The 143,477-nt window shown below is 40.1% G+C and overlaps 5 protein-coding genes and 1 long non-coding RNA gene across 7 annotated transcripts in view; 2 read left to right on the forward strand and 4 right to left on the reverse strand.

Moving 5' to 3' along the window:
• Positions 1 to 7,437: 7,437 nt before the first annotated feature.
• Positions 7,438 to 15,837, reverse strand: LOC115599166. The gene is made up of 2 exons (XM_030459927.1): positions 15,724 to 15,837; positions 7,438 to 8,634 (listed from the first exon to the last, which is right to left on the reverse strand). Exon 2 carries the CDS (start codon positions 8,624 to 8,626, stop codon positions 7,610 to 7,612), a length of 1,017 nt encoding a protein of 338 aa, XP_030315787.1. The 5' UTR covers positions 8,627 to 8,634; positions 15,724 to 15,837; the 3' UTR covers positions 7,438 to 7,609.
• Positions 15,838 to 23,223: 7,386 nt separating this feature from the next.
• On the reverse strand, positions 23,224 to 73,290 carry GPR146 (G protein-coupled receptor 146). Of its 2 annotated transcripts, XM_030459501.1 has the most exons (3): positions 72,676 to 73,290; positions 50,385 to 50,423; positions 23,224 to 27,699 (listed from the first exon to the last, which is right to left on the reverse strand). In XM_030459501.1, the coding sequence occupies exon 3, from the start codon at positions 27,653 to 27,655 to the stop codon at positions 26,651 to 26,653; it is 1,005 nt and encodes a 334-aa protein (XP_030315361.1). In that variant the 5' UTR covers positions 27,656 to 27,699; positions 50,385 to 50,423; positions 72,676 to 73,290; the 3' UTR covers positions 23,224 to 26,650. The 2 variants fall into 2 exon arrangements, with proteins under 2 accessions (XP_030315361.1, XP_030315362.1); XM_030459502.1 differs by lacking the exons at positions 50,385 to 50,423; positions 72,676 to 73,290 and adding an exon at positions 30,427 to 30,567.
• C14H7orf50 (chromosome 14 C7orf50 homolog) lies at positions 55,775 to 102,936 on the forward strand. The gene is made up of 4 exons (XM_030459503.1): positions 55,775 to 56,026; positions 79,276 to 79,451; positions 98,108 to 98,189; positions 102,564 to 102,936. The coding sequence occupies exons 1-4, from the start codon at positions 55,913 to 55,915 to the stop codon at positions 102,744 to 102,746; spliced, it is 555 nt and encodes a 184-aa protein (XP_030315363.1). The 5' UTR covers positions 55,775 to 55,912; the 3' UTR covers positions 102,747 to 102,936.
• Positions 102,937 to 121,486: 18,550 nt separating this feature from the next.
• LOC115599148 lies at positions 121,487 to 131,497 on the forward strand. The gene is made up of 4 exons (XR_003988171.1): positions 121,487 to 121,588; positions 121,791 to 121,932; positions 130,405 to 130,577; positions 131,385 to 131,497. It is a non-coding gene; the product is annotated as an uncharacterized LOC115599148 (long non-coding RNA).
• Positions 124,665 to 134,072, reverse strand: LOC103532771 (cytochrome P450 2W1). The gene is made up of 9 exons (XM_008498562.2): positions 133,875 to 134,072; positions 131,388 to 131,550; positions 129,348 to 129,497; positions 129,105 to 129,262; positions 128,138 to 128,311; positions 127,146 to 127,287; positions 126,568 to 126,752; positions 125,924 to 126,065; positions 124,665 to 124,855 (listed from the first exon to the last, which is right to left on the reverse strand). The coding sequence occupies exons 1-9, from the start codon at positions 134,070 to 134,072 to the stop codon at positions 124,665 to 124,667; spliced, it is 1,503 nt and encodes a 500-aa protein (XP_008496784.1).
• Positions 134,073 to 138,096: 4,024 nt separating this feature from the next.
• The window catches only part of LOC103532794 (cytochrome P450 2K4), a 7,879-nt gene continuing 2,498 nt past the window's right edge, over positions 138,097 to 143,477 (reverse strand). The window contains exons 2-9 of the mRNA XM_008498586.2: positions 142,976 to 143,138; positions 142,593 to 142,742; positions 142,145 to 142,305; positions 140,770 to 140,943; positions 140,136 to 140,277; positions 139,392 to 139,579; positions 138,752 to 138,893; positions 138,097 to 138,376 (exon numbers count right to left, since the gene is read on the reverse strand). Of these exons, the coding sequence (XP_008496808.2) occupies positions 138,189 to 138,376; positions 138,752 to 138,893; positions 139,392 to 139,579; positions 140,136 to 140,277; positions 140,770 to 140,943; positions 142,145 to 142,305; positions 142,593 to 142,742; positions 142,976 to 143,138 (1,308 nt within the window). The 3' untranslated portion in view covers positions 138,097 to 138,188. The remainder of the gene's footprint in view (positions 138,377 to 138,751; positions 138,894 to 139,391; positions 139,580 to 140,135; positions 140,278 to 140,769; positions 140,944 to 142,144; positions 142,306 to 142,592; positions 142,743 to 142,975; positions 143,139 to 143,477) is intronic.

Here is a 143,477-nt window from a genome sequence, read left to right on the forward strand (position 1 = left end):
TTCCGGATAGGAATGAAAAATATCACTTATCTGATTTGTTTACTTATAAATGTGGGATGCTTTGGATTGGAAGCATTGTTGGAAGTTTATTTAAAACAAAAAAAGCCCAAACAAACAAAAGATACTTGAAACAAATAAAACAGCAAGAAAATTATAAGCCAGGGTATTTTGTGTTAAACTTTCAATATTTTTAATTGCTTTAATCTTAATCTTACTATCAAACCCCTGGGTTTAATTGCCCTAAAACGTATTAAAAAAGAGATAAATTACTTCCAAGTAAAATTAATTCATATTTCTGTATTTTAATGACTTAAATTGTGCTCATGTAGGGTCTGGGGGAGAAAAAGGAACTGACCACTTCTGGAACAGGAGTGTTTTCAGTCAGAAATATAGCTGTCAGTTTGCTTAAATATATCAAATTAATCAGAAGTAGATAGCTGATACTTAAATAAAGATGCCTGTTCCAAAGCTGGTATTTCTTAATGAAATAGACATAAGTACCAAGTAGTTGTTGCTGTGTTTTCAATAATTTCCAGAATATCAATCTTTATGCTAAAATATCCGTATGAAATTACACTTATTTAAATTAAGAAGGTTTGGTGTTTGTTTCAAGCAGCTATGGAAGTCAGACGTGAGCTGTTGTATTTTATATAGCATCCTTTTTATTTTTATCAAGACAGTAAAACTGTTTTGAATACAATAAAAGATAAACCAACAGTCTAAGCAATTGATTTTAAAAGGTCAGTCTGTGGTCAGATTTTAATTACATCTGAAAGGCCATTGAAAGCCAAGCAATTACAAACATTACAGGTAACCATGGACTGCAAAGCACTTTATTTTACCTTAATTCTATTCCTTCAGAGCTGATTTTTCATCCAGACAACAGAAGGCTGCTTCTTGCTCGGATACACACGGAATGGATGTGTCAACTTCGACTGTCCTGGCAGGAAAAACTTGCACTGAGGTGTGCAAAGCTGCCCTGAATGCCACTTGTTGACAATTCAGCAGTAAAAAAAAAATAAAAAAAATCATATAAAAGTCCATTCAGGTCTAAAACGTCTTAAATAAAGGATACTTTACAACAGCAAAATGCAGATCCTGCTGCATGTCCTTGGCAATAAAACAAGTTTTATAGATTCCCAGGGTTGTTCTAATTTGTGTGCAGTTGAAGTGCTGCTGAACAGCCTTATAAGAGTAGAATTAACCCTGTTTCTGCTGGTCTCTAGTTTACTAGCATTAATCAAGCATCTTTTCTTGTAGTTTTCCATTTTCTTTTGCTGATGTTCATTTCACCCTCCATTCTGCCTCTAGCAGAAGTTTCACTTTATATATTCTGTGCCAACCTAGGGCTCAGCTGATCAGTAATTAAGAGATTTATTTGCCAGTTGGAGCAAAACATTTTTTACAGAGATATAAAGCAACTTCTCTTTTATATGAGAGTTTTTAAAGCCCTCTGGAGAATCTACAGCAAAATGTTCAATTGAGAGGAATGTCTCAGCTGAGAAAGGTCATTTGCTAAACTGCCAATAGAAATTTCAGTTTTCCTACCTTCAAGTCGATCCCGTGGTGGATGTTTGGATTTAGATGTTCAAGTGTACATCATCATCACCATCCTCACACTTCTTCAAATTGTTCAGCTCAAAATCACATGGATAAAATATGCTTGTTTTTCCAGAGAACGTGGAGCCCTTGGTCTTGCAGAAAAACACCAGTAGTGCAGGTGGAGTTCTGCATTTCAGCTGCAGGGGGGAAAAACTACTTGACATTTCCGGAAACACCACCTACTGGTGGCCAGAATTTTTAGAATGGGAAGAAAGTTAAACCTTTTCCTTTCTCATGAAAGAGAAATATTTTACTTCTGTAAGTTGCATTTTTTTGATTGTATTGATCTGATATCTGAATGTTAGGTGCCAATAATGGAGGATATTCTCTACACTGATGCAGCATTTTGCTGCTGCTGGAATAAGATGAACTGAAGCTCAGCATTCAGGATTTCAAGAAGACAATGTTATATTTTCAGAAGTGTAAGCAATTAAAAGAGTAAGCAATTAACATCTCACTATAATGGATGCATTTCATCCATTACAGTGGTCAAATATCTCTAGATTACAAAAAACCTCATCTGTAGAAAAATCAAGGAAAAGTTCTTCACACAAGTGGCTTTGGGAGTAGAAGGCAATTTGAATTTTATATGATTTGGGTTTTTTTGTGACAAGCTGTGCATAGGAACACAGGATTTTGGCAGTGTTCTTAATTTTAAGATGTTCCAACAGGATTGGTCTTCATCGATAGTTTTGGATTAAATAATTATTTGTTTTTACAAATTAGTGTGAGTCAGGTTTTTCTGAACAGAAGATTTCTACTGGATGTGGACTGACTTTCTGGAGTGGTTTTCTGCAGGGTTATGGGGACAGAAAGTTTGAAGTGTTGTGCTTTGAAGAGTGTACAAATATGATAGCACTATAGAACTGGAATAGTTGTGATGTTAGAAAAATCTTGTGATACCAGCTTTGAAGGTCTTAATCTTATTTTTTTTTTCTGTCATAAAGAACAGAGTTATAAAGAGTCTGTATTGTTTGCTGATCATGTGGCTTTGCTGTACTTAATTCTGTCCTTCAGAGCTTTCACTGATCTTGCAAGGGCAAGAAGGATCTTTTTACTTCCCTTTATGCACCCCGTTAGCTTCTGGGTGTTAGCTGTTTGTAATTATGGGAGCCTGGATTTGCTAATCAGCTGGTCTGTCTGTCCTTGTTTTTCTAGCTGGGAATATCAGCTGATTTATTATTAATATGTATAATTCTGAGTGCTAATTTTCTTATTTAAATTTGTGTTAAGGAATATGTCACTTTGCCATCCTTCCAGAATCATTAGGAAATTCTCTTTTGAATGATACACAAAGAAGCTGTTATTCCTGCTAGCAGAAGTATGAAGCATAAGAGGGCAAATTTAGTACTTTTATATTGTATTATTGTATCATTGTCTTGCAATTAGTGAGTTCTGAGTTCACTGAATATTTCATGAGATGATCACATGAATTCTCTGAATCCTGTTTCCTAAAACAGATGACATCTTCAGCCTCTTGTCTATGCAAATTATTGTTACTCATTAATCTATCCTAATCTCACTGTTTATCACTTCCACATTCTATAAAATGCTTAAGATTAATTTTAGCAGCTGCCAAACACTGTACCCTTTCTCTTTCCCTGCCACATGATGATATTCTGGGGGACTTTACAGGGAGTGCCCTAATGCTCCATACTTATTCACAGCTGTAGCAGTACTAAGTGTTAGAGTTCCACTTGCTGAACCTTTTCTTGGTTGTTTCTGGGAACATGGGTGAAAGCAACTGGTGTGATTACAATCAGGTAATGTCAGACTTCAGTAATTTTCCTAGCACTTTATTTCATAATATTTAAGCCTCAGTAGCTTTGCCTTTCTTGGAAATAGACTTAGTTTGAGTTGGAATTGTGTGCTGTGCCTGCAGAAAACCCTGGATAGAGAGGATATTTGGTGTGTTTAGGCTTTTAAGTTGCCAGTAATTCTGAGAATCCATTTTTCTTACTAAAAGTAATTTTTTTAAAGTTCAGCCTTTTCTTTTGCAGGGACAACACCTGTACTCCTTCAAACTATTCTGGTAAAAACTTCTTAGTTTGCTCAAAGTATGAATTATAAAACTCTTGGAGGACACTATTAAAATTTGTTAAAAATTGGATCACAGAACTTCTGTAGTGAAAAATGATTCATCGTTGGACTTCAGGCTCTATCCAAATGCTATTGAAAAATGAAATTTTCAATGCATCAATTGTTTTTATTTTAGTATTTGAGTCTGGCAATCCCTTGCTGGACCCTTGTACTATGGAAGTGAGATGTGTATTTATCTTGGCTGAATTGCTGGAGCTTTCGACCTACCCCAAATCTTCTGCAACTACCTCAAAAGCAAGGTAAATAATGCTGTAGCCCTTTCAGTGTCTATAAATTTGAAATCAGAATGTAACTAAGGTTTGGCTTAGTGGTACATGTAAGGGTGTAGCAGCTCGAGTAGTAGCTTATGATTCAGATGTGCAAATCCAGTCTCTTTTTAGCTCAGATGTTGTTTTGCAATGGAATCCATTCAAATTTGAGCCAGCTGGTTCAGCAAAGATGAGTCCTTAGTTCTCTTTTCCAGAACATGTTACCAAGTTAGAAATTCATGCTTAAACTTCAGCAGCCTGTACATTTATTTCTTCTACTGAACGGAAAGGGTTTTTTCAAAAGCATGTCCAAGTCTTAGAAAGATTCAAGTATACCAGCAGAGAAGTAAAATATTCTTATTTGAATTTTCCAGCATATCCCTTTAGTTAATTTTGACAGCATGCCTATAAAAATATATGCTCTATTTCTTCTGGAACATACTGTTCAAAACTAGGTGAAGTCTGGAACTGTGCAACAGAGCTGTTGCTGGCATAGGGAAAAAAAAATCTCTGAGCAGGGAGATTTTATCCTTAAAATACACTTACATTTATTAATTATTAAAAAAATATTACTTTAAATCTTAGCCAAAGCTGCTCTTTTCTTCTTCATGTCAGACTATTTTAGAACTGTTTCTGGGGACTGTTTCTGTCCTTGCCCTATTGTACATGTGAGTGTTTGCCCTCATGTCCTAGCTGCTTGGAAGTAGATTTTCTCTAGGACTACAAGTTCATTGTCCTGAATTTTAATGTAAACTCTGAGGAACTTTATCAAGAATGATTTAACAAACATTTCTGTATTGCTATAAGTTATATTTATAACTATGTGATTCATTGTTCGACATTTTTAAACCTCTTCTCCCCTGTTTAACTTGGTTTCATCCTATTCAATTCTCAAGTCTTTCTATTGTACATAGAGATTTCTTAATGACAATACCATCCAGAAAAGAGTCTGTTTTTTTCCCATGTCAGTAGCCATGGATAGGGAAGAGACCAGAGTACATTCACTCCCATCTCACAGATAACATCCAGCAGCTATGCCCAGGAGTACTCACAGACCTGGACACAGGCTCATTGCTGACAAGACACACTTGTTCCCAAATCCTACATCTGACAGTGGGCCTCTCCAGGTTTTGTTTCTCTGAGATGCTTGGTTGTGGTTCTGCTTTATCTGTGTACCTTGCTGAGTGTATTGTGAACCATCCTTCCAGCCATGGGAACCTTCAGGCTCCTCATAGGTGCATTATTGTGATTCCCTCACCAGTTCCCAGATCCCAGCCAGCATTAGCCAAGATTTACTGACCAGTTTTTCTTTTAGGCACCTTTAACAGCAACTCAGGACTCGGAAGCAATGCAATGTTTATTCTCTCATCCTGAAATGTAAACTATATGGAAGCAGGCAAGTAGAATCCTTCATGCACAATTGCCACACTAGAAAATAACCTACTTATCCATGGCACAGCTGCAACTCTGAGATTTTGTCTGAATTGGTACAAACAGCTTTCTGACATACTCTCTCACTCTGGCAGCTTTTTCACTGACATACAGGCCTTACAACTCAGTTCTTCAAACTTCTTTCTGCAGAGCTGATCCTTCAGTTCACGTTGTTTAATATCCCTCTTTTCAGGTGCAAAACAAACCCTCTGATGCCAGCTGAGAAATCCTTTCACAAATATGAAATTGGCTCTTGTATTCAAAGAGATGATCCTTATCTATGTACTTCCTTTCTGACCAGGTTCTATAATGGTCTGTTTATATGTAGTGTTCTTTAATCATCCATCTGTTCATGCTGCCAGCAGAACAAAATTGAACAGGAAACCAGGCTGACATAACACAATGCTGACATCTTACCAGTTGATTTTTACATCTTGCAGAAATGTTGGTCCTTGTGGTCATAGGCAGGGAGACTACATCTTGCCCTCTATTTGCATGTGCCATGGTCCATGGGCCATAAATTTCAGTACTTGGATGTCTAAGACCTTGTCCTTATAGCTTGATACTAAGTCTATATATAATGTATTATTTTTTAATAAATATCCTTTATTCTTCCATTCAGTCACTTGGCTGTTTTTTGCAGGAGATGTTGCTCTTGCTCAATCAGTGCTTTTTCTCAATCTTAGGCAGCCCATGCTGGTTTGCACCAGCTCTCCATGCAGATCCTTCAGGAAGACCTTCCAAAGCATACAGCTGCAGTTCTGTACCTATCAGTTCTGTTACCATCTGAGTGCCATGCAGACACACGTTTAAGCATTAAAGTGGATTCTTCCAGATCCCTTCTGGTTGCTTGAGTCTTCTCACCAATTCACTGTATTTTTGTTACTGTGCAATCCAAGTCCCCCTCTTCATCTAACACCTCGTACCATTTTACACCTTCCATGTTCCTCGTTTCTCCACCTCTAGGAAAAGCAAAGCTGAAACAGAAGCCAAATCTGTGAGATGGCTCCTGGCCAGTTTTGGTTACAATGTGCTTGAAGCAAGTGTTTCAAACCTTGCACCTACAGCTCAGCCAGGACTATGTCTAAATTTCTATACTTTAGATGTTTTATTCTCTGTTTCAGATTTTTTCCCCATTTTGCACCATTTACCATCTAATGAATTGCCATTTAAGTGTATACAATGTTCCTATCTTGTCTCCAGCAGAGCTCTGAATTCAATTTGGAACTGGGGCTCTGCTTTTGCCTTCTTAAAAACATTCCTCATTTATACTGTTCTGAGCTGGCTTTTCTCTTTTTTTCTTTTTTCTTTTCTTTTTTCATTTTTTCTTTGGTTAATATATTGTTGGATGTGACTCACCCAAGGCTTGCAGCTTCGTACTTCTGAATGTACTCATCAAGAATGGCTTAAATCAATGATTGCTGTAAGTCTTCAAGCAAAGTTGAAGCTGAGAATACATTAACAAAAAGCCTTCATTCTTGCACAAAGTTTTAATTAGCCATCCTGTTGATCGTTTCAGTTCAGTGCCTCACAAAGGACCAGAAGCTTTCCCTTTATGGACCAGCGTTTCCATTAATTTGAATATTACTTTTTGGGGCACCAGAATTCTGACAAAAACTTTAAGGATTCCAACAAAGGTATAAGAAGAAAATGAAGAAAGGGAAGAAACGCAGTTGGTTTGTTACAAGTGTTACAGTAGACTAATAATATCACTATTTTCAGGATTATAATGAATTCTTAAGCCATACTTCAGTGCTGCTGCTACTGGAATTTACAAATGTTATAAAAATAAGTAGTTTGTAGGGTAAGAAGTAAAAAAAGGAAGCACGCCTGAGAAAATGCTTTGGCTGCAGATTTTTACCTTTGTTCCAAGCTGCTTTTTGCTGTATCTATGAATCTTTGCTAGGGCAGTGATATTATTACAAAAGCAGCACTTCTATGGCAGCAGCACCTGTCTTCTTGGCTTTGAAGAAACACTGGTAGAAAACAGGCAATTTAAATATATATATGAATGAAATAAACTCCAAACAAACCCCGCATGGTTTCTCATAGATCACTGCAAATACTAGAACTAAATATTTTTTTTCTTCCAATACTGCTTAGCTGTATGATAGTCCAAGTTTGGGTTGTAAAGAAGGAATATTTATCCTTTCTTGAAGAAGTAAAATCCAAACCCACAAAGAAACTAAAAATTGAAGTGGATGAATAGATCTTCAGAACAGCAAGTGTTACTGAGACCCAGTTTCGTGGGTCAGAGTTGTTACTGGTATTTCAAGGTGATTGCTGGCAGTGTCTTCCCTTCGGCACTTGTGGAGGACTTTAAGGATTTCATCTCTGCATGGTTTGTGAAAGCAAAGTATAAATACCAAGCTAGCACAGCTCTCACAGAACAACACTATTTCTGCAATATTCATCACGAGTTCATTCTTCGGAGTTCCACTGCTCTTCTGCAGTTTGAAGGTTGTCCTGAAGAGAATCATCACGTTGTAAAAGAGGCGGCAGATAAATATTGTTATGTTTATAAGGTAGGCAGCAGGGTAAGCACGGATGTGCTGGGGTAAGGCTGGAGCTTCAGGTGCTTCTTTAGCAAAGAGCACAGTGAAACAGAGGATCTGAAGAAAGGATGAGATTCCAAATCCAAAGGTGAACTTAATGATCTCGTATTCAGGCCACGCAAACAATGGATCTAACTGGCAGTCTGTTTCCAAGCTGTAGTTATCTGTGCCAACCAGTACTGCTTCAGCCAGTGACAAACAGAAGGAATAGAGAAGGACCAATCCAACACACAAAATGGGTCTTTGGGTTGCTTTGCTGAGAGCAGTTCTTGGTGGAAATCTCTTGAGTAACAGTATGAGAAGCATCAAAACCAAAACGTACTGAGAATTGAAATAGCTGAAGTTGAAAAAAAATGACAGTACATTACATGCAAGGTGGGTTGCTTTTAAATAGTCAGGTCTTGGAATGACAGTAAATGATAAAAGGATTATTATAATATTGCTGATGGTGAAGTGTAAAAGATGTAGGTCTAAGTTTTCTATGACTTTGTACTGCAAATAACTCTTTATGAAAATGACCAAAATACATATGCCAGCTATTAATCCTGTTGGTACAAAAAAGGCAATGTAAAAGTGCATAAGTCTTGATATGATGTTTTGAGAAGCTATGAAGGCTTCAATTTCTTCTGGGGAGTTGAAATCCAAGTTCTTGCTTGGGTAACTGATCCACGTCATGTTGTGAGAAGTCATCTCTCAAACTGAAATGGAAAAGCAAGGTGAAACAGATTTTCAAGTACAGTTTGTAATGTCTCTGAGTTTTGTGTTAACTACTATGTGTGGTCAGGAGTGGAAACCATTTGTTCAGAATAAATGTGGTAATATTACATTCTTATGTTAATTTCAACCCAGCTGACAGTCTCAGAGCTCACATTGCATACTGAGGAAAATGCAAAGATAATCATAATATGAGGCAAGAGGCACATTCCTTCCTTTTAGTTTTTTCTTCTTTTCTGTTCTGAAGAAAAGCCTTTTAGAACTGCAGTCTGTACTGACAAGCCCATATAAAGTTAATGTGGATGTTTAAGAACTGTTATGAACAAACTGCTTTCATGCTACAACATCTTTATACATTAATAATGCTGTCATATTTAGATGTTGCTGTTGCATAATAGTGCAAAAAATGCTGCTTTTTCATCGTGCTTGGATATGAGAATGATTCCTGGTGCATTGTAAGGCTACTGATGAAGTTTCTGCAAGGAATATTTTGTAGAGCTGCATTAGAATAATGTGGATAAGGCTGACATGACTAATACAATGATGTTATTTTTCTACTACCATCTAAACATTTGGAGGATCCTTTTTCTTTTAAGCCAGAAAACACTGTGGGAGAACATAATATGTACTCAGTAAAAACTGAGTGTAATAGAATATAGATACATACATTTTATAGACTGCCTAAAAGCATAATTAATTCCCTTTCTCAAAGAAAATTTCAGTGTACCTTTTACTGGTTGATTCAGAAAATAACATTTCTTTTTAGTTACATATGATATATATTTTTAAATGTAAGATAATGAACTCCCTATTCCTAATGAGTTTTGAATGCCTGATTAAGCATGGTCCTTACAACTGCAAAAAAAACCTCATTACACATACAGGCATTTTACAGTGCAGAATGTTGTTTTCTGAAGAAAAAAATAATCCTTCCTGTATTCACAAGGATTTAAATTATGTGTTAGAATACCATTTAGTCTTTCTACTTTATTCCATTTGATGCAAAGCTGCAATACATAGCAGCAATGTGTACAGGCAGTACATGAGGCAGAGAGAGGGCAGTGGAATTGCAGAAGTTTCTGTACAGCCAGAGCAGAAACAGAAGTGATACAGAGTTGTACATAATGCATTTTCCATAAAGGGATTCTAGGGATGTTAACTCTTAAAGTGAAAGTAAATTTAAATTGGTAAAGTTCATAAAGATACATTAATGTTTTTAAGCAGTGTTCATTATAGATAAGTCAGTGTCTTAATACTGTTTGACAGTTCATTTACGGTTGTTACCTCTGACACTACTTCATATTTCTGATATTTCTAATCTCTCCTCAAAATTGGAATTCTAATACTGGTTTTAATTAGAAAAGTTGACTTATCAAAGTGGCTTTGATTAAGTGTGTGTATAATCTTACACAATTATAATTTCATTTATATAAAACCGTGTAGTAATGTTTTGATTCAGCAGTGTTCTTTGTCGCCTTTTAAAGACTGAATTTCTTCCTTGACAGAAAAGGTTATTTTTAGGAAGGTTCCACTATGGAAAGGAGTGACACACCCAGGAAAGTTTTTGTGTGACAGGTACACTGACAGGAGGGGAAAAGGGGGCTGGTCAGGCTCTGGTTGTGTTCTAAGCTCTGAGCTGGAGTACACCAGGTAGGAGAGCACTGAAGGACAAAACTGGTGGAAGTCTCTGGGACAAGTTAAGAACCAAAATAATTTTGAAGATGAAAAACTGTTAAACGTGAACAATCTTTTAGAAACTGGAATGGAAATTTTTCCAAAGGAGATGGATATTGGGAGGAAATATTGTTGCCTTTTTAACTGAGGGAATGCATCTTAAATGGTTGAAGTAGAGCTTTTGTTTCTGTTCAGTTGATTTTTAATATGAACACTAAGAAGGGTCTAAAGTGCTTGAAATGAAGAACGAGAATAATTAAAAAGAAAACCCCCAAGCAACAGACATAAAACATCCCAGCTGCAGTCAATGTTGACCTTTTGAATTTCTTCACGCTGGTGATTTCTAGATTTTAATTCCAAAGTATTTTTGGAAATATAGCTGATCAGTCTGATTTCTAAATTATATTCCCTGCTTAACACTGAAGCATTGAGAAGGGAAAAAAATGTAGGGAAGGTCTCATTAATCAAGAAGCAGCAATGCTCTCTACTTCCCTTTGGCTCTGTGGCTGAAAGTGATCTATTCAGTCTATGCTATTCAGTCAGCTGTAGCCATGGAGCTGCTTCTGATTTCCTTCTGCTGCTTTCATTTCTCTTCATTATTTCCTGGAAATCTAAGGAGCATGAAATTCTAACTTCTGCAATTCATCTCTTCTTAAATACTCAGGAGAAATCTCAGGAATTAAGGCAATGGTGTAAGTCAAATTTCAACCTTCTCTTTGAAGAGAGATTTGAATCTTAATCTGGAGAAGGTTGGGCACTTTGTGGTGTATAAAGAGAAGGTGGAACCACTTGAGCATCTGCAGAAAGCTGCTTGGTATCATTCCACACAGTAGCTTCAGGAGGTGAAGTAATATTTACATTTTGAGTTCTTCTCTCAGAGTCTCCCATGTTACCTCCCGGTCCCATTGGGTTTTTTCAGGACTGAACATTCAAATTAATTTCTGTCATTTTTTATTACCTTACCAATAGCTTTTACACTATGGACCAAATAACCATGCTGACTGTCCTTGCAGAGAATCTCAGAATAACTCAGCACCATTTGACTTTCATGGTAGAATAATTGCAAAGGAAACAGAGGACATAGTTTTGGCTTTCACAGGCAACCATATGGCCCTGCATAAAGTTACAGGACAAGCCCAAACTTGGATGATTTTGCTCAGGATCTGGCCTTGATACTGACAAAAGGTTCACCTTTGACCATAGTGTGGTATTTTTTATTTTATGTAGCTACTCTTGGGGCATTTAAGCCAAAGTAAGGAACATAAGGCTTAGTTCAGCCTATTCCAGTAGTTGCAATTTATTGTGTAAGAAAGTCCATCATCTGGGTGTCTCCTTCTGTACACACCAGTCATAGAATCATAGAATCATAGAATTAGCCGGGTTGGAAGGGACCTCAGAGATCATCTAGTCCAACCCTTGACCCAGCGCAGCAGTTGCTAGACCATGGCACTGAGTGCCACATCCAGTCTTTTTTTAAATGTCTCCAGGGACGGAGAATCTCCCACCTCACCGGGCAGTCCATTCCATAGCCTGATCACCCTCTCCGTGAAGAAATTCTTTCTAATATCTAACCTAAACCTCCCCTGGCACAACTTAAGACTGTGTCCTCTTGTCTTGTTGAAGGTCGTCTGTGAAAAGAGTCCAGTTCCCACCTCGCTACAGCCTCCTTTCAGGTAGTTGTAGACAGCAATGAGGTCTCCCCTGAGCCTCCTCTTCTTCAGGCTGAACAGCCCCAGCTCTCTCAGCCTCTCCTCATAGGGCCTGTGCTCGAGTCCCTTCACCAGCCTGGTTGCCCTCCTTTGGACCTGTTCCAGGACCTCTACATCCTTCTTAAACTGAGGGGCCCAGAACTGGACACAGTACTCGAGGTGTGGCCTCACCAGCGCTGAGTACAGGGGAAGAATCACCTCCCTGGACCTGCTGGTGATGCTGTTTCTGATACAGGCCAGGATGCCATTGGCCTTCTTGGCTACCTGGGCACACTGCTGGCTCATGTTCAGTTTCTTGTCAATGCAGACTCCCAGGTCCCTTTCTGCCTGGCTGCTCTCCAGCCACTCTGTCCCCAGCCTGTAGCGCTGCATGGGGTTGTTGTGGCCAAAGTGCAGGACCCGGCACTTGGCCTTGTTGAACCTCATCCCGTTGGAATCGGCCCAGCTCTCTAGTCTGTCCAGGTCCCTCTGCAGAGCCCTCCTGCCTTCGAGTTGGTCCACACTTCCTCCCAGCTTGGTGTCATCTGCGAATTTGCTGAATGATGGACCAACACAGTGCACAGAGAAGCCTTTGATGTGTTTAAGCCTCATTTGTCATAGGTGTCAAGATGAATGCCTGAAATAGGTTCAGATGGGTTGCAGCTCTTGCTTACAACCGCAGACCATTATTTGGCATTATTGTTAAAAAATAATGATGTTAATATTACTTTTATTCTCCACCTAGACATTGTTATTCTAACCTAAGTATGTGTCTTTTTACTTACCTCCTCTGGGGAGGGATTTAAATAAAAATGATCTACTCAACCTAGAATTAAAATATTCACTTGAGGGGAAATAACAGTGCAGCTGTATAACTATAATCAGTGTGACAATTAACATTCTGACTTAGGGGAAAATTTCTAGGTGTGCTGTTTTAAAGGGAAGCAGAAAATCAATTTAGGATTACCTATGTAAACAAAATTTTTCCAAAACAAGCAGTTTGCAGCTTTGCTATGGTTAGTGGGGATGAGCATAATTCTTGCATGAATTCAATAAAGGGTTCAGCACAGAAGAAAAAAGCACCTGCTAGCAGTTTGTAGCTTATTCTGAAATATTTTTTAGTATGGCAAATAAAGTTAACATTGTAGGCATTAATTTTTTCCCTTTTAAGTTACTCCAAGACATTTTTATTCTGCTTTAAAAAAAATCAGTGATAATGTCAGATTGTTTTCTTATTTGGTCCTGTTGTCTCACAAAGTATTTGAAAGAGAGCAAATAGTAGTTTTGAGTTCAGATTGTGTCAAGAAATGTTGTGTGCAGGTGGATGCAAGCAAATATACCTAATACACAGATCAGCTCATATGAAGTATGTTCTCCTCTAACATGGCCACACCTAGGTATGTATTTCAGACATCCTACAAATGTATTTTCTTGCAGTTTTTTGTCTCTTCATAACTATTTCAGTGAAATTGGAGGATATATAGCACTTCATTGCACATCACCTCATGAAGTTGCTGCATTATGGTTTTCTAGCTGAGATTATAAATTGGGCACCATCAAAAAAGTCTGACTCCTCTGCAGCTGATTGATTAAATATAGGCACAGATGGCATAACCTCTCTCTCTCTCTATTTGTTTACCTCAAATGGAAACCTTTAGAGAGTCTGTAAGGTGCTCATCTGTCATACAAAGCAACTCTTACAAACTGTAAACCTGTGCAGTTTTAAAAGTTTCCTAAAGCATTAAGTTGATTCCTTGCATTAAAGTAAACACATGCCTAGAATAATAAGGTGTTGAGGGAGGTCACAACTTTTGCTGTACTAAGATGAACTTATTTGCAAATTTTTATAGACTTTTGTAACACTAATTTAAAGTAAAAAGGTACCTTACATGGGAGAAACAGAGCACTGGAGGGTGGTTTATTTCTCACATCTTTTATTTAAGAATGTCCATGCAGCTGACTACATTTTTAGCCAAAAAACTTTCGAGTTTCCATCATTAAAAAAAAGGGGGGGGAAGCTGTATTACATAATATTCCTCTGCTTTGAGGAAAATCTGGTATTTCCTCAATTCTTTTCTGGTTCTTGGATTTATTGCAGGGACATCCATTTTCTTGCAAAATGAAAGTAAAACATGTTCTGCTTTATGGGAGACCTGAATCCTTTACTCTTTTAGTGCAATCTGTCAGCACAGAGTGCAAACATCTCAAGACCTTCATGAAGTTTTGTCTTGAAGCATACTACTACATAAACTGACTTTGTTATTTCTGTTTACTTGCTGGTAACAGAGAGTAATACCATGTCAGAGCTCACCTATGTTGAAGCTATGGCAGAAGCTGGATCTATTCTTGTTTCTCCTAAGGAGAATTTATGAGGAAAATTTGCAATATTCTACTAGCATTTGCATTGTCACACCAGAATTTCATCTCTACTCCTTCTCATTTTGTTTCAATTCACTCATTCATACTGTAAATCCTTAGCTTCATGTAGATTCACTGTTTATCTGGGGTAGCTTCCCCCCCCCTTTTTTTTTTTTCTTTCTGGCCCTGTTTCCCCACTATCATCCCCTCTGCCTTTGGTGTCAGCACTTAAAGCAAATGTTTGATTTTTCCTTTCTGAAGCACAGCAAATACGTTATCCTTCACTTCCAACAGATGGAGCTGGGCAAATGAGCACACTGTTCAGAAAGCAGTTTAAAAATAGCAAGTTGTGAATAGACTACTTTCAGTACCCAGAGTACTAATCTCTAACCCCACTGTGATGGTTAACTCTTGCAAATGGAGAGCCTGGTTTCAAGGAAACTTCTGTTTATTTAAAGTTTAGAAATAAGAGCTCCTAAAATGGGGAGTTTCTGCCTGGCGGCCAGAACTCTTTCTCTATAAAAGGCTTGGCAGGGCAGTCTTTCTGCACTCTATCACCAGCCTATAGAAGGGAAATATTCTTTCATCCAGTCACAAAGCAAAATGCTTAATATTCCTTCTGAAACTTGGCTCTTGGTGGGTATGTCTGGCATTGACCTGTGAAAACACGGTGCATAATTTGGGGGCCAAGGGATAATATCTACATGAATTTGTCCCTTCTGTCCTTACAGCGTCTGCCAGGTTAAAAGATGGGGAAAGGTTTCAGTATATGCAAGTCTGAAATGTAAATTTTTCTTGTAATTTCAAAATTCCTACACTTTTCCTACACAAATATACAAGTATTTGAGGTTGTATAGACTTAAGAGATCCTTGCCTTGATTTCTGGAAAACTACCAGTTCTGAAAAACCCAAAGCTTTACATTTTACTTTTCCAGAATGTAAATGAATCAGCGAAAATAATCTCCAAGCAGCATTGCTGACGTGTTTCCTGTCCTATACAATTCTTGCAGGGTGGTTAGGATTATGGAACAATGTCTATCTTTTAAAAGACTTCTCTGAAGCAATGGTTGGACTGTGTTATCCAGACCACTGAACAATATTTCACCAGCGAGCTGCCGCCGGCTCAATGGGAGTTAAGGACTTACCGGAAAACACTCTTCACATTTACTGTATTTAATGCTTTGCTTTCTTATAAATTTCAGCTTTCTGAGTATGTTTTCCATTTCTACTTTGTGTAGACCAAATGTTGTTAAAGAAGGGAAAACTGAAAAAGGTTCAATTATATCCTTAGCTTTACAATTTGAGCCTCTTGTGATGAATAAAACATTGCACAAAATAATATAAAGCACTTACCTTTTCAAGAAAATGCTCCACAGATAAAACAGGCTGAGACTTTCACTGTGAACAGTCAGATGAACTGTAATTATTGTTTGGAGCATATAGCCCTTGTTATTTATGTAGAAAGCAGGGTGTATAAATTAAAATAACTTCTTTAGCTGCCGTGCATTGCGATGAAAAATCCAGAGGCTTTCTGGCTACAAAAACATACAGTTCTTTAAAGGAAACAGGAACTTGGTTTAAGTCATTCAAACCATACACGTTGCATGTTTAGCAAACCTATGGTTTCATCATGTGACTTTAAAGTTCAAATTATCCTCTGCAGTGAGATATTTTAGAACAGAAAAGCAGTGTTTGTCCCAGCCATTTCTAAGTATGTGAGGCCATCCAGTGGAATTTTTGTTTTTCCTGTTCATGAAGTAATCCCACCCTTACTGGCCAGCCTTTGTGATTACATTTTTTTCTGCTGTGCTGTTTCAAGTGTTAGAGGTCTAGAAAAGGAAAAGCCTGTTGAATAAATACCAAGTAAGGCCCCTTGCTTAACAAGACAAAAACTAGACGCAAATGTAGTGCATGTCAAAAATATTAAGATCCCTGCTTAAAAATAGGGTGTATTTATATTCTTCCATGGGTCTTGGCTCTTGGAACACTCCCAGTATTGTACACATGCAATAAATTATTTTTCCAGATGCTCTGCAATGACCATGAGGTGTTAAAAGAAACGACTTTGAGGCTGTAGTATGCTTTGAGTCTGACTCATCATCAGTCTTCTTAGTGACCATGTTAAACACTGTTTTTAAAGCTTCAGATATAAATAAGCAAGAAAGGGTTGGCTCATAAGGTTTTTTTGGTGCATGAAGCCTTCCTGTCTGGAATGCATTGGTAGCATCATGTTTTCTCATACCAGCACACGGTGAAGAACATTTTTATTGCAGTCTTCTAATTCTAACTGCACCCTTTGTGATTATGAGTAAAATAAAGGCATATTAAGGGCTGCACTTAAGGTTAAGGAGGATTCAAACTGTCCTTTATAAAAAGGTTTAAGCTATTCTGAGTTAGTTAGCAATCAATCAGCAAGGAGTAACTCAAGTGAAGATAAACCCCAATACAGCAGTGTTAAGACTACATCTCCTGTTATTTAGTAAGCACTGGTCTGGCAATGCAAAGTGTAGAAAAGCAGAGCTCTAAAGGAAAGAGAAATCAAGGAGAAAGCTCCTATCCTCAAATTCACATTAATATTTTAAAGCAGTGTTTTATACTTTGACTGAAACCTGTATTAAGCCTTATTATTTGGTGGTGTTTAGAGGGTAAGAACATTTATCATATCCTCAATCAGGAGAAGTTGCCCACTGCAATTTCAGAAAGTGGACATAGGTTCAGAGAATCACATCAGAAAGGATCCCACTTGTTACAGGGGAAGAAACTTGGCTGCTGCAGAACTTATTCTTCAAAGTTGACAGAATAAATTGAAAGCCAGAAGAGAAAGAGAGGTTAGAAAAACAAAGTTTCCCAGCTCTGTATTCTTTATTCTGTTTAGACCATGCTGATTCTGCTCTTTAAAGCCACAATTCTTGCATCATCTTTGGAAACAGAAAGATTTTTACCTGATGTATCTTAACAGCTACCTGGTGTAGTTTTGGTAGCATCTTGCTGTGCATTGTTAATGTGTTACTAAAAGAAAAACAAGATATTGCTGTTGTGTGACCAGCTGTGTCTTTACTTGAACAATAAAACTGTTTATTTAATTTACTTAAATGATCACAGGGTGCAAGTCATGAGAACAGTGGCAAACAGACCAGTTCTTTTTTTTTTTTAGTTGTATAAGTGTTTCATGAAGCTGCAAAAAATGGTGAAGTGTGTTTGGGATGCCGCAGAAATTTACTAGGGATTCACAGTTTCTTAGTGATTAAAATATATTTGTTTACATCCTTTCAGTGGAAAATGTTACTGTGTGACAATGATGTCCCAGATAGAGGCAGGAAAGGTAGAGGTTGCAGAACTAAAGCAGTTGTGAGATGGTGTGACAATATTTAGGTATTGGTTGATAACACACCCACCACCACCAGCCACTCACAGTCTGTAAGGGGCAGTGTATAGCACCTTGTTTATTTTTTAACACGTTGTTCCTATGGCAAAATAAATACATCCAGTACCAAGTGACAAACGTTGTTGTAAAGGAAGCAGATGTGAGCCACATCTCTCTCAACCAAATCCAATAATTTTTTAGTTGACCCATAATACTGATGTGTTTAGCAGAGTACAGATCCCTGACAGCAGGTTTTGTTTTAAGTCAGGTTTCTTTCTCTCATATACAAGAATGCCAGATCAGAGAAACTTCCCTCTCTTCTCTACCAAACACTACTTAATGCTTCTGGCTTGTGAGATGCTGAAACCATGGAGATTTCAGTCTTTTTATTCTCTGGATTAATGCAGATCCATCCAGTATTCAGGAGATGGTGGATCCATCCTCCTCACCTTCTTTGGGAACCATCCCGATGAGTTGTTCAGCAGGACTCTATCCTTGCCTTGGTGCAGCCTCAAACAGCCACAGTCAGCAAGGGCAGAGAGCAAAGGCTGCAGAAAGCTTGCAGTTCATCTCAGGATTGGATTGGATTGGATTGGATTGGATTGCTCCAGGGTAATGATGATTGTTAGGGAGCTAATCCTGCAAAAGAAGCCTGAAGTCTGTTTTTAGCCTATGCTGTTCTCTTTGCTCTCGATGAACACGTCATATCTTGCTTTCTCAATGTCTCTTTATTAAGAAAACCATCCCTGTGTGCACCATTGCCTTGGTGCAGCCTCAAACAGCCACAGTCAGCAAGGGCAGAGAGCAAAGGCTGCAGAAAGCTTGCAGTTCATCTCAGGATTGGATTGGATTGGATTGGATTGGATTGCTCCAGGGTAATGATGATTGTTAGGGAGCTAATCCTGCAAAAGAAGCCTGAAGTCTGTTTTTAGCCTATGCTGTTCTCTTTGCTCTCGATGAACACGTCATATCTTGCTTTCTCAATGTCTCTTTATTAAGAAAACCATCCCTGTGTAGTATTGATAGGATTTTCATGGAATATTAAATGGATGCTACTGCCCATTCCCTAGTGGTGAAAAGAAATTGTTGCTTTACTGGAATTTTGAATTGTGAAATAATATACAATTATTTTCAAAGATTTTTTTGTCAACTGCCATGTATTTCCATCTTCATTTTTCCTCTAGTGTTGTTAGGCAACCAAGACAATAGCTTGAGTGTGGGCTGTTAGCCCCAGAGTTACTCAAGGATTGCTTTGACTGAAGGGCTGAGTTTACATATAGGAAGCTTTCTTGGTGGTATTTTCATACCTGAAGGCTATTTGTATTAATGCAGATTCTTGAAAAAGAAATCTTTAAAATAAGAGCATCTCTTTTAAGGTATTTGTTGTATTGATGCATAGTTGCCAGTCACTCTAAAATTATTCTTCTGGAAAGCCTTGCTTTTAATTTTATGTATGTTAATCTTTTTTTAGTTGACAATAAGTAAAAAAAAATCTAAAAAACCATAAACAAACAAAAAACCAAACCAGGGAAGCTGTACACAAAACCAAGAATTGAGAGCTTGAAGAAAGTTAAAGGAATTTTACTTATAAATAGATTTTAGAATTTAAAAAGCTTTTAATATCTTTATTGTATTATATTCCATGGGTGTTTGTTTTTGGGATTTAGTTTGAATGTGTTTTTTTTTTAAATTGTATTCAGATGCTTATGTTGATTTGTAAGGTACATGGAGCAGTGTGAATCTATAAAACTTTATAATCTTATTGCCTCTGCTTTGGACTCTATTTGGATAGGGTTAAAAAAGTTGGAGATGTACACATAACCACTGGTATTAATAATTACCTAGGCCTGAGAGACTGGTTGTAAATAAACATTTCTTCCTTTTATTCTAGAACAGCTCTGCTGTGTGATTGCTGCCTTCACATCTCAGGGTTGTTTACCCATGATTCAGTATTAGTGATTTTATGTTGGGTTATTTGGGCATTGTTTGTAATGTAAGTTGTTTTATAAACAGTATTTTATTATTATTACTCTACAGTAATGTTTCTATCCATCACAAAATAAATTCCTCAGTGTGAATACATCATTTAAGTAAATCAGCTCTGAGAGCTCAAAAATTGCCTGTATTTCCAGGTAATATTCTACTTCTATTAAAGAGGAGAAAAAAGCTTTTCTACTGGCATGTTTTATGAGAGTTGGTCTCTGCATAGCACTGCAGGTGCTAGAACAGTTATTTAATTGCACATGGTCTGCCCTGAAAAATTTTAGAAACCTCTCTATTAATTAACTGTGAAATCTATTTCATTGTGAACTAGTGAAACCATAACTTAATTAGAAAGAACTGCAATGCTCTGGAGCTGACTGGGAATGACACTTCCTTTGATCATCTTTGTCAATCACAATGAACAGTACCAGATGTTTCATAAAATAATAGCAGAAACATAAGCTTTTTTAATAATTTTTTTTTCTTGTGAATAATCAGACCTAATAGCCTGGTTAAATATCCTTCTGTTAGGTGCAAACCCAAAGTTAACTATTGCTGAAATTTGCTTCTTCCAACAGAATTCTCTTACCTGCCTCATCCTTGGTGCAGCAGTTTGGTGTAGAAGTTACCATTGATTTTGTTTCCTTTTACAATACTTGTAGCAGAACCCTTGGAGCTTGCAGACAGGACCCCCCAGTGCAAATCTGTCTTTAACCAGAAACTGGGACTTTTTTCTAATGATGAAGTTAAATCCTTTAATTAGTTTTACTGATCCTGGTGCTTCTGGGAACTGGAGAAGTATTTTGTTAGTGACCACCAGATGGAGTTTCTAAAACAACTTAGAACAACTTCTGGTACCAGTGAGATCTGTGATAAAAACACTTCAGGACATGAATTCAGTGGTTTTGAAGACCTTCTCCAGAGTTGAGTGCTTTCTTTTCATTTTTAAGCAGAATTATTCCTCTTTTTGGGCAGTGTGTTTGCAGGTTCAGTTCCTGAAAGATGTCTCTATAATCATAATTCTGTTTCTTGTAGTATTTTTCCTCTTCCCAGGTCTCTGAGTTGGGAGTATTTATGCTGCTGCTTATTTATCTTCCCATTTAATCAAGGGCTTTTAAAGTTGGTAAAATGGATTAGCTTTCTGGATTTTATGGTTTTTTTCTTTTAAAGAACCTTCGGTAGGAAGTGGGTTTTAAAAAATGTATGTTTCATAAATACTCTGATAAGAATCTGGTGTTTTAGAAATATTTTATTTTCATGGTTTGTCATAACACAAGAATTCTTCTTGCTGTAGACTGTGAACAATTTTGGTAATTCTTGTAATTAAAAGTGCCAGTTCTTTAGAGAGAAGGAATATAAGGAAATCCCATGGACTTCCAAGGTAAGGAAGGGATTTGATGGGAAGAAACTAGAATGACAAAGTAGGTAATAAATTCTCTTCTCTCCTGGTGGGTAAAGAAAGCATTCAGCATAAATCAAAGTGTTTTGATATATAATGGAAAACTAAAGGAAATACAACAGAGGAAACATTTCACACTTCAAATTTGTTGCCATGGTGATCTGCACAGCTGGTTTTCCACATTTTGATTGCTTTCACTTGGAAAAAATATTGCATGAGATTAGCTAAGAAATACAAAAGGTTTCACTTACTAAGAAATTGCGAAAATTAATCTTAGAGCATATGTTTCAGATTCATCTGTGTGTTGAGCACTTTGCAGCTGCAGAAACTTAGGGGAAAGTCAGAGTCCTCACCTGAGAGCAGCACTTGGCCATCTTCTGCTTCTGTTTCCTCTGACCAGTCCTGTGCCACTGCAGTAAAACTCCTGAGGTCTCCAGCCTGAGCCCTGTGCCACTTTCATTTTTAATAAGCAATGATCAAAAGGGCTTTAGCTATGTCCTTAAAGAAAAAAAAACCACAACAATTCAACTGGAAAAAAAAGAAAAAGAAGTGTTCCATCCCTTTGAGTTTTTACTGGTAGAGGCGTCAGAGTGTCTTGGCAACTTTGGGGCCTTTTTTCCTGTTGTATGATAGTTAAATGCATATTTTCTGAGGCTGCTTCTGAACACATTTGTCTTCACTGGTGTATCTATGTACTGACAGAGAAGGGGCAGATTCTGGTGCTGTGCTGGCCTGGTTTGTACCACTGGCATCATGATTTGGTGACACCCGAGCAATTCCTTTCACTTGCCCTTCTCTAGGAGTTCAGCCCTTGCACCCTCTAGGTTTGTTAACTTGCTTCTTATTAAATAGTTGTTCTTATTTAAGATCCTTCAAGTCAAGGTTGTAGAAAAGGAGTTTTAGTAACCCAGATGAGAAACAGCCTTTGTATGGATGGTGGTTGTGTCTTCATGCTCTGAAGAACGAAGCATCAGAAGTTGTTACTCTGCATTTGTTTAGAGATGCTGCCTCTCCCAACAGAGCACCAGAAAATACTCTTTAAACCATTGTAATGGCTTCTTGTCAGATACTAGGCTTTAATTAAATGACTAATATTGCAACATCCATTTTCACAGTTGCCCTTTTCATTTATTTCTGAGACTTAACACTCAGAAGTGCCTTGAATTAAGTTTTGCTCCTTTAAGAAATCCCCCAATAACCACTTGAAATAGTTTGCTTTTTCTTGTTGTCTGCCTACACTTTACAAAATATATAAAGGGGACAAGTTAATAATTTTGAAAGTATAACCAAGAAAATACTTTCATATACGTAGGGTAAAGTAACTGCTCCAGAGTGATTCATCTTTTGGTTACTGCAATGAATATATTATCAGAAATATTTTCTTAAAGCCAGATTTTCTTCGAAATGCCAAAGGTATGGCTTATGATGTTGTTCTGGAAACCAGGAGAATTTCTGCAAGGACCTGATTTCCAAGATCTCACAAAGGAGAGCAAGTGACAAGGACATGGCTGATGGCTGCATTCATCTCACCAGCTTGGTATTTCTGTGCTGCAATGTTACTCTGTCCCATTAGTTGCAGGATTCTTCATGCTGAGAAGAGCTGGGGCTGTGTTCCTTTTTGTTTTTATTCCCAGCACACTTCACACTGATGAATAATGAAATTTTAATTATGGCCTGGAAAATCGGATAATTTAACACATTTGATTTGACATCCCAGTTATGCAATTTGTTAGGTTTTGATTCAATGAAGCAACAGAAGTTTTAACTTTCCCTATGACAGGTTTTTACTAAGAAGGAAAAAAAAAAATCCCACATCTTACCAACAAGATAAACTTTATTGCTTTTTATTGAGAATTAGTTTTGAGTCAATTGTTTCCTTGGAGACTTTGCAGAAAGTAAATTTCTTTATGAAGGCCCCATCTATTTTAATAGACCAGAAATTTTCCAGGGCTTGATCAGTTTTTCATGAACTGAAATTGTATCTTCAGAGACCAACTCAAATTTGATTCTCAAATGAAGACTTTTGAAACTAGAACCTCTACCAGGCTAGTCAACAGGGACTTGGAGCTGGCTGTGTTAATAATTTAAGCAGAAGCAGAAAGCAACATTTTTTTGTTAGTTCATTGATTTGATTTAATTGGCGACTCAGCAAGAGGGCTATAAGCCACAGATCAACTCAAATATTAAATTTAATTTTTTGAGAAAATAACACTGTTAATAATGGCACTTAACTAGTGCTTACTTTCTAATATACAGTATATACATACAGAACCATACAGTGCACCTTACTGTTAGGAGGTTTACATTTAAATGACACACTTTAAGAAATAATTTAATAAAGTCTTTGCAAATTCTTTTTTACATCAGTAGGCTGCTTTTTATCTTGCATATATACAGTGTTTTATTCATATTTATTTAGATGTGAAATAGATAAGCCCCTGTTTACAGTCATCAGATACCTTCAGGTAAGTTCTTGAGAACTTTGTATATTAAAGATTTTTCCATAAAAGTTCTTCCATATTTAGGATATCATGTATTTTCCTAAGTATTTTAACACACTTGCTCATCTACTGTTTTTTTAATAAATATTGCAAAGTTCTCACTTTTTGGGGTACTGCTTTTTAAGAGATACCATGTGAGGCTGCAGGTTCAGAATTTCCCTAAGGAAATAGCAGTCAGGCAGCTCCATGGCAGTTTCTTTGAGGCAACCAATATATCAAATTAACTCTTAAAAGCTGAGTGGATATCAGTCTTGTTTATGAAATTATGAAAGTTGTTTGTAGGATTGCCATCACATTTAGTATAATATCAAAGATACATGTAAACATACTTAACTCTGCTGCAATAAAACTTTAGAAAAAAGAATAACTTGAGTTTTCAAGAGTAAGTTATATAAAAACTAGTTCTTTCTTCACCTCTTAAATAGCAGCTTCCAGTTTCTACAGAAATCCATTGTAATGTCAAATCACTGAGGAAGATTTGGGCCATTGTAAAGGAGACAGTGTCAAGGAAGAAAGTGTGAATGGTACCAAGAGTACAAGCCCAACCAGGGGTGGGAACAGAGGAGCAAACACCACAGAGAAGTGAAAAAGAGAAATTAAAAAAGAGACAAGATTTTAAAGCAGGAATTTAACATGGAGAGAAAGGAACAGGAAAAAAAAATGCAAAAGTCCAGTTAGCAACAGAAAACAAGAGGTCTTCAGAGAAGGGGGAAACAGAAGTAAGGAAGCAACGTGAAAGTTAAAATTGTACTTAATGCTGGCTGCTCTGTCACACAGCCCTGGCAGTGTCTCAGTTCTGGAAGCCTCTGTTCACACCAGATAAGCCAGTTCCTCCCTGCTGGAACTTTTCCTGCCAAATGGCACAGAATTTCTTTAACAGATTTTACATGAGAGATTTAATGTGGTGCGTTAGGAAACCTTATTTTCCTCGCATGGGAAGAAGAGGAGCCTATTTGCTTGACACTTGTAAAGAAAGATTTTTTTTTTTTTTTCTTAAGCACTGATGTGTGGAAGTGAACTTCAGTGTTCCAGATACATAGAAATTTGTAGGAAACTTCTCCAGTTAAGGGGGGGGAGAAGGAAGGAACCCAACCAACTGAATGGTTTACCAAAGCAGCCAGTATTGTGTCAGCATAGAGGCACTGTAAATTAGCCTGTGAATCAGACACAATAATAAAAAAAGACTTCTTCCTTATCATGGCTTTGATCAAGTAGCTAAAACTATAAAATAATTAATGTGGTTTTGCTGGATAGTTTTTGTGTGGAGAAAATCCCATAGAAAGAGAAGATTTACTGCATATAAAGGGGTATAAAGGTTAGAAATATGTCAATAAAATACAAACCTCTATTTTAGAAAGTAAAGATTAATGGAGGGTTTTCCAGCAGGTAGCTGGTAACTTAAGAGATTCTTATATCTGAAGACAGGCAAAAATGGCTATAACAAGAAAGTACTTGAATAATGATGGAGAAGACAGGAAAAGGCTGTCCCTCACCTACTTCCCATTTAGAACTTAAGCACTGTCACATTAGGCCCAAGAATCAGCTAAGATTATATTTTAAGCAATGAAAAAGGTTAAATTCTGGGTTTGCTCCATTCTTTTTCTATACCAGGGGCATGAAAAGCTCTTTGAATAAATCTGTGTGGAATTTGAGTTGTGACATTGAGCAACAAAACCATTCTGCAGTGTTGCAGGGTGAGTAACAAAGATCTCTGAAAATCAGGAGGAGTTTAGGAGTTTAACTCCCACCCCTCCTCTGTCATTAATGCAACAGCAGCACAGGAGCATTGGGTCAATGTTTTGTAGTTTGCTGCTGTGGATAACTTCATTTGCTTCCGGCAGCATGTTTGTCAAATATTACTCAGTATATGAAATAAACAGGGAACACAATCTGGACTGGATTTCTTCATCCCCACTGTGAAATACAGAAACTCTCCTTTTATTGTGTATTCAAGAATCACACCGAGAAGCACTCTGTTTGAGAGGTCAGCAAAGAGCTGATGCTAACTGGGATTCCTGTAGTTTACTCCTATTTTAAAATCTTGTATATATTGAAGGATTCTGTATGGTTTCCAAACCTCCACTGAGGTGCTAAAGATTTAATTTATTTGTTGCAAACATATCCCTTAAAAATACAGAATGTTAATCATGAACATATTTATTTTTAAGATAATTACTCTTGTTACATGAACATATGTGGACCATAACACTTAGCCAGACATTCTTTACTAGTTTAATTTTGATTTAACTTTGTAAACCACTGTATCCTTCATTTTAATATGTGGAACAAACATCTCTTGGTTCCCTTAGAATTAGTTAATAAATATTTCTTAATTCTTGAAATGTTTTAGGATGCAAACATAGCACTGGAGAGATAAAACACACTTTTGTTAATTGTTATCTCTAGAAAAAAAATCAGTTTACCATAAATGTTAGAACTTTAGTTTGTGTGAGAAAATAATTTCTGAAAACGGTAAATGAAGCTTCTTTTAGAGGAGATTCAGTGATGGAAAAAAACATTAAATAATTTAATTTATAATTAACATTTACTACTTGGACATGTATAATTGGATGTGATCTTTAGTAAAGATCATCTCTATCATCTTCATTGAAAAAAGGTGATTTACTTCATCAAGGAGAGCGCTGTTACTTCTCTGTACAGAAAATCAGGTTAATTCCTTTTTCTGTACAAGATACAAGGTGCTGTGTCTTCAGTCAAGACTTCAGTAAACTGCTTAGTGATTTCTTCAAACAGGAATATAAGAATGATGATGACAGAGTTCAGGCTTTGTAACCAATTCAGTGCACTGAGAGTATCAGATGTCCCAGGCATTACAGCACACAGCCCAGAGCTCAAACCATTCACTATCTGAAAATTAAGACTGCTTCATTTTACTCTAACAGAAAGCTCCCTCCAACCTCATGGCTGGGACTTTCACATTAGAGACTCTGAGTGCCAACACAGCAGTATCCCAGTCCCAGTACTGGTATGTCCAGTACCGCAGTCACAGAGCACCAGAGGGTTTTATCATCCCTACGTCATGACTTGCTGTACTACTGTGCGTTCATGAGAACAACCTTGATTCCCACAGTGTATCTTCTTAAGCAAACGTCGTAATTTGTTGGGGAAGTTTTTGTTAATGTATCTGTAGAGCAGAGGCATTACAAAGCTGCTTGAGAAAGCCAAGAATTTTGACAAAATCTTGGTAAAATGTAGTATTCGTCTGGAATTTTCATCTGCAATCCTTCCCTGTGCACTAGTGAAAGTGCTTACCAAGAGAATAACATAATAGGGTGTCCACAAGGTGAACTGTGTACAGACTGTGGCAATCAGGAGCCTGTGTACCGAGGGATCCAGTCTCCCAGTGTCCTGATCCAGTGGCGTGGCCTCTTTGCGTATTCGCAAGATGAGGATCAGTGCATAGAGCACAGCAACAGCTGGGACAATGTACCCAATGAAAACCATGATGGCATCTGCTGCTTCTTTGTTCTGCATCTTGGAACATTCAATTATTTTAGTCGATACGTGATTGCAGACATAAAACAGGAGAGATGAAAAACTTGTAAGCATGGCACCACCCCATATGAATCCACAAACGTGTTTGGTGTTGTACACACTGGACATGTAAGTTCTAGGCAGAGCACGCTCGATGTAGTAGTCCAGGCTGAGTAATGTAGTAGAGTACATGGTTACTAAAGAGGAGACGTTGAATAAAATAAGCAAGGTAATATAAACTTCATTGTTAGAACTCCAAATGGCCCATTTTGTGTTGGCAAGACCTAGAAGATACATTGGTGCCAAAGCATTGATGATGAGACCAGCAATGGCAATGTTGACAAAGTAAACATCTGGCATAGTCATAGTAGCTTTGTTATAGAGGTTAACTAGGACCAGCAAGCCATTGTAACAGAGGCCAATTGGGAAACACACGATGAGGTAGAGTAGGGAAAAGATGGAAAGCACAAGGTGGAAGTCATGGCAGAGATGCTGGTCCTCACTGTTCTCGGTACTGTTGTTTAAGGTTTCACAGCTCCACATAGTGATTTTAGCTCTTGTTCCTTCTCTGCTGGTCACCAGCTTTTCTGTGGAGAGAAACAGGGAAAGTATTGTTGAAATATTATATTGTAAATGAAATGCAGTGTAGTATGGCAAAACATTTTGGAGATTATATGCTTCACATAAGTGATCGATTTAAGGGCAGAGACTGAGATGTCTTTTGATCTTAGTCTAGCAGAAAGTCACCTGTGATTCAAAATCTTATGATTAGCAAATGTTCTGAAGTTTTAATTTAAAGGAATGGCAGATGAATGGATACAGGACACAACAAAAGTAAATAGTAAACTGTGCATTTTAAAAATAAATACTGGTGTACTATATATGAAGATTAATATAAAGGTTTTAAAAATTCTTAAACAACAACTTTTTATATAGCTAGCTATAGGGGGAGTTGCTGAAGAACCTAAGGATGTAAGTTGAAACATAAATCTTAGCAATAAGATGGATAATAGAGTTCTCTTAGGTGTTAAATAAGGTTTCTCTCGAGAAGACAGTTTCTTAGAAGGCTCATCCAAGGCAGTATAGTGGATGTATAGTGGATCACTGATAAAACTGACAAACACCAGAGGAAACTGGGAAATGAGGTGAAGTTGGGTTTGTTTTTTTTGTGGTGGTGTTTTGTTTGGTTTTTTCTGTTGTTGGTTTGTTTTTGTGTTTTTTTTTAATAGGTCAGTTTGTATTCAGACTTCCAACCTATAACCATTTAGTTCTGAAAATAACAATGGGCCTCTGTAGTCTAGGGAACCTAATATCAGGGCAGCCTGACTTTCCAAAAAGGAAAGAATTAGCTATAATTTCCTCTCGAAATAGCTTGAATTCTTTAAAAAGTATGTTGGTATCAGCAGCCATTGTCCAGCTATCTTTGCTTTATCATCAATAGGGAGATATCATTTTAACTGAAGTAAGTGATCTTAAAAGCAATAATGAAAAAATCTCTTTCCAAAATGCAGAAATATGGAAGAAAAAGCCTGTAGTACAACTCAAAACATCCAGTCTTAAAATCGTGGTTATTAATCCTGCCAGACCATTTCTGGGACAAGGCAGAATTTGTGCAGCAGGTCACTTCCCAAGGCAGCCTGATACCATCAGGTACTCAGCATGATTTTGTGTGCTCCCCTTTGAGGACATACATGAAAGTCTAAGTACACACACCTGCATTCCTTCCAGAGAGAGAACAAGATTTCATCAGGTCCACAATAAACATTGTGCAATTAAAATGAATGTTACCAGACAACATGCTACTCCATGAACCATATGGCTAAACTATACAGCATGGGGTTTGCTAACATCCAAAGACATGTGGCTGCATCTCTCTAGTGCAAATCCTTTGACACTTCAGCCATAGTACAGAACTTGTTCCAGAATAATGTCAGATTCAATTTTTTTTTAAATTTCCACACTGCAGTTGTTTTGTGTTTTCTAACTACCACAGCCTGTGCCAGATATAAAAATACAGTCATTCTAGCTGGGCAAACAAATTTTTATTCCACTGTCGTATGTTGGATTTCCTCAGATAAGGCACTGCTCTGACTGTAACACAACTGCAGTTCTATTGTTTTCAAAGCTGTCTTTCACCTTTGTGTAGAACCATACTTTCTGTTTGTTTTCTTAGATCAGTTCTTTAGCTTAGTACTGCAAATGAGTAGGGAGTGTATCTTTGTTGTCTTTGAATCCTTACACTGATTTTCAACGCTGAAACCAACTCAGTTTAGTTTCAGGAGGCATCTGTTTTTAAGAAGGCTGTTTTGTTTGGCTTTGCATTTTTTTCTGAAAGAAAAGTTGTTTTGCTCTTCTGAAGGCAACCAGAATTAAATCTCATTGAACTGTTATGACTTGATTCAACCAAAGCAGCAGACTGGAACTAGATATTGCAAATAGATGCATTACAGTGAGTGCAAGGGTGACTAAGCACAGGCATGGTACAATCATGTAATTCCATTATGTAGGTTTATCCTTAAGCATGTAGCTTTGATTACTCCAGACCGAATTACATCAGCCACAGAATACTTGCCTGGATATTGTTTCAGAAAATCAAGTCTTTGCTACCATGCTTTGTGTTTTGTAGTGCAGGGGGATGTCTGATTTCACAAGGACTTTTAGTTATTACCCCCGTTTTCTTTACAGTTAAACGAGACAATTCTGGTTCAATGACAGGAATAGGAGGCAATATTCAGTGTGTTAAATAGTAATCCTAGGAAATTACAAAACTTCCAAAAGCAGCAAAAATAAAATCCAATATAAAGATATTTTCTTAAGTAAATCTTTTGGTCGCTTCTAAAGTCCCAGATGACAGTTTTGGGGTTTTGTTTGTTTTTTTTTTTTTTGCCACTAACATAGAAATCACCCACTTGTAATTGTCCCTTACCTGTGAAGGCACTGAACCTGTTAGCTGTGCTGTGGAGGCCCAGCTCAGCATTTCTTACCCAGCCGTCTCTTTTGTCATTTTCAAGGCAGTTTTGTCGGCTGCAGCAGTTTGACTTCCATCGATCTAACCCCCTTTCCATCGATCTAAACCCCTCTCCATCGATCCAAACCCCCTCCGCCCGTCCCCGGGAGCCCCGCAGCCCCAGGTGGACTCGGTTGCGTAAGTGCCAGCTGCAGTCCCCTTGTTTACAGCGGGCTGACTCAGCTCCCCTCCTGTCCCTTTCCAACGCCACATTTCCCATTAGGATCAGAACCCAGGGAAGGTTGGATCCTCCTTCCTGCTTGCCTGCCTGCCTGCCTCCCTCCCTCCCAAGCCCGCAGCCCCTTACCTTCCCGCCGCCTCCTACACCCCCCGGTGCCGCCGGACGCGCTCGCCCGGGGTGGGCAGCGGAGCGGCGGCGGGAGGGCGGCTGCGGAGCCCCGGCTGCTTGCCCTTCGCCAACATGGTGCTCGCCCGCCGGCAGCCGGTTCCTTCTGCCTCCGCTGCACTTGTTTTTCCTCTCTTTAAGTTACTCACAAGTTTCTGCTCGGCTTGGCAGGCGGCAGGCCCCTCCCTTTCCCTGTTTACAGCCAGTTTCAAGAAGTGGGAGGCTGCGCTCCGAGGGGGGGGAGTGAGCGAGCTGGGAGAGTGGAGATCGCTTCAAGTCTCTGCTTTTCAGATTTATGACTTAAAATAGACGGGGCTGCCCGATAGGCAGGTTTGGGGTGGTATTGTCATCTGCTCTGGGGTTCTTTGGGGACACTGGAGGGGTTGTTCCATCCCCTCCCAAGCGCGATCACCATCTCACCTTCCAGAGCGTGGGGTTTATTTTTAATCTGGGATGAGAATATATAGCTCTGAGGTTTCAGTTCTCTATAGGCCGTCCATCCTGAACAATCAGGGTTTAAAAATGACCCTGTGACGAAGCTCACAGGTGCTTGTGCTGCTGGGGGGGGGGGGAAGTTAGCTTGTAATACAAGCAAGGAATAAGTTTCTGAGCGTTTACTTCTAATTTGGAGGTTGTTTTGGTGTTGTGACACGGCACCATGATGTGAGCCTCATTTTGTGATAGTGCTATGGATTCCACTCTTATTTTTAAATTCGAGGAGGCAACTGCTCTCAGGGTATTTGCACGTCACTGGCAATGGCTGTGTGTGCATTCTCTACACCTTTTAAAACAATAATTTCCTGGAAGAGTTTTTGAACTGTAGGTTGATAATTTATCCCATACTGAATTTTCTGCTGTGGTTGTTCTATTGGTTATATGGAAAGTAATGAGCTAAAGTTACTACCTATATAGGATGTTTTTGACTGATATTATCAACCAAAACCAGGAGCTCCCTTACTTTTAAGGAACAATTTGCCTTACACTTAGAGATTCTGGGGGCTTATTCTATAACAAATAAACACAATGAAAAATCCTTTAATTGAAAATTGAGCAGGTGTTCATGGAACAAATACCAGAGAAATGGTAAAAAGGGTTACTCAGTTTAGGTTGAGTTGCTCTACCTGACTGCAGTTTGGTTTTTATTAGGCAAAGTATGTGCTTCTTGGTTTGTATTTAAAAGTTCATTAGGAATATTGTAAAACCACTGTAACTGGCAGAAAATTCCTATGTTCATATTTGATATACTCCATGCCCAGAATTGCTGATGTGCTCTGGTTAACTCTGTTACAAACTGTCACATCAAGGCTTTGTTATCTCAAAACTTTCAAAGGACTTTGATCATTGTAGGTTCACCAGGGAAACAGCAGAGTAGGAAAGGTACTAGTGTAGAAGGGCTTCTAGAGTTCTAAGACTTGACCAGAAGCCACTTCCCTTACATCTCATAAAACAATGTGGTTTTATTTTAATAAAAATTTGCTTGAAGTACTTAAAAACTTCACACGTACTTAATAAATATTTTACAAAAAGTTAAGAGCACTTAGTGGCAAAGATTATTTTAGCAAAGATGCATAAACTAAACTTTAATTAAAGAGAAAACTTGAAGTGGTCCTTAGTTGTATTACAGAGTTCATAGCTGCAGTCTGTTTTTTTCAGTTATTTTCACTCATAATGCATCACTCAGTTGCAGAGCAGGTTGGTTAACAGTTTCAAGCATGACCATTCTACTCTCTGATTATTTTTATTTGACTTTAAAAACACCCAAACCTTTATTCAGCTGTAGCACTGTCTCTCACACTGCAGATTTTTTTTGTTTAGATAATAAAAGATTTGTCTGCTTGCTCTGTTATCATCTATACATGAAATAGCTATCGAGATTATCTAATCTCAATAGGTGTTTTCACAAGCTGTAATATCATTACAAACTGTATAGAGCTAATAAAGCTGTTGTCAAGACGGTAAATCTCTAAACAGGTCTAAGACTCCTAGAATTCCAACAGGAATTCCTGCAGAGGCTGAAACCCAAGGGTGCTGCATGGGGAAGGCTGAGTGCTGTGCAGAGCTTTGCTGAACAGCACAGCTTGGCCTCAGACCAAGACTGAGAAGAAAAAGCAAAAAAAGACCAAGCAGAAAAGGTTGGCCAGAAGTGTTGCATATATGCATAAACCATAAGTTTGTTGGTCAGCTACTCCTCAGTTTGCAAGGTGTTTTTTGAAAGTGAATTCCTGATCATTATTTATGGATTAATTCCTGAAAATTTGAGTAATGGATGACTGGTATTTCTGGAAGATAACATACCTGTGATTAGTTGTACCTCAAGGGGAACACACTCTGAACTCTCAAGTGTGAGAGAATGAAGTGTTAGGCTGCTGCTACCTCTCAGTCTGGGTAATGTGACATTTTTTTAGGCTTACTAGCTTATATACATACCATAGGGATTAACAGAAGGATTGTTGGCTGGCTACACAGAAAAGTAAAACTAGATTGTTCAGGTTAGATGTGAGGAGAAAAAAATGCAGCAGTACAGGCAAGTAGGTTTCAGATTGTACTTCCCTTATGCAGTTGCTGAGTTGCTGCTGTTTATAATATAATGATACAGCTCAGATAAAATTCTTTTAACATTAGTGGAGAAGAAAATCCTGCTTGATATCCTGGGTGCTGGGCTGAAGAACAGGCCCCTTCCAACCCTGTCATTTATGTCTTTGTGGTGCAATCACTGACCAGTTTGGCTGGTGGTATGTTTATAATTGGTATTGGTTCCTTTTCTAATATAGTCAATTCCATGCAGTATCATGTGAAAGAAGCCATGGCTAAATGACGAATATAAGTGATATAAAGTAGCACTCAATATAATCCTCTCTTGGATGTGTACAAAGGCACAAATAAAAAAGCAAGAGCAGGTCAATTGGAAGAAAGGTGTTTTTTTCTTTATAAAGTAGCACTGTCTGTCCCTGCTCCTGCAAGAGGGAGCAAGGAGCTTGCAAGGTATGTTGGCAAGTGAATTTAGAGGAAGAGCAAGCACCCAGCCTCTTGGTCACACTGATTTTACCCTCATTATTAGGCTCATTTTTTTGTTTTCCAAACCTATTCCTTTTGCAGTATCAACTTATATGTGCTTAAAGCATATGAGAACAAATAATATACTCTAATAAGGACAAAAAAGGTCAACTACTCTGGAAAACATAATACAAACTGCAAAGGGGTGTTTATAAGAGACTGTTTTATCTCATGGAGTGGCAGTGTGCTAGTGATCTGGAAGGCTGCAATAACAAAGTGCTACAGGGTAGAAGAGACAAAATTCCTGCAAAACGGGGAGACTGAGTTCTGTGGAGAGGAGATAGGCCCTAAAGATTTGTGTGGAAGGAGTCCCATGCTCAGACACAGATGCTATCTGCCAGGCACATCTGCTGCTCCAGATAAATCCTTCTTTTCTGTGCTGTTTATTTCTTTGTGGGAGTGAGGTTGCTGAGGGCTGTGCCCTCTCTGCAGCTGCTCAGGAACAGCTGCACTGGGAGCTCTGCATGGGTTAACTCTATAAATTCAATCATATTTTGTTAACTTCTCTCAGTGTCAAGTGAGTGTGACTGGTCTCTTGCTCCACCTCTTCCTGGCTTTATCACTGAGTTCCAACAGAGCCCCTGTATGGAAAACCTGACATGTCTTTTCTTTTTTGTTCACCATAGAGTACATCTTTGATACGTTGTGACTTAAGATTTCATTACTGCAAGAAGTGAAATAATGGTATTTTTCTGCTAGAGATAGGGTATTCCATGAGGCAGAATTAATTTATGCAGCAGTTACCTGCATTGCTCTACAAGCCTCAGCTGCCTGGGTTTCTGAAATGAGATAAAATTCCAAATTGCCCAAATATCCACTAGGTAATACTTTCCTTAAAAAAACCTGAGTTATATGCAAAACAAACCCCCTGTAATTATTTAAGTAGTCATATTCACTTCCAAGTAACTTACAGTGTTATTAAACAGTAATCATTAGGATGAGTTTAATATTAGAATTTAGGCTCCGTAAGATGCTTTCAACTCTGAACTTTATGAAGTTGACTTACTGGAATAAAAGTGACAGCTTTTAAGCACCATCTGACTAGAAAGTGCCATTCAGAGTGGTAAATGTGACCAACCAGTTAGCTGTCCCTGCTCCCTTTTTCCAGAGCACCGGGAAGCTGATCTGGATGGAGCTCCCTTACTTTGAAACTAAATGGCAACAAACAGAATTCAGTATGAAGATGATTGAAAGTCACTATATATATTTTTTTTTTTTTTTCAATGCAGTGAAAATGTCTTTTAAAAAATTTAACCTGTGGCAGAATTTCCACTGTGCTTATAACTGGTGAGCCACAGAAACCAAAAGACTTAATTAAAACATAAAGTTTCCCTTGCTGGGAGAACAGACAAGACCATTAACTGCAGTAAATATTTTTGTTCAATTTAAAAGTGGATACAAGTTGCAGTTTCTTTGCATGTGAAATACTTCAACTCAATGGATCTTGCAAGGATTCCATCCACCTTCAGAAAGCATTCTTACTATCACAATGTTGATGCTCAGAGTAGCTGGGATGTAGTAGTTTACACAGTAGATAAACTTTGTCCCACAGTTTTTAGTGAAAGCATTTTAGTTCATTTTATTCTCACTTAAGGAATGGAATACACTCGTTGGGTGATTTCATTAAAGGATCTTTCTTATATGATAATCATAAACATAGATGTTTAACTGTAGGGTTTTTCCACCAGTATCTACAGACAAACAGTAAAACAGAAAGTTAGTTAAGACTGGTTTTGGGGAAAAGAGGTTATGAAACACTTATGTTCCTTTTTCTTTGTAACAATCACCAGATCAAGGAGAAAAATTAAAATTTTTCTGCCAAGGCCCTTTTTAATATTGGAGAAAATACATTATTAAAAGACAATTTATGGTACATTTCTTTATCTGATTTCTAGGTTTAGATTATAGGTACAAACAGATCATTTGCACCTCTTAAAAGGTAGTAACTGGTTAAATTTCTGCATTTTGGAGTTGCTCAGGTTCTAGGTAGAGAATGTATATCAACAGAACCTTGCCTTTCTTGTCCACACAAATCAGCATCACTCCAGTAGAGATGCCTGAATTTTGCCAGTCAGAATTCAGAAACATTATCTCCATTCTAGATACTCCAGACTGAAGTGATCCCAGGGACAGAGCATTGCAGGCACAGGGGCTCTGCTGGAATTACTCTGTAAATGAGTTGGCCCAGGGAGCTGGCAGGCTGGAAACAGCAGCTCTTATCTAACCCCTCTGTTTGTTTGCTTCACCCATGCTTAGGACTTATGACAGGGAACACTGCTGAAATTTGGCAGGGTGCAAACATTCCCCACTGATATTTTGCTGCCAGTTGCAAAGACTGACAAGAGGCACAGATGGTGGCTTTCCTGGAAACTATAACATAATGCCATTTCCTAATAGAAACATCAGTGAAAGCTGACCCGGTGACTTATCCACAAGACATCGCGTTGGCCCTGTAGGAAACTCTTGGGAAACAGACTCAGACTGCAGGGAACAGGTTTCCAGTAAATGCAAAAATATTGACATAGTTCTTTCTCAAATAATATTTATGAGTATAAAACTGGCTTGGCTTTGGAGTTTGAAGGGGAAAATCAGCCCTCAGCAGAGTTGCACTGAGACTGAAATGACTTCAAAATTTGTCACATCCGTTGGAGATAAACAGGTATCTTTCTCATAATTGTCAGCAGAGATCTGAGACATCTTGTTCTTGACACTCCTGTGGCCTTTACCTTCTGTTTCTAGGCGAAGGAAAAGACCATTTTCTAGCAGCCTTTTGGATGAACCTGCATATTTACTGATTGCATCTTACTATTCCATTTATAACATCTGAATAAAATATGTTACTTGAACATCTTAGGAGGGCTGGTATCTCACTAATGCTGGTCTAAGGATGGTTATTATTAGACTAAGATTTCTAGTAGCTATTTTAATTTACCAGGAGCTTGAAACTAATTAAATGGCATTGTACTGACATGAATAGGTTCTGATTTGTCCATCTACTGCTTCTCATGTTTCACTCCCCACTCTACTTGGTCAGTGACAGGGGTTTTTTTACCCCTCAAAAATCAAATTTTTCTACCAATAATCTTGATTTCTCACAAGGCTCTCCATTGCACCTGTATATATTGAATTACCCTTCCATCAAACTTGAACAATCCAGTAGTCACCTTTAGCACTTTCTGTTCTGCCATACTTGCAAAGGGTTTAACAGGTTTAAGTGTTAGATCCTTAAGTAGTTTGAGTTCTTGCTTCACAGATGTGTGGCTGGGGATTCTTCCTTAGTTATTCTTAACAGGTGTCACTTTTATTCCAGCCCAGCATAAGGCTGGGGAAATGTTCCCAATGACAAAAATCTAAAGTAATTTTTGGGGAAGAAAGTACAAAGGAGCCTAGGACTTCTGTAAAAGTGGACCCTCTAACCCTAAAGCCTCCCATTATGTAAACAACTGTGCAGTTACACCTTGAGCATACTGTGTAGCCACCAGTTACCCACATTCTGTCCAATCCCCAGTGTTTTGGGAAGCCATGGTTAGGATTTATACAAATTCCTGGGACTGCAGCCAAATAAATGACACTGAAAAAAATACTAGTGCTTACTAATTGTATTGATTCACGTGTCATTTAGCAATTATTGTGGTGTTTTTCTAATATGAACTGATTTTTCTTCAAGATTTCTTGGTGTCCTTACACACATATTTAAAAATTGAGCAGACCACAGGAAGAAAGCACAACTTCTGTAGAAGATTTTCTTATTGCAGGAGCTGTATTGAGCCTTGATATATAAAATAAATTTATAATCTACTTCCTCCTGTGCTAATGGGTGGAAGCCTGAGTAGTAATTAGTTTGTCGCAGAGCCAGTTTCTTACTTATGATTGATAAATTGTTGTTCTGTGTGTAGCCCATGCAGACATAGTGACTCCCACAGTTTGTAGGGAGGTCAGTGGAGCCTTCTAGCCTTCCTTCACTTAAATAAGCCTTACATGTCTTAGCTGTTGTAGAAAATATGCAAAATATTCTGATAAACTCTTATCTGATTTTCAGACCCTGTGCGAAGGAGCTCGAATGGATCATTTTGATGTGCAGATTACAAACGTAGACATTCCCATGAATCACTTTGTCCAGACATTTGATTAACTTTTTTTCATTATTTCACAATCAGTCCAGCTTCTGTTGAAATCCATGAGAAGCTGCTTTGACCTAAATGATGGGCCCAGTCAAACCCATGAAGGATGTGATGCTGGCATAAGGAATAGGGTGCTGCCTATTTATGCTGCTTTAGCATTTGTATAGAAGAATAACATGAAGTTCAGCTGACAGAGCCCTAAAGGAAAGCAGCTCTTCTGCTAAGTGCAGTAGAAAAAAGATTTGCAAATATCATGGTGATTAGCATAGTTAAAAGTGCTTGTGGAGGCTAAAAAGACAGCAGTCATTCTGCTTAATCAAAGCTGCTGCTGAAAGCAGTTAGAAAATTTTTGGTGTTTTGAAGTTGCTCTTTGGCTTACCTTCTTTTATAATATAAATGAAAATGCAGCTCAATTGTAATTAATTAGTTAATTAGTTACTGCTGTCTTTTAGCTGCTTTGCAGTAATATTTCAGAGTATCGTTTGCTGTGTATTTTATTATTCTGCTATTTCTAGAAGACTCATCAGTATCTCACTTTCATTGAGAGTGCTTTTACTTCATTAAAATTATTAGATTAACTTTTGATTAATTCCTCTGCTATTCTGATATGTCTAGATTTCATATATAGCAAAATGGAGGTCTCATATATTCAGTGATTAATTAAAAAACTCAAGAGAACATACTTAGTACATAAAGAAACAGTAAATGAGAAATGCAGCAGAATGTGCAAGACCATGAAAATTGTTATGTAGAAGAAAATTCTCCTACAACTTTTTTTGATAACCAGGTAAGATCAGGAGCGTGGCAGATTTAAACAATGACATTTTCCCTAAAGAACTTTTATCTAGACACTGAACACCAGTTTCTAATGATGGCACAGTTCATTTTCACTGAGCCAGGGTTTATAGGCGTTAATGTAAATGCTTTCTGGGCTCTTAAAAACCCAAAGCAATTTAAAAGGTGAACTTAAAATCTCACCTGGTAGGCACTGCCTCGTTCCTTAAGGGCTGGCACAAACATTTTGCCCTTCAAGTCAGAACCTTTTCAAAGTGACCTCCAGTATCTCATTTCTCTGGTAGGAGGAAACAGTGAGGGAGCTGAGGAGAACTCAGCTGAAGCCTCTGCCCTGCCCTGGGCAATGCCACCAAGGTGTCCATGTGGCTGTGCATCCATACACATCATCCCTGAACTTCAGCTCCTGGCGCTTGCTGGTGCAGGGGGCTGCTGGAAAAACAGGGGGACTGCTGTGTGTAGCGGGGTCATAACTGGGAAAGGGTTTTTCGGGGTCATTTTCTTGGAAAGGACAAACTGAAAGGACAAACTGAAAGGAGGTCACTGCGGTCAGAGAGCTGCTTGACCTTTGGTGCCGTTGCGTAACGGGAAGCAAACAGTGGCTGCATCGAGCTGGGAGAGGTTTTTTTTTTTTACTATGAGAAAAGAGGTTTTACCATAGGGGTAGTTACTGTGCAAAGCTGTGCCTGTTAACTGAGTGAGAAATCCAGAGCAAAATTATCCGAGCTGGCAAAACCATTGTTAGGGTGCTCTGGGTTCCTTTGGAGCTACTCGTCACAGCTGTGTTTGTCGGGAGCCACATCCCTTCCCTCCTTTACAAAACAATCCTGTTTAGCAGAAGCCTGAAACATCTACTTGGCCTCTGGGGAGTTTAGACAGTAAGCAACATTAGACCTGAAAAAGAGCCAATGTGTGTTTAAAAAAAAAAAAACCCAAACAAAAACTTGACTGTAAACCTCACAATTATTTTAAGCATTCAGAAAGAACGTTTTAATTAAAAGAGAAAAAAAAACCCCAACAAAACATGTAAGGAAAATGCTGGTGCTGCATCACCTTTAATGAGATGGGAGGTAAATGTAAATTCTTGCCATTTGAATAAAAAGCATGTAATGTCAGGACTGCCTACTTAGCTTGAATACAAATAGTCCTTAAATAATCTGCCTTTTAACCTGTAATGAAGAATTAATTTATGTGTTTTCCTTCCTCCCAAAGCAATAAAGTATAAGATGTTATGTATCAACCAAAAAGGAGTTGACCCCTAAAATGAATGAAGAATTTGTGTCTCGTGTTAGGCACGTATCTATTTTCTTCTGTGTATGTGACATGCATGTGTTTCTTATTTTATACCACTAGTTGTTTATTCTTACAGGATCTTATAAGCTGAAACTTCACAAGAGAACTCGAAGGCATGCTCTAAGGTTAACACCTGAGAACTTTTTTTGAATCTCAGTATTTACAGTCTAAGTATTTGCCTAGTCCAGTTATATTTTTGTTCCTTTTGGCTAAGCTTTTATTGTTTATACTAAAGTAAAAAAACCCCAAGCCTCTACTTAAAATCTTTATAATATAAATCCCACATTAATATTTTCCATTAAATGCTCTGTTGTTGGAGATTGGTCAAATTGTTAAGTAAACAAGCACTTCTTTAATCTCAGAAGTAGTATTTCTATGAGGAGACAATGTGGGGCAGCCCAGGATTATGCTTTTTTTTTTTTTTTTAATGGTTTGTGATATTTCATGCTTATCACTTGCTCGGTTAAGCCATTATGTGTGGTTTTTGTTTTGAAACACAGAGAAAAAAACCCAAACTGTGTTGATTTACATTTGATAAAATACCAGTGACAGCTGAGCATAGAGTTTAAGTTGAAGTCTGCTTTCTTTTTGAAATTCAGACCTCATGAACTTTATCATGTAGGCTTTTTAAAGGAGAAAAACACCGAGATGGGGAGATGGAATAGTATTCCTTCAGTCTCTGGGGAGAGGAGGTAATAACGTGGCTCCTACGAGTCTGCTGCTCTCTTGGTTTTATAGAGGCCACTGCTTGCTGTCCCGGGCCCTGCCAGTCCATCACTTGTTTCAGTTTGGAGTGCTCACAACCTCGTAGTTTTTACATTCTCCTGGCCCAGTTTGGCTACCACCCTTTCCTTGATTTCCTTCAATGTAAAGATCCTTAATCCCCAACACACCCATGCTGTGTAACTCCCACTTGTCACTGATCATTTGGAGTAACTTGGTGTGGTTGTGGGGCAGAGGAGACTGTCCTGCTTGGATCAAAAAGGTCCAGATTTTACCAAAATCTGTACTTCTACAACTTGTCCAAATACTTCTTGTGGCAGATCCAGAGGCTTTGTGCTGAGACTTGGTTCTGGCCAGAAAACTGCAAGGGGACTGTGGACACGGTGAACAAGGTTTACTTTAGAGCCTTACTTTTAACTCAGCCTCATTGCAAAGCAAGAAAGTGCCAGTGAAGGTGGAGCCTCTTCTATGACCTGCCAGGAAAATTAGCCCATACACATTTAAACACCAGACAGATATTTGTCCTGTGTACATGGGATTCGGCTGGAGAGGAGCCTAATATGAGCATGAAACACATACATAACCTAATGCACTTTTTCTTTACAGCCACTAAGCAGCAGGGATCACAAAAACCTTGGTCTCTCCTCACATTCTTAATTTTCAGATGCAGTTGCTACTGGCCTGATTAATATGCTGAATTAAATTCCCTGTCCATCCTCCCCCAAATACAGTTCTCATTGCTGGTGGTTCTGTGAAGTTAACACAGTCCTGAAGTTCATAATTGCAAGGAACTTGGTTGCTGTGAAAGCTGGATTTGAGCAGTGCAGGTTTTTGGTAGCTGACTAATTTGTAGTGGTGCAGATGATGAAGTCACCATGTGTTTGAGATGTTTCTGATACTCTGCTACATCTGATATGAACTGATAGACAATTCTGGTAATATCTTTATACTTACAGGAGCTCAATAGGACAAAACCCAGCAAGTTCTGTTTGATTTTCTTCAGCAATATACTGACTTTCAAAATCTTTTAGGATCTTTCAGGAGTGCTCTGTGCAGTAACTTGGATTTAGCTATAGTCAGGAATTCAGATGGATTAAACAATTCACAAGGTTAAAGTGAAAGTGTTATTTAAGAGTGTGGTTGCCAGCATATTATTTTTATGACCTGAAGTGGTTTTGCTGAAGCATCACTATGACATTAGTGAATTAGTGTCCATGTGGGCCCTTCATACCCATGTGTAAATTGTCTGTAAAGAATAGTTGCTCATCTAAAAGGATTATCAGAAATATCCTCCAGTATACTTTTATCTTAAGCTGTAATGTTGTACCTTCAGAGGAGTGCAAACACTTGGTGGAAGAGGCTGTGGTGTAGGCAATGATCTCCTGCCAATCACCATGGGCATTTCTTATTCTCTAGTACTGTTGTTTCAAGCATAGAAGAAAGATGTAATGTTAATGGGATTCATTTGGGACTGTTTATTTGTGTTTTATCTTAGTGTGAATATTTAGCAAGTTCATATTTGGTCTTAACATGTCAGAAAGTGCTTTGGTAATTACTTACAAAAAAAATTGAAATTGAATATGGAAATCAGCTGAAGTAAACAAGGCCTATTTGCAAATTTTAGATTAGTTGCTTTAGAACTGCCTTTTTCATATGAGCTCAACTCTCAGTCCCTTTCATTTTTTAATCTGCTTCAATATTTTGGTTGTAAGAACAGTGATGGAAAACTTTGAAAAGGTGACCACAGCTGTACCAGTGCTGCAGCCCCATTAATCATACATTCATCCTCCAGAACCAGTGTCTCTTGTTTGAGAAATTCAACCAACTTCCCCTTAGGGCTGTTTGCAAACAAGCTCTGGTGAAACTTGCAGTGGTGGCTGGATGGGCTGCCCAGAGCTCCTGGGCTGGCAGCAGCCTCAGCACAGGGACAGGTTGCTTGCTCTCCCAGCTTGATTTCCAAACTGGACCACAAAGATTCAACCTTTTCAGAGGCATTGCAGTGAGCTCAGGCTGCTGACACAGGATGGGAATGTTTCCCTTGGGCTGGCTGCATCAGCACAGGGTGAGAACCTCCAGTGGTTCTGTGGCAAGCAGGCTGGGAGAGGAGCAGTAGCATCTGAGTCCATTGCAGTTCCTTCCTCTGTTGACATGACTCAGGATCCTCTTGTGGTTTTAGTTAAAATCCCTCAAACCTGCTAACCCAGCAAATTCAGAGAAGCTTTCCAAAAGTATTCAGAGTTTGTGATTCACTTCAGTAGCACACCTATTCTTTATTTACTTGGAAAAGCCCATGATTTTGTTTCAAAAACATTGTCCTATGCTGAAAACGCAGAAGAAAACCCAACAGTTGCATAAAAATGGGAGTGATAATAATGGACAAGGCAGGAGTTATTTGTGTCTCTTCTAGTCAATAGTGTTTTTTTTAACTTGAGTTCCTGTATATTTGACCTCTAATTTGAAAGGCCATACTTCTGAAATTCACCGTTCAGTCATTGCTTGTGTTGTTGTATTAGAGATGTACTGTGGTGCATCTGTGGGCACCCTTTGTCTCTGCATACTTTGGATAATTTTATTCGCTGTTGTTTGAAAATGTCATTAGAAATTAAATCAGTTTGTTTAGCTATTGTGAGCTAATCCAAACATACTGAATATAATACACTGCTCCTGACCTTTTCCTGCTTTCAGTAGCTCTTTCCTTTGCAGACCTCAGGTGGTGGGGATGGGCGAAAAGCTTTAACCCTCTGGGTGTATTTAGTGAAGGCTACAGGACAGGCTGAAGGCTCTGCACCTCACTTTGCAGCACAAGAGTAGCAGCAGAGCAGATGTATGAGAAGGGAGAAAATCCAGGACCTTACTGTCTTCCTTCATAAATGCTTGGGTGCACTCTCCCCACCCTCCAACCCTTTAAAAAAGACATAAAGCAGCAAGATGACATGCTCAGGACTGTGGCTAACTAGCAGGATTTCATAGCCAGCTGACCATGAAGTGTTCCTAGCTTCTAAAATCTGCATGATTAAATATTAGTGCTTGAAAGCTTCCAGATTTTGGTGAAAATTCTTTCACCAAAATCTATTGATGCTCAAGAACTATTTATTTTAAAAGATACGGAGCATGAAAATGGAGTTAAAATATTATCTTCTCAAGCTGTCCATTTTACTATTGCTACTTTTGATCTGTGTTAATTTGAAAAAGCAATTTATTAATAAATCTTTACCTCAACAGGTATTTTAGTAGTTTGTTGTTAATAACAAATTTTAAAGGGAAGGAAAAAACAGAGGAAGAATGTAACAAAAACGTTGACCTCAATGAATAAAAATTGGTCTGTTTGTACAATGAGAAAATAAGATAATTATGGCTATTAAATCCTATGCTCCAAGAATGAAAATAAAGAACATACAATGTGGAAATGGGAGAGAGTATTAGGACAGATTCACTGAAATCTTTTCTCCATAATCCTTCTTAATACTGTGGGGATATTTTTTTTAGTTAAGGACTCAGACTGTCCTGGAGAGTGTTCCTGGAGTTTGGCAGCAATGCAAGAGGATGGTTTACAAATATTCCACACCAGGAAAATATTTGGAAACCAGTAATGTGGTGTTTGGCCACTAATACTGTAAGCAGCACTGGATGCATTTTTTGTTACAGTGCAGCCATCTGGTAGGTGAGTGGTCCATTTGTCTGTAAACAAATGATTTTCTAGCCAATCTACTCTGTGATCATTCCATGTAAAATTGAATTTTAGGCTTACTTTTGGGGGAAAAAAAGAGGGAGATGGAAAAAAAAAGATATGTCAGATCAAAGGGTTAAACTCTCAGTTGGATACAGCATGGTAACACTGCAAAGTACTTAGAGCCATTGTGGAGTTTGACACTTAATTTCTAGATTTTTAGAATGAATTTTTCCTTCAAGTAGCAGCTAAATGGTTTCCTTAGCTTGTCCGGGAGTTACCCCAAGAATTTCAGATCAGGCTGTAAAGCTCAGCATTTTCTGCTGTGTCTGAAGTCCTACTACAAAGAATAATTGCATCTTAGAGACACCGCATAGAAATAAAAGGCTGAAGTAATAACACCACTAACTTGCATTAATTAATTGTATGCTTCTGTACCTAAGCCTGATGGGTGGAAAGTATTGCTTTAAAAACTACCTACAAAACTGGTGAATGAGCAGCCACTCAGGGTGCCACTTCAAAGAAAAACTCTTAAAAGAGCAACAGAAGGGAAGCTGCTTTTGAATTCTCTCAGTTCCTTCTGGCAGCCCAGAGCTTCCAAAGGAAAACAACCTAGAAATGGTTATTTTCTTTTGTGTTAGTTACATAAGCAGCTCTCAGCAAAGAAAACTGGAGGTGGAGCAGCCATGCATGCAAAGGTCCACTTAACAACCTGTGCCTTCTGTAGCTGCTAAAAGAATCTTACCTGACTTTGTTTTTTCCTCCTGGCTAATGGAAATTCCTCCCCCTGTCTCCTGACAAAAACCTGATAAAATTTAAGAGCCTGTTGTAGCTCTCAGTTGCACCTAGTGTATATTTTTTTGCAAAAAAAAAAATAGATTTATCCCTTATTATCCAGATTTATCCCTTATTGCTGAAGCAGTCAAACAGACCTTGGTTTCTACCATTTTTTTTCCAGATCCCTCTGTTTGCAATATTTCTCTAGTGAATATAAATGAAGAAGAAAAAAGTAGCTGAAAAGGGAAACATGATTTTTACACGAGTGCTCAAGTCTTTCCTTTAGGATCAGTTGAACCTTCAAGAATTCTGCTTTTATCCTAAACATCCTGTGCTAGTTTTAAACTTTGCCTTTGCAGTCATGCTGTAGCTTCCATTAAGCAACATCTGAGAGGTTGGTACTTTGTTCCTGGAGATGACAACTCCAGCAAGTCAGCACCCTTTGTTTTGCCAGGTGTGATCTTCACTTCCCTGGCCATCTCAGCCATCCTCCCAGCTCCCTGCTACTTGCCATGGATAGACTGGCAACACATTGCTGTCTCCATCTCCATGGTTATTTTCTTCCCATCACTCTACTAATAGCCTTGTCTTGGATTTGGGACTTGAGGTTGTCATTTACTAGTTATAAAATTCTGGAATAACCTGTGTGTTCTTTCATCATCTTCCAGTGTCTGCTCTAAGACCACTGCTGAGATGTTACTATATGGTGCCATCACTTAAAGAATGACAAGCAGACCAGTTTAAGGGTAGCTGTCACTGATGGTATAATAGGTAAAAAGCATCAAGAGAATTAATGCATTTGAGAGTTGTAATCATTTTTTACCCTTGCTTTGTTTTAAATTAGACCTGGAAAGGAGCAACTTCTAATAAGTATGAAATTTTAAAATGTCACCTGTGCCCAGCTTCTGCAAACTTTATTATCATTACCTCTGTAAGAATTAAAAATCAGTTCATGTAGTCCAGTGCAGCAAATATTGTCAGACAATGTGTAATGGAAATGTATAAAAGTCAGTCTTTAACATCTTGAAATGAGAAGCAGACAGGATATTTTTTGAAATCACTTCACTTGCATACAGTATATATTACAACAAATATGAAGGTAAATATTAAGGTGTTTTCATCAGATGGCTTTAAATTAATCTTTGGATTTTCTTTAAAAGAAGAAAATAAAGAAGCTCTCAATAATGGAGGAACAGGGCACTCTTCATTTGCCATCACACTTGAAGTATGACACAGAGAAAAATAACTTAGAAATAATTCCATTTCTGTGTTTAAAGCTCTGCTTTTTTGAGTACAGAGTGCTTTCAAATTACCTGCTTTAGGCCTTGATGCTGCAAATTAACTTTGGATAGTTAGATGCATAAAGACAGAAGAAAACCCCACTGAAATGAATAGGTCTGGTGTGGCCCAGGGTTCTGTCTCTCAGGGCTGTTTGCAGTGCTTTTATTTATTTTTGAAGTGTTTTAGAATGCTGTTTCCAACTAAATACATGATGTTCCATAAATGAGTAGTACCAAACTTCAAACCACCCGACAAAATAGCTTTCCTTTGCTTTGTTTTGGAAGGTCTCTTTGATTCTACTTGTATTTAAAGTGTGCTGTTGGGTAATCGTGGAACATGGATCTGGTTAAACCAAATTCAAAGAGTATCACAAACTGACACCTGCTTAAGTCTTTAATTAAAAGTGGCTTAATCTCTAACAATCTCTACATACATAAGCAAAAAGTATCTGTGTTTAATGTGTACTTTGAACTGCCATTCATTTAGAAATCAAAGATTTGTAAATGAAACACAGTGTGCTAGACATGATGATGTTTGACTGGAATCCCTTCTTGTTGGCATAGTCTCGTTTCCCTGTTGCTGTCAGCCCCTGGGAATAAATTCTTATTAAAAAATAAGTATAGAGCAAAAATATAAAAAGAAGACTATCTTTTAAAAAGCGTGTGTGTCAACTACATATAAAACACATTTAAAATATGAATATATAGTGGGACATGAAGTGGAGAATTGTTCCTCCTTGGAAGTGTCAGCAGAGGAAATACTGTTTGTATTTCCAGATACCCTATAGAAAGAGCTGTGTTTTCCCAACTGTCTGAATTTTGCTGGGATTATATTTTTTCAAGACTGATATTAATGTCCTTTAGTGCTAGTTTATATTCTCTTTCTCAAACCTCTCAGCTTTCTTTCTCCAGAAGACCTCCCCAGGGCTCTTAAAACCAGTGTATGGACTACTTACAGATAAGGAAAGGAGCCCCTGGCATGGCTGTGGGTGGGAAGGGGTCACAGGTACCCAGGCAGTGGGGATGGAGCAGGGAGATGCCAGGGAATCCCTGGTCCATGGAGTGAGTTTGGCTTGCAGGAGCTCAGGAGCTTGTAGCCCTTTGCCATGCTCATCTTCCCCATCCTGAACCATTGCAGTGGCTGTGGGATGGATGTGCTGAGCTCAGTTACTACCAAAGATGTGTGGAAATGCACCCAGAAAGGGGATGAACATTCCTTGAAAGCATTTCAGAGGTGATGTTTGAGAGTACAATGTTAAAGGCATTTGCTTTTGATTTGGGTGTTTTGTTTTTTTTTTTTTATAACCTCCTGCAGATCTCACCAAACTAGTTTTGGGTAAGACAAGCTGGCACAAAGAACTTTTGCTTGATCTAAATGTGGGTAGTTGTGCTTTTAGGATGGAGACTTAAATTCTGAAATGTTAGTTGTTTGGGGGTTGTTTGTTTTGTTTTTTGTTTCTTGGTTTTTTTTCTGGTTTTGGGGTTTTTGGGCTTTTTTTTTGCATGCTTGTTTGGGGTTGGTTTTTTTGCTTGTTTGTTTTCTTTTGTTTTAGGAACTTTCCATTTCCCCTTCAACAATGGTTTGTTTATATTTCTAGTTTTAAAATATTTGGGATATTGTTACCTGCTGTTTATAATTACCTTTGTACTTGCTGGGTTCAATTTATACAAAGTGATAAAAAGTGTGACAGTCAGAGGATCCAGGGTGCTTCACTCCAGTAAAAATGAGGCTTAGAGTCTACAAGCTGCTTTCAGGGAAAGACAACTGAGGAACTTTTAAAATTATTATTATTATTATTATTATTATTATTATTTAAAATCTTTTAACTGTGATGCAGGTATTTCACTCTGAAGTTTACTGATGGATGTTGTCCTTGTGTGTCATTAAGGTAAATCTTTATTTGCCTTCTTTTCTCCTGTCTGAGCTTTTATGCAAAAAGCTATAGCCACCAGTGGATGGTTTCAATTAAGATTTCAATTAAGAAATTGGGAGTCTGAGGTTAAATGCCATCCACAGCTGTTTTTCTTTGTTTATTATAAAAATAAATTGCACCACAGTAGCAGCAAACCAATCTGTCTATGATTATAGCAAGTAGTGGAGAGAAAAGAAATTCTGGATCCATTTTTTCTGTTATTTGAAAACTATTCCTTACTGGACTGAATCATAGAATTTTTGGAAGGTTTGGAAGGAACCTCAGGAGGTCATCTATTCATATTCCTCTTAACAGCCTGTTTCAAAGCTTGATTGCCCTAATAGTAAAAAAAATAATACATATTCCCTTATATGTTTGAATCCATCTGTTTTTCCACTTGGACCCTTTGCCTTTTTTTCATCCCACCATGCATTATAAAGAGGTTATAAAGAGCCTCAATCAGTCTTCTCAATAAGACTCTTGTAGGTGCAACCTGGTGGTTCTTAGGTTGACCCAAACCCTTCTTTTCTTCAGCCTGAATGAGCCTGGTGTCCTCAGCCTTGCATCCCAGGGCAAGTGTCCCTGCCCACTGGCTACCTTGGTGTCCCTTTCTTCAGCTTGCTCAGGCTTATGGAAAGCTTTCTTGTGTTGGTATACAGCTATACAGAAAAGTACCAGGTTTGGACTTTATGCAAAAAAAAAGTCTTTTTATAATTCTGTTACATGGAGGTTTTCATATGTTTTGTATCTGGCCAATAAGATCAGACTTTTTTATTGGAGTCTTGCAGGTGTGTACCTTAGAGGAGTCTTTTCTAGGCCAACTCTAGGTTTGGGGATAATGGACTTTTTATTTTTTTAACAATGGCCCCTAAGAGGATGCCTGCCCAAGGATCTGAATACATGAAATTGTGTTTATGATTGGCTTTCAGTGAAGAATTTTAACTGGGAGCTTGTCTTACTCTAGCTGACATCCTACTCATTTTACCCTTTCTGTCTTTATACATAGACTCTAAGATTAGTGTGTTGAGTATATTGAAAGTAATAGAAAACAGACACAGAAAAATTGTTGCATGTTTAAAAAAATCATAAAATGAGAGAGGAAGTGCATCATTTATTATAACACCATGTAGACTAATGAAAAACATACTGCAGGCTGGAAATTTGTTAAGAGCTGAACTCAAAAAGTTTCCATTCCCAAAAATGCCTTGGGGCCTCTGGCTGTAAGCTTGTAGCTAAAGAGGCCCTATGGTAAACTGACATAAAAAATAACTACTCCATAAACATTCAGCTCCTGTTTCACAATAGCTGGAAATAAGTTTTTTTGAAAGTGTTACCTATTGATACTGACTGTACTTTATCAGAGTAAGAAGGAGGCAGTGCATTTATGACTAGAATATTAAATTGGGGATTAAACACTGGGGACATGGGCACAAAGATGTTATGTTCATTGTACATAGGAGAACAGGAAAAATAGTAAAATGACTTGCCAAGAGCAATAGAACAGCTTTGGGTATTGGTATTAACATTAAGTGATTCTTGGCTTAGTCCTTTGCTCATTATCTGGGCCAGGATGAGCAACTGACCTGCTCCACACCACTCTGAGCAGGTGCCAAACCTTGCACTTGAACAAGGCAATGTTTTTGAGGTATTTGCACCATCAATGCTCAGATAAATGGCACTGGCCACTTGGAGAAGATTGAGTTGTTCATCTCTTTCCATTTCATCGGTTTGATTTTCTTAAAGGTGTGTTTTATCTGCAGGGTGACCCCAAGCTGACCAACTGGGTCTTGGCTTTGCCTTTCTCCTTGATCACCCTTGTCAGGATATGCAAAGCATTAATGTGGGTGGGGGTTTGGGACAGTGGCAGCTGTCACCAGGACATGGAGTGACAAGGGCTTTGCAGACCTCCTGAGTACTGACATCCCTCCAATCTCTTTCTGCAGTTCCTCTGGATGACAGAGGTTCCCCTGTCTAGCAAGGAGCCCTGGAGTGCCTCAAGATCATGGGCACTTTTATGTGGTCCAGATTGCACAAACCTATAAAGATGTAGTGAGTTGGATCTATCTGTGTGTGAATACTCAGTTGGCTGGTTTGGGGTCTTTGAGGAGTACAACCTGTGAGTAAATATTGCTTGTCTTAGTTAACTCTTCAAGAGCATGCAGTAAATTTTCCCAGTACCTTTTCACAGAAGGAAATACCAGGTCTAGAACTCCCAGTTTTGGTAAATATTTTCACTGTTGGACACTGGTGAAATAAACACATACAATAACAGTCACACTATTGCTGTATCTGTACTTACATGTGCAGCCCAGGAGAATGTCAGTCTGAGATTCAGCCACTGTGAGGAAAAAGGAAAAGAAAGAAAAGGTGAAACAGTTGTATGCAGGTGACTGGAAGAAAAAAATAGAAGAAAATGTAATCAGTCTGATAAATGCAGATAATTTTCATTTTTTTGTCTTAACATCTCTCTGTACCATGCTCTGTGTAGCATTTCCAATATATGATGTTTTCATCCAGTGATTACAAAATGTATAACATAATTGTTCACGATGTTTGATGACAAATTGCTGCATGTACTAACTTGACTGTAGCTGAAAAATTGTCAGAATTAATTTATCACAGAGGTGCTGATGTCTTTATTTGCATTTGTGAGGTGAATTGAGGATCTTGAACAAAAGCTGTATCTTGATCTAAAAACTGAAACGTAATTTCCCTCTCCTCATTGAAAATTTCATGCTTGGTAGATTAAAACTGACACGTAACAGTCCTGGTAGGAAATATTTCTCATGTAATGTGATACTGTGATGAATGTTGGTTTGGTTTCTTATTGTAAAAAAGACTGGTTTTGACGTACTGTGTTATGCTAATGCACTTTGGTTACTGAGTATGAATTTGCTCCTTTGCACACTGTGGGGAAAAATATGGAGAACAAGTATATTTGATCAAATTATAAGAAGAAAAACATAATATCTTTAAAAAGAAAAGTTTAATATATTTGAGCACTCCAAATCTGCAACCAGTATTTAAATATGCAGATGTAATTTATCTAAAGGAAAAGAAAAATGAACTCATTTCCCAATGTCTTGCTGCTAAAAAATATATGACTTACACGGAAGCATTGAAGAGGTGGAAGTGTTTGTAGCTTAATAAATGATAGAACAGTAATATTTGGAGAGTAAGATAACATTTAATAATAGATCAGTTTTTCCTTTAAAAGAAAGATAAACTAGTTCAAGGGTACTATATATTCAATTATGACTGTATTTTGAGGTAAGCAGGATACTTTATTTTCAAGATAGCATCCTGTGTCACTTCATTCCGTCCACAGTGGTCACCCAGCAGTGGCCAAAGAGAAGCTTTGCTACTGCTGACCTGCCCAAAGACCCAAGGGTAACTTGTACCTTGTTGCCTTCCTCCTTTAGTGACTCAGTAGCTCTTCTGGATTGATTTGATTCCTGTTGTTGAAGTACAATTTCTTTTATGTAGTAAACAGTGTTTCAGGAATGATTAAATCCCAACATGAATCATAACTGAAATGCTGAGCTATACACACTGGCTCTTCACATCTCTAAGCCTGTGGTGATGAATAACAAGTTCTGCAGTGACAACATTAAAGTGGGTTTGCAGTTTTGCTGGGAGCTGAACCCACTGGTTTTTTTCTTTTAATGTAAGCAACTTGAGTGGAATAAAAAGCTGGCTAATCAGTTGGAAATAAAGTTTTAGCCTGGATAGAATGAGCACAGTGTTTCTTGGTATCTTATAGAGTGGAGTGTGCTTTCAAATGCCATGTGTCATGTATAATTTTATTCATGAGGCCTGTGTTTTCTTTTCAAACAAATATAAATCATGTATCATATTAATCATATATAATTCTGAATCAAAACAACATTTTGCAGTGCTACAATTAAGAAAAATGAAAGAGATAAGGAGTAGCAGCTCTGTAGCTACTGAAGGAGTTAATTTCAAGTGTGTTTTAGATCATTAAGTGCTATGAAGCAAGAGGCTCTGTGTTGCCAGCACAAACCAAAGGAAGGCAGTTAACTACCACTCCCTTCCCCAGCCAGCATCACTGGGGATACCATAGAGCTCAGGCTTCACTAAAATTGATTCATTAGTTCAGGCTGTAGTGTGCACCAGCAATGCAGAAGAAGATATAAATCACTGCTGCAGATAGGCTGTTAGCAAGGAAAATCTCTCCTATTCTGCATGTGAATTTACATTTTTCTCTTTGAAAATGTTTTTACCCTTTCAGGTTGGAATACATTTTATAAACTTTTTTAATAATTTGAAAGGCAAGAGTTCAAGTCTTTTTTTTTTTTTTTTTCCTAGCTGTTAAGACTCTCCAGAGGCTGGGTTCTGCAGGCCATCCAATACATCATTGTTCACATTGTACTTCTTTTTTTTTAACAAGTCTGAAAAGTTTTCCTTGTGTGGTTTCGCAACCCCATTTTTTTTTTTCCAAACAGCACGAGTCCAATCACTAGATCAAATTTAGAATTCACTGCTTCCAACAATTGTCTAATGGATCCACATGTTTACACAGCATGACATTGGCATCCAGATAGTGTCATCAAAGACTCCAATCAGTACTACTGTTTCAGGCTTCCTCCCTACTTTAAAAAAAACCCAACAAAACAACAAAAAGCTTCAGGCACAGTTCTCCTGGTGTTCAGGGAAGCAGTGAATCTGCTTCAGCTACCAATACGGTCTCGAAATTTAGAAAACAAACTGTTTTCATGTATTATAAATGAAAATGACAGCTCTCAGGTATTCTATCAATGCTTATTTTATCAGTAAATAGATCTTAAATGCTACTGAATAGAACACTGGAAAATAACATTTCCAGACCCAATCCTTTCCTGTCCTCAGTTCCCCAGACTGAACTAAAACTTTTTTCTGCCTGTCCCCTTTCTCCCAACATGACTATTTCTGCCTTGCTGGAGCTCCCAGCTGCTTCTGCTGCCCCTGTATCAGTCTTGATGTTGAGAGGAGCATTTGTGTAGCCTTTTGGTGAATGAACTCTCTGAATTTACATGTCTGAAAACCCACCAAGCAGCAGGCTCAGTCACTTGGCATTTGCATAGCATGCGAAGCCCTTTTGTAATTTTCCTGCCCATGAAATTTTGCAAAGTGTTTAATTCCTGTTCTCTGCGACTGGATGCAAATAAATCAGTAGCACTGACTTGGCAGCAATCTTCCTCAGTCGTTTGCTCTGAAGAAACTTAGCCCCTGGTAGCATTAAGTGAAGGAAGGGGGGTTTGGCTAGGACACCAAAACCTTTCTTTTTTTTAATGCTCTCATGGGATCTTTCACTTCCACACAAGCAACTGCCTGAACTGGCCAAGTGGTCTTGATTTAACACTGCTTTATGAACACTGTGTGTCCCAGCTGCAGGATGTCATAACCTCTATTTCCTTAGCTTAGATTTGAAATCTGGAGCCATATGATTCAGATGAACCACAACTGCCCTTGCTTTAACTTGATGTATTTGTTTTGAAAATACCAATGTTCGCTCCAAGTTTTAGCTCCCAAGCAAATTAAGCTGATTTGCACTGGTGAATTGGGACTACTTACCAGCTTGATTTAAAAAGAAAAAACAAACAAACAAACCTGCTAAGGAAGCTGAAGCAATTTTTAACTGATGATTGCCAATGAAAATACTTCATTAACAGAAACTTAGAAATCACAGAAGTTTTTATTCAATAAAATATGATCGTTTTCCCCTAAGCTAAGCTTAGCTTTGATGCAAAAAATATTTTTTACAAAAATAATTGCATGTTATACAGTATTTCAGTGAAGGACACTGAGCTCCTAAAGAACTCTTGCTGCAGACAGGTTTCAGAACACAAGATGATGAGCAGAACTGGGTTGGCTTTGCATTAAAAATTTGATTTTACATGGGCTCCCGTCCTTGTGCAGCTTAGAAACAAGCTTTTGGATTTGAAGTAAAGCCAACTAGATTTGTAAAGATGCATATCTTATTCTCTGGCCTTGTTCAAAAATCACCAGAAATATTAGGGCTGACAAGCCTAACTCAATATGCCTCTCAATTCATATTTTTATGGTAGATTACAGTATGCATAGATCTGCACAAATGTGAGGTCTGTAGTCACCCGGGTGGTATTTGTAAGGGGCAGATGCTCCCAGCCTGTGTGGCTCTTGTGGCCGTGTCTATCTACTCTCCACAGATAAAGTCAATGCAAATATTAGTGTAGGAGTTTAGTGCCTTTGCATGTAACTTGTTGCATTATAGAAATCTTAATTTCTCTGACAATTTTAATATGTCACTGAATTTGCTGTTCTAGGTTCATATGTATAATGGGTGTCTGCTCCCCTCAACCACCTCATTGTTTTTTGGCTTTGTTTCCCAATGAAATGTATCTGTTTATCAGTTGAGCAGGGGACAATTTGCTGGTTTTTAAAATATTTCTTAAGATTAACTTAATATAGAGTAAGTAAGCAGAATAAATGCAGCCCCACATTCTTTCTGAAAATATTTGATGGCGTGCTTTAAAAATGTAAAATTAAAACCCAAACAAACTAGCATGAAAAAAAACATTCTTTGCCATGACTTTAGGTTTTTATTTTTAAAGCATACTGAAAAAACATTCCCTCCCCTGCCCTTTTATTAAAACAATTGTGATATATCAGAAAAATATTAAAAATCACCCTAAAGCATCTGCATGTTTCCCCAATCACTGCAGGTCAGTCTCAAATGGCCAGAATGTCCTGTGAGGTGTTTGTCATTACTTTTTTTAAATAAATGAAGATGAATTTACAGGCTCTAATTTGTAGAAATCTTTTGCAATTAATGTTATATATTTCATTATCCAACTAGGTTCTTTAATTTCACTTTCTATGAGAGCAAGTTTGCAGTGGGATTTTGTAAATTCTATTTGCTTTTTGGTAAATGTTTAGAGAGAGAAAACAAAGTTTGAGGGCTGGGATACTTTCCCAAGTATCTTTCAGAGCTATTGGTCAATCAGTGAACTGCTTCTGCAGCTTGAAATCTAAGTAGCCCCAGCAGCACCTGTTAGTACAGCATGTTCAGGAGGCAAAGTTTGGCAAATCAAGATTTTTATTCAGATAACACTCATGCAGATCAGTCCTGAGTTGCTTCTAATTGTTGGGTGGATCTTAGGGAGTGGAAAAATATTGAGGAAATTACATCAAAATACTAAAAACGGCCTTGCAATTAAGATGCAAATTTCCTTGCTGGAGTTAGGCAGTTTTAAATTGCTGCTAAACTGCACAGACTGAGTGAGGTTTCTCTTCCCCCTTTTATTTCCCCTCTTTCCCAGCCTAATGCTGTGTACTGGTTCTGAGGTTAATGAAAGCCAGTGCAGCTATTCCAGATTTAAACTCTAATTTTGATGTCTGAAGGCTCAGGGACAGGAGCAGAATTCCTTAGCAGAGGTTACATGACCAGCTGGAGGAGCAATTTCTTGCACTTCCCCATCCAGTTTTTTTTTGACCAGTGCTGCTGAAAATGATTCAGCCCACCATGAAAATTCTGCCCGTCCTGTTTTATATTTTGTGCAACGTCCTAATCTGGTCGGCTGATTTGATTTTATTTATATTCACACAAGTCAGAGCCACAGAGCTAACAGCTTGAGGAGACCTTTCCCTGACCTCCTGGCAGCTGAGAGGCTCAGAGGCTCCATTGCTGGCCAAGCAGCAGCAGCTCCCCAGAAGGGACCCTGGGTGCCTCCTGGCTCCCAGCTGATGTGAACATGGCCATTTTCTTGCCAAGCAGCTGGTCCATTTGAACCTGGCCACCTCCTGACAAGCTGCAGCTGGGATCTCTGAGCTGCTTCCCTTTCTGCTATGTGCATGGCAGCTTGTGATGAGTTCTCAGCTCGCCTGCTACCGGGCAGAAAGCAACAGGAGAGAGCTGTGTTTGTGCTTTGTGTCTTCCATTGGTGCTCAGAATTACCAGAGGTAAGGATTGTAGAATGGAGGCAGAAGAAAGGAGAGCGAGGGCTGTAGTGCTTGTGAACAGTGAAGCTGGAGATGGGTCAGAGGTGGTGTTATCATAGAAAAGAAGAATAGGGTTTTGCTATGAGGCAGAGATGAGGCTGATATTGCTATGGCACAGTTCTCAGGGGGCCACCCAGCTGCTTTGACATAAATACCTCCTCTCAAGCTGTGCTGAAGGCATGAGGACAAGATGCATACCTGCTGACTCGTGGTCTTCAAGAGTTTGTTGTTACTCTTTTAAGCTTGACCTTAGTGTTTTTATATTCCCTTTGGAGACCTAAGCATTTATATTTATAATTCTGCCTTTCTGTACATTTTTCTGATTTACCTTGCAGAGTAAGCATGCTTTTGTTCCATTTTCCAGACCTTTTCTGTACTGTTGGCTTAATTTTGAGATGTGGTAGTCAGGTCAGAGGTAAGCTTTTTTTGGGGAGAAGAAAACCAAAGACAGCTATAGATTTGAGAGAGTTAACTATTCTCCCTGTTTAGCAGGAACAGCTTATTTTTTGGTATTCTGCAAGTCCTGAAACACAGGTCCTGCCAAAGGCACCAACTCTTAACAGCAGCAGTGCTTAGCAGAACGTGCTCAGGTTTTCTGGCAGTGCTTATAAGCTACTTAGGAAAACCAGGCATACTGCTTGGAGTGAGTGCCCCACAGCTTGAAAAGCACTGGGTAAGAGGAATTTGTAAAGAATTTCTTTTTGTGGTTATAGTTCTCCATTTTCATTTCATCCGGAGTGAGCCCACTTCCCTCAGTGCTGGATATCTAGGATATCTTAACATCCAATCTGTAATTAATACAGCTGCATTGAGAGACCAAGACATTTGCAGTGTTTATAGCAATAAATCAGGGTTGCACAGTGTGGAACTCTGCATGTTTTAAACATTCTCCACTTGTGTTTGTACAGATTTTTGAAGCTGAATTAAGAATTTATAACATGGTGGGTCTCATATTCCAGGTCTGTTTGTTTCTAAAGATATACAAAGAACTTGGACTAGGTTATAAATTTCTGTAGATGGAATGAAGGCTGATTAGAATTTTAATTTTAAGGAAGGAAATGGCCTTGGGTAGTGCACTATGGAGCAGAACAGGCTGTCTGTTAATACACAAGAGTATTTCTGTTTTCTTGAACTTTGCCTTCCAATCCAATTACCACTTGTGCCTAGAAATCATAACTCTGATGCCTTCCATTTGACAGTGTTGAATGTTATCCTTGTCCAAGCTCATATCATTTCTAGTAGTTAAAATTATCTTGATTATAAAGTTGCTAGATAATAGTACTTTTAAAATTGAATTATGGGCTGTAGTACATGGGCTTTGTTGATAAACAAAGCATAGTTGTGATGGTATATCAAATTGGCCTGGTTCTGTTTCTTTTTCTATTTAATGGAATCAAGAGGTTTCTCTTGAGACATGCTTTCCTTGTGATAATATGTTGTATATTGCACTCTCCATGATATGAATGAACACAAAGCTTTCAGTGGAATTTTTTTTTTTTTGTCAAGTCAAGCAAAAGAACAGGAATCTATGTTGCTGGCTTTCATTTTAAGCACTTCTGTGATAGCATCATTCTCCCAGCATGAAACAAGCTCCTCTGAGGAGCAGCTCCAGCCAGCTCCTGGATCAGCTCAGCCATCAGAGCACATCATGTGTCCTCCTGTGTCCTTCTCCCCTGCCCTCCCTGGTAACTGGGTTGGACTGGGCAGTGCTTAATTCTCTGGGTCTGTATTTCTGAGCCTTCTCTGCACGTCTCTTTGTTGCAGTTTTAGGGCAGAATGTTATTACCCAAGTGTGGAGCCACGTTCTGGTTTTATCCCATGGAAGTTGGTTTGGATTCCTCGGGCTTTCAGAGTGTATTATTAGCATAGTACAACTAATCATTTTCTTACAAGGGGAATGACAATCGTGGCCTTGTTTAGATGCTGTGTGTGTATTTATAGGACTCTGAAGCCCAAATATGGTGGCTGAACTTGGCTGCTTCCCCTGCTGGTTTCTGTGGTTTTGCTTCATTGTCCAGAAAAAGTGACAACACTCTCTACTCTGTAGCATCCATCATCAGGATTTGTGTGATGTCCACTTTTGGCAGGAAAAGAAAGATAAATATTTATTTATTTGGTCCTTTAAATGTTATAGCAGCCTTCAGAGTTTATTATCCATCTTTAAGGATTTTTGTTTCCAGTTCTCACACCATTAAAATGTTGCATTAGTGGCACAGTCTGGAACATTTATCCCACTCAAAAGACTCAATGGCTTATGCACAGTCTGTTATGCAAGCAGCTTTACTTTAGATTTCTTCCCTTTTTTTCTTTAATTACTTGTGTAATGTGTTTGAAATGTATGCCTGATGTTGATCCCTCTTTGTGTTCCATTGGATGCATTTGATTTTGCAGCCAAAAGGAGTGAATGTTTTGGGCTTGGGGTTTTTTTGTTGTTTTTTGGTTTTAGGTGTCTAGCAACATTGTAATTTTTCTTCCTTCAGAGAGAGCAAGGGAATTCTTAGGATTTAAGGCCTGATAAAGTATTAAAAATACAGCGAAGCCAAAGAGACTAAAATGGAAATGTATTTCTGTCATTTCAGGGATTTTATACTGTAAATCAGAGCAGAAGGAACAAACCACAACACAGATAATACTGGAAATGAAAAAAATTCAAATTATTGCAGTGTGAGAACAGTATAGATAAACTCTGACTTCCTTAGTGCATTTTCTTTACCCTATATTAACCCACCAGTGTTTCAGTAATAAAGGTCATGGGTTTATATTGACCTGCTGTAATGAATGCAGTACTGAGAAAAGGGGTTGTATTCAAAGATTTGTGTTTTCCCTTTTTTTTCTTGGAGTAGAGAAAATGCTAATGTTTCCTTTCCTTTCTAAACTTCCAGACTGGAGCAGTATTTGCTAAGATGGCTCCCAGGTTAAAACTGCCCTTCAGAGATCCTCTTAGAGCACAGGAATTCTTCTGTTTCATTGTTTGCCCAGCAGAGAAAGCTGATTTTAGTTCTGGTTTCTGCATTAGCCATAGGATTTCAGTAACCTTCTTGTGGAAGGGTTCTGCAGTGATTCTGAGCGTGCACTGATTCTACAGCTCTGGAGGGATTAATTTCTTTCTGGTCCCATATGTTATCTTTAATTAGGAAGCAAGGAGGAAACTATTAGAACTGAGATGCCTTCAGATAGAAGATGAGCAAATATAGAAGTTCAGACCTGACTAGACAGTTTTATGAGCTGCAAGGGAGGATCCCATTGTGGTTTTGCCTACAAACACTTTTAATCTGTTGAGTTACAGTTTTTAATTGCTCACAGCTGTGAAAGATTTTATGTCAGCCCTGTGAGCTGTGTGAGCATTCAAAACTGAATTATCATTACAAGTTTGCTGTCTATCTTTACTCCTTCCCCCTCCTCAACTCATGTGGGCGAAAAGCTGAGAATAAAGCAGCAATGGTCTTGAGTGAATGGAGGGATCTTTCAGTAGACAAAGCCAGTGATCTGGCTGATGTCTCTTACGAAAAAAAAAGCTTCCCAAAATCATCCAAATGCCAGCATCTAACCAGCCAGGACTGGAGCTGCTCAGTGCTACCAAAACCAAGCAGTATTGCTCTTAGAGGCCCCAAGAGCCTGTGCTACATCATGTACCAGATGCAGTGTTCTTGGTCCTAATACTGGGGAAGTTCCCACCCTCAGTGGTACCTCCCTGGCTGGACATGGGCATTGAAACAACCAAGCAGGCACCTGTGTGCAGAGCTGGCAGCCCCCACAGACACTGAAAGAATATTTGCAGCTTTGTCAAAGATGGATCCATCTAAGAGATGTCAAAAGAACTGGTGGGAGAGCAGCTCTCACCTTCAACCATCATTTCTTCCTGAAGGATGATGCTATGTCCAATGGTTGTTCTGGCAAAGCAATTTTGGTCCTGTTCTAATAGTTTCTCATTTCTGCAAGAGCACTGCCTGAGAGTTACCACAAGCCAAATACTCTGTCAACAATTATCCCAAGAAGTTCTAATGACAGTGGAGCCTGTACAGCTTTTTAAAATATACTGCCTGTACCTATATAAATTCACTTTCCTCTCTTCTTGCTCTGGAGCCATTTGTCCTCTGGATTCTGTGTTAATGAAGGTACTGAAAACCTTCTGTGGCTTTTTCCTCATGCTGCTGCCTGGCATGTCCAGACAAGCACGTGAGATGGAGGCACATCTCCAAAAGATGCTGCTAACCAGGGCAGTTAGGTATTCTATGGTCTAATTTTTAAAATTCTGATTATCAATCTGGAAGAAGGCCCTCCAAAATGCTACAGAACTTTCTGTCTTTGTAGTGGATTTTGTGGCTTCCCATTTGCAGCATTTGTTGCGTGTAAATTTTTGCACTTTGGCCAAAACAAGGCTATTTATGACTTCACTGCCAAAAGTGTTGAAAGTGTGCATTGCCAGATTATTTATTGTACAGCACTTAAATAATTTTTTATGCTAAACATATGCGTAAACAGAATTAACAAATCCCATCTCCCTCCATGTAACTTTTGCAGTGCAGTTGATGTCCTTGTAGCTGCCTCCTTTTGTAAGGAAGACTGATTATTTCAAAGTTTTTGGACAGAATTATGAAAATCATTACTATTTGAAATTGTTACAGTACCAGCAATATTAAGCCTAATTTGATTGAAATCCAAACACAAACCTTGTTTTAAAAAGCTAAAAAGAAAGGAATCAAGGTTTTAAGGCTTCTATTATGGGTGAAGCATTTCAGAAACCTTTAGAGGTCTGTGTGCTCTTTTATATGGGTTATGTTTTTGACAGCTCTCAATGTGGATTTAAAGCAGATTTTAAGAAAAATTTATTTATCTCTTTACTTATTTCAAATGAAAGAGAAACAGTTTGGCAGTAGATCTACGTTTTGAGTAGATAAAAATGCTTACAAATACTTGACAGTTGCTTGTAAAAGGAACTGTATTAAAAAGTTATTGTTCTGCTTTTATTTCTGGTAAATGTAGAGGTTGAACAGTTTGAGGCATTCCAGGTCAGTTACTTATGTGCAGCTAACAACTCTTTTCCAGTCTTTTGATCATACTTCCAGTTTTAAACTGAAGACAAAACCTGAAGCGATGATGCTTTTCACTTCTTTAGACTTCCTCTATTTCACCCTAAGTTTTTTTCAGACTTTAATATGAAGTCTTTCTACTGTCAAATCTTACTTTCACTTAGATGGTACAGTGATACAATCCACTGCAGCAAGGACAGATGTTCTCTAGTTCTAGACTTGATCTGAGATGAAATTTAATTGGTTATTCTTCAGCTGCTGAACTTCTTTACCCTGACCTGAGGGGGAAGATATCAGCAGCACAGGTGGGGACAACCTGAAATGCATGTAAAAATATCATAGATGTCTTTGAAGGGAATTACAATGAAAATAGAGGTTGAGCATTTTCTTTAAAGAAAAGGACAGGTTTTGCTTGTGGATGTGACTGGAAGACATGATGGTTCCTCTACATTTTCCTTTTACAACAAAAATCATAACAAAGACCAGCTCACACTTAATACCTAGTTCATGGGTCAAAATACTACTTAAATTAAGGGTAAAACTTAGTATCTAAACTAGCTCTCCTTACTTAAGTAGTAAGTACTTAAGAGTGTTTTGGAGTTAAGAGTGTTATTACAGTATACCTGTTCTTTCCTCTTAAAGCTTTCCTATTTCTGAAGCACTTCCCATCAGTGCCCTTAAAGAGTGATCTGTTAAGAAGGGTCCAATTTGAGACCAGGAAAAAAAAAATTAAAATCTTGTGAGCTCAACCCAAATTTTATTTCGTGGTGAGTGAAGGGGGAAAGTCCTTTTAAATAACTTCGTTTTCTTTCTTAATAGATAACTAGTCAAATGCATTTCAAATATTTGTTCAACTGATCAAATATTGGTTTAGGTTTAGAAAACAAATTAACCTAATGTTTGAAAAATTTGGTATCTGGACACTTTTTTGTGGCATTACTTCTGTACCAATGACCCCAAGTACTTTGGTCAAAATAAAAGACCCTTCTGAAGAAAATTAGTCAGTCTCATGTGCTTATGTGTAACATCAAAATGAGAAAATACAGTTGCAAGATGGAGCAATTTTACAGCAAAGGTGAATAAAATTACTAAGCTGGTTTGTTTACTGATTTTCAATTCCTTTTTTTTGGTTCTGCATAAGTCAGCTGAACTGTGGAAGTTCTTATGCCTTTTGTTTTACCCTTGTCAGAAGGAGTGCCAGTGTGCCAAATTTATTACTTCTGCTCTAGGTCCACTGATTCAGCGGGTTACTTTTATATTAGCTGTATAGTTTTGGCAAAAGATAACTTGATAGCTGACCATCACTTAGATTTTGAGATAAACATAATTCTAAGAGGGTGTGTTCAGAAGTCAGAGCAGTCTTCTGTCCTGACACTACAGAAAAACAGTCCCAGATGGAAATGTCCCATTTTTTTAGAGGAATGTTCGAGTTAGATGTCTGATCACCTTCTGTCTCAGTGGCTGTGTCTCCATATCCTGGCTGTATTGAAATCTGCAGTGTCAGATGCCCTTGCTCTTGCTGTTCTTGAAGCAGAAGCTGTGAGCTCATTTTCTGTGCTGTTGGTGTAAGATTTGCTACAGAAGTGCCAGGTAACAGGAGTGGGCATGTTACAGACACCCAGTTCCTGGTGTGTGGAAGTGTGTATCTACTGTGAGGTTGGAAACCTCAGGGATTTCTCTGTGTTCTGTTTACATAATCAGGAGGCTTTAGAGTTTAACTTTGACCAGGGGACTGTCTCTTGGCTGTGCCTGATCCATGAACTGATCCATGGCCTCAGACATGATGCAGCTCCAAGGGGAGGGCAGACGATGCCACTGCATCTTCTCCTCTCTCTTTAACTGCCTTGGACATGTCAAATATTTGTGTTTGTATGCTATGTGGAGATTATTTTCTCTGTTAGGTCAGACATCATAATAAAGCTACAGGTATGGGTTATTATTGGTAGGATTTGTTTATCTGATTAGCTAAGTAATAAAAGTGAAGATTTACTGCAGGCTCAGTCATCATCTGTTAAATTTCTGGCTCAGATTAATAATTGACTGTCACCCATTCCAGAATTAGCAAGCAAAGCCATGTATATGTGCAAGAAAAGCAAAAAAGATTGATTTTGATGTGTTTGTTGACTACTGATCAGTAGGCAGGAAGGGAAGGGGCTTTTCTCACTTGATCTAAAATGCAAGAAGCTGCTTCTCACTGCAGTTATAAGTTGAAAAGGCCAGAAAACCTGGCAACTCCAGTGGCTATCTATCTGCTTCCCTGGCTGTTTGTTTCCTGGCTGTGCTTCCAAGTTTCTGATGGACAGGATGTCAGTGTATATGCTGCACAGTTTATACTGGGAGTAGCAGCTCTAGCAGCCAGAGAACATCATCTAAAGGAAGAAAATGATTGAACAAATAGCTTGCCTAAGAAGATGAACATCAGAGAGGAACTTCTTTTTTATACTAATGCTTTCAGTATCGTTAAAATTTATAAAGTGCTATACTGGTTATCTATTGAAGTTTTTAAGATTTCTTTGTGTCTGCAAGAAAAATATCTTTTTCAGTTATCAAATGCATAGGAAAAGTATTTTGCCCATGTTGGTTTGGTCCTACTGGAAATGCTCACCTTCTGTGTAGAAGGAAAATGGTTGCCCTGGGTTCCTGATAGACTGATTCTTGTGTGGCACTTTCTTAATACTACTAATATGAAGCATACATTATTGGTAATCTGGGGTTAAAAACTGGATGAAGCTGGATGATCCTTAAGGTCCCTTCTAACCCTACCCATTCTATCATTTAAAAATACCACCTTGTTTGCTTTCTGGTTTCCTTAGCTTTGAGAAATAGTAGCTGCCTTCTGGATGATGCTCTCAGGTTCTCTACTTAACAGTAAGCATCAGTATCTGAGGAATGAGCAGGGAGATTTGCCTCTGCTCTGTCTGGAGGTGTTTCTGATTATCTGCTGTGTCTTGTGGCTGTTTGGGGAGGTGCAATTCTTTCGACCATCTCTCTAAACAGAGAAAAAGCTTTTCCAGCCATATTACTAACGTACTCAAAGGTTTTACATCCTTCACTTTTTTCATGTGTTTACTCTTGCCTTTATTTCCCTTTCCTCCATTGCACTCTTGCCTTGTGCTAGTTCACATGGTTTAGCACATCTGATCACCTCTTCTTTCTCCTTGTGTTACCCCATCTGTTCCACAAAGCCCCCAGTTCCTGTTCCTCATTGTCCTGTGCACTCCCCAGATACTCCTCCTGCTCTTTGTACTTTCAGTTCTCCTGTTCCCTCCTGCATATAAACATTAATTTTTCTGGCTCCCCTCTGTTTCTTCTTCCTTTTTACTCAAACATTTCCTATTCCCTGCTGATTCCTTTCTCTGTTTTTTTGCAGCTTCTGACTGAGGTCATTGGAAATGTTGTTCCCAGTCATGATAACAGAACCAAGTTCTTGGTGACTGCCATACCCCTGTACTTCATGGGAACTGCCTGAGTTCAGGCCTTAAGAATAAGAATGATTTTTTTCTGTCTTTAATAGGCCTCTACTGTAATTTTGAAATTAGAGGGAAATAACTGAAAGCCCCAAACCATGCAATTCATGGCATTCCTTACAAGTAGCTAAAGCCAGAAGATCAATGATAATTTGAGAATTGGCAAGCTGAAACTCAGCATCTCTGTACTTAGAAGGTAGGATACATACAGCAGCATTACATATTTTACACTTATATTTATTACACTGCATATTTTACATTTATATTTATTTTAAGGAACAGTGTCTTCAGCTCGAAGCTGCAAAAAGTGAGATCTCACAAGCTACCCAGGCACCTGCTTCCACCTTTCTATCACCTCCTCTTTTTGCTGGCAGAAATATTCACGGTGAATCCAATTAAGGAAGTGATTTGGTTTTAAAGTAACCTTTGGAGGGGGTTGGAGAGGTGATTTTAATCCAGGCAAGTTTACAAGACTGCAAAATACTCGTGCCAACCCAAGGAAGAGGTGGGAGGAAAGAAAAAAAGGTGTCTTTTGGCAGCAGTACTAATTTATGCGGGTTTAAATTGTTCCTGAAACTATTACCTAAGATTCTTTTATTTATAAGTAAAGCTTTCTTTAAAGCCTAGAAGTAGTTGATTTTATAATCTTTCATTGTAAACAAATGAAATGCTTACATCTAATTTGTAAGCATATTGTTTGTATTGAGGCGGTCACTGTGTGACTTTATTTCTTCCAGTAAAATTAATAATTTAAATTGCATATAATGTGGATATTCTAGGGTAAGGTGGGAGAGGAAGAAATTGGAGCCCTGTGTAATGACATTAAGCTTTTAGGCATAGAGACAGCTTAAAGGGACTCACAGCTGCTTAACATATGCCCTCTGCCTGAACTCCTTTTATCACTTGGTATCTGACTTCTCTCAACGTATAAAAAGTTGATGTGATTGATAGTTGGTTATACAGTATTTGTCAGGGTGAACTGAATCATGATGTGTGTAGGTTCAAGAATATAGAAAAATAAAGCTAGAAGAACAACTAAAAATCCTGCCCTTTTTTTCCATTCATTAAGCTTACTTAAATCATCTCTTTTTGTTTGTTGGAGTTAGTGGTTGCTGGTTTTTCTATGCAGCAATTGCTGAGTGATTTAGAGAACATCTCTGCTCTTTTGTTTGGATTTCATTTGCGAAACCATTTAGAGTTATAAAACTGTCAGCTTAAGAACATTCTATATATTTTGCCAGTGAGGGCCTCACATATGCAGAGCTGATATTTTTCTCTCCATTTTGTGTGCTGTTTGAATTCTCCAGTATATATATCACTGATCTTCTTTGGGATGGTGATTGGAATAAGTCCTGTGGCCTCCTTTAGAGCATCAGGAATCTTGAAAGTGATTATGAAATTGCATCTCAAATTAATTAGCAGATAAATGAATGTATAAGATTTGCTGACCACAGTGTCTTTTGCCCTCGGCCCGACATAGCCTGGCTATGTAATAGTAGAAGGCTCTGCTGGTGCTTAAAAACACATGGAATTTAGAAGGTCTGACTGCAACTAGAATTGAATCATGCACCTAAACATTAGAAAGCACAGTCCAGAACTGTTATGTATCACAGCAGTTAAAACACAGTCTGGTGCTTTCCTGAACCCTCATATTCCCTAAAATAAATACCAGCTGGGAGCTGAAAAAAGTTACAAAAACTGCATGACCCACTCCTTGGAGTTTTGCTTGATAGGTTTTTGTTCTTCAGAGCTGTTCTGGTGGCTGATCTCAGCCTTGCATTGCATGGAAGTTGTGGGGCTCGGGTCTATCAGAATTCTGCACAAGGCTCATCTTTCATGGCTCTTCTGCTGGTTCTGTGGACAAACTCTGGAGTGCTGTCCAAGTGACTTCAGGTATTTATTTCAGATTGTTGATTCCAACTGTTCATAAGATATGTTGGATTTAAGATATCAAGTAGTCAATCAATTTATGTAAGTGTTGACATGACAAATCTAGAACAAGAGAGGAGCTATATCACCTTTGGGGGCTGAACAGCATCATGGAAAACTCTTTAAGGTTCTTTGATATATTTTTTTTTTGTTTGCTTTGCTTGATCTCTGATCAGCGTTTCCACCTTGAAGAATTCTGTCCTGGATGTTTTGCCAGGCACAACAGAGCTTTAGAGTTTAGAGAGCTCAAAAGAGCAGAGAGTTTAGAGTGCTTGATGAATCAGCTTCTCTTTCATTTCCAGTTGTATTCCATGTCTAGTCATGGCAAGATCTAAGTGTACAAGTAAGTAAAATAAAAATTTATGAACATTTTCAAAGCCAGCAAAAGTATCAATCATGCTCCAGTCTACAGCTTGAAAGTTGAAATTTATCATTTGCCCTTTTTGTTGTTACTGGAGACCTGGTTGGTCATGTACTGTGGGAGATAAGTCAGTGTTTCAAAACTGCTTTGGAATTTTTGGGGTCGATTGAAGTTTTTAAGGGTCATTGACAGACTTTATTAAAACATAAAATAAATGAAGAGCTCATTCAGAGAATCTGGAAGAATCCTGTGAAGGAAGTACAGTGCAATGTCGTTGCTATTTTGAAATAAAATGAGGCATTGACTTTCCTGGCTTCTCCAACCTTCTCAGAGTTCCTGTTCTCATCCACATTTCAGTAACCATGCTGCCTGTGTCACTTGGCAGGAGGGCATCTCTCCAGCTCTACCTTAATACCTTCCAGTATAATTTTAGCTCCCAGTATTCCATGCTACAGTCCTCTTGTCTAAAGAAAGTTTTCAACAGGAAAAGAGACAACTACACATTTTCTTGATTTTATTTGTTTTCTTTTGGAGATTTCAATTTTTTTTAAAGTGTTTTGGGAAACATCTTGACTTTCAATTAAATGTTCAACAAAGAAGTATGATGTCAACTTTCTCATTTCTCATTCATAATACTGGAATGCCTCATGTTACGGTAGAATCTTTAATTTTTATTTTAGTTTTAATTTTCTTTTTCTGTTATAAAGAATGCTGTAATTTTTTTGCAAGTAGAAAGAAATATGAAGCTTTTCTGTTGCCATTTGAAAAAGAATTCTGGCATCTTGTGTTTTATCCAGCCTAGTTAAATTTTAATAAAAATTTCTTGAGCATCAGAATTCCCTCAAGATGAACCTTCCATTTGCTATTAATCTCTCTTTTCCTTTGCTCTCCTTTTCTTCTGCCAAGCATAAACCACTTGCCTTCCAAAGCTTTGCAACCTCTTCCCACTCTAGCCATTATCCCATCTGCTCTATGGAAATGTTGATTCTTTCATTAACAATTCATTTACCTTTGACAGTCTGCATTTATAATACCCATCTCCAGTGCTTTTTGCTTTGCTGCCTTGGTGAAGCAGTCATTTGCTGTTCCTACATTAAAACTTTCCTTTCCTTTGAACCCTGCCAAAATGCATGATAACACAACAAGTATGTGATAAGCTTAATCCTCCTCTTAGTGGGTTGGTCTGTGTTTTCTTGTATTTCCCATGTTATTCCATCTGTAATTATCCACTCTGTTTTAGACTTAACTTTGAAATGATGTGGGCAGCTGCTGTTTTCTGTTGTGTTTATACTTGGTTCATCAAAGATGTAAAATGTGACTTCTGCCTGTAAAGCTTCACTTTGAAACTAACATGAGTTTTAAATTCCATTTGCATTATTTTATACATATGTATAAGATACTTACTATTGAAATGTAGATTAAAACAACTTTATTTTAAGATGCTTTGCTAGGTGCCCTTATTCCAAAACAGGCAAACACCACCAACACCTTGGTCTGTGATACTTTGACAGTGATATTCTTCAGTTGTGGTCTTTCAAAGTACAAACAGGTTTTATGGAGTATTTTTACTAAACAGTCAGCAGGTTTTAATTTGAGGTCTTAAATCATAATTGGTTTTTGATTTTCTGCTCTTCCTCACAAAAGTATAATGAGGGTACACAAAACTTGATGTCATTTCAGAGTGATAAATTTGGAGAGCTTAGCAGTATCTTATAGTTAGCAGGGAACTCAAAAGAAAGCAGATGTAGAGCTTTGCTAAACATATAGGATTTGGGGAATGGGTTGCACTTCAGCTTCAGAGCCTTTCAAAATGCTGAAAAGAGGAATAGAATTTCTTAAAGAACTTTCAGGAGACCATATCAACTGAGAAACAAAATATTCCAACTCTTTCCTCCTGCCTGCCATGTCCAATGAGGCAGCACTGCTTGCATTTCATTTCTGTGACTGGAAGAGCAGCAGCCAGGTCAGGAGGAAAGGGAGATGGTGGCATTCATGCCAGTTCCTAGAACCATTGTTCCTTTACCTTTCTCCTTCAGACAAAACTTCTGAAAACAAATTGTGTGCTGGGAACTGAACTGTACATGAGATAGACATGGAGCTTTGTAGTACTTGTTACTTTAAAGAGGTTCAGGTTTTGCATATGGGTGTTGAAATGGCATCTAATTGAAATTATATATTTACAAAAATAATCATCTGGCAGGAAGGAATTGTCACACTCTCAGTCACCCATCTCTGGGTATCCCTGGACACAAAGCCCAATGCAAAAATCTGCAGTGCCCATCACATCCATTCCTCATTTTGTGTTAATCTGTTTCTCTTTTCATAGCCAAACTTAGGGTCCAATTTGGTCTGCCAACCCATTTACCCAGCTGTAAAACAAATCAAGTGGCAAGACAGAGGTTATTGGCACCAGTGTGTGCAGTTGTCATGGTTTGAATTTGCAGGATAGTTGAGGGGCTGCTTGTGTTTTGGGTGTTGCCCTGAGAGTGTCTATTTTAGGGATGTCAGATCATGAAATGAATGCAATCTGCTGGAGAAATTAATCCTGCCCACTCTGTTTTCTTGAGTGTCTTCTTTTGGGTCTTATTCATCATAAATTAAGAATTGCATGTTCCTGCATATGTGTGCAGGTGCCATTGAATATTTAAATAGATACATGGATGAAATACATTCTGGAATATTTAGTTGTTTGTTTTGTTTTTTGTTTTTTTTTTTTTTTTTAAATGTCTTAGCAGAGGAAAGTATAGTGATACTAATTTTGCTAAATTAGAACCCAATAAGAACTTGTTGAGATACTATTTTTGCTTTTAACTCAATGGAAGAACACAGAGTTTGAAAGTGGAGAACATGTACCAGGACATTAATTCCCTCCAGCTACACACCCTGCTAAACTCCGAAGCTAAAGCTAAAGAGAACTTGCTGGGAAAGAGATATGAGGGGTTTTTAGGGGTTTTCATATCCTTTTTGTTTTTAACAAAGAATCTCTTAAGTAAAACATAGAGATTCCTATCTGAATTGTAAGAAAAAATGCCTTTCCTAGGGATGGAAAACCCTTTATTTTTTATTTAATTATTAGTCTTCTGCTTAACTAGTCTTTCTCATAGATAAGGGAAAATGCACCTTCTCCGACTGTATGTTCATTTTTGTGTCAGAATGGGTACATTGAAGAGAAGCTGTCAGTTTGAGACTGAGGAAACTGTATATTCTCTGAATGAATTTAGTACAGCGAACATGAATTGCTGGTATAAATAAAATAGGAGCTATCTTTAAGCTTTACAGTATTCAAGAAGTGTCAGATCATGTTCATTTGGAAGGAATGGCAACTCTTTTTTTCTGCCAATGCAAACAAAAGTGTTTTATTTCACTTCAGATAGACAATTCAGGTATTTAGCAAATCCTGATATTTTATTGTTGAATTCTAGCATTTTTGGAACAGCCATTCAACTCATGTTGTAGAACCCAGATCTTTACCTTCATAAAGATTTAGATAGATGACATTGAAAAAAAAATCGTTGTCCTTCCACTGTTAAGGGCATTTATTATACTTCTGACTTTAACAAAACCTTATGTACTGTTTTCCAGAAGCTCTTTTACCAACACATGTTGCTTTAAGGACAATTGGTATGAATTATTAGGAACCCTTGATGTGATCTGCTGTTGAGGACTGAATACTCCCGATGATTTAAGACTTAGCAAGACTACCAGAAATGGGAAGAATAGGTTCCCATCAGTTTTGTTTTGTTGTGTCCAACTCAGCAAATCATATGGGATTCTTCCAGATATCCATAGTTTAAAGGCAGAAGGAGAGGGTCACTGTTCAGGGAGTCTCCTTTAATAGCATTGGCATCAAGGAAAATCTTCACTAAGGCTTGCCTTGTGCTATGACTGCTACAATATCTGTTTTGGGCCAAAATGTCTTCTGAATAAGAAAACACATGATTCTTTTTTTTGTAGTTTGTGTGTTTGAAGAACACATTCCATTAACAGTAAATGCTGTGGAAAATCATACCACTTAGCTTCTGAAAAATGCATCTCTATGAGCAAAAATACCCTGCACTCTGCTTTGGAGATAATATTCCTATTTTCTACTGAGGGAATAATGAGGAGGAATATTATCTGAGTTTGAGAATGACTCAGTACCACTGATACACATTGTCTGGGCTTCACTTCAGCTTTCTTTGTTTGAAATTTGAAGTAAAGACCTCGGTGAGTTCCTTTGCATAAAGGTAAATTTAGCTCCAAGAGAAGTGCAAAACAACCTTGTTGATTGATGTGGGAGGGAGTGCAGTGATCCCTGAACTGTGAAGGTGCTGTCATTTCTGCAAATGATCTGTGCAGGGGGGAGGCAAAACATGGGACAGATTTTGTGGAAAGTGAGGTGAATCCTGGGTCTGTAGGTATGCCCAAAAACTCATTCAGGGCCATCTTCTATTATGAATTTCAACACTTCAAAACTGGACCAAAAAAAAAAAAAAACCTGGTGCAAAAACTTATTGCTATTTAAATATAGCCTCAGCTATTTTTGTAGCTTGATCAGAACATTTCATGCTTTAAAAATGCTTAAGCCTTTATGCAAAAATAGCATTTTTACTTTTGGTCATGGGGGTGTTCTCCAGGTCACTCTTTAGGTGATTGGGTAAGTTTTATTTTCATGTGATGAGAAAATAATAAAATCAGCCTTAAAAGGGCACGTTTTCCAAAGAAAGAAGAACATTTGCACCTGCAGAATTATGCACTTGCTGGACTGAATTCTTGCATTCTGTCTGGTGGTACTGAAATGGAGGAGACACTGGGAAGTCTCTTTTATCATCAGTCATCCAGACTGTTTGTATCCTACAGGTATGGGATAATGAGGTGCAGAAAGATCTTCTTGGGGGTCCTGAGTGGAACTGGAGTCCTTCAGTCTCCCCCACTCCCTCTGGCAGGGCCCATGTGTGTTGCTGTCAACATCTGATGATGGGCAGCACAGAGGGCTCAAGTGTGGTTGCTCTTGCTCCATAGGCACCTAATTATTGTCTGTCCCAGGGAATCCCTGCCATTACTGGGAAAGAGATCCAGCTGCCCTCATTTTTTGCTAGCTTTGCAAAAGGCAGGCTTTGATTTCACCCTCCGTGCCTCACTGAAGTCTAGATAAATCATCTGAAGCTGGCCAAAATCTTGGGAAGGATGTGATCTACATCTGTGATCCCGTGTGTCTGGGGGTCTCTGTATAAAAACTGCATGCCTGGGGGGAATGGCAGAATCTGTGTGTGCTGGGCAAACCTGTGCCAGTCACTCCTAAACACCGAGCCAGAAATCCCCCTTGGCAGTATTAACAAGTAATTGCAAAGTTCTTTTTTGACAAAACAATCAGCCTGGTCCCTGTGCAGGGAAGTTGCTGTAATTCCCGGTACAGATCAGCACATGGAACTCGCTCCAAGTATGTACTGTATGTGGCTGCTATGGTGATTAAAATACATAAATAAAATAGATAAATATGGACCATATTAGAAATTCATTACTGGCTCTCTCTCAGATCACACTGTGGTGTCAGTTGGGTTTCCTTACTCCGAGAGGGCCCTCCTGGACTGGGAGCTCCCCTGGAGGAGCTGGAGTTATGCAATGGCCCCGTCCTACCTTGTCAACCAGAAAATTCAGTGCAAAAAATGTTAAACAAAGGCCTTTTGTCTATGTTTTATAGTTCAGTGCGGGTTAGTGACCCTACACTCTTTCCAGGCAGGACCAGCTTAGTGTTAACCCGGGCAGGGATGGGGCAGTCAGGAGGCTGGGGCAGGGGGGTTTGGGACGCGGGGCAGGGAATTGTTAAAAGCAGGTTCTGCCTACCTGGGTCGGCACCTCGGTCACGTGTCCCCGAATATTTGGGTCGCTTTAGGATGTGGATCGTCCCAATCTCAGGCAGTTGCTTGCAGCCCTTCCTGCAGCTTCAGAGGTCCCCTCTGCCGTGCTGGACATCCTAGCCTGGACCTGGGCTCTGTCTGAATCCGATTCCTGCTTTTCTCTCCCCTCTCACCTTTTAGCATTCTCTAACCGTAAAATCCATCCCCTTTCCTGAAAGGCAGGACGATGCACTTGTCCGATGAAGTTTTTTCCAGGCAGGATTCAAATTCCAAACAAGCTTTTCATTTCCTTCGGGCTGGGGGCAGAGCTGGAGGGAGGGAGGCGAAGGGAAGCGCTCGCTTCCTTTAAATCCCCACCAGCGTCTTCCCTGCGCTGGAAGCGAAGCAGCTTCTCAGGGTGATCTTCAGAGTTTAACTTCAGCGGGGGAGGGAGAAAGTGGAAAGCAAACTGAATGCTGTAGTGGAGATTTCTCTCTTCCCCCACTGGGCCCCTTGCCGACTGTTTTTATTGATTTCAATCACTGGAGGCTAGCTGGCTCGCAGAAGAAACACTGTGTAATGTGTTCTTTCCTGGCTTTCATTAAAGAAACTCAATGCAGTGCGGTCACGCTGCCGAGCTCGCCTGGCAACCTGCCTACACCCTCTGGTACCTCTTTCATTGGAGGAGATGGAGCTCGTGGTTTGGGGTTGTGTTGGGATTTTTTTTTTTGGGGGGGGGGGGTTGTGTTGGTTTTGGTTTTGTTTTTTTTTTTTTTAAATTCTTCAATGAGGATTTCAAACCAGCCTACGCTCGGCTTCTACCTCTTCTCGCAGCCCCCAAACCTTTTGAAGCTTTGGAAGGAATTGTCAGCACCCTTAAAGAGCTCGACTTTGGTGGTGATGAAAACACCGAGTGCTGTGACAGCCTGGTGCTCCTTCTATTAAAATTCCTCTGTGTGTTTTTGGGGAGGGGTTAAAAGGGCTGTGTGTAAGCCACAGGGATGTGGATACAAATGATATCCGTGGGGTTTCCTTTTTTTTTTTTTTTTTTTTTTTTTAATTCCATCTCCTCCTGATTGGTTAACGTGGTTTAATTAGAGGAGTAAGCAAAACCCTTCAACAAATATGTGAAAATTCCTGGCAGTGCTGTAGTTGCAAATGAAGCAAAACTGCATTCCCCAAGCCAGCAGTTGTGGTGGTGGCTTAAATATTTCTGTTGTATTCAGAACTGTGATACTGGTGGAGAAAAAAGAGAAATAAAATATGGTACTAATTTATGCCGTAGAACTTAATCTGCTACAGTGTGTATTTCGTAGGAGCAAACAAACTAGAAACTGGAATTCACCAAGCTAGTTTCTGTACATTGTATTGTTCTGTGTGCCTATAAATGCTTTCATTTAATTTAGCAAATTGTTCCATTTGTTCTTGTTCAGCAGTTCCCAATGATAACACTTCATATGCTCTTTAGTACTGGATATAAATCTATGAAACCTTTATTTTTAAATGAAGCCTGGTTTCAAGCTAATGAAGGTGCAGCTATTCTAAATTACAGCTGCAGATTTAGGGTGCTACCTGATCACTTGTGCTTGTGAGATACCATAGCTGTGTACATAAGGACACTTTTTAAAAAGCAAAACAGAACAAAAACATGGCCACTCAAAGAATCCTTTCCTGGAACAGAAAGATAAAAAACCTTGTTCTTATTTAAATCTGGCATCCTGCAGAACTTGTTTGAGGCTTTTCTGCCTGGATTGCATCTATAGAAACCTTTCCAAGTCAATTTAAGTTATTTCCAGTGTTTTTGTTACAAGGAGCTGAGATTCTAAAGCCACCTAGCTTTTATGAAAACTTAATTTTTCTGTGAGCAGTAAGTGCTACAGACATGATATAAGGAGGTATACTTCTACAAATGCTACTTTTAATTAAAAATTTGCTTTCTGCATGGTAAAGAAATTTCATATGCCCTCCTTGGTCATACTTCTTTTCATAAGGTGTTAAATGATAGAAAATCGTTCTTTAAATTTAGTATGACCATGAAATATTTTATGCAAATTCTATAGCTGTAGAGGCATCACAGTTCTTTGGCAAGCCTCAGATAGTAAATCATTTGTCAATCTTTCTTTTATGAACCTCGCATCTAAGGATTTGCCAGTCTTTCTTCTTTGTAGGTTTTGAACTGTGTTTATAGATTCTGCTTTTTGTTTTTCAAGCTGGCAGATGGCCAGTTATTTATCTGGGTTCATATGTATTGTGTAAGACAGAAACAGGAGCGTTTTGCATGCTGAGATCATGCATGGAGCATTTCTGGCGCAAAAGGCTACTTGTAAGCAGAAGCCATGACGTGACAGGTCGGGAGCACCCCCTCAGTTCTTGGTCAGTGAACAAAGCCTCCTTTGACATTTCTCTATATTAAAAGTTATGAAATAACACGAGCTTAATGAACAAACAAGGCAATACAATGCTCCTACTATGAAAGAAGCCGTATCATCCATTTCCCCATCTTTCTCTTTGGGGGTTGAAAATCTGACACCTTTTTTATAGGTTTGTCACTGTTAGTCAAATTGTAATTTATCCCTCTGAGTTTCTGATGTTGCTTGCTCTGCTGTTGTACAAACTTGTGTTGCTGGGCTGGTAGAAAAGGGTAAAAGCCTACTCTGCTTTGGAGGAGCTGGATTCACTGGCACTAATAAGTAGTAAATGAGGAGTTGTGGCTTGGACTGTGGTTACTGCTATAGGTTTGGCAGCAAAGCTGAGCCCTGGAACAGGCAGAAAGTTCAGACCTACACAAGAGAATTTCAAAGAAAAAAAATCATAATAAATGCGTATTCTGTTCATTGTGGCAATTCTTCAGAGTTTGTGACTCTTTGTCAGCTTTATTCTGTGCTGGCAACTGAGAGTTAGGGATGCAGATGTAACAGCCTTTGAAAGAGTGACACATGAAAAGGAGGAACAAAACCTTTAGAAGATGTCTTCAATTCTACTCAAGGATGAGGCAGTTAAGGATCTTTGGGCAACTATGAATCTGGAAACAAACTTAAAAATGTACTTATTGCTCTGCTGAAACACCACAGAATTAGTATGCTGTTCATGATGCCTTGGTTCTGGCTCTTTGTAGTCCCCTGGCAGTATAATCACTTCTGCAGTCTCTGAAAAACTAGATCTGTTTGGTTTTGTGACTTGCTGCAGAAAAAAGGGTGAGGTGTCTTCAAGAAATGCTGCCTGGGGTACATCATTCTGCCCTTTCCAGTTTCTCTTGGAGTTATAGTTACTTTTCTCTGTTCTGAGCTGCTTGGCAGCACTGCTTTACACTATTGAATGCTTTACTTCAGTTGGAGATGGCTCCTTTCATGATTTCTGGGGACTCACAAAATGTTTAAATTTGTGCAGTGCTTCTAAGATTACAAAGAATAATGGAAAACTTTCACTGCTATCTAAAAGTTGCCACAGCTGAAGCCTCCAGAGAGTTTGAATCAGATGCCTTTGACTCCTTACAGTGCATTGCTTTGTTTGCACAGAACTCAGAAATATGGAGCCTGGTACTGGTGAAAGGCTCTGTAGGGGCAGTCACAGGGGTTTGCATGCAGGTTGACATAACGTGGTGTGAACTCTGGGAATTTGCTTGGAGGTGCCCAAGCTGACATCACATCTCCAGACCATTGCTAAGATGAGATGAATTTTTATGAGCCTAAGTGTTAAATATTTGGGGGTCTGTCTTTTATTCAGAATGTGGCATCTTTTAGCACCTTTTCAGGCCTTCTGGCAAGTTTCCAAGTGGAAGACTCCCACCTCCTTAATCACACAAACCCACTGGCTCCCTTCTGAATGTCATTCATTCAAGTGCACTGACCTACCCTGACTTTGTTTAGATTGAGATCTAATGAGCCCATGAGCCAAGGTGGTGTGGAAGCTCTCAGCAGGCTTTGCAAATAAGCAAGTGTTGTGTTTTTCTGTATGCATGTGGTTTAAATTTCTCACATCAATAAACAAGTGTCTGACACACTCAAATATGGACTTTACAATGCTGTAGTCAAGGCTAAATTTTAGCACTACAAATTGTGATGTCACTTCATAAACAGAGAGGGGACAACGTGGAAGGTTTATGACCTCAAAACAATGAGGTTCTGTTGGTTGGGTTTTTTAAGTTCAAGTAGTGGTGTAATACTAAAAGTCTCAAATTGAATGGCTCACAAACTTTGGACACATCTTTCAGAAAACCAGTCACACCAATGGTTCAGAGAAAATGAAATTAAAAAATAAAGTTGTTGGTTTAAAGAAAGGAGAGATCCATCACTAGAGTATCATAACAGATCATCCAAGGTAAAATAAATATAGCTCAGCTTTAAATTCCAGTGAAAGGTTTGGGTTTGTTTTGAGTCCTAGGTTTTGGGAAAAGTTGATTTTGATTGTTTTATTTTTTTTTCTCTTTTAAATTGGGTTAGAACTGCCCTCAGCTTCAGTGAAGAATACCCATCAAACATAGGTATTTTATGAAACACATAAAACTTCTGGCTTTCAAATCAAAAAGCAGCCAAGGCCATGTTGTGGAACCTCCTACTAGATGAATCATTTTGATGGGGATGATGAAAAGTAGAGTTGCAACCAGAAAAGCTGTTGGAGCTGTAAACTTGAGGGCTTTCACAGTACATGTCCTAGGGTCCCAAAGAGAAGCCTGATAAATCTGATTTTCTTTGAATAGTGCTGTGGGCAAGTAGAAGGTGCCTCCAGCTGTAAATCCTGACTCTTTAATGCCCAGGGCAGTTCCAGCCCTGCAGGGAGAACAAAGCTCTGGTTTCCAGTTGCCCACGGTGCATCCATTGCGATGCTGGAAACAAATGTTGTCAGGGCTTGGTATTTACATTGGGACCTACAAGGAGGGAGCAACTTGTTTTGTTTTTCATGGAACAGTCAGGGAGAGGGATAAAAAGCTTTTGGATAATGCAAGGAATGTGGGGGGGAAGGGAAGGTGCAGAGATATGCATTTACTGTAAGTATGAAGAAGCAGAGGCCTCTTTATCAGACCGACTCTAATGATGTGCCACAGTCACTTTATTTGAAAGCTTCATGGCTCACAGAAAAGTAAACAAATTCATTACATTATTTTTAAAAGAAGATTAACTGTAGTGTGTCGTCTGTTGGACAGCTGCTGTAGTAATCTTTTACAAACACTTTATAAATGACCACCCTCAGTGTTTTCCTGGGCTTTGTGTGCCTGGATTGTTATTTTAGTAAGTACCAGGGTGGCTTTTCAAATGAAAATGTTGTTTCCTGTATAACAATTATGTACCTACCTTCACCCCAAATATTATTTTATTCTCAGTGTGAGTTTTGAAACATCTTCTATACAAATGCAGCATATGTTGGGTTTTTTGCATGTGTTTGCACATAGGCACTGTCTTTTCCATAAAAACAGTTAAAATGTATTTTAAACAAAAAGAACACATCCTCTTTACTGTTTCATTCCCATTTATTCTAATTTCTGCTTTCTTACCCTTTTTTTTGTCTTTGAAAATAGAAAGTTGAAAAGACGAGTCAGGGTAAACTTAGATGACATATGGTTTGACACTCAGGAAATGTTTGGTCCTCATCAGGTGTCTTTGGCAATTAAGATTCTGTTCAGGTATTGTCTGGTTTAACCATTCTTTGCTTGAATGTCAGCAAGAGATATAAATTAGCACTGTGTGTGGATGATGTTGTACAGACACAGGGCTAGAAGCCCTGAGCTCATCACAAGAGTGAAAACTTCTAGTATTTTTGCTGTAATATTTCAGTTCTTAGCTTGGAAGGGAAGGTGATGTTTAGATGGGCCTTGTGCATACATTTAGGCTTCAGTTTATCCTAGTGCCTGACCCAGAGAAATGGCAAAGATGCAGTAGTTCCTTAAAATTTGATGAGTGTATCAGTTAGATATTTTATAAGCTAAGGATTACCACCAGCCCTTCAGTCTTGGACCTGGAAATACCTAAAATCCATCCAGTGTAGGAGTCTTGTCTGCAGGATTTTGTGCTGTTTTCGTTTCTCAGTTTTCAACTATGAGGTAGCACAAAAATGCTCAAAATCCTCCTCCTTCCCAAGGTACACAGGGGTTTGGATGCTCTCTGTGAGGTATATGTGTAAATGCTGATTGAAAATCATGTGTACATTCACACAAGGTTGCTAAAGGATCTCCAAGAGGTCTTGGATGAAAGTCTTCTGCTTTGGCATGATGGAGGTGAAGCTGCTGCGTGGCAGATAGAGGTTTTTTTCAGTCTAGGGCATTGTGAGGTTGCAGAACAGCCCCTAAAATTAAGGATATTAAGGAAAGAGCACAACAAATTGTAGATGTACTGTTTAATACACAGACAGAAAGTGCCCAGATTCCTGAGGTGCTGAGAATAACCATCTCTAAGAGTGTGATCATCTGTAGAGGGCAGTTCTACAGAGTTCTGCAGGTGCAGTGTTTGCAGTTCTGTGAACTGGGTGGGGTAGAGGGGTGATGGAAGTCTTGTTAACAGTAACATCATAATGCTTAAAGTTTCTGGTTTTAAATATTACCTGTGCACTTCAATTGCATGTATATAAATTTCGCTCACTTCCCTATAGACACTTTGTTGAATGCTGATTGTTTCAGGCACCGAAAGAAGAGGAAGAACTTACTGCAGAGGAAAAGAGGAAACTGGAAAGAAAATTAAAAAAAGAGCGCAAGAAGAAGGAAAAACAGCTGCTGAGGGAAGCTGGGATCTCTACTAAAAAGGTGGAGCCCAAAAAGCCATCGGGATGCGAGCTGGCTCTGGCTTATTTAACCAGGTGAGGATGGCAACACCACTGCAGGTGCTCTCTCCAGAAGTTAGCTGTAAACCCTGCCAGAAATCCAGAACAAGCTGAACCAAGTAATAACACATTAAAGGAAATTGCAGCAGTTAAGTAGTAAGTTAATGTTTCATCTCAGCTGACGCCCTTGCATACCTGCTCACCCCCTTGTATTCATATCACAGGAACAAGTGAGAGAGGTGCAAACATTTTATAGACTGGCAACTCCTGTCCTGAAGATCTTGTAGCTGATATACAAATACTTCTGGGTTAGCTGTACTTACAAAGGTGAAAGACACATTGCAGAGAAAATTGCACTGAGGAAATGAGTTTTCTTTCATGAGCACTCTTCCTAAGCAAAGGCATTCCAATTGCTCTCTTTTATATAAGCAAATTGCATGAAGTGGTGAAGCATTACAGGGTCTGAATTTAACTGCCTGCCTGATGTTTGGGTATTTGTAAATAAAGATGGGGTTATACCACAGTTTTAAATTTAATAGTATGCAGTGCTTGATTTTTGCATACCAAAGTATACAGCAAGTCTAGCTGCTGATTTCAGTTCTGAAGCAATTGCTTCATGTAGTTAGCACACTTATTTAGAAGACATAAAATGCCAACCTAAAGCAAAATCTATGGTTAAACTGAAGAGCTGCAGCAGAGCATTCATAGTACCCTACAGACAGTAGGAGGTCATGTATAAACAGGAGGATAGGACTTATTTTTTTTTTCAAACTGCAAAGTATATACCCTGTCTGTAAGACCTCCACAAGACTGGCATGTCACAAATAGTGGGTTACCACGTGGAGTAATTCCAGGGTTGCATCTCTGGCTGTGCTCAAAACTGAAGCATCCAGACAGTTGGAATTGTTAGTTACTGCTCTCAGTGGGGAGGGAGGAAATTAATTGCATTCCAGGCAGAGGGACACGTGCATTTTTGTTACATAACCCTCAGCACGCAGCGATAGCAAAATGACAATAATATTTTTGATCTGGAAAACAGCTGGAGTAGTTCACTGCTGTTTTGAACTGCAAACAGATTGACAGCTAGCTTTGAACCATCTGTTCAAGACTGTGCCCTGGTATGTGTGCTGGTAAGTGGTGGATCTCTAGATAATGGATTTCAGGTTTGGAAAGCCAAGGAACAAGCTGTGGGTTTTTGCCTGTTATTCTATTCTTATCTGTATGGATTTTTGCCTTCCTAGTAGAGGGAATATAAACTATATTTAAACTAAGATTTGAACCAGTTTGACTCTAGTGTTTCATTACTTAACTTGTATGAAATTACCTTGAAGTAATAAGCCTGTTGTGTCATTTGGTCTGCTAATACACAGAGTCCAAGGGCTATAGGTAGAGCAATTGGTTGTGAGGGATTATTTCAGCAACAGACAATGTGAATTTTGTAGACTTAGCAGGGATAGTCCTAAAATGCTGAACTGCCAAGTAAACATAATCATAGACTCCCTTCTAGACTTCTGGCACCACTGAAAATTACAGAAAAACATCTTCATCCTCTTACACCTCAGATGTTTTTTCAGTGCAGACAGACTGGAAAAAGAAACAACTGGATTTAAGGTAATCAGACAAATAGTGTATTTGCTGGGGAAAGGAAACTGAAATCCAACCTCTGGAAGTCCATTGCAAAACCTCCAGGAACTTCAGGGGCTCAAGGATTTTAGTCTGTGTGTTTTGTGGGACCACAGGTGTGAATGATGTGTGGGAGGATAAATTCATTTTACAGATGCAAGAGATTAATGTAATTGGGAATCAACAGAAGGGTGCTGTGGGTTTGTATTTTGCCCCACCTACAATAAAAAGCCTTCCATGACACAGGGGTTGCTAAGTGAACTCTCTGTTGACATGTCAGTCTCCTGTAGGACAGGTGGAACTTGAAGCACCACAGGATAACTAAAACTGTGATTTTTATTTCTTAACAGACCGTTTGCTGCACAAATGTATGTGGCTATAGCCATTGACAGGAGAATACTGGATTTGTTCTAGAGAAATTTTGTTTGATAACTTTAAAAGAAAAATGTTATGGTTCAGTGCTTATGGTTCACCTAGACTTTAGAAATGCAAGGGAAAAGTAGACTTTCTTAGGTCATGCAGACTACAAGAGGTAGTGGTTCCCACAGAAAGCAGAATCATCTTTTCTGTAAATTAAATTCTTCACCAGGATTAAATACTTCTGGATGCAGTGTGCCATTTCTTCTGATTTTCCAGATTTGTTATTTTAGTCTAAAAACCAAATAGTCTTTGATGCTGTGCCAGCATCCAGGGAGGTCAAATTACAATTTTATTCCAGTACCATTGAGAGAGGCTTATTTTCCCTATGCATATGGGATGGCCACATCCAACAGCAGGTGGTGGCCTGAAGTGCAGCCCCCAGTTAGAGCTCAGGGTGCCCAAGGGGTTCCCCTGAGATGGGTGAAGTTGGCAGCTCATTTGCTTGAGACTAGGGTGAGCATGCAGCAAGTTTTCACTCCTGATAGAAGAGAAAAAGCCAAATGGCTCCTGTTTGGTTTTTTCTGCTCTCGCTTTCTGTTAACCTGTGGGAAAAGGAAAGGGGGAAAACAGAAAAAGTCTTTGCTTCACCAGTTTTTATCTCACCTTTTCCCTCGATGAGATAAGCTCAGGCAGTTTCCCAGTGCAGTTCTGTCTAGCACAGCAACCACATCTTGCCTGTGGAAACAGAAGAAATTCTGCTGGAGTCAGGTTCTTCAGCTTGCTGGGGGAGCAGCAAGGAAGATACAGAGAAGATTAAAAATACATAGCTAAAGTAAGAAAGGAAGCAGGAAAAAAAGCATAGTTTATAAAACTGTGAGAAGGAAAACAAGAAATTGGGGAATGATTTAAAAAAAAAAAATTCAGAGGGGTACTGAACAGGAAAAAAAAAACATTGTAAAATTATTGCAAAGGAATAGGGAAAAACAGAAGTGAGGAAGCATTAGTGGTTGGTAAACTGCAGAAATCTCTACCTTCTAATGATGACGTGCCTTTTTTCTTTGGGATGGTAAGTGGGTTCTTGAAAAATATAAATAAAATTCATCTTTTTCTCTGATCATTAAGTGCCTTCAAATGAAAAGATGTTGCAATTCATGAGGATGGTAATTAGATTTAATTATAATCTAACTGACCTCTGTGGTATTAAGATGTTGGTAGAACTTGTTCATCTTGGCAAGCCACTCTTCTAGAAATATTTCTGTTCTTGTGTTTGGCTTAGAAAGTTCATTGCTATATGGATCTGCACATACAGTTTTCTCTATCACTCATCAAAGAAATAGATCAGAAGAGATGTCACTAAAAGCATCTGGAAATACAGAACTGATGTCATCTGAGGTATAAGTAATAGATAATATCATATGTTATTGCTGTGAATTACCTAAGCCCTGCAATATTATGTATCACATGTTAGTATTTTAAAAATCAGCTGCCAGGGTACATTTCTTTTCTTTCTGTAATGATTTCTGTCATCCAAGTAACACCTGTCACTGGAGTGTTTCCCAAGGCATTGTCTCTCCAGTTTTCTCTGGAGATCTTACTTTCCTCGTCCCTAATTTCAGCTCGGGTGACATTCAGAGAATGTCAGAGATTTCTTTAAAAAAAAAAAAAAGATGCTTATAAGAATAATACAAAGCAAGGGCACGTTACAGAAACGCAAACACGAGAGGCAGAATTTCACATGGGTTGGGGAAACATCCTGACTCTGCAGAACACGAAGTGGTTTTTGCTGAGTTCAGTGACAGTGCTGCTGAAAGCAGAGGACAACCCAGGGCGATTGTTTATCTGCTGTGTTTGCAGAATGGAAACAGATCCCAGGCCTGGGTCAAACTTTATTACAAACAGCACCAAGCACAGGAGATTTTAAAGCTGAAATATTGTTCTGTCTTTTGAAGAATACAAATATCAAGGAGTGTTGCTGCAAGCATATATTTTGCCGTTATAAAATACGTGATTCTGTATTCAATGTATCATATAGATTTGTGTAATATAAATAAAAATAGCACCTATAAATTATATAAAGTTTTTGCACCTACTGGAAGAGAGGCCAACTGGAGAAGGACATTAATAGGTAGCTTAGTGTTCACTCAGTGTTAGCATCTAGAAAGCTTCTGATTTCTGAAGGAACAAGTGAAAGGTTGTCCTGAGCCCTAAAGAAGGCAGCAGCACTTGAGATTGGTGGTTGAGAAGCTGAGATGAAGTTGTCCCTCCAGGAAATCACAAAACCATTCATTCTACCACATTTGGGACTATGCTGAGAGACCTTCTGCACAAATACAGCCACGCTCAATTATGTTGAAAATGAGTTTCTAAATTTAAAGCACATTAAGTGTGCTGGTGTCAGATTTAGTTTGCTCCATTGGTGCATAACATTTTTAAGCTGGTTTTCCTCTTACAGTCTGAATATTTTTTAGTTATGGTCAGTGATGACTTCTAATGTTTGATTCTGAACTTATTTAAGTCTTTCTCATTGCTAATTGGGCTTTAATAATTTCAAAGCTGGCTCTGGTGCTGATGTTTCACTATCAGTGGCTAAAGCTTTTAGATATTAAAATAACTGATGCACTAGATTTGTAAACATACACAGGTATTTTGTTCTCCCTCCAGAAAATGACTCCTTGGGTTTAATAGCAGCAAACATCAGCATTTAGTGTAATTTCTCCCTCATCCATCCTCCAGGATGGAGAATGAGTTTCATTCCTGCTGGGGAGGTGTAGCATATATAAAAGCTCATCAGTTATCTTGAATTTCATAAACTATCAGAGAACTCTTCTAGTGTTAAATCTCAATTAGCCAGTGGCAAAAATAGTATGTGAGCACAATGCAATAGTATGTGAATCACAGGGCTATTTTCTTAAAAGTTCTGTGGAAAGCATTAGCTATGGGTGTAGTTAATCTATTCATACATCCTTTTAGTAATTTTGTCACCTTCATTAGTTCCATAAGAAACCTCATGAATCCAGAGAGTTAGATGCAGGATAAGTTTACATCTGGCATTGTTTTTCAGCTATATTTTATGTGGACTTAGGCAGGCACTTGCTGCTATCTTATTTCAAAGGCTTGCACTTTTCCTAATACTTTAGAGATCAGTGAATTTGTTTTAGCACTTCTCCAACTCTCTATATTGCTTGTCTTTTAATTTCTGCCAGGGCCTTACTTGTGTCTAAATGGGATTCCTCTTTTTGACCTAAATCAGTGGGTCTGACTGCTTTCTAATGGATGGTGATGGTTGGACAGATATTCCTCATTCTAAAGGAAGCCACTGTCTCTCTTTGTGGCAGAGAAAAGTGTCTCATCTCATTAAGGGGGAGTTACTTTATCATTATTATTATCCTACACTCCCTTGTGTAACTCCAGCACCCCATAGCATGTGATGCAGCCACCTCAGTTTGTTTGCAGCTCCCTAGCAGCCTGGCATTACTCAGAAGCTCCACAAAGCTCTCTGTGGAGAGCTTTGCCCACACCTTTCCTATTTTTAGGGTGCTGGAACACCAGCACTTATTCCCATTGAGGGTAGGTGGAGAGAGAACCTATTTACTCTATAGATTTGGTGCTGCTTAGGGCTATTCTGTGAACTTAAGCATATTATCTCCTGTAGAAGGCAAAGTTTACTCTTGGGGTACATGAAGCAGAAAAATTGTTCTACTTTGTTAGAGCTGTTACTGAGCAAGGTTTTCTAAATCACTACATTACCCCCCATTTTGTAAATAACTTCTCTGTCCCGGTGTTTCCATCCTTCACCTGGCTGTGTGGGTTTCTCAGTCTCACCCAAGTGATACATCCCTAATCCTCCATCTTTTGTGAGTCCTTCCAGACACTGATGTGCTCTGTTGTTCTCCTTTGAACTTCTGCATCTGTGTTCATTCTGGAAACGCAGGACCTGGAAGCAAACACACTGTTTTACTGGAGTTACCAGTGTTACCTTCACACAGAAGGGATTGGGAGTCTGTGATTCCATCCTTCTCACTGGCACTCTGGCTTTGATTTATGGGCAACAACACTGGATTCATCTTTGAATACATTTTATAGCACATTGAGTTTTCACATTTAATTTGCTGCACACTAAAGACTTTAGTTTGTTTTTTTTTTCTCCCCCCAATTACTCAGTTCAGTGTTAATGACACTGTTGGCATGAACATGTCAACTATAGCCATAAAGTATTTTTCACTGACTGCAAAAGGGACATTGCTTCTCATCCTGCTGCAGCAAGTCAGATGCCCTGCAGTTTCAGAGTCAGCTTTACAATCTACATTTCCAGCTGTTAGTGTTCTTGTTATCATCTGATTATTCAAACTATGCATTTAGGATTCTGTGAATGTCACGTTACACTCTCAGTAATAGCACCACACAGCTCTTGCCTGTTTCATCGAGATGTCTGGTGGCAGTCTGACGTGGGGATTTTCAGTCCCTGTGACACACTCATTGACTTCTGGATTCACTTTTCTGCATCTTGGTGGCAAGTGATATGCAGAAGTGTCTTGGAGCCATGCCAGTGTTTTTCTAGCCCCCACATGACATCCACAGGATCTCATATTGTGCTTTTAAACCATTATTAAGTCCTTGGTGACTTCGCTGCTTTTCATGGTTCTAAGGCAACAATTTTGCTGCTCTGCTGAAGGAACATGTTAACATCTTTTAATTTAGAGAGTTCATGCACATTACTCTTCCTTACATATATCTCATCTCCTTCCCACCTAAAAATGCTGGAGCTATCCAGACTGATCAGTTTTGGTCTGCAGCTCTTCTGTGCAAGTCCAGCTGCACAATACAGGTGGTTAAGGAGATCCCTGTGCACTGAGCAGAGGAAGGTGCCTCAGGTTTGGAACCTGAATAATGGGGTTAACACCCAGATGAGCCTGAATTAAGAGGTCACGGCTCTCTACAAATGAGCTTAGACACTGCATGGACCTGGTTTTTAAGTTCTTCTGCTTCCAGTGCCAGGACAGGCACCGAAGCTTCTTTGGCTATTACTGGAGATAAACTTGGCAGTTAAAGCTAATGCTGACATAAAATAGCAGCATTATTTACTACATAATTCTAAAAATAGTGAACAAAACAAAGAACAAAAATCAACATTAAGTAGCTCGGAACCAGGCTTTGCTATTTTTGCCATGAATTTCTGGGAAGAAAGTGAACTGTAGGAATATATTCTGGGTGTCTGTAATACTATCCTGGAAATGCTCCAGGTGGACAGAACTTTTTTTTAAATTTCAGTCATATCTAGCAAGGCCTCTCCATAATGGTGTATCAAGCTGTGAAGATCCTAGGTAGTTACAAATATTTTTGCATATATTTTGCCTTTTCTATCTTGCTTGAGTGAAGCAACTCTGGTTTCTAGAAACAAAGCAGTCATTGTTTTGAAAATTCTGAAATGTCAGGTTCTAAGATTTTTAAACTTAGTTTTATGTGAAAGTCCTCAGGTGTTGCAGATATTTCAGTGGTATTTTCAGCTCATTTGAAAGTAGGAAGTTTTAGAAACAAGGAACAACTGCTTAATTTACCAGCCAAATTAGTAAATGCTTGTGATGCAACTTATTCAATAGAGCTTTGGAAAAACAGCCAGATGGACACTACTTTCCCTGAAGAAAACCCCTTATAGTTTATTATTATTATGGATAAACTCCTTTCCATAGGGAATGGTTTTGGAGTAGCTTTCTTACCCCGTTGCTCAGCACTATTATGTGATTCATTAGGAGAATGCAAGGGAAGTTCATGTCCATGCTAAACTTGTCTCCATCAGTGTCAGTAAGTGTTCAATCTTTGAAAATCTGCTCATTGTCCTATTTAGTTTATGGCAGAGGAAAGAGGTTTTTTTTTTCTTTTAATTTTCATAACCTTAAATGGTCACTAATTTTATGAAAAAGGAAGAAATAGATTAGGAAACTCTAATCCTGCTTTATGGCATCACATCAAATCATTCATCTTTCTAAATCTTTGAATTAATTTTATGGAAGGTCACAAGTACACATCTCAAAGCATATTCCAGGAAAAGCTGCAGATGATTTACTTTGAAACCTTCTGTCTCTTTGTGCTTCTACTATTTTTTCAGTGTGAAACAAAGCTGTCAAAATATTTACTTGGGCATTTGCTTCAAACATTCTGATTTGGAAAGACTCGATTTAATAGCATCATTAACATGGATTCACAAATCCTTTCATCTGACATCTATCATTCATAGGATCAGCTGAAAAATACCTTGTCAACCAACCAGCCCCATATTTAAACACTTTTTTTTTGTTTTTTAAAAAACATTTTCTCTATCTTTTCCCTGTCATAGTAATGGTAATTTGCTTTTCCAGTATACCTTTCCTGATAGCATATCATGGCTGTATTTTGACAAAATAAATGAAAAATATTTTGACAAGAATTTATTCTCTCTTGTTATGACAGCTTTTGAGAAATTTTTATATTACCCCATTTTTCAGATTGGTAAATTAAACAATGATGAAGTTTGTGGCTCACCAAAGTCCTTGCACTATCAGAAGGATTCCTTTAAAGAAAACGACATGAGAGAAACTAAATAGAACTTTCTTCTCATCTGAACACAAGCTTTGTTTTCTTTGGCCCTACACCAATGTCTGGTCCCAACAGACCTGTAAGGATTTTTCTTTATTCCTTATTTTGTCAGAGGAGTTTGCACGTTTGGTTTTTTCCAAAGTAGCATCTCAAGACATTCCTGAAGGCCACTAGAAACTATACTGATCTCTGGGTGGGTATGGAATGTATGGATTAGCATTCCAGACCTTTCTAGCTTCTTTATTCCACTTGCTTGCTGTTAATAAAACTAGGAACAAAAATTCTTCAGTTAGGCAGCTGATGGTTACAGACAGAATTCCTGTTCTCAGTCACACAATGATTTGGTATCAGATGAGATTGGTGGCTCTTAAGATTTCATTCTCATTTGCCTGAGCAGGGTTCCTATGCATTCTTGCTAAATTGATTTTTTTCTATTTAGTTTGCTTTTATTTGTTTATATTCATTTATAATTCTTTTTAGTAGGCTTTTAAAGGTTCCTTTTAAATTTTCATGTATGTGTTGTTGCAGCTGTAAACTGTACTAGCAGTGACTAACCTTTGTGCTGTAAAGTGCTTCCTCAGATGGGGAAAACACTATTACCTGTGTAATTAACCTGTGTTAAGTCCATAACTATTGGGGTAGTAATAGTTAAGGTTTCTTTCCTGTAAAATAATATCTTTATTTCCAAGCCTAGTTAAGAAAATTTAATGCATCCTTTCTTAATGACTCTCATTTCCAGTAAAATAAAATTTAGTCTAAATTAATTTTCTTAAGAGTTTATTAAATGTAGCCATTAGATATTTCTTGTTGGGATCCAACTTTCATCTACCCATAGTATTATTCCAAAGAGGTTGCATCTAATTGAATAATTAAGCATCTTTAATATATTATTTAATCTGAAGTGACTTTTAGAAACCTTGTGGAATAGATTTAGGGAAATTCAGAAGCAGAAGTCTTTCTTAATACAGGCCAGGCTGCTTCAGGACTGTATCTTGACACTTTCATTGCTCCCTGAGTGCATTGTGAGTGTCAGCCCTTCACACAATCACTTTCACCTTTTCCATTTGTCCTGAGGGAAACCTGTGCACTATTCAGGTCAAGTAAAACCAGAATAATTAAAATTATTCATTTCTCATAGGAGTAGCCTGACAAACTACCTCTTGATATTTTTAAACTAAAAGCAGATTGCAGGGATTATTTATTTTATTTTCATAAAATTTCATTTGCAGTGAGGCTTTGTTTAAAGGAGGATGAGGAGGAGCTTTTTCCTCTCAGCCTCTGAAGTCTGCTCTCCCCTTGCTCTCCAAACTCCTTTCCTAGTGCCTGGCTCTAAGCCCAGGCATCCCATCCTTAACTCACCTCCTGGATTTAGGAAAGGCATTTTGTCCTCACCCATCTTCTTCCATTCAGACCATGTTCTTGACATGTCAGAGATGCAAAATGAAGGTTTTATGTTTTCTCTGTGTCATAAAGTTTAGATCTGGGAAAATTAACACTGCTGATCACTGCCTCAGCTATGCCCAAACTATTCATCCGATGGCCAAATACTCAAAATAGTTGTGAGTAGTTTCATAGCTTTAGGGAATCATTTACTCCAGTCAGCCAAAGCCACAATTAAAATTTAAAATGCAATTGGCAATTATTATTAATCAATTAGCTCCAGGGAGCAGAGTTAGAATAACAAGAAGTATTTTTGAAATAATAAAACTGGACCCTTAATAAAACTTGTCTCCTGCTTCACACATCTATTAATATGATGGTGCCCAAAAAGGTATCAGTAATTACTTTTATAGGAATAAAATTTAATTGGAGTGAGAGCCACCTGCAGGAAGCAGTAATTGGCAGACCAGTTTCTTTAAGTACAGATTATTTAAAATCTTAGTAGTGCAATGCACATCACAGGATACTGGAAGAGGAGAATCTGATACTATCCTGAACTCTATGTGGCAAATGTTACTATGAAGTGAGAGATAGCTGAATGTATCAGCTATGTCAAAAAAGAAAAAAGAGTGGTCTGTCAACTGCTGCACACTATTAAGTTGATCTTGATATGTTCATTGACTTGTCCCTTTTTAGAAAGGGAAAAGTAAATCACTCTGTAAAGTTACAACCTAGGAGATAAAAAAGACCATGGGTCTGCAACATACTCTTTCCTTCTGCCTCTGCCTACTTCCTAATGAAGGCAGCCATGGGATGTCCAATGGGATGTAAAAAATCACAAGGATGACTGGCTGGTAATTTATTTTTTTCCTAAAGCTCCTATAAATGTTCTTGCTGTTGGTCCAGAATAACCCCAAACGTGCTGTCCTCTTGGATGCTCTGTAAAAGCCATCTGTGTGATGAGGTATTTGAAAAGGGCTGCGTGGGGCTTCTTGTAACAAAGATGAGCTCTGGCTAATCAGCCAGCAATAAAGTACTTGGATTTCATTTTAAGGGGGAAAAAAAAGCCAGCAAGTATAATTTCTGCAGCTGTGCATCTAGTGCTGGCATCCAAATTCCTGAGTATCTGTTCTTCAATACAGTCCTAAGAGAACTAAATAAAGAATTTGACAATTCAGGGTGCTTTCCATTTGCCTACAGAGCATCATCACCAGGCCAGGCCAGTGCTGTAGATGTATGGGGCCAGTCCTACAGCAAAGGCTGAAGGTTCAGGTTCCCTTTGAGGGAGGGATTTCTCCTTTCCTTGAGGCTTCAGCTGAAGTCCCCAAATACTGCAATGGAAGGGACTGATTTAGGGTCAGTTATTTGTCAGCTTATCTCTGCTTCTCAAATAAGAAAGGTGCATTCTGTACCACAGCTGGATGTTATGTGGTGTGATGGTAAGGCAGAAGTGACCATATTTTTTTTCTGGGTGTGGTAGCATATCCCTCATCTGACCATCAGAATGTATTTATATAGATGGATTGTTGCCAACTTTTGAAAATCATTTTACTTGCAGCTGGCTTCTTACATGATTTTCATGTCGAGACCACAGGGCCCTGTTTATCTCCTCGTACCCCCCAGGATGTTCTTCATGGGAGGGAGGCATAACAGTTCTTTTCAATTTTCCTTTCCTTTATTTCTGGTCTGGTCATCAGTCTGACCAGAATTAAGTGCAAGAAAAGTTGGACATCTGGAGAGGAGATGGGACTTCAGCTGCATTGGGGTAGCACTTAGTTGTACATTCCTTGTGGGAGCAGAACAGATTGGCTGTGAAAGGCTCAAAGTCTATTTTTTATTTTTCTGATTGTTCAACTTCTGCTTTGTCCTCTTTTTTATGAATGCATTTAAAGTAAAAAGCACTTTTAGCTTAATAACACAGTAATTTTAGTCGTGGCCTTTCAAGCCTACTGCTAACCTGTTTGCTATTACTGAAAACAACAGAAAGTTGTCAGCATATTATGACTGCTATATATATTTTTTTCAGATCAGAATGTGGTTTTGCTGCAGGCAGGCTAATACAGATACCAGCAACCAAATAACTGTACCAAAAAAAGAATTAAAGCCAAAAAAAATTGTAAAAGTGTTTTTCCCAGTGGAATGTTCTTGGCATTTGCAAGTAGATTGGTGTCAATGAAAAACTGGCAAGTTGAATCCCAGCAAGATACCCTTGGTATATTGTACTATATATGGGAGAAAGGAGCTGTACTGATGACCTGCTGTATAATTTTGAGACATCATTCCAATTTTCTGGGTCAGCTTTCCTTTCCACTTATCATCTGTCTCATCTGTTTATACTCCAAGCTCTTCAAGGGGATGTCTCATGTTGCATCTGAGCAGTGCCTATAGAGGGGGAGGAAGGGGACTTCTGGCTTGGCTGAAGCTTCAGGATGCAAACAGAATATAAAACCTTACAAATAATGGCAAGTGATGAAAGTAAATATGATAAAAGATATGCTGTGATAAACAGTTTACGAAGATTTAATCAAGGCTTTGCTTTAAGGCTCAAATGCCTTTTCCTTTGGCTTTATAAATACTTTCTAAGAAAATCCAGTGACCTCTGTAGTTTGCTGCACAGATACAGTCAGATATGATCTGCCCTTATACTTGACATCTGGACAAAAATGGGACACTAAAAAGCACATTTTTTTTTCCTGCGTGTGTGATTCCTAAATTTATTTAAAAAGAAAAAAAGGAAAGAAAAAAAATCTTCTTTCCCTTGTGTTTTCACAGGTCTTTAGTCATTATGCTGTGTATAAACCAGATGGAAGAATATATTAAAAATTACTTTTAAACCACGGGTTGCAAAATGGTGCCAGGATTTGAAACCAAAAATGTGGCACAGTTTCTAAAATCTGTTGGCAATTTTAGAAAGTTTTCTTCTGGCAAAAGAGCTCCATTGGTGTTTCTTCTTCTTTTCCAGGGAAATAAGGAAGTTTTATCTGAGTCATAGTCTAATTAGCTTCAAAACTGGATTTGTGAATATCAATATATTAACTTTCTCCAGGAATCAGAGTGGGGATATAAACAGACTCATCCAGAAGGCGAGAAAAACACAGTTAAAAATAAAGGTTTGACTGTCTCTTGTATCTAAAGCTTGAGTCCTGTCACAAATGAGTGTATCTCAAATGAATGTGACCATTCTGGTCAAGTCTTTGAAAATCTATTTAGAATTTAAATTTTGGATATTTTTTCCAAATGCAGAAAACCAGCATCCCATGCACTTGGAAAGAGATTTCCTCTTACCTTGTCTTGAGTACTGAAACAGATGGGAAGGCAGCTTTCTGGGTATGCAGCTGTTGACAAAGGCAGACATTTAAAAACTATCTTTTTTTAAAATAAATTCTTTTTAAATGCCCCTGGGAGAAACAGAAGAAGTTCTGAATGGCCGCAATAGAAATAAACACTTTTAATTTCCCTTTAAATAATACTATGTGTTATAACTGCTCAAAAACTTATTATTGCTACTTCACTGTATGCACTATAGGGCATATATAAAAATTCCATATATTTTATATAATTTATATATCCATATATTTTTTATGTATCCACATAAAACCTCCATCCATAAAATGTCTCTTCTCCCACAAAAAAGAACTTGTGCCAGATTTCTGCTCCCTTCATGCTTCTTCCAGGGGTTTCAGGGAGCCTCTTTGAGGTTTTGGGTTCCCGTCCTCACCTGTTGCCCATATGTGGTGTTGCACTCACCACTGAGCTGACCTGATAACAGCATTCAGAGTTTCCAGATTTGAGCCTTATAAGGGCAGAGAGCTTACCTTAAACATAAGTGAATGGTATGTTGAAATTACTTCTATTGTATGTGAAATATTTTAGCAAATCACTTGAGTGCCAAGGGTTTCAGCAAGGCTTTAAATGCCTTAAAGGGATTTTTTTTTTTTTTTTACTATGGTTGTTCTTCATGGAGGAAGCACCTGCTGCCCACATTTTAAGGCACAGAAATGGTAATTTTTGCACTGTTTTCAGAGTGCTTGAGGAATAAAATGCTTAACATTATCCTCAATCGTGCCATAACTTCTGTTCAGCCTTCCTTGTGGGGCATGGAGAGAAAAATTGGTGATTCTTAAGGACAGATCTCAGAGTGATGACTCTGAGTATATCAAACCAGAAAAGTACCCAGGTAAATAAGATGGGAAGAATGTGACAATTTTTATATAGTGTACTATGCTGCTTTGGACATTTAAATAGGGCTTTTCAGTCCAGCCTTGGATGTGGTGTAATGGAACCAGTGGAATGTGGTTGCTCTGCCTCTCCTTTTTAAAGTGAGACATGAGAGTCCTCATGGGGAAATCACAGAAGAGCAAGAGCAGCCTGCACTCTGACCTGGTCCTCAGGGCTAAAGAAACCTTTTGAATCAATTCCCTGATGCTCAGGCTGGGCTGTGTGCTGGACAGGTGAAAATTTGATGGCAGTCTGCTTTTATCCAGGCTTGAAGGTATATCTGAGGTGGGCTGGACCATCAGTGGCACAAAACTGGAGCAGAAGATATGGGCCTGGGTGTCCCTGCTTTTGGGATGCAGCAGCACTTCTGGAAGGTCATCAGCAGTCATGTGTCTGTCTTTCTGGCTTTTCAAGGCTTGTCTCCCACCCAATAACCTTTTCCAGTTGAATGAGTGACATGGTTGGCTCTCATCACAGTGCTTTTCTACACATAGGAGAACACAGCATTGGTGAGAGCTTTCTGGTGTTTCATCCCAGGCAGCAGTCAGAGCAGATGCATTGTGTTGTCTTCCTGAATCCAATTTGTAAAAATAATGTTTTTCTGTGTTTCTGGAACCAATTTGACTACTTTCCCTTCCACTTCTCTTTTCATGAGGATGTCCCAGTGGGCACTCTGCCCTCCACACTTCCACTTGTCTTCTGTTTTTCTTCTTGTTCTGCCTCTATTCCCATTACTTTAATGTAGAGACTAAAACCCATTTATGAGCTAGACCAGTGAGAAACTTGGGCAGCTTTCCTACATAGGACTCTCAAATGTAAAATTCCCTAAGCTGCTTGATTAATTTGATTAATTTCCTCTGGATCTTCAGTTTCAAAGCTGTTTAGGAAGGTCATTTATACAAACATAAATTTTCTCTTTAACTAAAGTCAACAAGTGTGTTTTTGCAATGAGCTGGAGTTCATAAGAAAGATTCAAACATTAACAGTATAGAGAAGGCAATTAGTGTTTGTATAATATATAGAAAATTAGCTTCAGGCATACTGGAAAAATATATGTTTTACACATGGATATTTTGCATCCAGCTCCATAGTTTATATTACATCTGGGCATAGATAATTCTTAAGGCTACCAAATTAATTCAGTCTTTGAAAGAGGCTGTGATTATCTGTAACAAGTTTTCTTCATAATGTAGATTTGCTCTGTGTATTTAATCACTCAAAGGAAAAGCCTTTTCTACTGCTGTAGTTTGTCAAGGAAGCTTATCTGCATGTAAACAGCAAAATGGGACCTCTTTTGAGTTACAGAGCTTTAATGTTTGTAGTTTAAAGGTTGAGCATTTCTAAAAATGTACTAACTATGTCATTCTGATAAAAGGAGATACCCCTCTCACTTTGTCACAGTCTGATACTTTCCATAGGTTTTAAAGCTGTTGGAGGAGTAGGAAAAAAGCTGTCATAGAATCAGTGGAAAAACTTTTATTTTTAACAACTTTGGGGGTCCAGTTACAAGGAGCAACTGCCATGTTCTGTCTTAAAGCCTGAGCATCCATTATCACCAGTGTATTGCCCACACTTGGGTATGAGTTAAACTCAATAGAAGGATCATGGATAGAGTACCAGCTAAAAACTTGGGAGCATTTTCTGAAAGTATGAGTACACCCCTGATCTGTTAAGGAAAACACAGCAATTTTTACCATACTCATTCAGCATTTGATTCTAATAGGACAGAGTGCAAACCAAACCAAGGGTTTGAGGGGCACAAATGTACTTCCTGCAGTTGATTGTGTTTAAGTATTTGTTGTTTACAGGAATTATTATGTAAACCATACATAGAGGAAGCCCTTTCAGGAGGACTAGCTGAAACTTTGATTTATTTTCTGAATGTTTCACTAGAGTGAAGTCAAAGTGGGATGGCAGATAGAGGAAGGTAATGGCTTGCCTTAGCATGTAGAAGAGAGCATATGGTTTTGGTAATAGGCTAATAAGAGCAATTAACCTTATAGTGCACTCATTTGTTGGTCTCAGTTGTTTATAAACTAGGTAATAAAGATATTTTAACATCCTATAGCTTTATAGGAGATTAGTGAAGCCAGGCTGTATTTTTCAAGTTACTGCTTAACCCTACACAAGTAGTGATAGAAACATAAAATTAACGGAGAGGAAAATGCTCAGAGTACTGCGTGGTGTGTCTGACCAGTGGATGTAATCACAATTGTATAAATATGTGGGAACTTTAAAGAAATAACAGCATGTGTTAAAGGTTTTCATTAGAAAAGGGACTGTTTTCACAGGATGCGGTCACACAGCTGTCATTCAGCTCGTTTTTGCCACCTTGCAAAGGTTATAATGCAAACTGGTTCCAGGCTTATTTAATGTTAAAAAGAATTTTAAACTTACTTTCTTCTTTGTGTTGTGCAAATAGACATTATTTTTACAGCATCTTCCATGCAACTGAAAAGGGATGAACCTCATAAAAGAATGGGTTTCCCTTAAGAGTGAGCACCATCATTTCTGGTTTTTGTTTTGGGTTTGTGTTTTTTTTTTAAGAACTTCTAGAAATTTTGTACTTCCTGCAGAAGTTCAGTTTCTCAGGAGCTACTGTGTTTGCCTGGCAAAGAGAGAGATGGTGTAGAAATGAGTAAGTAGTGTGCCCCACAAACTGCACTCAGAAGAAAAGCCCTTTTTGCTTCCCTCTCTGCTGTCATTGCAGGTGGTGTAGTTCTGACAGTGCTGGCTCAGTGGGCACCTTGCTGCAAAGGCAACTGATACCCAGGGCAGAATGTTCTTTATTTTGCAAATACTTGAGTTATCCAGGTTGGTGGGGATGGGAGAAGAATAGTTTTCTCTTAGTAATTATTTTTATTATTATTTTATTCCATAATTTTTAGCAGTCAGCTTTTGGGCTTCTGTTTTTAGACAATGTTTGTTTTGCCAACTTTTGCTTACTTATTGGCAATGTCCCAAATGAACCCTCTAAATCAGTTCATTTGTGGATTCCATTTGAGCATGTAAATCAGGATCCATCGTGATTATGAATTCTAGGTCTGTCCTTCCAGGCTTACTGTTATTGTCTGATTTCTACCTTGCATGTTGGTTACAGACATTTTGATTTAATTTAGCCAGTGATAACCCTAAGGAGTTCTTGATGCTTTTTCTTTATCATGAATTTGAAAGTCAGGATAAAACTTCTCTGTGCAAATTTGTGGTCTTGATTTTTTTTCTCTTTCCTTGAATTGACTGAACGTTGTATTTGCTGGTGGAGCAGTCACTGAATATGAGGACTCTTTTACTTTATTAAACTTGACAGTGTTTAAACAATACTAATTCTCATACCCAGCTGTCTCTTCAATTGATTTCTGTTCTCTCTGTTTCTGTGTAAATCAAGCTGGGACATTAAAGACACTTTGCACACTACGCTCTGGAGACTTGGTTTTCTTTTGAGAAAAATCAAATAAGTGTAAAATTTACTCCTTTTTTTTTTTTTTTTTTTTTTTTTTTTTTTTTTTCCCCTCCTCATATATTTTCTTCTGGATCATTAAATGATATTTCAGTATACTGACAAATTTTGTAAATGTTATGATGCTAATTTTCAAGAACGTTTTTTATAAAGCAGGCTTCATTTTATAGAAATAAATGACTCTTTCTTCATCTAAAACAGAATATACCAGCTTTAAAATCATCTTCAGGATGTATGCAAATGTCCTGGTATTTACCAGCTAAAATTTTGCATATTTAGATTGTTTTTGCTAAACAGTCAAAGAACACTTGCAGATGTTTATCATTCACTTTACTCCATTGAGGCAGCCTGAAGTTCTAAGCTAAATATTGGAATCAGAATTCCAGGGGAGAATGAGACACAAAAAGCATTTTGCTACCTCACAGACATCTATATGTAAGGCAAACCTCTGGAGAAAGCCAAGCCTCAAAACATTTGTTCCTGAGAAATGAATTCTCTTGGCTCTAGCACAGTCCCCTGTGATGGGCGTCAGCCGTGGGTGAGGTGACTGTAGCAGCACCCATCTCCCCTTCCAGTCCTTTAGAGATTGCCTTAATTTCATATGAATTTCAGCTTATTGTGAAATCCCAACTTACTGAACCCCAAATTTGTTTTCTCATCCCCTCCACCTCCCCAAATACTGCAGCTGGGGTCAGGATTTGGGGTGCTCAGTTGTGGGGGGGCAAATGAGGGCAATGATCTCTTGGAAAGGAGTGGTCAAAGTTGAGGAGTGGGCCTTAATTTTTAACTTCCAGGAATCAATGCTTTCTGATGAAAATTTATAGTATTCATGGCCATAATACCTTCCTGTAATCTTTTCTCTTCTTGCATGGGAGCCAGGTAGCTGTTCCTTTTTTTATTGATAATTTTTTTTTAAGCCACCCATATGAAATGTGGGCTGGTATCTGTTGCACAGTGCCATGAAACTCCATGTCATGCATACAAAGTCCCTTGAAGATTTTGTAGGAAGTATCTATGGATAATGACTGTTTTGATTATACAGTGTTAGATTTAAGCACATTTTATTTTTTTTAATTTACTACAGCTGGTCTGAAAACCCAGAAGAATGGAAGTTTCAAAAAACAAGACAAACCTGGCTTCTTCTGCACATGTATGATAAAGAGAAGGTTTGTATTAATGCTACTTTCTCTCACAACAAATATGATCTAACGTTTCATACATGAGTTGTAGATACTCTTTATCAATCAAAAGTTGCTGGTACTAGCTATGCATTTGTATAAAAGTTTTAAAATGATTTATAAATCAGTTTCTTTGGTTTTAACCAAAATGCTGAATCATTTTAACCTTTTTATTGTGTTGGTGATCATTCTCCTGTGTATGCTGTGTTTCTATACTTGATATATGTCAGGCATAAATAGAGCAGATTCATGTTCTATGTGAATCTGGAGCTTACTGAGAATTTGAGTCATATCCTTAGTTTGAATTTCTGAATGTGGAACCCAATAGTGTAAAGCATGATTCTCCATATAGCTTCAGATATCTCTGGCTCTCTCTAAGATATACAACCATATTGCCAAGATGTTAAAATAGCTTTCTCATTAAATATAAGTGAAACCTGATGTTGATTGTAAAAAGCATCAAGTATAACCAGAAGCTGGGCTTGCATCATTACTGAAATCCATTCATTTCATAACTTAAAAATCAACATAGATTGCATTCCCAGTAAGGATCTGACCATTGTGGGATTGAATGGAGGTTTCAGGTCATTCATTTTGTTGTGTAACAGAACAAACATGTAGCTGTTTGCACAGAGCCTTGCTTACTGATTCATTTAGTTACCATTAGTTAGTTCTTGCTGATTTTTTTTGTATGCACTTAAATGTTTAAGCAGATCAATCTGACCCAAATTACTCAGCAGCTCTTAAGGCAATCACCTGACATAGGGTGTTATCTTTATGAATAAAAATACTTTTAGTGAACCAGGTGATTAAAAGCAAAGTTTCTCGAGGGTAAAAACATTCACACAGTGTAATACATTCAAAAGATCAGCTGCAGAATATGAATTTGGTTGTCAGTGTCTAGATTGTTTGCACTGTCTTCTATTTCTACGTCTCTGCTTTAAATATCTTTATGAACTTTTCAGAATCAGTGGATACTGTTTAAATCTGCCCAGAAGTTGTTTTACAGGCAGAATGTTTTTTTTACTTTTTTACCTGTTTACTTTGGGTTTTGTGTTGAAATATACTGGGAAATTATTAATTCTAAATAGCATTTGTTATATGTATTAAAGCACAGCCTAACTCCTTGTTTCTCCAGGAAACTTAATTTCTATTTAAAAAAAAAAAAAGTGCTCTGATTTATTTAAATTCACATATTTTGTAATTTAATAATCAGATGCATTGAATATGAGCTTTAGATAATGATTAACATCTGCATCCAAATTCAGTAGTTAGTGGGACTGCTCAAGTGCTTATAATTAAGCATATGATGAAGCCTCTTTCTTCATAAGGAGTATGGGGAGGACAGACCAGCTTCTTTTGAAATCTTTTTTCTACCCAAATTCAACTTCCTCTCCATTACAGAGTAAAATCTGTTGGATATCCAAGCATGACCAAAATACAAAAGGAGACATCAGTTTCCTTCCTTCCTGAGCCACATCTTTGATCTCATGGTGTCACTTGGATGCCTACTGAAAAGCCACGCAAAGAACAAATAGAATTTCCTCTAGTCTGAGGCCTCTTTCTGTGAGAAATAAGTTGAGGTTTTAAGGACCTTTGCAACATGAAGGGTTCTTTAAGCCCCTTTAAAATCCATCTGATGTTTGGCTGACAGTTTCCAAGCCAAGCCTGTATACCTACTGGGTATACACTTCTTCAGGACCCTGTATAAAATGAGCATTAGATCATCTGTGGATCTTTGTCATCTGGAACAGCATTTTTAGACCATAACTACATCATCTGTCTTCAGCTTCTGGGCTGCAAGGCTCTGGAGCAGTTTCTGAAGCTTCCTGAGAAGGTCGCTGAGAAAAGCAAGTTTGCAAGCAGTAAGCTAAAGCTCTCTGTGCAGATATCTATTTGCTTTGCAAAATATACCACTATCTGCAAGTTTTAAAGGTCTGAAAACTCTTTAAGTTACCTGGTGTCATTTGAAAGTGATAACTGTGCTTTTCCTGCTACTATTTTGTCATGCATCACCTCTTTTCAGTGAACAGGAATTGTTTCACTTTGGGCTGTTTCCAGAGCAGTCAGCTCTGGTTAGAACAGAGGCAAGGTTAGTGTGTGTGAGAGAAAAAGAAACCAGGAAAAGGTCAAAACATTTTAACAAAAGAATAATAATAAAATCCCATAAGCGTCACTTCCACTTGCCAGAGCTGTGGTGAGAAATCTTGATATCCAATTTCAAGCCAGCCCAAAAGCTGATCTTAGAAGAAGGTTTGTGTTCCTTCTTGTAAAACCTCACCAAGAGTCCTTGATAATTCAACTCTTGTACTGCTGTATTTGAAGAATTAAAATTTGGGTTTCCTTAACTTTTTGCTGCCACACTCCATCCTCCAGTCCTTGCTATGGCTCTGTTGTAGGAGTAAGTTAAGAGAATTCTCTTGCCTACATGGTCCTGTATTGTCAGCTCTTGCTGAAATAAACCAAGTAGCTGTGTTAAGAACAAAAATCAGACTTTTTTGTAAGCCTTTTTTGAAAACTTGAGCACTTAGCCATGCTAAGTGTTTTCTAGGCTTCAGGCAGCCACGTGTCACTGTACACTTAGTACCTCGAAGTGTAGAGTAGGCTTTTAATTGCTGCTTCAAGCACTTTGCTTAAATGATACAATAATAACTGTAATTCCACAGTGAGGTATGACTATACCTTGAAGTCTGAGAATAAGAGGTTTAAATTAGATAATTTGGCTATGCTTTGAAACATAGAAATGCTTCTGAGTTTTACAAAACCCATTACTAGCATCTGCTTTAAAGGAGCATTATCAGGCTGAAATTGTTTGGGTCTGAATGTTTTTGTCATTTATTAGTACCAGTTTACCGTGAGTAAAAAGGATTCAAAAAAGCATTTTTCATTATGTTTAAATGTGTTTGATTTGTATATTGTAGCAGCACTTCATGTATCATCCATTTCAGTGTTAGTGACTGTAAAATTATTATTTTTTAAAATCTGTATTGTTTCTTTAACATGAGAGTGTTTGTGTGAAGAAATACAAGGTTTTCCATAGCATGAGAGTCAGGAGGCTGAATGCAGACTTTTGTTTTGATTTATTACTTTGTAATACCCTGATTGATGAAGGCGGTGTTGGAATACTCTTTCTTCCTCTTCTTTTGGAGTGATGGAAGCTTTAGTGATCAAAGTTCTGCTGCCAAATGTTGATGCAGAAATAAGTTGTAAATTAAGTATCTGTTGAAGCTCTGTCTTCTCTGAAATGTTGATACTTTGCAGAATTGAAACAGCCCTCAAATAATTAGTCTTCAATCCTTTAAATACTTACGTATGTGTTTAACTTGACTCATGTCTAGAATGCCTTTTAAAGTTATATGTGTAAAGTTAAACGTGGAGAAAAATATTTGCAGGATTGAGATGTTTTCACATCTCCTGATTCACAGCAAAAATATTCACGTATTGGCTGAAACCTGTCCCACCAATACAGAAGATAAAGTTAAGATACACTCTAGCCTAGATCTGTTCACCCAATACTTTTGAATATAAATTGGTTTGAAATGCTGAATTAGTTATTGAAAAGTCTTTGCTAGGTTACTGCCAAGGTGATTTAATGCAATGATTATTTAAATTGTGTGTTGTACCAGATAAGCTAAAATGTAACCTGTGACTAGTTAATTACAAAGGGAGTGAGATGGGGGTAGTGCAACTGTAGATGACTAAACTGCTTTTAATGTTGGACATGTTAGTAGAGCCTATCGGTTTTAGTCAGCATGATTTAAAAATTATTTCCATATGTCTGAATTCAATTTGTTTTTCAAATTAAATTCTATTCCTTTGTATAAGCATTCTGTCCAAGTGCTTGATGGTGGGTGGTATCTTGGCAAACAAATAATTTTGGTTAGGGATGAGGGTAATTCAAGCAAAATTCTTTCCTTAGACATGTGCATGCAATTCTCATTGAATTTTGGTGAGGTTTGCATACATGTTTCCAAAAGCAGGATTTGGCTAGTGGGTTTTTTTTTTTTTCTTCCAACAACCCTCACAGCCTTGAGCTCACTGTCAGGGAGTGTTTGCATTTGCTGATCAGCATTTCCACATCTGCTTAGAATTTCCTTGCAGATGCTTTGCCCATCTGAGCACATGACAGTCCTCTCACCATGGTCCATCCCTCCAGGCAGTTCGGACCCTGCCAAGAAACCCTTCTACTCAGAGATGGGCATTGGTAAACACAAAAGCCCACTTGGTTTTTCTAATTATCTTTCAGGTGACATGATTGTGAATGAGTATTGAGGGAGAGAAGAAAATAAAGCACAGATTTTTCCTTCCTTTTTTTTTTTTTTTTTTTTTTTTTTTTTTTTTTTTTTTTAAATTTCTTTAAAGGTTCCAGACAATTATTTCACCATTTTACTGGATTATCTGCAAGGGCTTCAAGGAGGAGCACGAGACATAACTGTGCAGAAAGCTGAAGCTTTTATGAAGGAATTTGATGGTTCTGATGTAGAAGACCCAAAACTGCTGGAGAAGTGTGAAAGGATACGACAAGTTCTGCAACTGCTCTCCTGAGAATATTTTCTTGTCTTAATGGTTGTGTGGTGGAGAGGATAGGATGTCATATACAGAGACAATAAGATAGTTGTAAAGGTGTATTTTCTAATAAGAATCCTAATAGTAAATTCTCAGATTTTGTATTCATAATTGCAAATGTTTCTCATGTTTTGAGGTGATGAAATAAACCCAACATATTTGGTCCACCGACGTGTGATTAAAAGTAATCCTACTGCACATCTTCAGAAAAATAAACTAACAAGAAAGAGAGGTTTTTTCTCCACCTCCCCCTGTAATTACTGTTAAATAAGAGGAGCTTTGCTGTTCTTAATAAGAAGAGCAAAGGAACCAACAAAAAGCCTGGAGGGTCTTTTACAATGGCAGCTTTTAAAGTGAGCATACAGTACAGTGCTTGCTCAGCCAGCTGTAATCTATCACTTTCAGCTTTAGAAGTATGTCATTTGGATTTGGGAAAGATCATTTTCAGTCTGTTGAACACGGGTTGTATAACACAGTTGCTTATTAGTACTTCACACAGTGATCTAGAGATACCATCAGCTTTGTTAATTTTCCTTTTATATTTTAATGTTTTCATATGCATTACGCCAATTGTTTGGATATTCAGATAATGCACAGATGGCAACAGATCAAATCCTTTGCCTGTATGTACTGGAATTATCTGGTTATACCTAAACTCACCCTGTGATGAGAAGTGCTGTTCTGCAACATTTTGTATCCAGCCTGCCAATGCTGCATTTTCATCTTTCTCCTGTAATTGGCATAATTTGTGTTCATTCCCTTTGAAGTGGGACATTTGTCTTCTATGAGCGTGCTGAAAATGAGGTTTTCAAGTAAAAACCAAGGACACTAATTGCTCAAAAGTTGAATGATTGGTTTATTTATTAACACTTGTATTCAGACAGTGTTCTTGACTTGATTCTTTAATGTTTCTGTGTATGTTGTTCATACTTTTATTAATAACAGGTAGATGCTATGTGTGGTGTTTTAGAAGAGTGGCTGTCTTTGGGAATTATGGCTTTCATTTGGATGGGTGGAGGAGGGAAACATCCATGGATATGCAGGCCTAATTTTCCAATGAGAAGCACTCAAGTGGATTTGACAGCCTTCACAGTCAGGAATTACATCAAATCTGTAGAAGTATGAAATGTATTCCAAGTAACAAGTAACTTATGCTTTCTAACTTCTTGAAGGTGATGTTTTCAGCCAAAACAGATGAGAGAGCAGCAGACACACAGGAGCTGTGATGGGGTTTAATGTGATGGTGAGCAGAATTCCCCAGCAATTCCATGCTCTCCATTGGGCTTCCAAGGGCTCCTCAGCAGCTCCAATGCTGTTCCTGTGCCATGAAGTTGGATGGAGACTGCAGAGGATGAAGGCCACGTTGAAGCCTTTCTGAGGTGCAGAGCTATAAAAACCTGATCTTCCAGTGTAAAAGTGGGTGAAAAGGGTTTGCAATAAAAAGAAGTGATACTGACATTTAGTGAGTTCATAAAAGAACATTGGGAGATCAAAAGATCACGTTTGAGAATGTGCAGCTGGGAAAAACTATTGTCATTCCAAGCAGAAGCTGATACTTCTTTCTTTCTGTCAGGAAAAATAGGGATGAATTTTGCAGAGTGTTTTCTTTGTAACTTTATGATTGTATTTTAGGTGTCAAAGAAGAATCTGTGTTCTCTCTTTTCTCTGTGTTCTCATTTGAAAACTGTCATTTTTGATTGCTCTGTCACACAAAAATGGATCCTCATTGTGCACTTAATATGTTGTGGAGCTTAAAATCACGAGCACATTGCAATGGTATTTTGGAAGAGACTTGTAAAAATATTGTAGAGGTAAAGTCCAGGCAAAAAGACATCAACCTTTTAGGATTTTCAGGCACTTGGCAAGATTTGCCTTTCTTGGACCTTGGTTCTGACTATGGGCAAATTTTGACAAATCTTAGAGGCTTTGTAGTGTAAGAATGTTGTATTTCTTTTTCTCTTAATTTATATTAAAAGCACATATAGTCTTCCAATCTGGAATCCATGTGAATGATAACATGTGGAAAAAAACAATTAAGAGACTCTTCCCAGTACAGTAATAGACCTGTGCAAGTGAAGTCCTGCTTTGCTCTCCTCTTCCTTACCTGCAGTTCCAACTTTCCCTTCAGTGCTACCAATTTCTGGGTGAAGGACATGATCTTCAGCTTCTGCTTCTTGCAGTTGTGGAAAATGCAAGGTAATTGCTGCTATGGTTGTGTTTGGTAGAGGAAACAAAGCATGATGTTTTCTGCCACGTATCTCTTGGTGTATGGTACTGTTCAGTGCTCAGTGGTGCTGGGAAATTAGGGAAAAGCTTTTAAAACTTCTGCTTTGCACTGTTACTGTCTGGTCTTGGGTTTCAAAGCTCAATATGAAATACTTTTAAGTGTTGTCTTATACTCAGTGTTGTAGTGCAAATATGAAAGGACACAACTGTGCTTTGCCTTTTAATTTTGCCCTTCTTCTTAAAGAATCTTAAACTGGCTGGTAAACAGCTTTTCAAAGCAGCCATGGAATGCCAGAACAAACTGGTTTTGGGGTGACATGTACTGCTAGACCCAGACAGCTTCCCCAGCACAGCCTGCAAATGCAATAACATCTCTGGCAATCAAATTCTGTCTTTTCCATATGCTAACTACCAGGGCAGCTTCTGCTTCGTGCTCAGAGTGGCATTTTAATCTAGGGATTTACATTTTATGTTGTATAAGTATAGCAAGATTTCCTCCATCATATATATTTTAAATTATGTATTTTAAGTTTTCAAGTGACTCATCAGCTATTGAATTCCTGTAGCTGGTCGAAGCTGTACAGGAAGATATAATCTGGCACTTCATTCATTCACTTGCTTTTGTCATTTGGTCACGTAGAACTTTCAAATCTCAATATTGCTTGTAGCTTAGGCAAGCATGGATAAAGATAGGACAAAATCCTCTCTCTGCCTCGATTTAAGTCACTCTGCTGTGTTAATAAAAACTGCATTCAAGGCTGGAAGTAACAGTGTGTACAAACTGACAAATTGCATCTTCATCTGCCTACTCTAATTGTCTTCTAGTTGAGTTAATCTGTATTGTTCAGCTCTGGATGGAAGAATTTGTATCCTAAGAGAATGCTGAAGTCAGGACTTCTAGGCAAAATAAAGGAACATTAATTACTTAGAATTGTTTAAAGCTGGAACTGTGCCTCTAATGGAAGTACTAATTACTCACAATTTGACAGTGTAAAAAGTTCTTTTTAATTTGGCTGATCCTTGCTATGGATTTTGCATCTTCTTGGTTCTCTGCTGTCTGCCCTCAATTTTAAGTTGTTATCACTATTATAAAACTGCTGGGTAAATGAGTTCTCCGTTCCTATTTGGAAATGTTGTGTTGTAGTTGTTGAATGTGTAGTTTATTTCTTTATTTCCTTTCACTGGAGAATAGCTCTGCTGTGTTCCTGTTGATTTTAAAGCAAGGTGACTCTTGAGTCATCTCCCATCATTTCAAATGATGTACCAATGTGTCTTGGTTTGAGCTTGGGTTTTGCCTGCTTGTTTTAAACTTTGCCACTGAATAAGGCAAAGCAGCAAGTGTTACTCACGTTTCTGCAAATCAATGTCAGAGAAAGCAATCATAAAAGGGATTTAGGTTGCAAAGTCAAGCACTCGGAAAATTAGAAAGCATAAGAATGGAAATTGTCTGTGTAATTTTAATTTTACTCCCTCATGCATATCTAGTGTGATACAACCTCTAATTATGTCATCAGTGGTGTATTTTCCATTATGTATAACTGATAAGTCATTTATTCAGTGTTTTCCTTGCAGTTCTGCTGCTGGTCTTTTCACAATGTAGGTCTACAAAGTACTGGTGAAGCTGGAGAAATAACTTGGCTGTTTGGATTTGATCCTGCACAGAAGAAATAAGTAGGAACTTTCCTACTCCTTTGGTATAGGAACTAATCACTGGTGTTTCATCACCAATGTTCTCTTAATGTTCTGATTCATTTACAGGCAAAATCCTGAATTGATGTTACCTAATTTAAATCCAGCTTTATTGACATAAAACTTTCCAGTGGCTTATTCTGGTTTAGCCTTTGGTTTCCTTTTATGTCTTCCCTTCTCTACAGCTGAATGAACTGGTTATTTCTGTCCCTGCAAATAGGAATTATTAGTTGTTTACAGTGATTCCAGTCATACAAGGACACAATTAAATGTCCTTGCCTTTGCAGGACAAGCTCATTTTAGCTGTGATTTGTAATTACATTCTATTTTAAATGTTTCAGAAGAACATACATAGTCAACAACTTAATATGGTCAAAAATAATTATTTTTTAAAATACATTCTTTTTCCCTGCAGGGAGCAGGGAGTACCAAACTAAATAGAAGTAATGAGTCAATGGTGGGGGAAGGGCAAAGCAAAACAGTGTTTTATCTTTCTTTGTCAAAACAAAGCTGAATAAGAAGCTTGTGCTACTAAGAAAATTCGGTGTTGCAGACACAGAGGGAGGGCCCTTTGGTTAAAAACAGAGCAGCCATACAGTTGCTCCTATTGATTTTTTTCCCCCCCCTACGTGCAGAAAATTTTTGGCATTCCCCAACAAAACCCACAGAAACACCTACAGAAAAAAATTAAATAGGTTTCAAAATCAAATACTTAAAGGTCAAGAAACGCCACATATACATATAAATGGCCAGAAGAATTCAAATTGTACCTCTGTGCAGAATGAAGGGGGTTTGTGTTAGAAGCAAACCAGCAAAACCCCTTCAGTTTTGTGAGCACACAGTTCAAGATTACAGCTACCCTTCTTTTCCTGGGAAATTGGAATGATGTTTCCTATTAGCTTAAGTCATTCAGATTTTTTTCAAGAAGATTTGCTGCTAATTGAAATATCACCTGTGACAACTTACATCTCTTCTCCTCATGATCCCATGTGTATTTATTTTATAAAGCTGTAAGCCAGGGGACACAGAAGTTCATTTGCTTATAAATAGTGAGACCTGGTGTGAAAATCACCATTTGCTGTCGAGCTGCTTTGAACCCAAAGAAAGATGTTGATGCTCTTGTTTCTCTGTTCTGGTCTAGAGGTACAACAGGCCATGGCAGCATCCTTTGTATCAGCCAGGCTTTCTTAAGCTCCATGAAATTGCCCAAATCCAGCACAGTGATGCTGCTTGTGGAATTTGCCAAGTGAGCAGCAATGTTTCCCCATGAAGCACTTTGAGACACGAGGCTGCAGGATCTCAGCTGCTCAGGGTGCTCAGCACACAGTTTGATGCCTTCCTTGGCCTTGGTGCCCATTTTTAATCTTTATTTGCCTTCTTTCTTTGGACTTAAACTGTTTTAAAGCAACTTTGGCATATTGAAAGCTTAAACTACAGTGGTAGTGTTTCTCTGGGAGCATGGATCTGTGTGAATAGACTGGTTTCACAAAGCCAGTGCCCTTTGTTAGGAGAAACTCTTGCAGGATCCTGGAAATGCCTGACTAGCACCTTGATTTACCTTGTTAAATAAGATTGGTGTTTCTGTGAGCTGTCACAAACAAGTGCTGGCAGACAGACATGGTGACAGGCAGGCAAGGAGCCATGTATGGGCATCGAACATCCCAGAGGGTGTGGATGAGGACTGTTGGGAATGTAACCCCCTGAGGAGGCCTGGTGAAGGCAAAATGCCACCTGGCACAAATCCTGGCTGCCATGATGTTAAAAATAACAAATAGCATCCCTATTACATAAGGAAATCTTTTGTCCTGGTTTCCTGGGGCACTATGATAAGCCAGAAGGAATAAATAGGGAGCTTCTCTGAACTTCTAGTTGTGCTTAGGGCCAAAACAGCTGAAAAGCTTGGGGTGGATTGTGTACAAACTGAGTGAAATTCCAGTGTCCAAGCATGCTCAGCAGCAGCATCAAACCAGTTCACTGCTCTGGTGACAGCTCAGCCCCAGGAAGGCTATCTTGTCCCTTTTTGTGATGCCTGTGTTACTATAACATAAATACAGAGTATCTGTGTATTCCTAGCTGTCTGTAAGCCCTGTGGAGTGCTGCAGTCCCTTGGCCACCTTCTGCTGCTTATTGCAATAAAGCAGGGAATGGAGAAACAGGGGAAGCTGCTGTGGATGAACTTGAAAGTTATCCCAGAAGTATGATTTGTTTTCAGCCAAACTTGACTGCACTTCCAGTCCTGTGAAGGAAATGCCAGCTTTGGTTTCAGTTCAAGAATTAATCTGAAGTGGCAGTAATGCTCAAGTTTTCCTTTGAGTCCTGTTACCTTCTTCTCCTTCTGATCATGCTCAATGTGAGACACTGTCTGCGATGAATCTGGAACCTGCACCCAAGCCCAATTCTTCTGTTTCAGAGGCAGCTTTGAGGGCTGTCAAAAGCAACATTCATTTCCAGACTGGCTGCACAGTTCTTCCTGTACCTGTCATCTCTTTGTGGATGATGATGCCTTTCAGGTCAGTAAAGTTGGTACTTGGTAACCCTTACCAAAATGTTTTGGAATCTTCCAGTGCCTGTTGTAAGCAGAAATATTTATCAGCAGACGGTCCTCATGCTTCTCTTCTTGGTCCTCAAGTCTCCTCATACCACCCCTATGCACCAAATGATGCAGTCCTAGGAAATGCTGCCCTTAGCAGTGATGCTCTCCTCATCCTGGTTGTCAGGGGCACACACCTCAATCAGAACTCACTCCATTGTTGGACATTTTTATTATTAAAAAGAAGAAAACTCTTTAGATAATTTTAGTTTCCAGTGATTTCATATGCTATTTAATCTCAGAGATGGAAAGCCTGCAGTGAGTGGATGGCTGCATTAGGAATATTGCACCAGTATCCTTCTCCTCACTGTACAAACTCCAGAGCAGATTATCCCTCACTTTAACTGGTACACAAACCAGCTCAGCTGACTGGATTAGCAAAGATGATGGAAGCTCATCAAAGTTAGGAAATATAGATGTTAGCTTTTGTTTCAAAACAGGCCTGGTATAACTATCTGGATTCTGAGTCTGATATTTAAAGAAAACTCATACAAAAATTATCACCTGTGCAGCCATATGGCCTGAAATAGCTCTCTGCACTTTATTGTATTTTTTTGTTTTGTTTTGAACAGCCAAGGCTGCCAACTGTAGAACACAATATGGGAAAGGAAAACTACAGTGAACTTGACAATTATTTCCAGAGATTGGTTCAGTCATTGGCTCTCTGCAAAAACCCAGGGATTCCCCCTTTGTTTTCTGAATCCGTCTTTTATTATTGCAGCTGTCTTTGGACAAAGGGAGGAGGGAAAAAAAATGACCACAGAGAGATCAAGAGTACATCTTTGACATTGTTTAATGAGAAAATACTGACTCTTGTTGAATATCCCCTTAATGCAGAGCAGACAAAGAGTCTCAGCTCATTTCTGTTTGGGTTTCTTATTGTGAGGGCAGGGGGGTCCCAGCAGAAGATGAAAGCCTGGCAGGTGAGCCTTGGTTTCTGCTGTTCCCTACCCAGGGTTACAGATGGTTGCTGCTCCAAGAGAAGAATGAAGGGAATGTGACAAATGCAGTCCTGCACCCAGCACATCTTGCTCACCTTTCTGCTCCTCTGGTCCCATCCTTGTTAACAGAAGGGTGTTTCAGCCAGCAGAAAATATCAATCAGCCTTTATTTGCATTGTTGCCATGGCTCTGGGTCCTGTATACCTCATATGTATACCTCATAAAATTGCTTTAATGGTCAAATTAAACTTTTGACCTGCTACAGAGCCACCAGCCACTGGTGTTTTGAATTGTCTGCAGGAATGCTTCAGGGGATGCTTGGTGGAGCCCAGGATTGGTCTTGGCAAAGGGCAACTGAGCACAGGTAAGGGACAACATCAGCTGCAGGTGATGTAGGCAGGAAGCAAGGTTCACTACAGTGCTGAACTGTATAAATGATGGTTGAAAATAGCAGCTACAGCATGCATGCCTTGACATCAGGTGCCATATAGGTTGCTGAGACTTGTGATTTTTCTAAATTTTTTTTTTTTTTTAAAATCTGAAAGATATTTCCAGTGCAGCCAGTTCCAGGAATGTAAGTATCAGTCCCACAAACCTGCAGAGATTTGAAAATGACAAAATACCCTGTCCTGCTACTGGAGCCCCATGGATTGAAATGTGCTGTAGCATTTCAGGGTGGATTTTTTAATATTTGGAAATGGTAAAATAATTGTGTTGGAGGAAGGAAGACAGATGTCTCAGCTGGCTTATGTAGAAAATCCTGCTGTTTTTTTCAGGCATGACCTTTACCTAGGTCATCTTATCTTTCTTGCAGCTCAACCAGATCGTTATGATGGGCAACAGCTTGATATACCCTTGAAATGAATTCAAAATCTGACCCAAGCTGTTTTGTGGATAAAAGAAAGCAAAATGCTTGTAGTCCTGTTCTAATTGTCAGAATGCTAAGGCTGTAATTCAAGTCATTAGGCTTAGTATGTAAAGCCCTTCGTAATCCAAGTCTTAAGAATCTGAAAGGTCACTTGTGGTCCAATAATCCTGAATAGTAAATGTGATGAGCTAGTGGTGACTGTCTTGATCCTAAAACACCTCTCAAAATGAATGCTGGTCTCTGCCCCAGAAGCGTATGCACATTATTTCAGCAGGATCCAAGGGGCTTTACAAAGAATAAGCAGCTTGACAGTTGCACAATATCATGTAACACTGATTATTAAAAAATTAACTGGCCTGAAGAAATGGGCAGGAGGATACTCCTGGTTTTAAAGACTTATCCTCCTGTGGCCACAGTGGTCCAGTGGAGACATCTCTGCTGCAGAGTGTTCATCACCAAATCTTCCCCAGGATCTGCAAGTGCTGCTGCTCATATAAATAAAATGAGCAAAGGTGGTGTAGATGGCAGAGTTAGGAGCATCCCCTGGTACTGAGATCATTCATCCAAAAGTGATCACAGAAGTGATGAGGACAGTGGGTGTGAGGAGCAGGTAACATCTGGACAGAGGTGCAGCAGCAAATGGCAGAGGGGTAAAGAACTGGATGACTGTGAACCTGACACTGCTTTTCATCCACATTTTTGTATGGATAGCAGTTAGATGCCAGCTGGGAGGAGGGCTGGATGCCTTTGTTTCTTTAATATCTCCCTGCCTTTCAATTTGTTCAGTATTTGGAGTGAATTCATCCTTATATTGAATTTATTCAGTGGTGCTCTGGATATGGTTATTTTTGTGCCCTGAAGGGCCTAGTTTTCCATTCCATATTAATAAATAACTTCTATTAGCATGAGGGTGTGGTGCATGCAGAAGGGGGGGGGCACTGAATAGCTAAACTGTACTAAAGTACCTGTGACCTCTTGGCTTTTCTATATGAAATGATTATTAATACTTTGCCCTTGCCGTGCTTCGTCAGAGGCTGCTGTCACACAAGGCATAGCTGGGGAGGTCTGAGCATCCCTTTATTACAGAAGGGAAAAACAGAGAGAAAGAGATTAAAAGATTTGCCAGCACCACAGAGCAATCAGTGGCTGTGCTGAAAATAGAAACTAGGCTCCTGGTTTCCATTCCCCAAATCTGGCCTCTAGACAACACGACTACATTACAAATGTAAATGCAAATATAGAAAATATTTCCTTTTTCAGACCTTCCCTGCTAACGTTTTGTGTCCTTTTGACTCTGTGCTTCACAGAATTAGCTGGTAGCACTTGGATCAAAGGCTCAGCAACCAGATGCAACCAGCAAAGGAAACTGGACTGAACCACCAAAACCTCAGAGTGACCAAAAAGCTCATGGCAGAAGGTGGGAGGAGGCTTGTGTCTATTTTGAGACAGAAAAGTATTCAGTAGCTGTAGGCTACTGTCTAAAATGCTTTGATTACTGTGTTTAAGGAAGCCAAAAGTGATACTGGTGTGGCCCTCAGCCTTTGTATTCTAGAAAATACTCTCTCTTATAATACACCACAGAATAGACCTGACAGCTTAAGGACATGCAGGCATTTTAACTATTTGGTGTTAAATTTGCAGATGATGGGTAAATCAAATGCAAATGAGGTTTGAAATACATAACCAGAAGAGAACAGTGAACTGAGTTTCACTGAGGTACTGCACAGCTGCAGGGCCTCCTGCTCTTCAAGCCAGAGATGCTGGCAATGCCATTACTGGTCTCATTCCTTTGGGTTTATCCCAGCTTTATTTCTGTTCCCATATTGTTCCTCTATGCTGTAAACAGGCCCGATGATGAAAAAAATAAAAATAGCATGTGGATGCAACCCAACCAAACAGCCAGAGTAAACTTCATGGGAGAATCTGGATTTAGAAATGCAGCCTTGAGTCATGCCAGAGAGAGTCCATGTTAAAGGTTTTTTAAAGCAGCAACTGGAAAGCAGTCTCCTTTTAAAGACACTTCCCTCTGCTCATTACAGGACCATAACACTGCAAACTGGGGCTGATTCTGCCAGTCTCATGATTTTACGTGTTTTCATATGAGATGTGGCTGCACTTGTTTGGGAATATCCCACAGAAATGGTGACAGCAGCACATGGGTCACCATCGTGTCCAGCAGAGCTGGGAACACTGAACAGAGGGATTACGGGCAACTGAAAGAGAAAATGAGCCTGGCAGGGTATGGAAACCCACCTGTCCCCATCCCAAAATCCTGCTGTCATTAATGGCAAGCTATAGTATAAAGTAATGGTAAAACTCAGCTGAAGTCAGAGGGACAGAGTTGGCTTTGGTGAACTTGATGCATCTTCCCTAGGACATCTTGTTCCAGAGCTCAGCTCCTTCTGAATCCCTTTGCTCTCCACAGGAGCCCAGAGTAAGTGAGGTGAGATTAAATTTAAGCCATGGTGGCCAGCTGAGGACATCCCCTGGTTTCTGGAGCCAGGAAGCTTCTGGAGCTAAAGAGTTCTGGGACCCGCTGCTGCTTCCTTTGGGTCATTCACCTGCCCAGAGAGTGTGGACATGGTGGTGACAATAGAGTGTCACAGGTTCACAGGTCTGGGGTAAGAGCCTGGCAAACCTGCACAGATGTGCTCAGCTTTGGTTGTGGAGTCAGTAAGGAACTGAGATAAAGACCTAGGAATTTCTGGTTTTTTTTCTTTGTTTCTTAAATAACAATGGGCTCTTTATAAAAGGGAAAATACTTACAAATGCTTCACACAAACTTCTGAGATTTTATTCCAACAACTAGATTTACGTTATCATAACTATAAAATTGCAATGCATAAGATGTACTGGCTAAACTTGGCTTCACTTCCCATCACCTCCTCTTTCACTAAGTCTTCACTGAGACTGTTTTAGTGGCTGGGAAAAGCCTGTGCAGAAAAGATCTTTTGTGTCATCTTTATGCTAATAGTTGATTCGATAGCAAGAGAAGAAGTATTTTCATTTACAAAACTGTTATCTTTTCCTTTTTGTTCTGGCCTAGGAGAGCTAAACTTTAACTGAGGAGGACTGAACCTGAGGTGATTGTCAATGCTCAGCCCACAGGTTTGGAAACACATTCACGTTTTGTGAGGTTAATAACAGTGTAGCCACCAGTGTTGAATTTTCCCTGGTACAAGGGGATTAGATTAGACCTAATTAGATTTTTACTGGCTAATGATTTATGGAGCAAACCTCTAAGAGTTTTTTTGCCTGGTCCCTCAAGAATTGCTAGCAGGAGGGGGAAGAATCTGTCTGGTGCTGCAATCCTTGGCAGCGAGCAAGAACCTCAGTCACCCACTGCAGGTTGGAACTGTCCCTGCTGTTAACCTGCTCAGATAATACTGCTACATTTTAACTTTAAATTACTGATTGGATTAAATATTAATCTGTAACCTCGAAAGGAGCAGAGTGCCCCTTTGGCTGGGGATGCAGTAAAACATTTGCAGGAGAGGTCTGGGTTCCTTTAAATCAGGAATCTCTTGAATGGAGATGGGCTCGTTTCTCAGTATTGCCACCACTGAGACTACAAGTTTAAAACCACAGGCTGGATTTGCAACCTCAAGTCATGTTTCAAGTGCTCTGTGGCCGATCAAATATCTGAATTGTGATAGACTGAGTTATTTTATTATCTGCTGGAGGCACGTTTACTGTGTCACCTTTTTTGGTGTGCCCCTTAGTGGTGCCTGTGGTTCTGCTCCTGTTTCTGTTCTGTCTCATGTGGCCTTTGGACTAATCTTTTCCCTCTTCCATCTGGGTTTTCCTTCCATAAACCAGGGTTAATAGAATTTCTTAAGCTGGAGTACACTTCCCATTCAAGTGAAGGGTAAAGTGCTGCCTCTGGAGCTCAGCTTGTGGAATGAATGAGTGGGGGACCCAAGGAAGTGAGAAATAGGATGAGGCTTTTTATAAAACAGTCTGCACAGGACTGTAGAAGTTCGTATCCCACTTAACACCCTTTAAGCACTTTAACCTTCCCTGACAAACACCTGGCCTGCAGCTCTGAACAGAAAACCCCAAACCCTGTAAGAGCCAATGTCCCCAAGCTCTGTTACAAGACATGAGCTTCCAATAGGCAGCTCCAACCTGGACAACAAAACTTGTGCATGGATTAATGACTTAAAATTTCGGGGGTTAAAAGCATTTTGTCTGTGCAAGACACGGTGGGGTTTGGGTGGTGAAGTTTGGGCCAGAGCTCGCTCAGAGCTGTCCCGGCTTCGCTGTCCCTGGCTGTCACCACTGTCTGCATGTTTTAATTAGCTGAAAAGAAAGGTCCGAGGCAGCTCATGCTGCTTCAAAGGGCCCTTCAGGGTAACATTTAAAACACAGCTTGCAAGAAAAATAAATGGAGAAGGGCTTAGTTTTTTTTTTCCTGTGGCATCCTGCAAGCTGCGGCTGCGGAGCAGGGAAAGTGCTGCTGGGGCCACCCACGCCGGAGGGCTGCTCATCTGCCCTTCTGCAGGGGCTGCTGGCTCTTTCCAGCCCATCTGCCCTTCTGCTGGCTCCTTCCAGCTCATCTGCCCTTCTGCAGGGCCTGTGGGGTCCTTCCAGCTCATCTGCCCTTCTGCAGGGGCTGCAGCCTCCCATGGATCCCATGGATGCTACCAGCTTCCCTCTGAGCACTCCCCTCCTCACTTCGGGGGGCTGCATGGAGACAGGGATGGGGGGTGTGGGGAAGGAAAAGCCTGGAGAGAGGCAATGGTGTCTTCAAGGACACGCTGCCTGTGCCAGGGACTTTACTGCAGGGCTGGAGAGCACATCCCAGCTGCTGTACCTGCTGGTGAGTAACATGATGCTTCTCAAAACTGCCAGGTGATGCTCTGGGGGACAGATTTATCTAAGTGTTGGTCTGAATACCACAGTGCAAGATTTTCCAGGGTTGAGCCCTGTGCTGTTCCCACAGGGTCCCTTGCTATGTGGTGACAGCAGGGGACACCCAGGAATGGTGATTATCACACTCGGAGTTGTAACCCCATCTACCTGTTGCTGCAGGGAAGGAGACCTCATTTTCTAGTCTGTTGTCCTCGTGGCTGGTTTGGAAGGGTTTGACCATCAAATAATTAGACACAGCTGAAGGAATAACTTCCTTTCCCAACTACAAAGCCATGGGTGCTTGGGTCCTGGGACACTCTGTGTAAAGGCTCTTCTTTCTGTGTTTTCCTTTCTGTAATTTCTCCTGTGACTTGTGACATGACCCTGCTCTGACTGGACAGGTTTGTTGGTTTGGGGTTTTTTGTTTGGTTGGTTGTTTTTTTGTTGTTTGTTTTTTTTTTTTTTCCAAAGCAATTGTTTATTCCTAGATAAAGATTAATTTTCATTTTAATTTTTAACTTAAACCTCTTTGGTGCAAATGTTTTTGGAGTCCATCTGAGATGCTGCTGTCTTTGCCTCGTTTTGCCTCTTTCATGGGTTGCTTCACCCCATGGGTAATGAGTAACCTCCCCTCCCTCCTGAGGGGGTGCAGAGATGGGCTGATGGTTTCCTCCCTCCCTTCTCTTCGGGTATCATAAGGACATTTTTAATGTCAGAGTGACATCTCTCTGCCTCTTGGTGTTGGTAATTCTGTGTCAGACCATGCTGCTCTTACCCCATGCCTCCTTTCTGTATGGACCCCAAAAAACCTCCCAGAAAGGACCATAGGGAAAGGGCAGGAGATGCATCAGCCCCAGGGCTTGGGGCACAAGGGCTGCATTCCCAGCCCTGCCCTGATGGGCTCTGGGACATCCTGGAGCACAGGATCCTGCCCCGTGCTCCTGAAAGCCACAGACAAATCATTGTCCAGGCAAGGACACAAACATAAGTGTCCAGACTCCTGGCCTCCTGCTCTTACCACAGATGCTTTTGTTTGTGACACAAGTGGGTTTGGGGTGGATGGGGGGGTTCCTGAGCAGTGTAGACTTTGAGGGAGGACTGGGGATAAGCTGAGATCTTGTCCTTTCCAGCCTGCCTGAAATGGATGGAGCGTCTGGGTCTGAGTGGGAACTTTGTTAGTGTGTGAGCCTTGCTGCACCTTGGAGCGGTCCCAAAGCATCCTCAAGGCTGATACCAGCTTGTAGAACTGTATGGAGCAGTACAAAACCCTTGTGAGCTGAGAGGGCTCAAAAAAAACCAAACCAAAACAAAAAGATGGCAAATGCTCTTTTCCCACCTACAGGCCCATGGCATTGTTTGTGGGACTGAGGTGATTTTACAAAAGCAATGTGTGTTTCCACTGATGTCCCTGACAGGTCTCACTCTGTGAGACACTGCTAGAAATCAGTGGGAACAGTAGGACTGTTCCCTGCATTCATATTGGTTGAACATTCTAAAAAAGGTGTCTCAGGGGTTTTCCACAGAGGGCAGCTCCACTAAAATATGGCAGCCTTCATCTGCAGCAGGTGTACTTTGCTTCTGGTAACTGCAGTCTTATGTTTTAAAAGCTTTTCAGCTTTAAATTTATCTACAGGTCCATTTCCTCCCCCACTTCTTGTCAACCTGCATTTGCTGGACCTCAGAAGACAAGTCACTAGTGAAGGTAAAAACAAGCACCCTTTGTTTCTAGGGTGTTGCATGTCACCCTGTATCTATTTAAAATTCTCCTCTGGTGGCAGCTTGGAGGTGATTTTTAGTGGCAAATTCTGCCTTAAGAAACTGTGGTGTTTTGAAGGTGACAAAGAAAGCTGTTAAATCCCAACACTGCAGAGGCTGTTGTTAAGTATGAGCAGCACTTACATGAGAGCTACTCATTGAACACGACGAGTATTTGCATCAGTTCAGACCAATGGACCTAAGTTTTGGCATCTTCCTTGTGTTATGAAGTACTTAAAAATATTTGAGTGTCCACGTAGCCAAATTGAAAGATGGATGGTTAATGGTGCTTGCCAAAATAGCTTGTGTTTCTTATGCTGCCAGTTCTTCATGAGAACTGGAATTAATATAGCGTAGCCTGAGGAAGAGATGTAGGGGAAATCATTTCAAGCAGTGAATAACTTGGACTTATGCAAGACAAGGTTCTCTGAGGAATCACAGTTGCCTGGTATCTGTCTGTCTTCCAAAAAGAAAAAAAAAAAGGAGGGGGGGGATTTCAATGTATTTAGACTCTCAGAGCCAAAATTTGTCTGAGTGATCGTTGCCTGTGTCAGGACACGAGGTGTGAGTATCCTGTACTTTACATCAAGCCTTTTAATGTCAGGTTGTCAGCAGCCTTCTGACCTGCTTAGCTCTGTGTAGGGAAGAGGAGATGGCTCTCCTGTGGCATCACCACACCATGCAAGGGGCCTCCAAGGTGCCTGTGGACATGGATTTCATCTTACACCAGCCAGCTTTCAGTGGGCTCAATGCTTGGGAGATGGGAAGTGGTTTGGACTGTGGCTCCTGTGCTGGCAAGACCAGAAATCCTTCTGCAGAGGAGGGCAGGGAAGAAGGAGGGATCTGGGGATGGTGCAGTGACACACTGGAGAGTGGCTGGAAAGGAAGTGCCTGGATGACCCAGGAGCAGTCTGATGGCACTGACCCAGAGGAAGGTGTTGGGCACATTGGCCACGTGCATTCCTTCTTCTCCCCTGCACTCAACTGCAGCATCAAGAAGGCAACTTGGAAAAGGGTCTGCTGCCAAAACCAACTGGGACTGGGCTCTGTGGCTGCAGCCTGGAGGAGCCTCTCACCATCCTCTGCCCTGGCTGCAAAGGAGAGAGGACAGCAAGAGGGTCCCCTGGGCTGCACCTATTGGTAGGGTGAGATTTTTTTACTGAGCCTGGAGAACTTGAGGTACCCACATTCTGTCACATCCAGCATGGAAGTGGTGCTGGCAGGTAGCAGAGGTGAGGATGTGCTTGCTCTGCTGTCTCACAAATGTGTTGTTTCTCTTACAGTTGTATTTAAGAGTCTTGAGCTGTGTCTTTAGTATGTAAGACAACACTTTGTGGAACTTTGGAGCAGTTGTTTGTTTTCCTGAGAAAAATGCTTCTGAGGATCTTCTTATTCACCTTATCAGGGATTTTTTTGGGTTTTTTTGTTTTCAGTGGCTCTTGGGTCACATTTCAAGGGTTTTTTCTCTTTTTGCAGCTCAGAGGGAAGGAAATCATTTTCCACAACATGTAGGCCAAGGTCCTTATGCAATCTCTTTTCTGCAGTTACTGGGAGCTCAGACAAAGCATGGATCATGCATGACTCATGATAAAGACTGCAAGAACTGGCAGGAGTGCAGCAGCACGGGCTGTTTGTACCTCAAACAATTACTTCTGTAAACAAATTTTTGGCATGTTTCTGAGTTGCATGTTAAAAAGTAATACATTGTCCAAGACTAGACATTGGAAAACAATGAAGGGAATAATCCAGGGCTGAAAGGAAAAGATCTGATGACCTAATATATATATATATATATATATCTCTAATGCATTCACTGTGTGGTGTTTTGGGTTTTTTTTTTCATCTTGTTTCTATGAGTGAGGCCCAGCATGAGGAAGGGTGGGTTACACTGCTGTGTGAAGATGCAGTCTGTGCTCAGCCCTAGAAACCCTCCTGGCATGGGAGAACTTCTGAATTGTACTCGAACACCTCTGTGCCCTCTTAGCTGAGCACTGGTTTTGGCTGAAGGGTAAGATGGCTGGGGGACATTCCCCACCTGCCCATCACCCCTCCTTGTCCCTGTCCCCTGCTCAGGACACAGTTAATCCTCTAAGCAGCAAGTTGTTCAGTGAAATCATTTCTCTTGTCCATGACAGGGATGGAGCTGTGTCACCTCCTCCTGGCCCTGCTCTCCGAATCAGCTGGGCCATTTTTCTAAGGAAAAATAAGTCAGCCCAAGACAAATGCCATGAATAGAGCTTTGCACTGGGTATGGCTGCAAAGAGACAAAGCTATAAACAAGCCAAACCCAGAGCTTTGGTGTGGACAGCACCCAACTGTTTGATATATTACTTCTTGCTTGGCTTTCACCTGTGCCAGGAGCTCTTGTTAAACTTAATCCTCCACCACCAGGAATAAAGAATTAGTTACTTAAGGTACTATTGAAACTACTGAATATATTTCCTTAATGAGAACTATTTGCAGTACAACAATTGTACAACATCCTTTTCCTTTTAATCTCTCTGGCAGGTTCAATTTTTGCAGAATACAGCAAAGAATTTTAACCAGGTAGCAAGAGCAAGACATTTGTGACTCCAGTTCTGCAGCCACTTCATTTATAACATTGAGAAATAGTGTAAGTAACCCCCCTGCACATAAAATGCAGTGGTTTATTGTGCTGGAACTGAGTGTAATTGATTTATAATTTATGTGGAAGTTAGAAGTGATGATCTAACAACTTTAAAACTTAAGTATTTTGGCTTGCTAAACATTGGGAGTTTTCTTTGTGTAATGCGTAATGCTTTATCTTTTTGCTTTATTACCTCTTTTAAAATGTAATTTCATTGTTTCTTGAGTTTACTATCACTTTCCCTTAATTGTATTTTTTAATTCGTTTTTATAGGCTCTGTCTAGACAAGTCTGATAGGCTCCATTCGTTTCTGCAGGGAACTTTTAATAAGAGGAGGTGCTTTTATACATCAAATTTTTTTAGTTACCAAAAAAGAGAGACTATAATTACATATCTCTTACTTCCTCACATAAATTATTTCTCCATTAAGATACCTGAGTTTTACAAGGTAATGGGTGAGTTTAATTTTTTCTGTATTTTTTTTTCTTTTAGTTATTTAATTTCTACCCATTCCTTGGATTCCTCCTCAAGCCTCGCAATAGGATACTGAAAAAAAGTAGGAGGTGTGTGTGATTTTAAAGCAGTGCATCAGGAAAAGCAAAGACAGTGTTAATGAAAACAACCTGATGAATTACATAAACGTACTGGTATTCAAACTACAGGTATTTTAACAACGTGCTGGTTCCTGGGACCTTACACAGAGATGCTGTGTTGATTATCTAATGACCATCCTCTGCTATGGTCTGTAGGAATATATTGAAACTTTGGGTAAATATCCTCCTATTTAAATATGCTAAATACTGCACTCTAAAGGAAAAGCAAGAAATAATTGACTAGGTCATGTTGCATCAACATCCAAAATACCCTTTTTCCAGCACACTGAATGCTGCCATTCAGGACCAAAGGACCTGAGGGATTTTTCTCTCTCTGTTCCCAGGGACTGGACAACCTCCTGACCCCTGGCTGATCCAACCAACAGTCAGCACAAGCTGGGATTTGGAATTGCTTTACCACTGAGGGAAACCCATTTCATGCCTTTCCTGTGCCCTGCAGAAAGGGTACACACAGAGACTGAGTGAATTCTTGGCCCCAGCTGCTCACCTACCTTTGAGGACTGGAAAACCATGGGGCAATCCATGAGGTGCAGAGTTGTCACCCTCCTGCCACAGGTTCCTCTCGTGACACCCACTTTAAAGGCAGCTTCATTGCCAAGATCCCTGCTGCTCTCTAGATGAAGAGGAGGGTGCAGCACCCCAGCAGCCCACAGGAGCCTGAAGCACAGGGCTTTTGGTGAGGAACAACCAGTTGCATCTCCTCTATCCCCTCTGTGCCCAGACCTATGGGTGTCTGTGTTGGTGTGTTCGTGTGTGTGTGTGTGTGTGTGTGTCTGCAGGGTTAAGCACACAATTCCTCATTTCCCACAGATCAGTTTCCATGATCTGGAGCCTGTTCCTTATTCTCCTTGCTCTCTGTTGCCATTCGTTCCCTGCAGAGCACTTCTGCTTTTGGAGAACCATGGCAGTGTCTGGTCTGCTGGAGGCAAGCAGAGGACAACTGAACTGGAAGGAATCCTGGTCCATATCTTCTGCTTCATCCCTTAGGAACAGCCAAGAACCATTGCTGCCTAGTGACAGGTTAGTTGGTAATTACGGTGAAACTGGACCCTGAAAGGGTCATTGGTCATGTGCAAGCTCAGAAATCTGTTCTTCAGAGAGAGAAGTTGGTTTGTAGACAAAAAGGGAGGAAGGGTTCTGTGGTGGGATGGGCAACACCTGAAGTTTGCTACCTCCCCACATGCTGAAGCAGAACCTGGTGGTGATGCAGGGAAAAACAGTGCCACCCTCCCATGCCCCCCCTGTCACCTCCTCTGATGGGTAAAGGGCTATGGAGGGTGCTGGGTGAGTTCAGCCCCAACTATTTCCTTGATGTGGAACCTGTGGGTGGAATCTTGGTCTGCTGTAGGATGGGGAGTAGAAGATTCCTCCCGCTGCCTGCAAACTCCCTGATTCTTCTGAGAATCTGAGGGAGGCTGAGCAAATTGCGTGTCTGCCTGTGCTGGCAAATGAATGCAGTAGGACAGGAGGTGCATAAAGCCTCAGGGCTTCGCCCTACCCTCCCTATACCGCCCCAGTTTGGGGCTGTCAGAGCTCGGTACCCCAGGAGGGATGGGGATGGGGGGGGGAGAGGCTGCGCTGCTTCCCACTTGGAGGGATCGCGGTGCCATCTCGTGGCAGAAAGAAAACACAGATGAGATTCTGCCCAGCGCTCATTGCTCTGGATGGCACCCAGAGGGGCTGCAGGTCCAAGGCAGACCTGGCTGGCTGCTGGCACATGATCCCTGTCCCCATCGGGCAGCACCAGGGGTGGCAGGCGGGGCTGTGGGAGCCCGGGTGTCAGGAGCCACCGACACACAGTGAGCTGGAGTTGTTCAGCTCTTCTAAAAATAAAGCAACTCTCTCTGCCCCAAGATGTTTGCCTTCTATTCAGGTCGGGGTGTTGCAAGGTACAAAGATGATTTGTGGCTGGAGGGAATATCCACAGGGCCAACGAGGAATGTGGAAATGGTATTTCCATCAGAGAGCCAATGTTTTCTACTAGATAAGCATGTAGCTGTCACAATCAATGTTCTGCCATCATTTGGCTGAACAAATAAATGGGAAGAAGGAACTTTTTTTTTGCATAGATATATTCAGCTGTCTTAATTCAGTGTGCTGGTGAGTGATCACTTTTCAAAGGGATCAGAGAAAGCTGTTTCCCATAGGTGTTTGCAGCTGGTAGTTCGTGGCTCTTGTTGCAGCCTGGGTGTTGTGCAGTCTGATGGATTTCTGTGCCCAGCCAGCACTGCCTGCCTGGGAGTGCCTGGGCGGAAGGTGTTGGGCAAAAAGAGCAACTAAGCACAAAGCCAAAAGGCACAAAGATGGGCTGCAAGAGCATCAGGGAAGCTGTGCTGCCAGCCTTTCAATTCAGCCTTTTTAACCAAGAGATGTAAGGAAAACTTAGAATGTTTGTTGCCAGTCTGGCTCAGGATCATGGCACTTTCATGGCACTGGCATGTCTGTGGAATGGAAAATTGGGTAGAAGGCATTTGAAATGTAATGAAGACATGGGACTGCAATTTTATTTGGTTTCCTGTGAACAGGGGAACAAACAGTATGATAAAGCACATGATAAGAAAATGCATATGGAGAAGTAGCAATTCACAGGAAAATAAATGGATGAAAAATTGCCTGAGCTATACATCAACTGGAACAGGATTGCGCAATACGATGGCAGATAAGGGTGTTCCAGACAGGGCAAACAGCCAGCCAGAGCTACAGAGGAAAGAAAAGCAACCAAAACCAGGTCTCATATAATCCTTGATTCCAGTTCTCCTTGCATGTGTGTGCAATACAAGGACTGTAAAATGAGACACCATTTGCAAGGAAATGTCATGGCTTGTTCCAATGGCCAGACCACCCCAGAAGGCAGACTGACTGCTGACATTGACTCTCAACAGTACCCAGGAGGTCTGAAGATAGGGACAGTGCTTGCTCCTATTCAACAAGCTCAGGAAACATCCATAAAACAGAAATGGGTCAGTATCATTTGACTTTTATGAACAGTTGTGGGTAAAAATCTCGTGTGGCCTTGTGCATAGATTGCAAACTCAGAAACGCAGATCTTCTGTCATTGGGACTGTGAAGCAGTGCTCACCTTGGTGATTACAGCACTTACTTATCTAAATGGGTTTGTAGGCTCTGGGGCATCTTTCAGGACACTGCTCCAAGGCAGAAATATCTTTGTCCTCAAATCACATGAACTGATCTGTTTTCCCACTCTCAGTGTTTGACTTGGCTGCCTAGGATCCTGGTAGGATTTTGCTAGAAGCTTCATCTGATTACGGAGCTTGGAAAAGCCAGAAGGTACCTTCAGAGGGTTCAAATGTGGGGCTCACAGTGTATTTCTGCATCTATTATCAAATGGTGGTGCATCTTTCCTTGGGATTTTGGGAAGATCTGTGTGACATTATGAACCCCACTGCTTTGGTGTGGGATTCTGATGTCACGTCTACTTGTGGGCAACATCCCCTTCCCCAGACCACCTCCATGGTGCCTCAGTTGTCTCCAAGCACAGTCTGCCTTGAGAAGAAATGTGTGGTTGTCAACCATGAGCATGGTTTCTCACTGATCATGTGCACCCCTCCCCACACAGGAGCAAAGAGGGGGTCAGCCCCCCTGTGGGGCAGAGGTAGCGGTGGAGAGCACTGGAGTGGGAGTGGATGGGGGGACAGTGGGAAGGGGATGTGAAAGAGGGTGGTGATTCCTCACACAGCTACGTTGGGTCTAAGCAGCTGCCCCACTTGGGTTGCTCTTCAGCAAGGCTGTGGTTACTCACGCAGCACAGCACAGGTTGCCTGAGGCTGAGGCCTTAATGTGAAAGTTGTCTGGGGGACAGTAAGGTCCAAATCAGCCTCTGAAACTCCTGGTTGGGGTTGAAAAGTAAACGTCTGCAGCAACCCTACAAAGAAGACAAACAGCTCCATCTTGGCGAGGCTTTCCCCAATGCAGTTCCTTCGCCCTGCAGATAAAAGCAGGGTGGTTACTTGATGGAAAGACTAGACCAGAATATTTGCTGTGAACTCATTAGCATCTGAGATGTTGCAGTGGAAGGAGCAGTGAAACCCTGGAAGGAACCAGAGCATTTTGGAGCAGAGGAGCCCATATTGCTGTCCCTGTCCTGCTGGCAGTGTCCCTGCCTGCTCTCTCACATCCCACAGCTACCTGCAGGGGCAAATCACAGCCATGTCACAGGGTTATTCTGCATTTATGATGTACCCTCTCCTCTCCTTACCCCTCTCAGCATCTTCAACCCTTTCTCTTGGAAAAGCATCCTGACAGAAAAATGCCATCTCCTTCCAAAGTGGAATGGTTTGAAACTCACTTTTGTCTATCACGTTCCCTCACCATGGGGCTGTGCTTCTCTCTCTAAAAGAACAGGTCTTGCTAGGAATCCTTAGGAGCTCTTCAAAGTGCCACTGGAAGAATCTCCCTCCAAGAGGATCTGTGGTAACAATCCAGGGCCTTGCATTTAAGATTTCATAGTCAGAGTAATATGGTTTGATGTCCTCTATCCCATCTTTGGCCCCTGCTGGCTCTAATACTCAGCCAAGGTAGAGGGAGTATTGAGAGCCTCTTCCTTGGCTCTGGTGGGCAATGGATGGGGCCATATCCATCAGACCCACTCACATGTGGCCTCAAGACATAACTTGAAGGTCCCTGGATTGTTCTCTCCCTTCCAGGAGAGCTGACAAGTGCCATGCACAGCTGTGCTGGCAGCCCCACTAGCCCTATCTGGTTATCCACTAACTCCTGACAGCTGTCAGGCAGTTTTCCACCTTCTTTTGGATGCAATAAATATCCCTTTGTCTTCTTTCCTGATGAACCTTTGGGAACCAATCCCTTTGGTGGTGAGGAGGTGTGCTCTGAGGCAGCCATTTGGATGCAACGAGTTGACTCCATTCAGTTGCCTGGTAGCTTTTTGACTGAGTTCAAGGCAGTTCTTAGCCATGAATATCACGTTAGTGTTTACTGTAAGAAAGTTGTCCTGCCAGAGCCTCTGCTCTGTGCAGATCAGCCCCTGAGTTACCTGTGGAGAAGGGCAGGAAAGCCTCTCTCTTGACAAAGTTCCCTTCAGCATCAAGGAAGTGGTTGGGGTTGAACTGATGTGGTGTCTCCCACTGCGTCTTGTCCAGCAGCACTGAGGTGAGTGATGGGATTACAATTATACCCTGGAAGAGAAGTACATGGAGGCACAAAGGATAGCAAAAGTGCTCTCTTTTGGTTCATTTTGTGACACAGATTTTTGTGTCCCAGATTTGCTGAGACTCCACCTGAGGTAGGTGGAGACCCTGAGGGTTTTATCCTATTGCCTGGTAGAGAAAGAATTCAGTGAGATTTTCCCATCAAAGATTGAAGCTGAATCCCTCAAGGTGCAGAGGGTAAGAGCCTGTAAATTTCCTGGCAGATACTTCACTGTGCAGATGACATCAGGGAGGTAAATCAGAGTCACTGATGGAGTGAGGAAGTCCCGGACATGAGAAGAACTGAACTGAGTTCTACAATACCCATACCTCTGGACTCACCATCATCACTGGAGAGGAAGAAACTCTTCTGAGGGTGATTTTGGATGTTTAATTTGGGCTTCAACCCTGTAATTCCCTCTAAAGAAACCAGTCTTTAATGGCACTAGCAGAAATGTTGGTGTGTTCCTGGGATGGAGCAGTGACCTACCTTGGGAAGGAAGTAGCCCCTGAAGTGGGTGTCAACAGCAGTGCAGCGGGGAACGTGGGGCAGGAGGGTGATGAATCTCTGCACCTCGTGTAGCACCGCGTTGGTGTACGGCATGTTCCTCCGGTCCTCATAGGTGGCCCAGCTTCCAGCTTTGACAGTTCTCCCAATCTCCTCCTGCACCTTTTCTGGAAGGAAAAAACCAAGGGATGTGCCCCAGTGGGGAAACCAACTCCCTCCTCAGATTTGGTTCTGGGACTAACGTGTTTTTCCAGGATTTGGAGAGTGATGATTCTTAAAAACACCAGCCTGGGTTTCCCTGCTCTGTTTTAGGTCAGGCACATGGATGGGATGCTCCCCCAGCATCATATTTTGACCTCCACTCATCCTCCCTCCCAGAAAGGCACAAGGCCTATTTTACTGTGAGTTTGATCAGGATCTAAATACTCCCTGATTTCAAAATAATAAATAAAGAGATGGGATTCATCTCTTAAGGCAAAAGAACTGTGGATCTACAGCCAAGCCTCTCCCCTCCCCACATCTTCAATACCAGGGATGGAGCACAGGAGAAAGGAGCTCACTTTGAATCTCTGGGTATTTCATCATCAGGAGGATTGCCCACTGGAGTGTGGTGGCTATGGTCTCTGTTCCTGCCATGACCAGGTCAAGTATGGATGCCATTAGGTTGTCATCATGGAAGAGGCTGTCTTTCTTGGTTTTCTCCTTGAAAAACACAAGTGATGAGAAAGGTCTTACCAAGATTAGTCTTGGTATTCAGCAAGCCTGGAAATACTGCATAGCCTATGACACAAGATGGAAAGTTTGGAGTGGAGTTTTGATTCAGCATCCATCCCTACCCAGAAGCAGCCTGAAGCCCAGGGCCAGATGTTGTTTGCAGACTTAGCTTCACAGGTTTGGAAAGAGCCCAGTCCCTCCCCTGTGCAGCAGGAGATTCAGCTAATCCCAGTTCTGGTGGACTGCTCTTGCCCAAAGGCAGGATTGATTCCTAAACAATGTTTAAAATGACCTTTCAGGCCATTCCTGCTGGGCGTTAGGACTGTACTGAGCCTTCCTCCACAAGCTAGGTAGAAGACTTAGTGCCTAAGGTTGGCCTAAATCCAGAAAGAAGAAAAAAATCAGATGCCAAGTATTTTGTGTAGAATGAAATCATCTGATATCAGAAACTGACAAGTCTCTACTGAAGTAAGATGCAGGGCAGGGCCAGGACTTGTACTGATGATTTATTTATCATTCAAGTACTTTAAGCGCATCATTCATCTTGGAGCAACAATATTGATGACCAATTGGTTTCTTGTCATAAAAAGAAAGGCAGAGTCAGCTTTTATTCATGCATTTTCTACTAGAATCAAGGAGCAGATCTCACACTCATATCTTAATTTTGATAGAAAAATCTCCACAGTAGATTACACCAACTATAAGAGACTGGTGTCTGCTTTCAGTACCAATAGCATAACAGCACAGGTTTATGTGGCATGTCAAGACTCAGAAACTTTTAGCTAGGAAATCCAAAGGAGATGTTGCAAATAGCTAGCAAAGCTCAGCAGCCAAATACCTCTTGTTGCTTGAGTATCAGTGCATCAATGTAGCTCCTCACACTGTTCTCATTGATATCCTCCCTGCTTGCCTTCATGTATTGCCTTAAAATCACACGTACGTCTTCTATTTTCCCCAGCATAATCTTGTGGGTTTTGAAAAGAAATCCAAGGAATGGGTAGAAATTGAAATACTAAAGAGGAATTAAAAAAGAGAAGCATTAATTGTGCAAAAATATCAATGTGCTGAAACAACTTCTCCCTAAGGCATGATGCATTCATTGAGTTTTCTCTTCAAATAGTAGCTTAGCACCTCAAGGACTTCCTGGGAAGGTTTGCATAAGGGAGGATTTTGCAGCTCTTGAGCCTTTTTTTTAGTACTACCTAATTTTAAGTATTCTGTTCTGTGGGAACAGATCCTCTACCAGTAACAGGCTGGTCAGCCTCTCGACAGAGCTGGGGCTCCAGCATGCCAGGCCACTAGTCAGTTTAGTTAGTATGAGACTAGTTAGTTTTTTCCAACATCCATTATGAAGGATGGAGATGATAGTCTGAAGGTTAGAAGTTTTCCTTGTACTCTCCAAGGAAGCATTTTTAATACAGTCTGCAAAATCTCACTCACCTGGACATCAGCACTGAATGTGCCTTTTTCAGAAAATACAGCAAAGGCAAAGAAAGCCTAGAGGGTGCAATTATGTCAAAGAGGCCAAAAAAATATCTGCAGAGCTAAAATAACCAGTTCTCATTTTAGCTCCATTTTAGCTCCATGGAGCTCCATCAGGGAGGGTTCAAAAAGTGGGTGGCGAAGGGGAATCTGGCTGCACATGTGTTGTCACCGAGTTGGTACAACAGAGCTGTCCCTTTTTAGGTTTCTTGGCTGGTTTAGAATATTTGAAAACTGCTGGACTGATTTCTCAAGTTTGTGTGGCTCATAAATGTCATGTGCCAGTGTGAAAAAAATGGTCATCTGTGGGACAGGCTACTTACGTTCAAATACGGAGATCCCAGAAGAATCATGACTTCATCTATGAGTTTTAAAAGAGTGAGAAATGTTGGGTCCTTATAGTCAAACCTGTCCCCAAACAGCATGACAAAGGTGACGTTGATCGGAGCACAGTTGAAGGAGGGCAGGCTAAAAGGTTCCCCTGCAACAGGAGGAGATGGAAACGGTCATGAGATGGTCAGTGATGCCTATGAGGCTGTACAGCTCCCTGATGGTGTCCAGCTCACCTTTGAAGGATTTGATCTTCTCGATAAGGAACTGAAGCTCCTCAAAAATTCTCCCTTCAATCATTTTTTTCCCCATGCCGAGGTTGCGCATGCTGGACACGGTGAACCTCCGGGTGGTTCTCCAGAGCTCCCCAATAGAGAAGAACAAGCCTGGGGAGGCCACGAGACATCACTGCTGGGCCCAAGCATGGAGGAGCCCCACCACATGAACCAGAATAGGGGACTGGATGAGGAGGGATCTCCACAAGTGTTCCTGCTGCCTGGTTTCCCGCTGATTTGGGAATTAAGGGTCTCCCGTTTCTCTGTGCCCCATCCCTGTGTCCCCTCACTTCTGTTCTTCCAGTCTCACTGAGCCTCTAATTTGGGAAAAACAAGCTCCCACCCAACCCTCTATGCCCCAGCCCTCTCTAGAGTGCAAGATGAGCAGGTGTGGTTTTTAGAGCAGGACTGGTTGGCTGTGGAGCTGGGGAGAGAGGTTGGGTCTCAGTCAGTCATGCAAATTTCTGACCCGATTTCATCTGAAGTCAAGGGCCTCAAGCAACATCCTTGGAGAAGCTTCATTGTAGAACATCCTTTGAAGCTTCTGCCTTTGTCCTGTTCCAGTCATAAAGACATTTTATCTACATGAGATGGAATAATTCAGTCTCCTCAACCCTGGCCAGTGCTGAACTTAGGAATTTATAGAGATTCTCACAATACTGTATTATTGTCAGTGGCCAAAATCCTGCCATTTTGTAGAGGTCACTGAGCTCATGTCTTGATAATCACTCACAATCAAGCAGGGATGGGTATTTCATCCTGTCAGGTTGTTGAAAATAGTGAAAGAAAAAATTGTATTAAAAATTCAAATATTATCTCAGATTGTGCCAATTGGAAAACTGGATTCCAGCACTCCACTTCTTCATCTTAGTTGGAAGGTTTTTAGATGTGTTTTCTTTTCCTAGAATGAACACTGGTTTAGAGCTGTGTAGTTTTAATTTGGAAAGCAAGACCTCTTTCTCTAAAAACATCAAAGCAAATTTCTAAACTTTCCTTTTAATTTTTTTCTTTAATTTAGGCATTTTCATCTGGATAATTAGTTTTCTGCAAACAGCTTCGGAGTCAACAAATTGGCACTTTCTGGAGGAAAAATACATTCTGTTGGAGAATTTGTGACCATTGTTAATTAAGAGCCCCTGTGAATTTATAGCTTCCAGTCATCTCTGAGTGGCTCAGGCTTGGGCTGAGAAGGTAAGTGTGAAAGGACTTATAGTGCAATACTGACAGTCTCCCACAGGGATATTTTACAAGTAAATTAGCTCTGAAAAATGCTTTTCTCCCCATCGATTCCTTTTCCTTATGTAGTGATAAATTTGTCTGTTGATATTATGGCTGGGTAATTTAATTTCTAATTGTAAGCCCAACTTCAGCCCATGACCAGCATATGAAGATGCTCAAATCTAAAGTCTTGGCTGAAGCAGGGGGTGGAAAAACAAGGCAAAAAGTCTTCATTTGCCCTGGAAAAACCATGAGGTTGTTTGTGGGGCAAATTTCCAACTTCAGCCTCTTGCTCCTGCCTGAACCTGTCTTGTGTGGTCCACCCAGGAGCTTTTGTGGGTAGGGAAGTCATAGGGGGCTGATGATGTCCAGGTTTGTGGCACCTGGCAGTGGGAGAAAGGGAAAAATCCTGCAGCTCTGAACAGCCAAACCAGTTAGTGCAAAGTCCCCTGGAACCATGGGGAAGGTTTGTAAATGTGGTGGTGGTGGAGAGCCGCTCATTGATGTCTCATGGAAATTAACCCCAGAATGACCATGGTGCCTTTAAAAATCCCACTCCTCACCCTCAAACACTTACGATAGGGAGTGCATTAGCAAGAATGATGGTAAGGAAAAGCCAGGAGGCACTAAATGAAACTAGGAAGGCCAAATCTTTTCTCTTGGCTTGGCTGCAGAAGGGTCCAAGGGGGATGTTTAAAAGCTGGGCTCTGGGGGAACACAGTTGGGCTGGCACTAAGTGATGGTCTCATCCCTCCCGCCCACCCCCGCTCATTTCTCTAGTACCGTTTCCGTTCTGAATTTGGTCAAATATTGGGATGGATGGTCTGTCTACAAACTCCTCTGTGTAGTTCACAAGTGCCTCCCGCACAACTTCGTACCCGGTCAGGACCACAACTTTCTGGAACCCAAAGTGGAGGGTGAAGATGGGGCCGTATTTTTCTGCAAGCTGAAAAAGAGGTGAGCTGTGATGGTCAGGAAAGGAAGGGGATGAGCAAACGGCAAGTGCCCCTTGCTTTCTGAAAGGACATATTACATCCTGGTGCCCTGCTGGGAGCAGCTGTGGAGCCACTACCTGCGAAATTGCATCTGTGACCAGGGCTCATCACAGAATGTTTAGGTTGGAAGAGACCTCCAAGATCATCCAGTCCAACCTTTGACTAACACCACAGTCAGCTACTAAACCATATTCTTAAGGATGAGGTCCAAATGCTTTTTAAATGCCTCCAGGGATGGTGACTCCACCACTGTCCTAGACAGGCCAATCCAGTGTCTGAACAGTCATGCATGAGGCACTTCATATGGATGCCTGGCTGGCATCTGTGTGGATTTTAGGCTTATTGATGTGAAAGAACCCCCACCCCTATCAATGTGTTACTGATCTAGCTTTGCTGTTAAGGACAAAGTAAATGAAAAACAAACAAAAAAACCCACCTAGAGTTAAAGACCAGACCTCAAATGGCAGCACAAGTTGGCAAACCAAAGAAGGACAAAACCAGAATGCAAATAATGATGCTGCTGCACAGGAAAGGTTTGGTACGATGCTCCCCTCATACCAAAGCACTCCTGCTTCCCTGCCTCTAGACAAGAGGAACCATTTGCTCCAGGCCAGGTACTTTGCCCTGGATGACCACAGATTGCAAATCTGCTCAGACCTGGTGTTGGTATTTGTAGCTCAGCTGGGCACAGCAGGGAACCCCACAGCAGGAGCAGGATGCTGCCTGAGCCACTGCCTGTCCCTATGCTTGTACACAAAGTGATGCTCATTTTGCACTCAGAAGGCTCTGGATGTATCTTTGCCATAACCCAGAGAGGCTTTTTCACTGCCATGTGCCCCACAAGCAGCCCCTGCTCCTCTCCCAAGCAGAGGGGTCTGGGATAAGGCTCTGGGGAGCATGGCAGCTGATGGGGATGCACTCACTGCAGTGAGGACCTCAGGAGGCTGAACACTAGTGCCTACCTCCACCCTGGTGCTGTGGCTGCATCTTGCTCCCTGGCAGCTTGAGAAAAACATCCGAGGATAGCTAAGAGGAGTTTGGGCCGGGCTGGAGCAAGGTGGTGGGAAGGCACAGCTCAAATCTTCTGCCTAAGCAAACCCAGGGTGTACGTGTGCAGCCTCAGCCCAGGATGGATCCATTGGCAGCTTTTGCAGGGGAGATGGGGAACACCCATGCCCAGCAAACTCCCTCATCAGGGTGCTCAGCCTGCAAACAGCCTGCTTCTCGTTGCAGTCAGCATTTTTTTTTCTCCCTGTGGGGTAGAGATGGAGGGATAACCCCTCTGGAGTAATCCCAAAGTAAAGGCAAACATAGGCAATGCCAAATCCAGCCGAGTGGGTGATGAAAGCATGCGGAGGTAATTCCAAAGCACCCTTCGGAGGCTGCAGCAACGTCTGCCCAGCCCTGCTGGGTAAACTGACCCCAGCCCTGACACTGCCCATAGTGCTGGGAGCCTCACCCACCCCATGGCAGGCAGCACTAACCCCTGACCTGGCTGCTCCCAGAGAGGTGCCCATGTTTGCCGAGCCCCAGTGCCACGGGAGCCGTGTCCACACCTCCCTGGGAGCCCTCGCTGGATGTTTGCTCACTCTGTCCCTGGCCCTGGCACAGGTTGGTCCCCAAAGGTGCTGCGAAGGGAGCTCAGTAGCCCGACAGAAGTACCCCCAGACTGTGCCAGCTTCCTCTTGCACTGCAGAAAGTTCACCAGCGTAAGTGGGGTAAGTTGCCTTAATGATGGGTGGATAGAAGAGCCCACAGGGTATTCATTCTGCTTCCTTGGTGCAGCTGTTCCATCCCTCTCTCACACTGCTGTCTGGATTTCAATGCGTAGCCAGTTTGTCAAGAGAGAAGTGGGTTTTGCATCAGGGCATCTGGATTTTAGCCCTCTCCCAGTTTTGCATCATGGAATTCCCTTCGCCAGTTCCCCAGGGTGGAGAGGAGGGAAGCAGTTTCATTTCATGTTAATGTTCTAATGCTTTAAAAGATTTCTGGGTGTCCAAGGTGTCAAATTAGCATTTAAAATCCTACAACTATTAAATACTTCATGTATAGCATCAAAATTACATGAAGAAGGTCTTTTTTAAATGGTTGATCACTCATAAATGACATAGCATCAGCACAGACATTGGCTAGAAGAAGCCCAGATAAATATTACAAAGCAATTTTCACACCTTTACACTTTAGTTTGAATTCTAAAAGACAAAAAGTTCTCACTGTTATATCCCAGGGAGCTTTAAAATCTATGAGGGTCTGGGTTTAGGGGGTTTTGTCCTACCTTCATTAGTGATTTATCTTGCCTTCTAAGATCCACCAAGTGCAGGTTACCAATGATCGGAAGAGGAGTTGGACCAGGAGGCAATTTAAAAGCTGAATTTTTATAGCCAGTTGAAAAATAGAGTACAGCTAATAATATTGCTGCACACAGCAAGCAAATTAAGGCAGGATCAGAGATAAATGAAATTAAAAAAGACATTTTTTTTTTTAGTAATAATCTGGGTTTTGGGGGTTAGAAGCAATAAAAATGCAGTGGCACTGTTCAGTTTCTGCCAGCTGGCTTTCTGTTTGCTCTCTGCGATTGCTACAAGCACTCGATTCTATTAAGGTTTGTAGAGTACCTAAATAAATACTGCATACTCCACCCTCTTTAAACACCTCAGAGAATGTGGTCTAAGCAGTTTGCAAAGCCTGTCCAGAAGTAAAGAGAGTTTCAAATTACAAACCCATGCATGTGTGTGCAAGAACATATACATGGGAAAAGGTGCTTGGCATTCTTCTACAACCTCCTCCTCCCCCGGGGACCTCGAGGTCCTTTATTAGCAGAACTATGACCTGCCAAACACTCTGCTGGCACAGGGAAATAAAAATTTCTCTGAATCCTGTTAGAAACCTCCAGGTTCAGGTTTGGATAGGGTTGGAGATCTCTGTGTTACTAGAGAGACAGTATCATTACAGGAGACTTGAGTTTCCTTGGTGTTATGTGGAGATCAAAGGCTGTCAGTAATGGTAAAGCCCATGTGTCCCAGGGGGTTGTAGACCATAAACTTCTTCATAAAGTTGGCTCTGAACTGCCCAGAAGGGATGTGATTTCAGACTTTGTGTCTGAAGCAAAGGACATGTAATAGCTAGCCATGGAAAATTAGCTTGGATCAAGTGATCATGAGTGGATTCATGAGTGGAAGGGAAAGGTGAAATTAGATTTGAAACTTCTGGGAGGATTCTTCATTTTGCAAGAGCAGCTTCTATGAGTTAAAGGGAAGAAGTTAATGAAGTTAATGAAACCAGGTGACCTGGAAGGCTTTAGAAAGGGTACAAGGCTGGAGAATGGGATTACTTTAAGTCAAATATATGAAACACCTGGACCTTTCTCTGCCCATAAAGGTTTAAATCCTGTATAGAATGAATTGAGTTCTACCTGGTTGAATACTGTTATTTTTTTTTCTGGAGGATATTCGGAATAAACAGTGAATGGAATAAGATTGTTCAGGGAAGAAGGAGCTGTCTTACATGATCAGAGAGCACGAGGCTAAAGGTACATTTATCCAAAGGTTAGATCATATAAAGGCCATTACTCAGCACATAAGGAGTCTTCAGTCTTGCTAAAAGAAAGATAGGGAAGGAGGTGGTCCTGATGTGAAGGATGGCATAGTTGTGGTTAGCACAGTCCCAAAGCCAGCAGCTTTGGTTGCAGACTGGAGCTGCCTGCATGGTGTGGAGGTGTCACAGCATAACAGCTGCCCAGAAGCAGAAGCAGCAAAGTGTGTTGCAACACTTCTGGGACTTTGTTTTTAATTAGTTTCCAAGAAACAGGCTGGAGGCAACGGTTTCCCTCAGAGCATGCCTAGGATGAGTCAACCCTGCCTGCTGGAGTGAGGGAAGAGGCAGAGGAGCTGTAAAGACAGGCAAGGGGGATGAGGGCTGGCACGGGGTGCAGAGTGTGGGCACCCCAAGGAGAACTTGCAATGGCACTTGCTCGGGACCCTGTCCAAAAGGTTTGTTCCTGCAGGGTTTGGTTTGACCAGCAGCACCCTGCAGTGCACAAGTTCACTCTCCTGGTGTTTCATCCTTGGCCTGGGAGCTGCTGAAATCAAGAAAAGACCTTTCAGAAAGAAACTTAAATTATCTTGGAAAAGCCAAGGGGAGGGAGTGCATTGGTTTGTTGGGTTTTCTTGGTTTTGTTTTGGGTTTTTTTGTTGGTTTTGGTTCTTGGAGTTTTTTTGGGGGTTTTTTTTTGTTTGTTTTTTTTTGAAACCAGGCTTTGAGTGCAATGCATTAAAATGACAAAGGTAAGTCAAGCTCTTGCAATGACAAGAAATTCCTGTCTCAATAATGTGTCTGGTACGTGTTTCGCTCCAGAGCTGTGCTGCTACGTGCTCCCCTGCCTGAGCACACAGAGCACAAAACACCTGCCAGGCACTGACACTGCTCCAGGTGCATTCCTGGGGCAGCCAGGCCCCTCAGGGTGCTCACAGCCAGGTTGTCCTCCATCCCTTGTCCCTGCATGGTCACCAATCCACTGCCACAGCGTGTGAACCAGGTGGTGCTGGTGACGTGGAGCATGGGCATCATCCAACCCATCTTTAAATGCAGCCACTGTGCTGCCAGTTAGCCAGCAAATCACCAGCCCTGATTCCTTGAATTAATTTAAATCCCCCCAAATCTCTGTGCCTTCTCTGCCAGTCCCATTCTTGACCAGTGGTACAGCTAGGACTGTAGCTTCACATAACTCCAGCTGGCTTTTGCAGCAAGGTTCTTTTAAGCAAGGGCAGGAGCCACAGGAATCACAGTAAAAGGCCACATCAGAGAGCCACCCAGAGCCATGTCTTGCCTCAAACAGCAGCTGTGATTTTCTGGAGTTAGAAATGCAATTATTTCCTTGGAGCTATTTGTGGCTATCAATATTGCTCACTCTTTGCGTTGCTAAACGTGTCCTGGCTGCACGTTGCCCAGGGATCCCTGTGCAAACCTCTCTAGCGTGTGTCTATTAAAAGTGGTGCGGCCCAACTTTACCATTTTGGCCCAAAATCAGTTGGATACTGCAGCACCAGATAGATCACAGAGTTGCCATGGTTGGAAAAGACCTCCAAGATCACCTCATCCAACCATCAACATCACCAGCCCCACCCCCCATCTGAAATAAAGAAAATATAGGTATCTATATTTGGATCACCATGCACACGAGAGCAAGAGCAACAGAGCAAAATATTTATTAATTAAGGAGGAGATAAGGTCAGGCTCACAGTAATTAGTCTGCAAATAGAGCAACAGCAAAACAAATGTAAGCAAATGTAGCAGCAATGGTTTTTCTATCAGGAAGCTTGTGAAGCAAACTCCTCGAGATGTTCCCAGAAGCTGGAGCTGGTGCCATGGTGCAGTGAATGGACAAGGACAAGGCCAGTACGTATACAAGGTACAGTGCTGCCTTTGGTTGTGTGAACTAAAGCTGGAGTGAAGGGTCAGTGTCTTGGCCAAGCAGGTCCCTACTCTCTCATCACTACTCCCTTTGTGCTTTCTTTCCTTCTGTTTGCAGCTCAGAGCAGCTTTAGGTGAGAGCAACTTTGGATTTATGTTACAGGTTTATCACAACCATTCCCATGGTTTCCTTAACGTTCTGCCCCAGTGAATGTAGCCCTGTGGATCTAGAGAGCAACTACAGCTCCTAAGGTGAAAGTTGAGGACTGAGCCTCTCTCTGCTCTCTGCTCTTGGTCCTGCAGCCCAACCCCTGCATCACCCTTCTACTTTCTCAGGCTTGTGCTCAGCTTCAGCCACACTGATTCAGAAACTCTTCACTTTCTGTGACTGGTCATTTTCTGCCAGTTGAGGGATCTTAGATGACCCAGAAAGGGATGGGGCAAGTGCCAGAGGCAGCATGAAGCCAGGAAAAGTGAGGGAATGGTGGAAATGCCTTCCTTAGCAGAAGCAGAAAGCTGCTAGATTGGCTCCATCATAAATAATCTTTTCAGCATAAAGTGCCTCGTGTGAATTGGAATGAACCCACTTCCCAAACCACTTAGATGTTTTCTGATAACTGTCCCGTGCCTGGCTCTTGGCATCAGCCCATATTACACCCTTGGGTCTGGGACTCTGTAATAAAGATAAGGCAGGTTGTACCCCACAGTGGAAGCTCAGTCTGAGGCTCAGCTGAACAATTATCCTGGGGAATTTTCTAGATCCATTAAATGTCTGTTGTCTCCAGCTGGGCCACCAAAAATCAGCTCTGCTGTACAGCTTGGACTCTGGGCTGAGAACTTCCCAATGGAGGCTCTCAGGGGAGAGCCTCTGATGATTTACATCTAGAGAGGAGGCTTGAAGCCATTTAATTCTTTCCATCAGCTCTGAAAACTGCCTCTCTGATGTGCTCTTCCAGGAATGAATCACAGTGTTTGTGAGAGCAGCACTCAGGGGTGTCTGAAAGGTTTGCTTATACAGACACCTCAAGAGCTGCTGGAAAGAATGGCATGAAGGAGAGAAAACCAGCAGCCCCTGGTGTCTCCCTTCCCCTAAAGCTCAGGTACAGACAGCTTTTTCCCCTGCAACTAGACTTGCTTTTCAAGCTGGAAAGGTTCACTACTCTAATTCCATGTGGTGGGATCATTCATAGGGCACAGCACAGACCAGGTGAGGCATGGGGTTCAAGGTAAAGCCAACATCAGCTGTCAAATCTAGGTCTGACTTATTCACTCCTGGAGGGGGATGGAAAACAAATTTGCGGAGCAAGCCTGCAAAGAAGAGGAACAGCTCCATTTTGGCCAGTCCTTCTCCAAGGCAAGCCCTTCGTCCTGAAAACAACCAGGAGAGAAGTAAATAATCAGCACTATAACTGCTAGACCTTCTAAAATGGATGTGCAGTCCATAAGAGCAGGCTGCTAAGGTAGGAAATTTTCCTTCCTTTTCTCTGTGTATTAGTGATGCTACTGACTTGGTCCCAAACCACACAGAAGCTTGTAGGTACATGAGACCATTCAGTGACTTTGGGTAAAATGGTGTCTTCCAGATCTTCCATAGAAGAGGTGGAGAGGTGGTTACCTACAGCACTGGTGGACAGGACAAATGACCAGAAATCCTTTATCCTATGGTCTGTCCCCCCAACTTTCATACTTTCCTGGATTCAGTGGGAACAGTGACATTATCCCAACCCACATTACCCCTCTCACCTATGGAGAATGGGATGAATGCCTCTCTCCTAATGAAGTTCCCATCAGCATCCAGAAAGTGGGAAGGGTTGAACTGAGCTGGGGTTTTCCAGTGTAACTCATCATTCAGAGCAGAGGTCAGCAGTGGAATAATTTCTGTACCCTGAAAAAGATCAAAGGAACTCACAGTAGCTGTTTAGAGCAGATCACTTTCCTAGACAAGGCAGGCTGCTCTCTTTTTTCTAATGTGAGGAGGCAAAAAACCTGAGCCCTGGCAAACAGACCAGGGGTACTTCCCTGCCCCACTGTGGCTCTGCCTGTGACCAGCAGCTGCTGCTCTCTTTCTGGGCCACAAAACATTCCCTTCTTAGAGAGTCAGGTCTTTCAGGAAAGATGCTGAAGTGGAGGTTCCACATTTGGCACAAGAGATTCAAACCAGTGTGATTTAATTAAACTCTGCATATTCTGGATTCAAACAGCTGTAACAGCTCACTGTCGAGTGCATGTTTATAGCAGTATCCTGGATCCAAGACAAAGGATCACATCAGACATCAAACCACACATCACGCTGGCTTTAGATTTTTTATATTTTTCTTCTCATCTGCTTTAAATAAAGCTGTAAGGAATCTGTGCAGTGTAAGCTGCTAGCCTCAAAGCTCACCTTAGGAATCACATAGCCTTGGAAATTCACATCAGTAGGAGTTGCTCGTGATACACCCATTGGGACAATATTGGCAAACCTTTGTATTTCATGTATCACTGCCTCTGTGTAAGGCATTTTTTTCCGGTCCTCCAACTTCGGCATCTCTCCTGGTTCAATGACGTGATTCATTTCTTCCTGAATCTTTCCTTGAAAGGAGGAAAGGATTAAAAAACTGATAACCCTTTTATCTTGCAACCGAAATGGCCTTCAGCTTGGCCAAGATGCAGAAAAGCAGAAGCTCTGAGGGGAATTTGGGAAGAGCAGAAGTGGGTAAGTAAGGGCCTGGCATGGTTCTTTTGGGTTTGTTCCTGAGCCCAGGGAGCTTGAATGGAGTCATTCCAGTACACCCTGTGCCTGATTCTGATCACACACCTTTGCTGCCCCGTAGCCTACAACAGAAACCAGATCAGAATCAGCTCCTGAGGAGACTTTTAGTGACGTAAGCCCTTTGCCTGCAGGAGAATAATGATGGGAGAGCTTTACTGTAACTCCAGGCTGGCCCTTGGCCTCTCCCACTTGGCTGGGCTGGTTTATTGCAATCCGGATGAATAAAATTCCTTTGTAAAGTCAACGGTTGTTATCTCCCTCAGAGTACTCTGAATAATTACTCTAGACAACACTGAATGAGTGTTCCACTCCCTGCCACAACCAAAGCCTTAAGCATGCAGCAATATATTGAATCAGAGGATTTCTCAGCCTTACTCTGAATCTCTGGGTATTTCATCATCAGAAGAAGACCCCAGCGCACAGTCGTAGAAGTAGTCTCAGTCCCAGCAGCAAAGAGATCCAGAGTTGAAAACAACAGGTTTCCATTGCTGAACATAGTGTGGGGTTTCTTTGATTCCTTCAAAACAAGTTCTAGAGTGAGTGATACCGATTTTTTTCCTGTATTTTAGCTTTTTGTGACTTTCTGCTCTGGGAAACTAAATTATTGGTATTTTAGCTTAAGGAACTCTACTGTATGAAATTTGTTTGTTCTCAAGCATATGTGCAATCCCCAGGTCTAGATATTAGATTAGCTGGAATGCAGTTACTGCAACGAAACTTATCACTGCACTATTCTTGCAGGAAGCTTTGGGATCATCTCCTCCTTATCTATGCTGAAGTAGTAACTTATTTCACCCACGTGGGACATGATGACAACTAGATCCCTTTAACCAGCAGTTTCAGTGGAACTCTGGAGCCAGTACAGCACAGCTCACTGTGAGTATGGCTTTGATATATGCTATTCACTACAGTTCTATTTCCACTCACTCCCACTCCCTGAGAGATGGTCGGTCCCAAAAATGTCAGCCCTTACAGAATAGAAAGACCCTGATATTTAGTTTTAAAGTACCTGTTGTTGCTTCATCAGAAAGGCATCTACAAAACCTGTTAAGTCATTTTCATTAAGTTCTTTTTTGTGTTCCTGGAAGAGCTTCTGGAGAAAAGCATTCAGCTCACTGATATTTTGTAGCACAGTCTTGGAAGCTCCAGAGAGAAAGCCGAGGGATGGGTAGAAATTATACAACTATGGAGCAAGAGAAGTCTTATTGTTAAATGTCATTTTAAACCTTAAAAATGTCACGTCACACTGCTGGTCCCTTGTCCCATGCCCTGACATTCCAGACTGTAATTCCCCCACATTCACAGCTATGAACTGCTGAAGATTCTTTCTGTTACACCTCTGCATGAATCCTTGCTGTGATTTTTGGGAGATTCATCAGTTTATTCTGCTTGCAGGGCTTCCAGCTGTGTAGGTGGTGGAACAGAGGGTCTCAGAGGTGAAAAGTGGGCACGTGAGCATTGTACTTACTCCAAGGAAAGCCTGCAGGTAAGTCACATCCTATGGCAGCAGAAGGGACCTAAGTTGGCCACCTCCACAGACAGACAATATTGCTGAGGCAACTTTGTGTTTTCTAAGCCAATCAGTTTAAAGCACAGCCCTGAGATAACCCAAGCACGCTGCTCCTGGGAGATGGACTGCCTCATTAGGTTGTATGGACATGTGTGCTGTCAGGAGAAAGGAGAGCTCTCACTCTCAGTCATCCCATGAGAAGTGTGCATATCTTCAAGGAGACCACTAGACCTTGCCAGACAATTAAATCCCCACTATTATTGCTAGTGCCTTGTCTTGGGACTGTGCCTGTACCCAGTGTGTGTAACTTTGACCTGTGCTCAGGTGGTGTTTTTTTGGGCTTAGCTGGTCTGGAGTTACAGTCAGCCACAGAGAGCAGCTCAGTAAAACAACTCCTCTGATGTTTAAATCAGAAGCTTCATGTCAGGAAGGAACAGGCTGATAATATATCAGCTGCTAATTTGCTAAGACTGAGTTTCCATGGTCAAAATAAAAGACAACTAAGTCTGTCAAACCTGGTTCTAGGGGAGGCAGCACTAAGCCAGTAACTGGAGGTGTAAGGCAAGGAGGCAGATTTGAGATGACATTTCAGAGCCAGTCTCTGGTATTAGAGACATACTCTGCTTCTGCTCTCAAAACAGTTCCTGTTGTGAAGAGTTTGGGTTTTTTCTTTCACTATTAACTTCCACAGACTAAGCAGAGGGCTCTGGTAATCTGTGCATTGCAATACAGAACACAGATGTGTTCCCTACAGGCTGCCTGCCTGATAACGTTCTTGTTCTCAAGAAGCAAGATGTGGGAGGCCGGAAAAAAAACACAGGCAACCAGTTGTCCTCCAAAAAACTAAAGCTGGAACATAAAATCAAGCTCTTACCAGCACCATAGGGGAGCCCAACAGCTTAGTATTTTCATTTATCATCTTCAGCAAAGTTATGAATACCGGATCATCATATTCAAACCTCTCTCCAAACAATATAGAGCAGATGACATTGGATACAGCGTTGTTGAGTATCATCTTGGTATCAAATGGTTTCCCTGTATTTCAAGCAATGAAAACAAATGATGATGTGATTAGGTTTTTTTTTCAGTCTGGTTTTCTATGGAAATGTAGTCCTGAGCTCCCAAATGAAAACTCATTCATCACCCAGAATGCAAAGCAAGGAACTCAGTTTCAGTGTTTTAAGGCCTCAGTTTAATAACCTGCTTCAGCACATGCTGAACTTTGACCATGAGATACCATTTGCTCAGAGTTAAACTTTCATTAATCTTTATTGTTGTGCTAGGCAAGTTTTCTGTCTCTGGATGAAAGTCTTGGCACTCACCATGATAGGATTCAAAATATTTGATAAGGGAATTGACTTCGTCCAGGATTCGGATCTCTAGGCTTCTCTTTCCCATCCCAAAATCACGCAGTGTGGACAAGGTAAATCTTCTCATAGTTTTCCATTGCTCTCCATGGCTGAATGCTATGCCTACAATACAAGTGGAAGACCCTTATGTTACCTGTGGTTCAGAAATGTTTGTAAGGCTTTCTTAAACACTGGTACCAATGCTGCTGTTACATATACAATGTTATATATCAGCTGCTGCTGTATATACAGTTATATGAACAAGAACATCCTTATAAAAGGATGATACTCTCTACTGTAAGAAAATAATGGACACAGACAAGCTACAAAAAAGAACTAATGAGAAGACAACTTGCCATTTCCTTGTGTCATTTTCCTAAATATGGGTATTTCTGCCCTCTCTCCAAATTCTTCAGCATGATTTAAAAAGGCATCCTTGATGGTTTCATATCCAGCCAGCACCACTGCTTTCCTGGGTCCAAAATGCACAGTGAAGACGTTGCCATATATCTTGGAGAGCTGTCAAGGTAACCAAATATGTTCATTCAAAACCAGCTCTGGGCACAAACGTTAGCACTAGCCACCCATGGTGGTTTCTAGCCCAAAAGGAATCTCCCAGCCCTCCCTGAAGTCTCCAGGTGCTACTGTAATGCAACTAATGAGCAAAGGTTATCAATTGCCAGCATCTCTGCTTGCACCCTGTTTGCACAACGAGGTGTCTGCTATCACTGCTCCTATCAGAAAAGTCAATAAAATGCCACTGCATTCCTGTGGTGTTCTGCAGCAACAGGCCAGCAAAGCAAAGCTACCATTTGGAGGCTGGATAGAAAATGCTGTAGCAGGCAGGCCTGTTTATTT

Source organism: Calypte anna, chromosome 14 (genome assembly GCF_003957555.1).
Source record: "Calypte anna isolate BGI_N300 chromosome 14, bCalAnn1_v1.p, whole genome shotgun sequence".
NCBI classification, from domain to species: Eukaryota; Metazoa; Chordata; class Aves; order Apodiformes; family Trochilidae; genus Calypte; species Calypte anna.

Coding starts and splice junctions, on each gene's coding strand:
- LOC115599166 (XM_030459927.1), bottom strand. CDS start 8,626: ATGACTTCTCACAACATGACGTGGATCAGTTACCCAAGCAAGAACTTG.
- GPR146 (XM_030459501.1), bottom strand. CDS start 27,655: ATGTGGAGCTGTGAAACCTTAAACAACAGTACCGAGAACAGTGAGGAC.
- C14H7orf50 (XM_030459503.1), top strand. CDS start 55,913: ATGTGCATGGCAGCTTGTGATGAGTTCTCAGCTCGCCTGCTACCGGGC. Junction 79,452..98,107: donor GCTCTGGCTTATTTAACCAG/GTGAGGATGGCA, acceptor AATTTACTACAG/CTGGTCTGAAAACCCAGAAG. Junction 98,190..102,563: donor ACATGTATGATAAAGAGAAG/GTTTGTATTAAT, acceptor ATTTCTTTAAAG/GTTCCAGACAATTATTTCAC.
- LOC103532771 (XM_008498562.2), bottom strand. CDS start 134,072: ATGTCTTTTTTAATTTCATTTATCTCTGATCCTGCCTTAATTTGCTTG. Junction 127,288..128,137: donor TGATACTCAAGCAACAAGAG/GTATTTGGCTGC, acceptor GTGTTTTTCAAG/GAGAAAACCAAGAAAGACAG. Junction 126,753..127,145: donor GAAATACCCAGAGATTCAAA/GTGAGCTCCTTT, acceptor TTTTCCTTCCAG/AAAAGGTGCAGGAGGAGATT.